This window comes from Narcine bancroftii, chromosome 5 (genome assembly GCF_036971445.1).
Source record: "Narcine bancroftii isolate sNarBan1 chromosome 5, sNarBan1.hap1, whole genome shotgun sequence".
NCBI lineage: Eukaryota > Metazoa > Chordata > Chondrichthyes > Torpediniformes > Narcinidae > Narcine > Narcine bancroftii.
Window position 1 is genome coordinate 227426886 of NC_091473.1, and position 127951 is coordinate 227554836.

General features: G+C 42.5%; 2 protein-coding genes across 4 annotated transcripts; both read right to left on the reverse strand.

Annotated features, from left to right (window-relative positions):
* Nucleotides 1–57868: 57868 nt before the first annotated feature.
* Nucleotides 57869–101196, reverse strand: apobec2a (apolipoprotein B mRNA editing enzyme, catalytic polypeptide-like 2a). 2 transcript variants are annotated; one of them, XM_069941523.1, is made up of 4 exons: nt 100967–101196; nt 75377–75453; nt 67387–67925; nt 57869–58284 (listed from the first exon to the last, which is right to left on the reverse strand). In XM_069941523.1, the coding sequence occupies exons 1-3, from the start codon at nt 101108–101110 to the stop codon at nt 67391–67393; spliced, it is 756 nt and encodes a 251-aa protein (XP_069797624.1). In that variant the 5' UTR covers nt 101111–101196; the 3' UTR covers nt 57869–58284; nt 67387–67390. The 2 variants fall into 2 exon arrangements, with proteins under 2 accessions (XP_069797624.1, XP_069797625.1); XM_069941524.1 differs by lacking the exons at nt 75377–75453; nt 100967–101196 and adding an exon at nt 70801–70948.
* Nucleotides 101197–101267: 71 nt separating this feature from the next.
* LOC138764987 (translocator protein-like) lies at nt 101268–114129 on the reverse strand. Of its 2 annotated transcripts, none has more exons than XM_069941543.1 (4): nt 113980–114129; nt 106863–107047; nt 105622–105760; nt 101268–101916 (listed from the first exon to the last, which is right to left on the reverse strand). In XM_069941543.1, the coding sequence occupies exons 2-4, from the start codon at nt 107042–107044 to the stop codon at nt 101743–101745; spliced, it is 495 nt and encodes a 164-aa protein (XP_069797644.1). In that variant the 5' UTR covers nt 107045–107047; nt 113980–114129; the 3' UTR covers nt 101268–101742. The 2 variants fall into 2 exon arrangements, with proteins under 2 accessions (XP_069797644.1, XP_069797645.1); XM_069941544.1 differs by lacking the exon at nt 113980–114129 and adding an exon at nt 113841–113932.
* Nucleotides 114130–127951: the final 13822 nt, after the last annotated feature.

Sequence of the window (127951 nt, forward strand, 5' to 3'; positions counted from 1 at the left end):
GAGGATGTAAGGTGGCACTGGAAAAGTGGAGGCTGCAGTTAACAGGAGGAGGGAGGAGGAAAGCCGCAGCAGGTGATGAGAGCAAGTGCTGTTTCATAGGTGAATCTCGAACATCATTCTGAAGCATCAAAAAAATGTCATTTAACCTTCTTTCTTTTACAAACAGTTAGATCAAGCATTCAATATGTGTGACTTCCTGTAAAACCTGTTTCTGATCCCACTCTCCTCCATTTTATCTAAAGTAAGGCCATGCCACTTCACAAACAAACCTTTCTGTCAGGACCTCCCTTCAGTTGTGTATAGCAGGGCCTGGACTTCCACTCCCCATACTTTCTCTCCATCCACGATTGCCCCAGAGAAATTGATGGTGAGTCCTTTTCTTAAACCACTGGTCTTTCAGTGGAGGGGAGAGCCCCAAAACCTAGATCCGGTGGCATTAAAGAACTAACACGTGCAACCTTGAAAGGGAACATGGATGTTCCTTTACATCTGTGGACGAGTTCAGGGGTTTGAGAGGGGCTAGCTGTCTGGGCAGTCTAGGTGAGTAACTGCTGTGTATTCTATACATGGTACTTACAGAATCCACTCTATCAATGGTGTTCTCTTTTGCTCCTACCCCACCACTCATTTTTCCCCTTCCAAAAAGTGTTATGAATTTTTTCTCCGCTCTGATAAAAGATTAATACTGTACCTACATCCACAGATGCTATCAAACCTGTTTTTCCAGCATTTTCACAGAGAAGGAGGGAGAGAGAGACATGCAGTCAGACAGAGAAAGGGAGTGCATGTGAGGGGGGGGGAAGAGAGAAAGAGGGAGAAACAAGTGTGTGTGTGTGTGTGTGTGTGTGTGTGTGTGTGTGTGTGTGTGTGTGTGTGTGTGCATGTGCATGTGCGAGAGAGAGAGAGAGAGAGAAATACAGGATGGAAACAGACTGTTTGAGTTCATGCCAATCCCCAAGCACCAATCCTACCCCAACCCACTTTATTCTCTGTGCATTTTTATGAACTTCATTGACTTTCATCACTCTCCTACATACCAGGGACAATTTGTATGGGCCATTTAGCCTTCCTGGCTGCACATTTGGACTATGGGAGGAAACTGGAACACTTAGGAGGAAAATGACACGGTCACAGGAGCGCATGCAAACTCCACACAGATTGCACCCAGATATATCTATAGTTCACAGGCTCTAGCTTTTCCTTTGACAACAGCCCCCTGCAGAGTTTCACCTTTAAGCTATGATACCCATGTGACCATTGAGGCTCTCTGTTTACAATAGCAACAACAGAAAACAAAGAAATGCTTTGACTTAAACACAACTTTCTATCTGCCACATGATTCAGAATCCTGTTCACTGACTCTCCTCCTAGTTTATACAAATAGGAGCCTGAACAACCATTAATTATGATGTGGTGAATTTTAATGGGCAATCATAAAAAAATAAAAACATGGAATCTTTTTATTGCAAGTTAAGCTATTTAGAATTGCAGATCATAATCCTTTAAAGAGTTTGCCTTGATCAATGTGACACATTAATGTCAGGTATAGATATTTCAATCTACTGACTGTGATGGAACAGACAATTGACTGTGATGCCAACAGGACAGCGATTGAGTTCCCACTCTCTGGTGTCATATTCAGAAATAACTGTCTGGTCTGGCTTTACTTTCCCTGCAAAAGAAAGTCCCTAAAGTATTTTATAACCAAGGGAGTACCTTTGAAGTGCAATCACTGTTGCAAAATCCAGTTTTCTGGCACTTCACAGACTGACCTGCTTTGGAAACTGCCTCTTCAGAGCAGTCATCGCGATCTTGCTGGGAGGGTCCAACCTAAGAATGGGACCATGGTGAGCTTTAGCTAGGAAAGGGGCAGCATTGAAGGATAAACAGGTGGGAGGTTAGGACGAGGCAGAGGGAGAACCTGTGACAGGTTCAAGACCACACGGAGGGAGCTCCATTGATGGGATTGGGACAGATCAGAAGGAGGACCTGCATCAGAAGTGGGACAATACGTGAGCCAGGATCAGGTCAACGTTGCCAGAGTTTTTGGGCTAGGGACTGGGCAGCACTGCCTGTTTCAGAACTTTGGTATTAGCCTTCCATTAAAATGTGTTTCAGGTTGAGGACAATTTACAACAGAAAACAAAGAAATGCTTTGACTTAAACACAACTTTCTCTCTGCCACATGATTCAGAATCCTGTTCATTGAGGACATGATGGGAATCATATTAAACATGATTAGTAAGCATGATAGCAGACCAGTTGATATATATTAGTAGCTCAGAGGCTGCTATAACATTAACAATGTGAGTGTTTCTCCAACACCTGTCAATAACAGCTCGCAGGGTTTTTACTGAGAGATTTAAGCAATATAGCAACTAATTTGCCAGAGGAAGCTCCAGAAATGTGATATTTTCTAGATCAGGCAGCAGGCTGTGGGCACCTTGAGGCAAGGAACTGCTGGCGGCTGCAGTCAAGGGATTCAGACTGATGGAGTCTGGCTCAAGACTGGCTGAAGGGGAGGGCCAGGTATTGGAACTGGGATGCGAGAGGGTGCCAGTGAAGGGTTTCTGATTGTGTCAGGTGTTCAGTTCTAGCTACTGATGGGTTGGACTAGACTCTGCATGGCTGCAGGAGCACTGGACTTGAATCCATAGACACACGATGACTCTGAAGGGACTCTCTTTTGCTTCTCTTTCTCTGACTGTAAGGGGAGCTTCAGGAAATTTCTGCCGATGGTGAATCTGTCTGCCTTACAGCAGGTGAAAACAAATTTTGTGTAATATTGCCCTGTCTTATTACATGACAATAAATTGAATCTTGACTCTTAAAGAATGAAGTGAGTCCTTCTCATTGTGAAGCAGCAGGAATACATTCATGTTTAAGTACATTCAATGCAGAACATCCTTACTTTGTATATATTTATTGAGCGACAGGAAATGATTTATCCAACATCATTTCATTGACACAGAATCCTAGTAAATTTCTGATCTTCTGGTCAATCATCTGCCTCTGTGTCAGCTGCACCGGCTGCCTGATAACGGGATCCTAGCATCTGTGTAAACATGAAAATCAAATAACTGCAGATGCTGGAAATCTGAAATAAAATCTGGAAGTGCTGGAAATGCTCAGCAAGTCAGGGAGCATCTGGGGAAAGGGAACTGGGCTTAATGTTTCAGGCCAATGGGCCATGGCAGAACTAGGGGAGGAGAGGAAAAAGTTAAACAGGAAAGTCTGCAGTTGCTGATATTGTTGTGCAGTGCACAACATCGAGTCCACGCTGCTGAAGATCCAGCTGCGCTGGATGGGTCACGTCTCCAGAATGGAGGACCATCGCCTTCCCAAGATCGTATTATATGGCGAGCTTTCCACTGGCCACCGTGACAGAGGTGCACCAAAGAAAAGGTACAAGGACTGCCTAAAGAAATCTCTTGGTGCCTGCCACATTGACCACCGCCAGTGGGCTGATAACGCCTCAAACCGTGCATCTTGGCGCCTCACAGTTTGGCGGGCAGCAGCCTCCTTTGAAGAAGACCGCAGAGCCCACCTCACTGACAAAAGGCAAAGGAGGAAAAACCCAACACCCAACCCCAACCAACCAATTTTCCCTTGCAACCGCTGCAATCGTGTCTGCCTGTCCCGCATCGGACTGGTCAGCCACAAACGAGCCTGCAGCTGACGTGGACTTTTTACCCCCTCCATAAATCTTCGTCCGCGAAGCCAAGCCAAAGAAAGAAAGAAAAAGATGCACAAAAGTGCTGGAGAAACTCAGCAGACCACCCTGCATCTATAGGAAGTAAAAGATAACCAACATTTGCCTGCTTATACCTTGACAAAGGGCTCAGGCTGGAAACATTGGTTACCTTTCCCTTCCCATAAATGCTGTGTGATGTGTTGAGTTTCTCCAGTACTTTTTTGCACTGCCAAGAGAGAAAGCAAATGGGTTTTCAATCGCCGAGAGATGGAGTGACGCCAAGGTTACTTACAGTCAGGGATAGTTAAGAACATACAACATAGAACAGTGGAGCACTGTTCTTTCACTACCATGCCTGCACCAACCCATGATACCAATCTAACCGATCTCATCTGCCTGCATATGGTCTATTCCCTGCCTGTTCATGCGTCTGTTTAAATGTCCCTTAAATATTGTTATCATATTCCAGATGTACCCAATAGTACTGAAATATGACTTGCCAACTTTGAGACTCATTGCCCAGACCAATGGTCTCCTAATATGAGGACGGACATTCTCGCTATTGAGGGAGTGCAGCGTAAGTTCTCAAGGTTAATTCCCGGGATGGCGGGATTGACGTATGCCGAAAGGTTGGATAAACTGGGGTTGCATACGTGGGAATTTAGAAGAATGAAGGGAGATATGATTGAGGTATATAAGATTATTGATAGAAACTGATTGCATGTTCCTGATGTTGGGGGAGAATAGAACTAGAGGCCATAGTTTCAGAATACAGGGAAGGCCCTTCAGGACATAGAGGAGATTTTTTTTTACCTGGAGAGTTGTTGGTCTGTGGAATGCTTTGCTGCAGAGGGTGGTAGAGGCAGGTTCTCTAGATAAATTCAAGCAGGAGTTAGATAAGGTTCTTGAGGACAGGGGAATTAAGGGTTATGGAGAGAAGGCAGGGATAGAGTACTGATAGTGGAAGATCAGCCATGATCTCAATGAATAGGGAGCTGGCTCGATGGGCCGAATAGCCTACTCCAGCATCTATTGTCTATTGTCTATTCACAGGGATTCACTTGCACATCTTATCCACTTGTGTTGCCACTTTCTGAGAGCTGTGGGCTTGCACCCCAATATCCCTCTGTACATCATATGTTCACCATTTACTGAATACCTTCCTCCTGCATTTGACCACTCAAAATTGAGATAGACAGGGACTGATTAGGGATAGTCAATATGGCTTTGTGAAGAGGTCGTGTTTAACCAGTCTTATAGCTTTTTTGATGAGGTTACTAGGAGGGTTGATTAAGGAAAGGCCCTGGATATCGTTGACATGGACTTTAGTAAGGCCATTGTCAAAGTCCTGCATAGGAAATTAGTCAGGAAGGCTCAGTCAGTCAGTATTCATGCTGGGATAGTAAATTGCCTTTACAGGAGAAGCCAAAGAGTGGTAGTGGTTGATTGCCTCTCTGACTGGATGCCTGGGTCTAGTGGTGTGTCTGAAGGATCAGTGCTGGGTCTATTAATATTTGACCTTATATCAATGATTTGGATGCTAATGTGGCAAACTGCATCAGAAAGTTTACAGATGAGACAAAGAATGTTTCTGCTTTCATCTCACTTCAGTGCCACATTTCACCAAAACCCAATATTCTATCTTCAAAATCTTTGCAACTGAAAAGTTACCTGTATTCTCTCTTTTCTCTTTAAAATGGACAAAAAGCATGAAAGCGGTTGCTCTGTCTCTTTTTAAAGTCCTGTCCAATTTAGCGAGTGCCACTTTCTTTTTTCTTTGCATGCAAACATGATCGACCAAATGCAAGTCAACTAGCGTGTACATTAACACCAAAGAGCAGGACTTGGACAAGTCACAGTTCTACGATATAATTGGAAATGGTTAATGTGGCTTAAAGGAGTGAGACAGCATTTTTAATAATCAAGGCACGGACACACCTACAATAGAGAAAATAGCTTATCTTATTGTTTCAGTAATTGTGTTATTTAGTGGGATTGAAGGGACATTGAAGTAGGGGTGATGTGGAATTTAGATGAACATCTGAAGTCTTGGAAGACCTAACAGGTAGGATTGATGCAGTTGAAAGAGAAGTCTAAGAATTTATGTCGACTGTATATTAAATGAAACTCGCTGTATGTTGCACTTTCTGAATGTGTATTATTTATTCCAAACATCTCTAAAGGCTGTGTACGGCCCCTCACCCCAAGTCCAAAGCCCGCTGCGCAGCTCAGATGGCAAAGTCCTCCTCAGCGACAAGATCTCCATCCTCAACCGATGGTCAGAACACTTCCAATCTCTTTTCAGTGCCAACCGCTCAGTCCAAGGATCCACCCTGCTCCAGCTCCCTCAACAGCCCTTAAGGCTAGAGCTGGATGAGGTCCTCACCCGGGATGAGACATATAAGGCAATTGAACAACTGAAAAGTGGCAAAGCAGCAGGTATGGATGGAATCTCCCCAGAGGTCTGGAAGGCTGCGGCAAAACTCTGCATGCCAAACTGCATGAGTTTTTCATGCTCTGCTGGGACCGAGGAAAGCTGCCTCAGGACCTTTGTGATGCCATCATCATCACACTGTACAAAAACAAAGGCAAGAAATCAGACTGCTCAAACTACAGGGGAATCACGCTGCTCTCCATTGCAAGCAAAATCTTCGCTAGGATTCTCCTAAATAGAATAATACCTAGTGTCGCCGAAAATCTTCTCCCAGAATCACAGTGCGGCTTTCGCGCAAACAGAGGAACTACTGACATGGTCTTTGCCCTCAGACAGCTCCAAGAAAAGTGCAGAGAACAAAACAAAGGACTCTACATCACCTTTGTTGACCTCACCAAAGCCTTCGACACCGTGAGTAGGAAAGGGCTTTGGCAAATACTAGAGTGCCTCTGATGCCCCCAAAGTTCTTCAACATCGTTGTCCAACTGCACGAAAACCAATAAGGTCGGGTCAGATACAGCAATGAGCTCTCTGAACCCTTCTCCATTAACAATGGTGTGAAGCAAGGCTGCGTTCTCGCACCAACCCTCTTTTCAATCTTCTTCAGCATGATGGTGAACAAGCCATGAAAGACCTCAACAATGAAGACGCTGTTTACATCCACTACTGCACGAATGGGAATCTCTTCAATCTGAGGCGCCTGCAAGCTCACACCAAGACATAAGAGCAACTTGTCCGTGAACTACTCTTTGCAGATGATGCCGCTTTAGTTGCCCATTCAGAGCCAGCTCTCCAGCGCTTGACGTCCTGTTTTGCAGAAACTTCCAAAATGTTTGGCCTGGAGGTCAGCCTGAAGAAAACTGAGGTCCTCCATTAGCCAGCTCCCCACCTTGACTACCAGCCCCCCCACATCTCCATCGGGCACACAAAACTCAAAACGGTCAACCAGTTTACCTATCTCGGCTGCACCATTTCATTGGATGCAAGGATCGACAACGAGATAGACATCAGACTCGCCAAGGCAAATAGTGCCTTTGGAAGAGTACACAAAAGAGTCTGGAAAAACAATCACCTGAAAAACCTCACAAAGATTAGCGTATACAGAGCCGTTGTCATACCCACACTCCTGTTCGGCTCCGAATCATGGGTCCTCTACCGGCATCACCTACGGCTCCTAGAACGCTTCCACCAACGTTGTCTCCTCTCCATCCTCAACATTCATTGGAGCGACTTCATCTCCAACATCGAAGTACTCGAGATGGCAGAGGCCGACAGCATCGAATCCACGCTGCTGAAAATCAAACTGCGCTGGGTAGGTCACGTCTTCAAAATGGAGAACCATCGCCTTCCCAAGATCGTGTTATATGGCGAGCTCTCCACTGGCCACTGAGACAGAGGTGCACCAAAGAAGAGGTACAAGGACTGCCTAAAGAAATCTCTTGGTGCCTGCCACATTGACCATCGCCAGTGGGCTGATATCGCCTCAAACCGTGCATCTTGGCGCTTCACAGTTTGGCGGGCAGCAACCTCCTTTGAAGAAGACCGCAGAGCCCACCTCACTGACAAAAGACAAAGGAGGAAAAACCCAACACCCAACCCCAACCCACCAATTTTCCCTTGCAACCGCTGCAACCGTGTCTGCCTGTCCCGCATCGGACTTGTCAGCCACAAACGAGCCTGCAGCTGACGTGGACATTACCCCTCCATAAATCTTCGTCCGCGAAGCCAAGCCAAAGAAAAGAATTATTTATTCCATGGTTTAAACATTGTAACTGCTTGAATAAGCATCTCTCAATTAGCTACTGGATCTGTATTTGCTTTTGCCACACAGTGGAGGCTGCTCACTTGTGGCACACACTTTACAACATCAGGCTCTGGCCAAATAAAATGCATTGTACTTCTCTGCAACAGAGTCCAAGTTGTCCAAATATGACAAAAGTGGGTGTTGTGTTTCAGATATACTAATATCAAGACCTCCTGTTGGACAATTCCCTCTTTCACTATTCTTTGGGGTGCCAGTAAGGCTATAATTATCAATGTTACCCATCCATTTTTTTTAGATGGCAAGATTGAAGAGTATTTAGCATCACTGAAGCCATGTGTCCCAAAGATATTCAATGAGTTTTGTCGGATGGAGGGAGGATTCAAGGATTGTCACAGCTGCTCTGCTCCACCTCTTTATGTCAGGTGTCACAATTAGGCTGCCCTTCCTGTGAATTCAAAGGTAATGTTACAGCAAAATACTGCTGATGTTGAAAATATGAACTAAAAACAAGAAATTGTGGAATTGCACAGCAGGTCGGATGAAGAGGGAAGCAGAATTAATGTCTCACTGCAAACGTTTTCCAATTCCGATGGATGGTTATCAAGATGAAACATTAACTCTGGTTCCCACTGCATGGATTCTGCCTGATTTGCCTAATATTTTAAACATATGAGAACCTTGGTTGAGGGTGGGTTGGGGGTTGGGGGGTGGGGGGGAAGAAGAAACAGCAGGAAGTCGTTCTTAGGGCGATCTTTTCTCAGTGTCATTTCTTACTTTAACCCTCTATTCCCCAAACAACCAAAAATATTTTAGTCTCTTTCTTGAATATATTCAGCTATTGAGCCTTGACAGACTACTTGGGACAAGAATTCCAAAGGTTCATTATTTTCTGGGTGAAAATATGGCTGACCTGAATGGACAATTTCTGTTTAGATACCCCAGCCTCCTCATCCATCCCCTCTCCCCCACAGGAATGTTGTACACATCAAAGAGATCACATCTCCTTCTAAATTCAAAAGAGTGGAGCCCCAGTCTGCTTAGTCACCTTATAGGATTATCCTCTTATCCCAGGATTCACAAATTGGTCAATTCCAATTCCGAGGCACTCTTCTCTACAGAAATATTGTGTTCCAACACCTTTAGATGTTGCTTCAAATGTCCTGCTTTTGTACTCTTATTTCTTTAGTCAGTGGTGTAAGTGGCAAATCGATTTAGATTCAGCAGGCAATACCTGATCTGTATTAGCTTTGAACCTGCTCTATACCACACAGCTGTTATCCGCCATTGAGCCTTTCGATAATGAAAATAATCCATAAAAATTATTCATGTGTTCCAGTCATGAATAGAGTTCAGTACACAAAAGTGCTTGAGATCTCAGCGGGTCATGCAACGTCTGCAGGAAACAAAGGGATAGACCTTTTTTATAACTATTTTGCTCCTTATAGACATTGTGTGACCTGCTGGGTTTCTCCAGCACTTTTGTACATTGCACTACAATCACGGCATCTACAGATTTCCTGTTTTACATGAAAAGAAAGAAAATGTGTTGCAAAAATAGAGTCATAAAGGCATAGATCTTGGAAACAGACCCTTTGGAGCAACAAATCCCTGGAGAGAGCATGTAGATCATTACAGCACAGTACATGCCCTTCGGCCCACAATGTTGACCCAACCTATTTAAATCTATTCCACAATAAATTTTTTCCCAACCTCATAACCCTCTGGTTTTTTTATTACATCCATATGTTTAGGAGTCTTTTGAATGCCTCTATTTTGCCAGCCTCCACCATCAGCCCTGGCAATGCATTCCATGTAACCACCATTCTTTGCGTATTTTAAAAAAAAAGTACCTCTGACATCTACCCTAAACTTTCCTCCACTCACCTTAAACAGATAACCATATATAACCATATAACCATTTATACTGTGGTATTTGCTACTGTCACCCTGTGAGGAAAGATTCTGGTTGTCCACCTGATCTAAACCCCTCAATCTTATATACCTCTTTAAAGTCACCTCTCATCCTTCATCGGTCCAGAGAGAAAAGCCTTAGCTCTGTCAGCCTTGCTTCATAGGACATGTTCTCCAATCGAAGCAGCATCCTGGTAAATCTCTCTGCATTCTCCAAAGCATTTACACCCTTCCTGTAATCAGGATTAAATCCCATTTTCTGGAGCTGGTATCAACTCCACCAACTTTGCCACTGTGCTGGTTTAGGTAAGATAGCATAGGCATGAGAAAGTTAATATCTGCGTGGAGCCATCACATTGATGCAATCACAAAGAAGGCTCGCCAGCCATTACGCTTTGTTAGGCATCTGAGGAGATTCGGCAGGTCACCGGAGACTCTTGCACAGGTGGACCACGGAGAAAATTTGACCGGTTGCATCACAGCCTGGTGAGGAAGCACCGACTCTCAAGACAAGAATAAACTGCAGAGGGTTATTAACTTGGCCTGCGACATCACAGGCACCAGACTTCACCCCATTGAGGACATCGACACGAGGAGGTGTCTTAAGAAAGCAGCCTCTGTCCTCAAAGACCCCCTACCACTCAATTTGCCACCATCTGGAAAAAGATACAGGAGCTTAAAGATGAGCTCTCAACAGCTCAATGGCAGCTTCTTTGCTGCTGCCATCAGATTCCTGAATAATCAATAATTTTATGAACCAAGACACTTGGGCATTTCTCTCGTGGATTATTATACATTTTTTTCTTACAGTGATGGTACAAAATGAATGTACACCTCTGATGCAGAACACTATATTCAATGACTTGTTCATGACTATAAATTTTGATTCTGATTCTGTCTGAACGCTTCTCTTGACTGAGTGGAACCAGTTCATCTGCTCTCAAGGCTCAACTATGTTTTGCAATGTATGTTCCCAGCAATGCTTTTGATGAAGTTAAGATAGAGTTCCTCAGTAGTCTGGCTCTTTTCTTTGATATGGGCTCTGTATTAACAAACTCACTTTTGATACCTTTATTTAAAGCCTTTTGTATAGCTAAATGCCTTAAGGTGCTGCATAGGAATGCTATGTAACCTAAAAAGCCATAAAGAATTAAAATAAATCAGCAAAAACATAGGGAGTTAAATTTTATTTAAGAACTTTCTTTGTGTTAAAACTTCTTTAACCATGGGCTTGCTCAAATAAACAAAATGCTTGAAACACTCAGCAGGTTGGACAGCAGGCCAGGGAGAGATGGCCTGAGTTAATATCTCTGGTACAGAACTTCATCAGAACTGGGAACAAGAAAAAAAGAACAGGTTAATTTGAAGCCGTGAGACTGCAGGACAAACAGGGACTATCAGAGAACAGGGTGAGGCTGTTCAGGATTATGCAGGAGTTATGGGTTATGAAATTATGTAGATTTTTGAGATATTAATATGAGAACTAGTTTTCATAAGACTCTTTCTAATATACAGTATATTATAAGTAATAATCTCTATTGACATTAAAAAGGATAGCTTTGTAACAAACTAGCTCACAGCAGAGGGGCTGCTTAATAGGTTAATAGCCAGGTTAATAGTTAATAGAGCCAGGTTCAGGAACAGCTGCTCCCCCTCCACCACCAGACTCCTCAATGACAAACTAAACCAGAGACTTATTTAAGGACTCCTACTTTTGCACTTGATTGATTTTTTTTCTCTTTATATTTCACAGTCACTTTATTTACTTGTATGCATATCTTCATGGGTACAGCTTTTTGTACCATCAGTAAGTAATTCTACTTCGCCCACAGGAAAAAGAATCCTAGGGTGGTACATGATGGCATATCTATATTCTGATAAGAAATCTGAACTTTGAAACATTAACTCAGTTCTGAAACACCATTGTAAATTAAATGAAAAGGAAAACAAATTTCATTTTGTCATTTAGCACATCAAACATGGTCAAAGGCATATCTGCTCTTTCTATCAATAACTGGGAAATTTGTGTATCCAGAGTCAGCCATCACCACACTTGGGTGTCTGGAGATTTTTCACCATATGCTTTTAGACCTCTGCTTTTGTCCCTGCAATCGGGTTTGAACATTCAGAGGTGTTTTGTCACTGTGTTCTTCCATTGTAGCAATGGCGCGGTGAGCATAATACTGTTGCAGCGCCAGTGACCAGGGCCGTCTGTTGAGAGTTTGCACGTCCTCCCCGTGCCTGAGTGGGTTTCCTCTTGGTGCTCCGGTTTCCTCCCACTTTTCAAAAACATACTAGGCGTGTAGGTCAAATGGTCAGCACGGGCTCAAGGGCCGAAAGGGCCAGTTACCGTGTTGTGTGTCTACATTTTTTAAAAATTAAAAATTTTAATTTTAATTTTAATTTAATAGAATCATTCATCAGACTAAAATATTGAAATAACAATGCCACTGTGGATAGTGAAACTGTATTGAACTGCCTGCTGTTGTCTTTGTTCTTAAAAACATATAAAAACATGTTGTCCTTTGAGTCTCAAGATTCTACTGAGATGGTCTCCTCTGAAGAACAAGGACTTCACCATTTCCTGTCTCCACAACTATGGCCAGGGTTGCTGTGGGGATAAGTTAACAAGGTCATTCCATCAATGGGTGAGTGGGGACAAGGAGATAGAAAATGAAGTAATGAAAACTATGATATAATTGGAGAGTGAGAGCCTAAACAGAAGAACACAAACCCCATTAATTACAAGGGTATCCCTGCAGGTCAGGTAGTTCTAATTGAGTGAAATTCTCTAACCTGGGTTCAAAGTTTGATGACTTGCAACAGAACTTGCCAGAAAAGAAAACTAGTTATCCGACACTGGATTTTGCAACTGAGTCTAAACCTAAAGGGAAGTGATGTTCCTTGAGCTGCCTTGGGTCTTATTGGAACAGGTAGGAAGCCACAATGGACAGGTCAGAGTGGGAGTGAGGTGGAGAATTAAAGTTACAGGAAATTGGAAGCTCAGGATTACTCCTGTGGGCAGAATGTAGGTGCTCTGTGGACTGGATACCCAATCTGCGTTTCGTTTCTCCATTGTAGAGGAGGCCACATTGTAAACCAGTGGTTCTGAACCTTTTTCTTTCCACTCACATACCACTTTAAATAATCCCTATGCCATCAGTGCTCTGTGATTAGTAAGGGATTGCTTAAAGTGGTATGTGGGTGGAAAGAAAAAGTTTGAAAACCACAGTTTTAATCGTACCTAATTGTGCATGGTTTCATAACTCCAAATGAAATGGGCCAAATGACAATTTTTCTGAAGCAAAATATTTCAGTAACAAGTGGGTCTGGAGCAGTGATTCTCAACCTCCCCTTCCCACACACATCCCACCATAAGCGATCCCTTACTAATCACAGAGCACTGATGGCATAGGGAATACTTAAAGTGGGATGTGAGCACCAGCAAATAAATCGTGGAAAATAAATAGGTCAATTTTGTCATTTAAAAGGAGGTTGGCTGAGTGCATTGGTATGAGGGGGTTGGAGGGTTATGGGCAGGGAGCAGGTAGGTGGAACAAGTGGAGTTCACTTAAATCGGTGCTGACTAGAAGGGCCGATATGGCCTGTTTCCGTACTGTAATTGTTATCTGGTTATTATATGGTTATAAAAATCTGGAAGTTTTAAATTGGCACACCTTGACATTAATTCCCAAATAATGCAGCACGCAACCAGAAAATGTACTTATCCGGCATTGACCATTCCCCATAGGTGCCAGATACCAGGGTTTTTTTTAATGTAATTGAAATTGTGCAGACGGCTATCATGGCAAAATGGCACGTGACAGATCCTGATGATAGCCTAGGCCTTTAGCTTCCTGAGAGAAAGTGTGGAGCCAAGTTAGGGAAGGGATGGGGGAATTAGGGAGGTAGGAATGGATGTTAGAGTTAGGATTACGACTGAACCACCAGTCGCGAACTGAAAGGAAGGTCAAATCCAGGGAAACGGTCTCCGATCCCTGGCTAATTGGGTGGATGGTTTTTTTTGATATTTCAAGAAGGAGACCAAGTAGATTAAATAACAAATTTATAAAGGAAGCATAATGCAGCTGTTTTAAAATACTTTCTGAGGTTCTGGATCTTGCTGTGATTTCAAAAACATTGCTGTACTTCTTTGAATATCAACAAATTCGAATTCACAAAGAGGCTTTGAAAAAGCAATGTTTGTTTGTCCATTTGAAATAGTTTGGGGATCGATGACAGACTGAGTCAGTGGAAATTACGTTTCCCTGCATCTAAGCACCCCAAGCCACACACCCAGGCCCCAAGGTTTGCTTAACTATAATTGAACAAAGAGAAACAGTGAGCGACAGAGAGGGAAACTTCCCAACCTCTGGTTCCTGCGTAGGAACATCAAAGAGATTGATTCCAAGCCCCCTAACAGGTCATTCAAGAATCCAGCAGTATTTTACGTTCATCTCCGAGTGTAACAGTTGCTTACAATTTCCATTCCCTGTCATGGTTCATAAAAATAATTAATTTTCTTATTGAATCTGCTCTGCATAACTTAAAGAATGAGACCGGAATGAATGTCTCAGTTCGGTGACGGGAAACAGGAATTTCAGCACTTGAACTTTAATAAACCATTTTCTTCCATAAACCATGACATGGTCGCATGTCACGTGAAAACTTCTGTAAATTCAATGAGGCATCGTTATTTCTGTGCCCATCGAGGGATATGTTTCATCATGGATCAGATTACAAAGTAAGTGTTTAACCCAAATTATTGTTGAAAAACAACCTTTGAATATCCTTGAAGCAGAATTAATCAGTACACTGTCTTTTGTCAGTGCTCTGGCGAGTTCATCTCCACCCATTTGCCGCTGGAATGTGGTTACAGTGAAGGGCCAATCATTTCAAATACGCACTTCCAGTCTGATTCCCCATTGTGCAATGAGACTAAGCTCAACTCCTCAAAAGTACACCTGACAACATTGCAGGACACGAATACTGAGTATGATGATTGTTAATTCAACCAATCTCATTGCTCAATGGATTAGAAATTTGTCAACATACAATTGGCTGATTGGGTTTAGTAAGGGTGGGGGTGGGGAGGGAGGGTTTAGTTGGTTTTCAAGGTTTTTTTTAGTTTTTATAGTTTTTTTCAGTAGGTTCAATAGTTTTCTTTTTTTCTTTATTGTATATCATCAACATATACACTGTAACATTGTGATTTGACTTTAACTGTTATAATTATCATATATGTGTTGATTTAAATAAAATATTTAAAAAAAACATATGATTGGCTGCATTGGATTTTCCTTAAAGGTCACTTCTTTGATGAGATTGGATTCCCCACCTGAGAGTCAGGCACATCTGTAGGCCATTTCATGTCGGGCCTCCGCCTTGAGACCGGCTACAGAACAGATGGAAAAATGGGAACTTACCTTTCAGACAGCAGCCCTAAAAGGCTGCTCTAGCGTCCCATTCATATCCAGAGGTACCTCGTAGTGCCCTCCAGATCCAATGGAGGTGGGCAACTGGTGCCGTAGCACCACTCGTCATAAATATGCGGCAGAGCAATGGTCCATAATCCCCCCACGCAGCTGAAAACGGTCTATGGGTCCCAGAACAGTTCCAGCTGTGTGGGGGATTATGGGTAGGGAAGACAGCCATTGCTCTGCCACGTTTTGAGCCGCAGAGAATGACTCCGAAGGCCAAAGTGGCCCGGTGTGGCTGTCCCAGCCCATACTGGCCACCCCCTGACAGCCTCCGCTGCCCCGCCAGTCCCCACTGTCCTGACTGCCCTGATGGTCCCCGCTGCCCTGCCGATCCCTGCTGACAGCTCTCGCTGCCCCGCCAGCCCCCGTTGTCAGCTCCCGCTGCCCTGATGGTCCCTGCTGCTCGACTGCCCCACCTGCCCCTGCTGACAGCTCCTGCTGCCCCGACAGTCCCCGCTTCCCCAACAGTCCCCACTGACAGCTCCCACTTCCTCGACAGTTCCCGCTGCCCTGACAGTTCCCAATGACAACTCCCGCTGCCCCGACGATCCCTGCTGCCCCAACAGTCCCTGCTGCCCCGATGCCCCCGCAGCCCTGCCGGCCCCTGCTGACAGTCCCCACTGCCCCTCTGGCGCCCGCTGCCCCGAGGGCTCTCCGCCACCCCTGACTTGGAGGGAGAGGGTTGAGTGGGGAGATGGGTCACGGGCTGAAAGCATCATCAGCCTGCCCCTAAACAGCCACTTAGCGCGGCTGTACATTCAGATTGATCAGCGGAGGGCTGAGCTGCAGAGATTATCCCTCTCAGAGAGGGGTTGGAATATGCAGCTTGGAGATCGGCTCCGCACATTCAGAAAGGTAAGGTTATCAGCTCCCAGTTAGGCCATCTCCAGCGATTTTGCCAGCCGTACATTGTCAGACAGCACCACGCTGCCTTGTTCCAGCAAATGCTGCCTTATGTACTTGGACCTCACACCACCGACAAGAGCATCCTGGATCTGCTCGCCTTCCCGTTCTCGGGCTGTGCCATTTTCATACCTGCAGTTCCTAGTGAGTGCACGTAGGATGAGGAAAAAATCTTCAATGGACTCACCAGGCCGCTGCTTCCATTGCGAGAGCTAATGCCTCGCTAGGACAATATTCTGGAGCCTCGTGTAGCGAGCCTTCAGCCTTTCAATGGCCGGCTTATGAGTAGTGCAGTCCCTGATGATCGGGAATCCTTTAGGTCCGACATGTGAGCGAAACGCTGACCTCTTGAGTTCATCCATGGAGTAGACTGTTTGTGTGGCTGCCAGGTATATTTGGAAGCACTCTAGCCAGAACGTGAATATCTTCGGACCCTCTAGGGACAGAGGGTCGACTAGGAGCATCGCTGACTTCAAAAGATCTTCCATTCTCTTCTTTACAGAATCAAACTGTAGCAGGACTGAGAGCACTCAAGACAAGGGAGAGTATATTGCGCTTTTATTCAGTAAGAATCATGCATAATAGTCTTTGGACTGAACTGGGGTTTTGGCGGCGATCCAGGGTTTATATCGGGATATGCGGGGGCGGAGTTGGGGGAGGACGCAGTCCTTAGGACATCACATCAGTAGTGAATTCCCAGCTCACTACACTCTGTGAAAGGAGACAGAGGGAAAAGGGAAGAGAGAGAGAGAGGGTGGGAGGAAGAGTTGGGGGAAAGGCAATAGGGGGAAGAAGAAGGGAGGGTGGGGTTTATCGGAAAACGTGGAAGTCAATGTTAATGCCATCCAGTTTGGAGTGTCCAGATGGAAGATGAGGTGTTTTTCCTCCAATTTGTGGCTTGGCTCAGTCTGGAAGTGCAGACATGTCAGCAGTTTCTTCGATTATTTGGCAGTTTGTGAAGAAGGCACAAAGACTATGGCCTTAAAACTGAAACTTGACATTAAACCACATTTCTGTGTGCTGCGCAATTCAATTGCCATAAGAAAATCAATGATATATGATCAACAAGAATGAGTAAATAGTAGTTCCCCCACGATTGTCATGTAAGCATCTTTTGTGTCCTTGAACGATGCTCTCAGCAAGGTGAAACCCAAAATATACCATCTCAACTAGCAGCAAGTTGTATCAACATTTTGAGATATAAGTGGTTTGGTAAATTTGGTTTGGTTGGGCAATTGGAAGGTAACAGCAATCTCAAGCAAAGAAGTAAAATAATGGCTGACAATGTTAAATGTTGTGCATTTAGGAATTGGAATGGGATATGTTGTTCCCAGTTACCTCTCCCTTACTGTGTTTCTCAATCAGCACCTTTATTTCTCTGTTTCTGACTCTCTTCCAACAAACTAACGAACCAAAATCGAATCCAAAGGTGTGGTTGTAGTGAACTGGGGTTCACGTCTGATCCCGCCTCCCGGCCCCTCTCTCGCGACCCATATATAATCCTGGTTTCCCACCTAAACCCAGACCTCTCTGAAGCCTACCTGTGTTGTAAGCTAATAAAAGCGTTAGTTCTACCTCCAGTCGAGTGTGAGCTTTTATCTCCGCTCCAGTGGTGAACCACATGGTGTCTTACCCCCTCATCTTCACACTTAATTTGTCCTTCACAAATCTCTTGAGTCCTGATTTCTAACCATCAAGTTTGGTCAAAGCAAGTGGTTTACTCTGAAGCATGGTCTCTGTGAAGAATAAATCCTATTTCATCCAGACTTACAGAGAGATGGAATGTCTTATACTCATTAATTTCTTATGAAGCCGGCAGGTTCAAAAAGATATTCCAGAGTTCACAGATATTGGCCGTAGAAGGCCCTTCTGGTCCCCTAACCTGTGCCACCCAATTAACCAACCAACTCCAAGCATTTTGGAAGGTAGGGGGAATCTGGAACACCTAGATAAAACTCACACAAGTCACGGAGAGAACACGCAAATTCCTTGCAGATGGTGCTGGATTCAAACATGGCCCACTGGCACTGTATTAGCATTGTGTTAATCTCTACACTAATTGTGCCACCAACCATGTTTTGTATCAGAGGCCTTGCTGCTATTGAATTAGTTTCACAAGACATGACTTTCCCTTCATTTGCTCAGTATTGGCAAAGGGGGAGAGAGTCGGGGATTGGGTTGACAAGTAAAAGGGTGGTGAATTGATGGCTAGATATTGTGATCAGGTATTGTAGTTGGGTGTGATCTCAAAGTTTAAAGGTGTGAGGTGGTGTCACTTGGAGATTTGTTCATGTGGCAGATTATAGGTGGCAAGCATGCTTGGTTCGGGTAAACATGTATTGCTTAAGACCAAGGCATTGTTAATTAGCACCAATTATGTGCTAGAGGTGGGATAGAGTCAAATGAAACCTCTCTCCTCACCTTAACAGGCATCAAGGGTTAATTCATTATCAGAATCTGGTATATTAGCTAAAATTGAGCTACAAAAAATTGTTCAATAGCTGGAGCCTTCAGTGAGCAAACAAAAGATGTTAATAGAACAATCACCATAAGTTCTTCCCTTCCACACGCTTCTAAACCTAAAGATATGTGTGGAATGTCACCTGTGGATCCAATACTTGGAAATGACTGAAGTGGGCCCTTAACTTCAAGATAACAAATATTACAAAGCTGTCTTAAATTGGGCAATGAACCATATTTTTTAAAAATCCAATTATATTGAGAAATGGATGGTGAGTAATGGGTACAGCATGTTATGAGAGAAGACAGTTTATGATCCCTGGTGTTTTCCTTGATTCACTTGTTTTATTTTTTGCATTTCTCTCCTTCACGTGGTAACCCATTGAGAACCTGATTCTCTGCAGTTTTCATTTCAAAAAGCATCAACGAATAACAGCTCAAGATGGACCCTCTTTAATATTTAGCTCCACTTTAATCAACAGGTATATCATATGGCAGCACATTGTTATATCGATAAGACAAGTTAGTTGGCCACAAATCAGGGATAGAGCCTCATACCAGATGAGACCTCACAGCATCTTGCCTTCATCATTATATTGCAATGTCAAATTCAAGTTTATTATCATCTGATTGACTCCAGTTCAGCACTTAACACCATCATCCCCTCGAAACTGATCAGCAAACTTCAAGACCTGGACTCAATACCCCACTGGATCCTGGATTTTCTCACGCACAAACTACAATCAGTAAAGATTGGTAAGAACATCTCCTCCATCAGTACTGAAGCACCGCAGGGGTGCGTTCTTAGCCTCCTGCTCTACTCGCTTTACACCTATGACTGTGGGGCTCAGTATGACAAAACCAGCTACAAAATCGCTGACAATTCCAGAGTAGTGGGTTGTATCAAAAGAGGTCAGCCAACAGGAGGGAGATTGAAAACTTGGCAGAATTGTGCATCAACAATAGCTTTGCATTCATTGTCATCAAAACCAAAGAGCTGATTGATGGTTTCCGGAAAGGAAAACTAGATTTGTACAATCCAGTGATTATTGGGGATCAGAGGTGGAGACGGTGAGCAAATTTAAATGCTTAGGAGTCACTATCTCAGAGGAGCTATCCTGGAGCCAACACACTAATGGCATTGTGAAGAGAGCATGTCAGCACTTCTCCTTCCTCAGGAGTTTGTGGAGGTTTGGTATGACATTGGGTACCCTGACAAATTTCCACAGATATGTGGTGGAAAATGAGCTGACCAGCTACATCAAGGTCTGGTGTGGGGACACCAATACCCCTGAGTGTAAAGCCCTGCAAAATGTAGTGGACACAGACCAAGACATCCCAGGCAAAACCCTTCCCTCCATCGAGAACATCCATGGGAAATGCTCCCGTTGGAGGGCAGCAGCGATTGTCAAGGATCCACACCACCCAGCACACGCACTGTTCTCACTGCTGCCATCAGGTATAGATGCTACAAGACTCGCACCACCAGGTTCAGGAACAGCTGCTACCCCTCCACCATCAAATTTCTCAACAACAAACTCAATGAAGGATTTATTTAAGGACTTATACTTGTGCACGTTATTGATTTTTCCCCTCTTTGTTTTTTTGTTTTTATATGTACATTGGGTACAGTTTTTTTTTTGCACTACCAATAAGTAGTAATTCTGCCTGGCCCATAAGAAAAAGAATCTCAGGATTGTATGTGATGTCTGAAATCTGAATTTATTCAACCTAATGAATCAGTTCCTCTCCAGACCATGGTGCACACACACAAACACACAATATTACTGTATATCATGATCACAGAAATAATCAAAACAAATACAGTATAAATAAATATTTGAGATGATTTTCATAATTACATGATACCGTTTTTCAGTCTCATAGCCTATGGGAAAAAAGTTATTTCCCAGCTTGGCAGTCCTGATTTTGATGCTCCTCTATCCCTGATTTGTGGCAAACTAACTTGTCTTATATCGAGATAACAATGTGCTGCATATGATATACCTGTTGATTCTGTCTTTGGCTTGGCTTCGCGGACGAAGATTTATGGAGGGGTAATGTCCACATCAGCTGTAGGCTCGTTTGTGACTGACAAGTCCGATGTGGGACAGGCAGACAGGGTTGCAGCGGTTACAAGGGAAAATTGGTGGGTTGGGGTTGGGTGTTGGGTTTTTCCTCCTTTGTCTTTTGTCAGTGAGGTGGGCTCTGCGGTCTTCTTCAAAGGAGGTTGATGCCTGCCGAACTGTGAGGCGCCAAGATGCACGGTTTGAGGCGATATCAGCCCACTGGCGGTGGTCAATGTGGCAGGCACCAAGAGATTTCTTTAGGCAGTCCTTGTACCTCTTCTTTGGTGCACCTCTGTCTCGGTGGCCAGTGGAGAGCTCGCCATAGAACACGATCTTGGGAAGGCGATGGTCCTCCATTCTGGAGACGTGACCTACCCAGCGCAGTTGGATCTTCAGCAGCGTGGATTCGATGCTGTCGGCCTCTGCAGACCTGTTGATAAAGTGGAGCTAAATATCAAAGAGATTCCATCTTGAGCTGTTATTCGTTGATGCCTGTTGAAATAAAAACTGCAGAGAATCAGGTTCTAAATGGGTTCCCACGTGAAGGAGTGAAATGGAAAAATAAAACAAGTTGAAGATACTGTGCGCTAGATGGAAAGAGTCTTCTATAATTCCTTGAACCCTCTTTAGATAGCACTCCCAGTTTATGGAGGAAAGGCAGACTCCAGTGATCCTCTCAGCTATTTTAATGATCTTCTGTATACCCAAGCAGAGAGACAGGTAAACCATGCCATCTTGTCAGATCACTCAGGAGCATCCCAAAGGAGTTCTTGTTCAGAATTTCACTCTGAACAGAGGTCGCCTTGAGTTAAGCAGAGAAGCGCTTGGACTATTCCATTTCATTTACATTAAACCTGTTGTGAGTCACCCTGATCCTGTTTGTGAAATATGCACAAGGAGGGAGAACGTCAATGCATTCAAGATTACATCTCTAGTTAACCCGATTTCAATCATACAGCACAAGTGCCAAGATGCATTGATAGAGGTTGTTTTACGAGCAGAACAGTTTTGCACATTGAACGTAGTTCAAATTAGACACTGTACAGAAGTACAGAGATAAAGTGAAAAGTCAGACAGGAGAGAGCAAAGGCAGCAAGAGATTTACTTTTTTAGGGGGAGGTGGGTTCATTCAGGAATCTGATGGCGGGAAAGAAACTGTCCTTAAATCTGGTAGTGAATGGTCTTACACTTGTGAATGCCTTCTTGATGGGAGAAGGGGTGAAGAGAGTGTGGCCAGGGTGGGATGAGTCTTTCAATATGTTTGTTAGCTGCTTTTTCAAAGGCAGTGGGAATTATAGAGGCAATCGATGGAGGGGAGAGGCTATGTATGATCTTGGGTGGAGCAGTTCCCGTTCCACATAGTAATGCACCCTGAGAGGATTCTATCAAAGATGCAACTATGAAAGTTATTAAGGGATGAAGTGGACATGCCGAATTGCCTTAGGCTTCTGCAGAAGTAGAAATATTAAAACACATTGTAACTGTGACGATATGCTGCAGTACATCACTTGGCCAGCAGGTGGCCTAGAGACATGGCACCCAGCCTAATGACATTTAACCACCAGATGGGCCCAAAGGGCCCATTGAATAAAGCCGAAGTCCCGACTGTGCGCTCTCTCTCTCTCTCTCTCTCTCTCTCTCTCTCTCTCTCTCTCTCTCTCTCTCTCTCTCTCTCTCCAGGATCACTGTAAGCACAGCTTGCAGCCAACTAGATATCTATGAGTGCAATGAAGCTGTGTTGCCCTAAACAGTATGGTGCCTGTGTTTTTCCTTGGTGCAGCCTGCCACAGTAACAATGTGGGTGGAAAAGTCACCAGAGATGTTGCATGAAACAGATAAGTCTTCAGAGATGCTGGAGGAGCTCAGCATGTCTCACAGCATTCATAGGAGGTAAAGATATACAACTGACATTTCAGGCCTGAGCCCTTCTTCAAGGTGTGAGTAAAAAGCAGTCTGAATAGTTTGGTCCCATTACCTAAAGCTGTCTACTCAGCACTGGGGAGTGAGCTCTGCTCCTCCTCCAGAAGTCTACAACCAGTTCTGTGGTCCTGCTGACATTAAGGGAGAGGTTCTTGTCCTGGCACAAAGCCACTAATCCCTCTATCTCCCTTCTGTACCCTGACACATTGTTGTTAAAGATCCTGCCTACAACAGTGGAATTGGAGTTAGAGTGGTGTTTGGGCATACAATCATGGGTGTACAAAGAGTGTAGTAGGGGAATGAGTGCCCAGCCCCGAGGTGCCCTGGTTGAGAATGTCATTGCAGTCACTAATCCTCATTGATTGCAACCTGTGGGACAGAGGGTCATGGATCCATTTGCAGAGAGGGCTGCTGAGCCCAAGGTCACATAGTTTGGTGATGAGTTTGTTTGGTGTCATTGTGTTGAAGGCTGACCTGTAGTCCATAAATAGTGTCTGACATGGGTGTCCTCGTTTCCTAAGTGTTCCAGGTCTGAGTATAAGGCAGGATGCCATCTGCTGTGGACCTATTTTGGCAATGTGAACTGGAATGGGTCAAGGGTGACTTGGAGCTGGAGTTGATATGAGTCTTGAAATACTTCACGATGACGAATGTCAGAGCCACTGGCTGGTCAGCATTTAGACCCCGTCACTGCATTCTTCTTCAGCACTGGATGTTGGTGGTCCTCGAGAAGCAGATGGGTTCTTCAGCTGGTTGGAGAGGGAGTTTGAAGATGTCTATGAATACCCCCACAAACTGGTCTCTGCAGGCACAGAGGTCATGTCCAGTTACTCTGACTGGCCCAGTCACACTCCACAGGCTCACGCTCCAAAAGGAGTGACTGAGGATGTATGTGAGTACTTGAGGTAGGGAAGGTTCCACTAGCTTGCTGGCCTCTTACACCAAGCGATTGTAGAATGCCTTGAGCTCATCTGGGAGGGACGTGCCATTGCTCACATTCTGCCCACTATTGTTTTGCAGCCCATGATGGCATCCATGCCTGTCACAAGCTCCTGGAGTCCATGTAGTTTGTCTGGGACAAGCCTGGTTCGAACATGCCTCTAGATATCCGTGACATCCTTAAGCAGGTCTTTCTTGTATCGGGCTGGGTCGCTTGAGATGTACACCATATTTCTGGCCTTGAATTGAATCTCTCCATTCCCCCATTGTTTCCAATTGGAGAAACATGTAATTTTCTCTTGGGCTTGCGATCCTCTATATACTTACTGATGAGGTCAGCGATGCCGGTTGGTGTTCTATTCATTAAGGTAGGTTGTTGAGTCCTTGAATGCAGACCAACCTAGGGACTCGAAACAATCACATTGGATGTCTTTGGTTTCCTCCGTCCAGCAACGCATGACTTTACCTCCAGAATCCTCACATCTCAGCTTCCTCTCTTTGGCAAGTAGGAGAGGCGCTGACTGGTGGTCTGGTTCCCTAGGTGCAGGTATAGGGTGGAGTGGTAGCCGTCTTTTTGGGGCAGTGGTCAAGGATGTTGGCACCTCTGTTGGGACGGTGATGTGTTAGTGAAAATTTGATAGCACACTCTTGAGATGGGCATGAGCTGCAAAGGACACAGCCTCAGAGTGTCTCATTTTAAGGCTGGTGACAGAGGAGAATAATTCATCCAGCGATAGCCCGGGGTGGGATGCAGACTGCTGTCAGTAATGCTGGCGTAAATTCCTGCGACAGGTAGCACTTCACGGTTAAATATTCTCGGTCTGCAACTCATCAGGATGCTCTGCGTCGTACAGAGTTGGGGAGTAAGCAGATACCTCCGCCTTTTGCTTTTCCTGAGGGCATTTTGTTTTCCATCCAGTGGATTTAAAAGGCCCCTTAGTTGAAGAGTGCAGTCAGGAATGTTGCAGCTGGGTCATTCCAGCTCTGGTGCTGTTTGGCTGCAGTTTGCTGTGTGACTGTACAATAACCTCTTGGTGTGCATGTTTCTTCCCACAGTCCAAAGTGTGGCAGTCAGTAAGCCAAAAAGCAACTTAAATTACCTCTTAGTGTGTGGGTGATGTTTCATCTTGTATTAGTATGTGTGAGTTCTTAGTCAACACATGGATGAAGGAAAAGGTTCTTTACTTTAAAGTTGTTGTAAAAAGCCCATGAGGTTGCAAGCCTCCATTACATATCTTTCATTCAACAATCTCTTAGTCATTGTGAGCCCTCTCCTGGCAGCCAAATATAATCAAACTGGAACTATGATCCTTAAGACATTGCTAGATGCAATGCAAACATGATCACTATCATTAGAAATGAGTGGTAAAATTGGTGAAAATGTGGGGAGAATTTGTTGCATCATCCTGATGTAGAGTGCACCCCCCCCCCTACTATGTTATAAGGAAATATGGAGCATAAAACAATTTTTTTTGAGTTTGCGAGCTCTTTCACACTGAAAAAGCTTTAGCTTTAGTGAGAAATGTTGTCCAGGGAAATCAGAAAATGCCCTGTTCCTTGAAAAGAATCAGTCTTGTGTTTTAAAACCAAAAAAAAACTGAGCATACAGGTTAGACTGGCCATTCATCTATTCTCAGAACTGAGAAAAGAGGCCTGTGTATGTTATCGGGATGGTGTAGAGAGCAAAGTGAATGTTCAAGTTTGTTGCCATGTCCACCAAGATGCAATGATAGGGGTTGTTTTGCAAGCAGACCAAATGGACGTCGCATCCACAGTATAACCAGTAAATCAAGTTCAAAAGGGCAGAGTTAGAGAGAGAGAGAGGGAGAGAGATCAGTTGATAAAAAGCAAAAGCCACATCATTTTTTTTCTATTTTGGGATTCACTCAGGAGTCTGATAATGGCAGGTTTTAAAAAAAAGCTTTGTCCTTAAATCTGGTAGACCATGATCTCACCCTCATAAATCTTCTTCCTGACGGGAGTGGGGAGGTGAAGGGAGGTTGGTCGGGGTGGGATGAGTTATCTAATATGTTGGGTGCTTTTTCAAGTGAGTTGGAGTCAATGAAAGGTGTAGAGCTCGTCGAAAGAACCAAAGACTTGTTGATCCAAACCAAGGTGTGTGTGTGTGTGTGTGTGTGTGTGTGTGTGTGTGTGTGTGTGTGTGTGTGTGTGTGTGTGTGTGTGTGTGTGTGTGTGTGTGTGTGTGTGTGTGTGTGTGTGTGTGTGTGTGTGTGTGTGAGATGGCTTGAGCCAAGTTCACACCCATCTGCAGTTCCTTGTGATCTTGAGTGGAGCAGTTCTCATCCCATGCAGTGATGCACCCTGTCAGGATGCTTGTGTTAGAATGAAGATCAAGAGAAAATGGATGACACAGATGATGGAAAGGCATGTCAATCTATATACCTGGAGCAGATTCAAATAAAAGAGAGAATAACTATAATTTTAAAAACAATACTCTAAAACTGAAATACAGAACAAAGTAGTTGTTCTTTTAAACTCTTCCCTTTTCACCATTTAGGGACCCAACTGGTTCTTCTAGATGACATAGTTAATCTCATTCACTGCATCTGATTCAGTCCACTGCATTTGGTTGCTCTCACTGTGGCCTCCTCCACACTGGATAACCCCTCCATTCAGTCTGTAAGGGTAACACAAAGACCTTCCAGTTGTTCTTTTGTGGGCTGAAGCATAGTAGCTTTTGATAACAATAATCAAATGTAATATGGCTTTTCAAATGGGAATTTGAATAAAGTTTCAGCCAGGATGCACCACTAATAAAAAGTAACATGGAATTGTTGTGATAGCAGTTTCATTTCTGCTGATTTGCCTCAACAATGCATGAAACCTTTGGATCTTTGGCTTGGCTTCACGGACGAAGATTTATGGAGGGGTATGTCCACGTCTGCTGCAGGCTCGTTGGTGACTGACAAGTCCGATGTGGGACAGGCAGGCACGGTTGCAGCGGTTGCAAGGGAAAATTGGTGGGTTGGGGTTGGGTGTTGGGTTTTTCCTCCTTTGTCTTTTGTCAGTGAGGTGGGCTCTGCAGTCTTCTTCAAAGGAGGCTGCTGCCCGCCGAACTGTGAGGCGCAAAGATGCACGGTTTGAGGCGATATCAGCCCACTGGCAGTGGTCAATGTGGCAGGCACCAAGAGATTTCTTTAGGCAGTCCTTGTACCTCTTCTTTGGTGCACCTCTGTCTCGGTGGCCAGTGGAGAGCTCGCCATATAACACGATCTTGGGAAGGCGATGGTCCTCCATTCTGGAGACGTGACCCACCCAGCGCAGTTGGGTCTTCAGCAGCATGGATTCGATGTTTGTGGACTCTCCCAGCTCGAGTACTTCAATGTTGGTGATGAAGTCATTCCAATGAATGTTGAGGATGGAGCAGAGACAGCGCTGATGGAAGCGTTCTAGGAGCCGTAGGTGATGCCGGTAGAGGACCCATGATTCGGAGCTGAACAGGACCGTGGGTATGACAACGGCTCTGTACACGCTGATCTTTGTGTGTTTCTTCAGGTGGTTGTTTTTCCAGACTCTTTTGTGTAGTCTTCCAAAGGCGCTATTTGCCTTGGCGAGTCTGTTGTCTATCTCTTTGTCGACCTTTGCATCAGATGAAATAGTGCAGCCGAGATAGGTAAACTGGTTGACCATTTTGAGTTCTGTGTGCCCGATAGAGATGTGGGGGGGCTGGTGGTCATGGTGGGGAGCTGGCTGATGGAGGACCTTAGTTTTCTTCAGGCTGACTTCCAGGCCAAACATTTTGGCAGTTTCCGCAAAACAGGATGTCATGCGCTGAAGAGCTGGCTCTGAATGGGCAACTAAAGCGGCATCGTCTGCAAAGAGTAGTTCACGGACAAATTGCTCTTGTGTCTTTGGATAATACTTCCAGATATCAAATTAAGTTAACTAAAAGTTTAAATTCCATTTTACAGCCACATGCTGGTGTAAAGATAGGATCGATGTGATAGTGATATTACAAAATAACGAATGGGATAGATCACTCTAGTAATTATAAAACTACTGAGATATATTAGTGCATTATCTGACATTTCCATTACATTTGTTCAGGGACACCAAAGAATCTGTGTTCCTTAGTACCACTCCAAGTCTGAGAAAATTATCAATTTCCTACTTTGCTTTGACTGAGAAAGTGAAATAATAATTATAATCCTCAGCGCCTATCATAAGACCATAAGACTGTAAGAAATAGGAGCAGAAATAGGCTGTTCAGCCCATTGAATCTACCCTGCCATTTAATCATGAACTAATCCATTTTCCCCTCAGGCCCACTCCCCATAACCTTTGATGCCCTGGCTAATCAAGAATCCATCATTCTCGGTCTTAAATACACCCAATGACTTGACCTCCACAATTGCCCTTGGCAACAAATTCCGCAGATTTACCATTCTCTGGCTAAAGGAATTCCTACATTCCCCTTCTAAGTGGATGATCTTCAATCCTGAATTTGTGCCTTCTTGTCTTAGACTCTCCCATGATGAGAAAACAATCTTTCTATGTGTACTCTGTCCATGCTTTTCAGCATTCCAAATGTTTCAATGAGATTCCCCTTCATTCTTCTAAATTCTAATGAATGCAGGCCAAGAGCTGTCAAATATATCTCATAAGATAACCCTTTCATTCCCAGAATAATCTTAGTGACCTTCTTGGAACCCTCTCCAACGTCAGCCCAAGACTGCTCACAATACTCCAAGTGAGGTCTCATCAGTGCCTTATAGAGCCTCAGCATCACATCCCTGTTCTTACATTCTAATCCTCTTGAAATGAATGCCAGCGTGGCATTTGCCTTCTTCACCACTGACTCAACATGCAAGTTTGCCTTCAGGCCATCAAACCAACCAATACTCCTTGTTACCTCTACAAAGTCAAAACATACTAGGATTGTGGTCATTGTGAACAGTTCTGGTTTTCACATTACAAAAATGGATATGGAAACAGGAAAGAAAATTTTTTAAAAAAATGGATTAGGTGCGTTGCAGTGGAATTGAGATAGTATGATTATTGGAAAGACTGGATAGGCTGTAGTTCTTCACTCCAGCAGAAGGAAGTAATCAGACAGAGGTCTTCAGGATTGTTGTAGATGTGAAGAACTTCAGCAGAGAAGACATGAACGCTGTTTGGGCCAGCTTAAAGTAAAACCCAGACACACAAGTTAATCATTAAAGCATTCATTAAGAAAAGGGATCAATGACCTAAAGGGATTGTTTGCTGGTACTGCTGGGGAGGCTTAAACTAATATGGAATGGGCATAGGAATCCAGGTAGAAAGACAAAGGGAAGCAATGCAGAGACCACAAAAAAAGATAGAAAAGAGAAAGGCAAGAGTGGAGTACAGAAAAGTCAAAAGCAAAACACACAAAGATTACAAGATTCCAAAGGGACAATTAGTGTACAGCACTTTATTTGAGTGTAATATTCAAAACAAGGTCAGATAACATGCAGCAGATATCTGTTCAAAGGTGGATGATTTGGTGGGCAACACAGAAACCTGACTGTAGGATGGAGAAGGTTGGGAATTAAATATCGAAGGGTATCAGCTAAAATGGAAGGATAAACAGGAAGGTAAGAGAGGTAGGGTATTGAATGGCAGGGAAAACCAACTCCTGCTCCTATTTCTTTTATTTTTAGGAATTTTTTAGGAGGCACTTCTTTGTTAAGAGGGTGGTGAAATGACTAGCACGGAGAGTAGCTAAAGTGAATTGCATGCAATAATTAAAGGTCGAGCTAGAGAAGTAATGAGGGAACAAAGAAAAGAAGGATGTTAATAAAATGGGAGGAGGTGAGGGCAAGGATTCTAAGGCACACTCTATCTGATGGACTAAGAGGTCTGTTTCTGTACTTTAAATTTTAAATTAAATTATACAACTCAGTAGAAGTTGATTCTGGCCGTTGAAACCCAAAATGCTGCACAAAATACCAACCCTGTACATTTTTATTGGAGGTACTAAATCATTTTATTCAATGAAGGATTTTATTACCCATGATGGACCGCATGGATGGCATTTTCATACTTTACAATGCAGTCCAAATGCTTTTCAATAATCCAGGTACCCTGATATCCACCTTAATAAATAAGTACAATCGCTATCCTTCCAGGTTTTAAAGTTCAGTCTCTTGTGAGTTAACCAGAGAAAGAAAGTCCTGAAGATGTTATAAAAAATTGGATTTTTATTTCGGTCAATGTTTTGGTTTATTAGTGTTAGAGAGAAAAATGACATTCTAATTGCCTGGGGTCGTTGAGGGGGTTGGGGGGAGCAGGCAATAGTCAGTGATGAAATCTCCAGAAATATGTTGAACCACAAAAGAAAATCACCTTCCAATAAGTGGAAGCAAGTGGCACACCCATGGTCCTCAAATAGTTAACTGAGTCTTCTGTTTCCTGGCAAAGGACATTCCTCTGTCTTTACCCCACTCAACAGTCTCAGAGAAACCGGCCATACCTGTTCTTGAGCTGAGTGTGACATAGCACAAAAGGAATGTAGGTGAACTCTGTTCCAGAACTGAGACATTGAATTGCATTCCAACTGTTCATACACTGAAATATGGCATCGGTAGCATAAAGATGTAATTACTTAAAGGAATAAACACAAGATTACAATTTTTTTATAAAGCTTCTCTGTAGCATTTTGTCCTTAATATGTGATTTAAGATTGTTTTGAGGTTAATTATTTGAGTGGAAAATATGACTTTGCTTCGTAAATTTAGCTTCAAATTTCTGATCCCTGGCTTTTGATCCCAGATTCATGTACGGTACCAAGTTTGCACAGCACAGATCACCATATCCATCCCAGCCTCTCTGCCTACCTACACTAATCGCTTTTGCCCACATTAGGACCTTATCCTTTTCTGTCTTGCTATTCAACTGGTCCACCTGAATGTCTCTTGCACAGAGATTGTATCGGACTCCACATTTCAACACATGGCAACATTCCAGGAATCATCTCTGATTTAAAAAAAAATTCTCCTCCAACCCCCTTTAAAATGTTTCTTCTCACCTAAAACCTATGCCCGCTTGTTGATATTTCCTATCATGGGAAAAAGGTTCTATACAGGTATGTGGCTCTGATAATTTATATACCTCGATAGCTTGGATTCATTCGCTTCAGGGAAAACAAACACAGCCAATCCAATTCTTTCCATAACTTGAGTTCTCCAGTCTGACAGCTTTCTGGTGAATATCCTCTGCTCTCTCTCCAGCATAATTCTATTTTTCCTAGTGCATTGCAAACAGAACTCCACTCAACATCCTGACTTTTACATTCTATGCCCTGACCTATGAAGGCAAGTATGTCATGTGCCTTCTTAACCACCCCTTGTCTGCTTGTGGCGACCCTCTCAGGGAACTATGGACTTGAACCTCGAGGTCCCTCTGTTAATTTTTTTTAATTCCGGCCTACAAACCCGTGCTGCCCAATTACACCCAATTGACCGACAAGGCCCATTCGTTTTGAAGGGTGGGAGGAAACCGGAGCACCCAGAGGAAACCCATGCAGACAGGAGGATGTACAAACTTCTACAGACAGTGTCGGATTTGAACCTAGGTCACTGGCACTGGAACAGCGCTGTGCTAACTGCTAAACTAACTGTGCTCATCAACATTCCTTAGCAACCAACCATGTACTAGAGAAATAAACAAAATGTCAGGCAGAATCCATTGAGGGCAATGGACATTCAAAGTTTCAGACTGTGACTCAAAGGATGGGAGGAGGGAGGTGGAGCACGAGTTGGCAGGTGATGGGTGAATGCAGGTTAATCGCATGATCTACAATCCTCCTATTAGAGGACACTTCCCTCAGTCTCTGCCTTTTCCTCCTACCACTTCCTAGCTTCTTACTTTTCCCCCATTTATGTTCCTATAATGTCTAAAAGAGAAGAATTATCTGATTCTACCCTAACACCTATCAGCCTGACTCACTCCTCCTCTGTCCCACCTCTGGCCATCTTCCCTGTCCTGATGCAGGTCTTAGCCTGAACTGTTGATGATCTCCTTGCCTCTACAGATGGTGCATGACTTGTTGGATTATTCCAACACCAGCCGATTCTTGTGTCTCCAGATCCCTGAACTACCTGCCTGCCCTTCCTGCACTTCTGCTTACACAATTTCATTCCTCAACTTACTCTCAATGCTGAATACAGGTATACCCAATACATGGACTGGCACAATTAGTGTAGCGGTTAGTGCAATGGTATTACAGTGCCAGCAACCTGGTTTCAAATCTGGTGCTGTCTGTAAGGAGTTTATTTGCTCCCCCCTTGATTTCGTCGGTTTCCTCCGGGTGCTCTGGTTTCATCCCTCCCTTCAAATGGTACCGGGATCATAGGTTAATTTGGGTATTTAGGTGGTAGGGACTGGCGGGCGGAAGGGCCTGTAACTGTGCTGTATGTCAAAATGTTTTTTTAGATAAACTAGATGAGAAGTTTCTTTCATTTCTTCTCACATCTGGAGTAGATGACATCTTTTAAAACTGAATTACACTGCCTCGCAGGATTAGATGATGTTTCAGATCATCTCCCACATTCAGTTAAACAGGAAGATCTGCAGATGCTGGGATCAAGTGCAATACATAAATTGGCTGGAGAAACACAGCAGGTCACACAGCCTCCATAGGAAGCAAAGAATAACCAGCTTTTCAGGCCTGGGCCTTTTGTCAGGTCACCTGTCAAAGGGCTCAGGCCCGAAGTGTTGGTTACCCTCTACTTCTTGAAGGTACTGTGTGGCATGTCGAGTTTCTCCAGCATGTTTATGTGTTGCATCTCCCACATTCATCCAGCCTGACTATCCATGTCAGCCTGGTCATAAAAGTATCCTAATCATGGTCTTTATCCAAATCTTCTGTACAAGTCGCCAGACAATGGGGACAAGGGCAGACCCAACGTGGCCCTCATCCTGATGACCACCTTCATCTGTGGCTGCATCAGACTGTGCAAGGAAACAAAGTATGAGGGCATCAAATGTCACTATGTGCTGAGGCTCTACCGGTCCCAGAAGTTGCAAAGGATGGGCCTAGTCCTGTTGTAGTGTAATATCCCAGTCAGCTGAACTTTGCTGCACCACCTATCCTTCATGGAAAGGCTTTTCCAGACCAACAAAGCTATCAAGAAGTGGTCAGCATGAACGTCTAGTAGACACAGAGATGAGAACTGAATGGACACAGTGTGGAGGTTCCCTGAGCAGACCATCCACATCATCTGGAGGATTGCCTCATCGCCAATGGTCATGAACAAGCACCAGAACTTGGCCTGGTTGATGGTCCCAATCCTTTCCTTCCTTCCCATACAACTGGAACATCATCTACAAAACACAAGATGGCTGCGGTGGAGAGAGGAGACAGTCACCCACCTCTTTACAGAAGTGTGTGGAGAAGGATGCAAGGGTCCTTGTCATGGCTCATCCCCAGCAGCAGTGTGACAGAGAACTCTCTGATTTATGGGCTGTTCCTAGGGACGTGTGCAGAGTCAGACATCAAGAACAGCTGGAAGACCATCAGCTCGGTGAAAGATATACTTATATCGGCCCGAAACCTGTTGGTCTTTCAGCACACAGAGATGTTCTGTGCAGGATTCCTGCCAACTGGCACATTTCAGGCTGCAGGAGTACGTGCTGAGGGACAAACTGAGACTTGGTACAGCCATTGCAAGGACGTTGTGGGGAAGGATCACAGTCTTGAACCCTCCCATTATCAGGCATTGAGGGGCTAATACTGAGGGAAAGCCCCTCAAACAACAGAGGGGGGAAACAATGACAAGCTGCCACGTGGTGGCAATTGTGTAAATAGAAATGAATGTAACAATGTACAGTGAAGGATATGTAAGCGATACGAAACTAAAGGTGGGAAGAAACTTTGAACAGATTTCCTTTTGTATATAATTTATTGTGAATAAAGTCTATATTGGGTAAAATAAAATTTTCCTTCTTGATAACCACTCTTCCTTATCTTGTTCCTTCTGCTCCGAATGATAATGTTGTAATGAGTTGGAAATAAGTTCCCCAATACTCTACATAGACAAAACTGATGATAGTTACACAAAGACTGGACTCTGCTTTCATCCCACATTCCAGAACTATGCCAGTTTGTCAGGTAATTCATTCCTGTAAATCAGCTTTGGAGTAGGTGGGTGGCATACAACTTAAGGGAGAGTCGAGGGGCATCTGAGATGGAAAATAAGGTGTCTGCTACATTGGAGAGACTGAGTGCAAATTGGGAGATGGCTTCGCTCTGTCCTCACCAATAACAGTGATCCCCTCCCCCCAAAATAGCCAACCATTTTAGTTCTGATTCACACTTCCACACTCACTTGTCTGTCCATGGCCTTGAGTACTGTTCCTCCAAGACCACCCGCAAATGGGAGGAACAACGCCTATTTTCCATCTGGGCACTCTCCAGCAAGATGGCATTAACATCAACCTTTCCAGTTTTTGCTAACCTCCTAACCTGCTCTCCTCTTCCCTCTCTCCCCTTCCCTTTCCCTTTCCAATTCTCCTCCATCTCTCCCCTTCTCTTCACCCAGCCATCCACCTCCCCTTGATCACTGCTGTCCCCTTCCTCCCTCTCTTCCCCTTCTCTTCACCCAGCCATCCCATCTCCCCTTGATTGCTGCTGTCCCCTTCCTCCCTTCTCCACCTATCATCTCCAGCCTTGCGACCATCCCATTACCCTCTCCCCCAAATCTTTTGTTCGGATGCCTGCCGACATTTTCCCAAATCTGGATGAAGAGCTCAACCCCGAAACGTCAGTTCTGTATTTTTACTTTTGCTATATAAAGGACACTCCTTGACCTGCTGAGTTTCTCCAGTTTTGTGTTTGGTACTATCTATAAAATGAACTGCAATTACTTAGCAGGCTGCACTGACGAAATGCGCAAAGTTCAAGGTTTCCACCATCCTTGATTCCCCTCCCCAACACTCTGTCTGCTCCTCCGACATGAGTCCTTTATGTCTCAATAATTGCTGACTGATCATTTCTGCCAGTGGATGCTGCCTGACCTGTTGAGTTCCCTCAGCACCTCATTGTTTGATCAGTATTCAGCATCTGTAGTTTTTGCATTTCACTGTAGTCTTTTTTTTAATCATCAGGTATTTTGTGGCACCACCTTTGATACAATTTTAATTGTAGAAACAATCGAGTTACTCTTTACACCAGAAAATGCAATTTCAAAATTTCAAAGGGGTTTACTTTAAGTAGGAAAATACAATTTTATTCCTATGCGTGGAAACCATGCAATTGCATTTCAGTTTGAAAAATACTATTTCCAGATTCTCCATGTTGCCCTTTGACCTCATTGTCCTTGGCTCGTTATTAATAAGTCAATTGCTCTTTTGCTACTAATGAAATGTAATTCTGTAACCAAACCAATTCTCATCACTTGGAATAGTTCTGAATTTGCTTGCAAGATCAGCTCAAAGAGTTTCATCTCAAGAACATTAGCCTTTCCAAAGAAAATAACTGCCTAGAGTATTACAATATAAATCAAAATCAACATTAAATTTTGGCATACAAGCCCTTCCAGCCCACGAGCCCATGCCACCCAAATACCCCAATTAACCTACACCCCTGGTATATTTTTGAGGGGTGGGAGGAAACTGGAGAGCCCCGAAGGAAACCCAGGCAGACACGGGGAGAACGTACAACCTCCTTTCAGGCAGCAGACGATTCAACGTTGTATTGGCATTATATGCTAATCACTCATTAAGCTTACAAAACACTCAGGAAATATCTGTGGGAAGAGAAACTGGGTTGGAGTTTCAGTTCCAAAACCCTTCTTTAGTGAATTGATGAATTTCAGTCTCTTGCATGTGCCCAAAACAAAAGGGTGTTGGAAAAGAAATAGTTGATTCCAACAAAGACAGGTTAGCCCTCTGTTCTCTAATAGCTTACATAGTTCTACTGAGTTCTCTTGGTTTTCTCATAGAAAGTTGTGATGGTGAGATTTCTGGCCACTTAGGCCAAAAAACTGCCTGATCCTGTTCATGTTGATATGAACAAGATCAAGGGCCAGATATGGCTACTAGCCTAGACTTAAATGAGCTGGCTAAGTGGTAACTCCCTGGTGTGGAAACCAAATATGAATGCTCCCCAACCCATGAAAGCCAGTTGGCAAAGCAGACTGATAACATCTTGGCCAGCACACTAATACTCCTAATTTATTGATCTCTCTCTCTCTCTCTCTCTCTTTATCTCTCTCTCTCTCTCTCTCTCTCCCTCTCTCGCTTTTTTCTCTGTTTCTCTATTTCCGTTTCTCTATTTCTCTCTTTCTCTCTATTTCTCCATCTCTCTATTTCTCTCTAATTCTATTTCTATCTCTCTCTCTATCTTCCTCACTCAAATGAACAGCATTCTACATGAACATATAGTTTATATATATATATATATATATATATAGTAGATTCAAAGGTTCAATTCTCAGATAGGTCCACTCTCCCTCACAGTGCTGACCAAGCTGATTGTCACCTTTAGAAATGAAAGTTGAATCGTTCATGTTTCTCCTGTTATTTTTCTGAGAAGGCTGAATTTTGTCCTCAGTTACATTAGGTGGCAGTACTGTGGAGAAAAAAGGGCACCTGTCACTATTTTACACTTTACATGTCACCCTGCAGGCAACTTATTGCTGTTCAGACTAGTGCTGGGGGAAGATTGGGATTTTCTAAAATCAAATTATATACAAACTTTCACTTTGTGAACAGTGGAAATTTTGACCATTATTTGACCAGAATATCAACAGCATCCTGAACTTACCACATATAAAGGGAAGAAAGTTGATTTAAAAAGAGTAAACAAAAATTAGATTGGTTTCACACCTTAATGCAACTAAAGTAATTGTTCTATTGGACAAATCCTCATACCATTCGCTTTGCAATTATTGATAATCCTCCAATTGTTGCAATCAGCTGTAACTGCCCTTGAGATCTTGATTGCCTTCCTTGAGTCTGTTTTCTCCTCTCAGGCATTCCCTTTAAATGTCTTGGTTCGATGTCAGTTCTGTGAGTTCCACGGTGGCTCATGAGGCCAATGTGGAAGCCACAGATTGCCACACAAGGTGCAGGAGATGCTGAAAGGGGTGGACGAGTGAATGGTTTAGGTGGAATCCTTCCATTCACATTCTCGCGGTTTCTGTGTCTCCTCAACATCCAAACACTTTTTTTTAACTTTTCCAAAGGCAGCTTTTAGAACCTCCTCTGTTCTCCACCTCCCCACCTCTGTCCACCTCGTGATCTCTTCCATAATGCAATTAGTCCTTTTGATGAGCATTTGCAGGCCTAATGCCAGACTTCTGAAATGACCTCAGTGCTGGGGACATTGTCTTGAGAGCAGAACACTAATGTCGTGTCATTTGTCTTGCCAGTGTATCTTGGGGATTGTGTAAAGCCATATTTGGCAGAACCTCTCCAGTGCTCTTAGGTCCCCACTAAAGGTAATACATTTCACAGGGTCATAAAAGAGGGTAAGGATTTCCTGATAACTTGACATCATAGGCTCTGTGCCACCTGATTCACTGAAGACAAGGATAAATTCCATTATCACTGCATCCCTTCCAAGGTCATTCAGGATGCAGTATGTTACCAGAGAGCTAGGCTGATAGAGACTTTTGTTTTGAGGATGTAAATGTCAGGACCATTTTCTTAAGTTAAAGAAGACTTGGAGCTCAGCCTCTGAATAGATTCAGAATCAGAATTAGAATTTATTGTCATGAACATGTCACAAAATATGTTGTTTTGCAGCAGTGATAACAGTGAAAATATTACTATAACATATTTCAAAAATAAATAAATAGTGCAGGAAAATGGGGTAAATTGAGGTAGTGTCTGTGGTTCATTGTCCATTCAGAAATATGGACAATGACAGAGGGGAAGAAGCTGTCATGGTGCCGCTGGGTGCTCATCTTCAGGCTCCTGTACCTTTTTCCAAAGGTAGCAGTGAGACGAGGCCATGGCCTGGTGGTGGCAGTCCTTGAGGATAACGGCTGCTGTCTTAAGATGTCACCACTTTTCATTTTTTGTCTTTATGTTTAGATCTTGTTCCCACTTTTGTTTGGGTTTACAGCTTATTTCATCGTTCTCTTTCTCTTGCAGCTTGATGTACATGTTTGTTATAAACCTTTTAATTATCATTGTGTCTGTAATCACATATTCAAAGCTGCTTCCTTCTGGCAACCTCAGCCTGCTTCCCAATTTGTCCTTCAAGTAGGTTTTCAGTTGGTGGTATGCAAACATTGTACCGTGAGTTATACCATATTTGTACTTCATTTGTTCAAAAGATAATAAATTATTTCCCAAAAAACAATTTTCTATTCTTTTGATCCCTTTTCTCTCCCATTGTCTAAAGGAAAGGTTATCTATTGTGAAAGGGATTAGTTGATTTTGCATCAATAATAATTTTGTTAGTTGGTAATTTGTTTTTTTTCCTTTCTACATGAATCTTCTTCCAAATGTTGAGTAAATGATGCAGTACTGGTGAACTTCTATGTTGCACCAGTTTTTCATCCCACTTATAAAGTATATGTTCTGGTACCTTCTCTCCTATTTTATCTAGCTCTAACCTGGTCCAATCTGGTTTTTCCCTTGTTTGATAAAAATCTGATAGATATCTTAATTGTGCTGCTCTATAATAATTCTTAAAGTTTGGTAGCTGTAAGCCCCCTTGTTTGTACCATTTTGTTAATTTATCTAGCGCTAAAAGCTATGCTCCGGAATTATGAGAAATACAATAAACATGAGGTTACGCATGATACAATATAATTGGATACACAGGCTATATATCATGCCCCAAAAGTTAAATAAATGGGACCCAACAGTATCAGACAGATGTTTTCACTGTAAGAAGGAAACGGGAACAACAGTACATGCAATTTGGGCATGTGAGAAAGTGGAAAAGTTTTGGGAAGATCTAAACCAGGTATTAAATAAAATCACAAAAAGCAACATACCAAAAAATCCAGAGATCTTTCTTTTAAATAATATAAGAAGTAAAGAATTAGGCCTCAAATTGGATGAAGCACAAAAAAGATTTGTTATGATAGCCTTAGCTGTAGCAAAAAAAATGTATAATGTCAACCTGGAAATCAGAAGAGAGCCTGAGAATACAGCAATGAATAAATGTATTCCATTGGAAAAAATAACATATAATTTAAAAAATAAAGTCACAGTATTCGAACAAATTTGGGAACCGTACATGGAACACAACAGAGAGGGCCTACCGCGGACCTCCACCCCCTAAAATGATAGAATGAGAAGAAGACGAAATGAACTGACCCAGTGTGTAAAAGTAGATGACACAATTTTCTTGTTTATTTTCATTGTGTGATGACATTATTTAATAGGTTTATTGTACTGTATATGTTGAACATTTAATGGGTTTGGAGGGGGGTGGGAATGAGGGAGGGAAGGGAGGGGGGAAAAGGGGAGAAAATGACACTGTGTATATTCAAGAGGGAAATGTTTGTGTGTATTTTGGTTACCATGGTTAACAGTGTGGAAAATTTAAAAATTTTTTTAAAAAGATGCCGCCACTTGTAGATGGCCTCTATGGAGTGAAGACAGGTGCCTGTGATGTCATTGGCTGCGCTACCAACTCTTTGGGGTTCTTTATCCTGCCCTGTGCAATAGCACCTCTGTACCAGACAGTGATGCAAACAGACGGAATACTTTCCATGGTACATGCATGTTTGCAAATATCGTCAGTGCCCCAGCAACTGGAGTTAGGATGATCTTGGTTCTGCAATAGAGACAGTCATTGAATAATTTCCCATTTGTCCTGTCGATCTACTGCACTCCAATAGGAAGGTTGAATTGCAACACCTGCAGCAAGAAAGATTGGGAGGAGTGTAGCTTTGCTTAACACCAGTTTGTCCTGTTCGGGTCCTATAGGTTAACATTATGGTATAGTATATGTGCCAAACATAAAAGGTGGGTGAGTTTTTTAAGCAGCTGCATTTGGAGCAGATAAACCACTATCCCTCTCAGTATCCCTCTCTCAGTCAAAAGCCGCTGAGCAGTCAAGAAAGACCACATACAGTTGGTGATGTTCCTGCATTTCTCTTGGAGTTATCACACAGAGAAGCTGAGAAGATAGACAGAATCCACATTTTGGTTGCATTGTGTTTCAGCTGGGAAAGCACTGAGTTCTGATCTGGCCTGTAGGTGGCTGAACGTTTATTGAATCTGAAGGGACAGCTTCACCAAGTATTCTGGCAGAACGAAACTAAAGTAAATTGGCACCATTTTACAGAAACCAAGGAACTACGAGTAATTTTATCCCAGTTAACTCATAAGCAACACAGCCCAAACAACTGCATCCGCACATTAAAACAATATGTGCTGAAAAAGTACCATTTTCTAACATTTAGGTATGGATATACTCCTTCATAAATGTCTGGAAGAACACAGGTTTAATCTACAGATTCCTCAGGAATATCTTTGTAAGGTCGTTTGGACTTAACAATACCAGTGGAATAGCAATTCATTTATTCAATGCACAATATATTCAGCCATATATTTGATGACTTATGACAGCTTAGCGTGTACTATCTGGGAAGAGTTAGTGAAACATTCTGCTTTGTTGGCATCCCCATTTCACTCAAGCTGAAATGCAAAACAAGTACAATCCAACAGCAGTATTGACTCAAGTAAAAAAGACGCATTTCCCAATCAATTTGTTATGTGAGCTCTCAAGCATTTTTTGGCCGGGATCCCAGTTTTCAGCTTCTGCAAACTTGAGGTCAACCAAAGCTCTGCTGTCCACATTCACACCGTGTCATATGAATTCCCAATTGGACAATTATACAATTTTAAGCTCTCGTCTTTGTGTCCAAAGGCTTCCAAGATCCAGCTTCTGTTGGCTTCTTCAAGAAATCTGTGCTGCTCCATTTCTGGCCCTTAGCCACAACTATTTTACGTAGTTCTTTTCTGCGCAGTTGGTTCTTCCATTGTCATATTGCCAATAAACCATGGAGTGTTCCCCCATTTGCATCACCTCATTTATGTTGCTTCTTAAAATCTTTTGGCTCTGAATTAAATTTAACGATAATGTTCCTGAGCTGTACACAAATGCAGATGTTGTTCCTGAACTTGTATTCCCAAGAGGAATGTTGAATTTGACAAGTATTATATTCAGACTGGATCAGGAATGAAATATAAATGCATCAAATAAAGCCATAGGTTCCAAAGCAACATAGAACAGAGCAGCAAATTTGATGAAGTTGAAACCCAGCAGATAACTCTGTCATGTTTTGATATTTAACTGGAAGTAAATCTGAAGTCCCTGGATTAATGAATAAAAAATGAGTAAGGGACACAACGTAGAGAGCAATTGTGAATGAGCATAAAGTGAAAATAAAATGTGCAGGTAGCATTTGTGGACAGAGAACAGGTCGATTTACAGGGTGAAGACCTTTTGTCGAGAAGTATAGTGTGTTATCTCCTGCTGGTCAGTGTTAGAATCATGGCTACTTTTTCATACAAATGGGTATCAGAAGCTTGAGTCTCATTTGAAGTTGGCACAAGAGTTGAATGAATTGTTAAGATTAACAGATTTCAGAATGATGTAGATCATAGAAATGAGGAGACAAGGCAGATATCAGATGTGAGAAGCAATTCAATTTAGAAGGATAAATGAGAAGGTAAATTGAATGCAGTCTTTACAAAGGGAGGCAAATTTTCAAAAGTGGATGACATTGATAAGGCTGTTTTCAACTGAATGGTTGGAATATTATAGATCAATAGTTAAATGGCAGATAGTGTTGCTGTCTCACAGCTCTGGTGATCGAGGTTCAATCCTGACCTCCGGTGGTAGTCTGTATGGAGTCTGCATATTCTCGCTATGACCTGAAGTTTACCCTGGGTGCTCAGGTTTCCCCTTGTGTCAAAGAACATCCTGGTAAATTGGTTAATTGAACACTATAAATTATTGTTCGAATTGGTGGGATGGGTGGTGGCAGAAACAGGTATAGTTGATTGGTGTGTGGCAGAGGATAGGTTACAGGGAAAGTATAGGATAATATAGGTCTATGCACTAGCACAAACAGGATGGGCTGAATGGTCCCTTCACGTTTTTTTTAAAATCATTTCTACAGAAAGATGCCAGTATTCTTTGTCAAGTGGAAAATAAATATATAAAGTTCTAAGAGGATACAAGTACAAAAACATAAATTAGGAGCAGGAATGGACCACAGCCAAATGAACATGCCCCACTATTCAATAAATCCTGCCTTTCCTTTGCTTGTCAAGAATCGATCTTCCTCAGCCTTAAAAATATTGAAAGACAGAATGTAGTCGCACAATAGAGACTGTATCAGAGGAAAGGGTGACATGTGGCAGGCGTAAGGCCAAGACTGTGTCTATGCTAATGATCACCGCAAAAGTGCCAAGCCCAAAATCAGGCACAATCTTTAAAGTAATGAAATTATTAGTCGCTGCATGACTTAAGACAGGGAAATGGCACTTGCTTGAGTTTCTTATCCAACTGCCTCTTAGCTGCAGACACTATGAAGCAGGACTAAATGACGTGTTATTGGACAGTACTCTGCAAAACCAGTTGTTCATGCGAACAAGCAGATATCTGGCGCAATATTTTCAGAGGTGGGTTTGGTTTGAGAGCATCAATATCAAAAGAGCATATTATGCAAATTAATTTGAAGTGAACACTTCCAGAGATGAATTCTGATTCCCTCAGAGAGAAACAACACAATTTACTCTGAGTTTTTACTAAGAGTTACTCTGTTTTCAGGTTGAAGGATTCTGCCACCATAGGCTAAAATCCTGATGCAGGAAACTAATCGCTTACTGCTGTACATACAAGCATAGAAAGCAGTGGCAGTGCTTTATTAAAGAAAACTGCAATGGTGAAACAAAGGAGGTCCAAAGGGCATAATGCAGAGCAAACACAGAGCAGACAGAAGGCATTACCATGTGTTAGCAGGTACAGATTTTGTCATGACAGACTGCAGCCAAATCCTATATTTGTTTGCTCATATAGTTAAAAATGACCAAGTGTTAAAGGTAATGGAGTATTAATCAGTCACCGAAGACCAGGCCTATAAAACCAAGGACAAAGCATCAAATGTTTTTTTTAGTTGTGAGGTCATTGTTTTGTGAAAACACTTTTTTTAAAATGAGCAGTTAAGGTTGTAATTTTCAAAAAAAAACAAAACGATTTCACTATCTGCATACCGAATATTTTTGGAACTGTGAATATAAAAGGCTAAATTCCCACAAGATGGCCTTCCAACACCCCTCGTGAAAAATCATCAACCATTTGCCCCGCTTTCTTTTTACTATAAGAAATTGTCTCTCCTTCCCTGAATGTCATGAAGTGGGAGGACAGGTAGTAGTAGCCATTTGTGGCAGGCACTCTTCGCTCCATCCACAGAGTTAGGCAGAACAGAAACAAACCCACTCCAGGTACACTCCGGTTTCTCCCACCCTACAAAACATATACAGTATGTAGGTTAATTGGATGTAATTGGGCTTCATGGGCTGGAAGGGCCTTCTGCTGTCTTGCATTGGTAAAATCTAAAAGATTTACTCTAATATATCCTCAACTTCTTGTCTCTGTGGGCACACTCAGTCCATCATCTACTCCTCCTTGTGCTCCACTATGCCCTTCGGAACTTCATGGAATACTCCTTTGTTTCTCTTTAACAAAAATCTCATTGAGGTGCCGGGATTTCAGTAGTCTCTGAAGGGCAGCACTTCAAAGTGTGCAGATGATGACACAGACTGAAAGGTTCTAAAGTGGCGATTGGTACTGGAGGTTAGAGGATGGCAGGGGAACACTGAGGAAGTCACATCTCTTAGCTGATGGAGATGTGGATGGGAAATTTGGCAACAATGGGGTGAGTTAGAACAAAATCAGGCACAGATATTGGAGAAGTATCTGAGTCATTGAGATACAAGGGGAACTCAACATTTAGCAGTGGATTAATGTTCCATGTCTTTGATGCAAGGAATTTGTAAGATCCAAGAAAGGTAGTTTTGTAATGCGCGTCAAAAGAACCAAAGACTTGTTGATCCAAACCAAGGCTTTTATTAACTAAAAGACTGGAGTGTATCACATGTAGGTCGACCAGTCCAGAATGACCTGGTCTGGCTCGGAGCCATCCTTTAAGACCTGCCAGTAGGTGTGGCTACACTCTCAGCCAATCACAGTCATCCTACACTACCATCTGTACATATGTGCATATATACATTGGTGATAGAATCTGTACTATCACATTCTCACCGGGCACTGGGACCTGCTGTGCTTGTTCTTCCCGCAGAAATAACACTTTGGGGTTGTGTCGGGCAGTGTAGCGGCAGTAGTAGGGAAGAGGGAGGGCATCCTACTCACATCAGAGTGTGAGGTCCAGCCCCGAGAGTACATGTCCATACTTAAGACTGCAGCCTCCATTGTCTCTGTGATCCAGATCACGTCCTCTAGGTTTTCTAGCAGGTACCTGTTCTAGCAGGTACTGCCTCACCTCATTCGATTGAACCCCGGCCACATAGGCATCCCGAATGCGATCGTCTGTGGTCTCCGCAGCAGTTCTGTCTGTGCAGGCACAGTCCCTGCCCATTGCCCTTAGTGCCTGAATATAAGCTCTACAGGACTCACTGGGCTGTTCCCTCCTTGTAGAAAGTTTGTACCGAGCATAGACCCTGTTCACTGGTCACTCGTAGAGCCCTTCCAGCACCTTCATGGCTGCGGTGTAAGTGGTCGCGTCCTGGACACTCTGGTAGACTCTCGGCGACACCATAGTCATCAATATATTTGTATAGTCGGCGGCTGTCCTCTATCACAGCAGGATCAGAGAGCTGTAAGTATGTTTTGAAGCATCTCACCCAGTGCTTAAAGTCATTCGAGGCTGTAGCTGACTGTGGGTCAATGTCAAGGCATTCCAGCCATAGCATACGCTCCATCTCTTCAAACTTTATTTTAATTAATAAAATTGTAAAGCACGTCGAAAGAACCAAAGACTTGTTGATCCAAACTAAGGCTTTTATTAACTAAAAGACTGGAGCCTATCACAAGTAGGTCGACCAGTCCAGAATGACCTGGTCTGGCTCGGAGCAATCCTTTAAGACCTGCCAGTAGGTGTGGCTACGCTCTCAGCCAATTACAGTCATCTACACTACCATCTGTACATATACACATTGATGATAGAATCTGTTCTATCACCAGTTTATTGATGACAATCAATAAAGGGGTTAACCTGGTTTAATGACAACTGAATTCTTCTCTGTGGATGGTCACCTTTGTCATGGTGGAGAAGCTTGTGTGGTCCTGTGATCCCGAGAGCGATGCTGTCTGGAGCTATGCTCCTGGTAGGATCACTCATGGTGGTAAGATCAAGGGTGAGGTCCCTAACAAAAAACAGTCCAACCAAGTCCTCAACGATGGAACAGGTGGACGAAGTTACTCTGAACTCAACAGCTGTGAAGGAGGATGAAAGCTGCAATAAATCCATTAGCTCCAATGATTGTTGTTTTTCATGCTATTGGAACTAATTCATCGTTTTGTGAAGTATCGCGAGCTTCTTGGAGTGCAACATTAACGGACGAAGGCCATCATCCCCGACTACGAGGGATCGCCATGACAACTGAATAATGTAAAAATACCCTCGGCTCTGATGGAAGAAGAGATGAAATAGAACTGGCTTGATGGTGAATGGTGATAGAAGGCTTTGATGGTGAAACCAGCCTTATGCTTTCTGGTAAGGTCAAAACACTTGTTCACTCTCCATGGAGTGAAGAGGCAAGCAGATTGGAGCAGGAGGAGAGGGAAGGAGTAAAAGTGTGTTTCCAAATGGTATCCTTCACAGTGGAGGGGAACACTTGCATCTCTTGCCATCTGTGCTCCCTTGCTGCTGTGAGCAATGAGATAATCAGGACTGTACAGAGCTGTGAGCAATGAGATATGGACTGTACAGAGCTACTGTGATCTGAGTCAGTATTGCCTGCAGTGAACAGATCACAAAGAAAATGAATTTGGCAATGTCATTACATTAAAAAATGATGTCCCAGGTGGCACCCTGCGGTCCCCTATACCGTGAGCATAAAACTAAGATGATCATTTGACCTTCCTGTCTGCAAGAATTCATACCATAAGTGTTAGTAATGGGATCATTTACTGCACATGATATTGCAGGTAAATAATTTACATGCCAATGCAAATCAAGATCAGTTTGATTTTCCAATGGACAGAAATATAAAAGGAAATGAATGCAAGTAATTTAAAGCAGGCACAGAAAGACACCTGTATGTAACTTGCACAGAAAAGTTCCGAAATTGTACAGGTTGGTGGGTTAATCGGCCACATGGGTGAATTGGGTGGTGTCGGCTCATGAGCTGGAAGGGCCTGTTAATGTGCTGTATCTTTGAAATTTAAAAATTAAGTGTGTGCAATGTCTAGGGCAAAGTGAACAATTCATATTAATGTGAGCTCCAAGGGCTTGGGACATATTTCACAAGGTTAATGTTTTTCAGGATTAGATAACCCTTTTGTTTCAAATGCAGTGATGATGAACTAACTCAAACAATGTGCCCACATGCATCTGACAGGAGATCAGAGGTGCAAACAAAATTGTCTGTCAAGTGTTGAGAACTGAACTGTATTATTACAGAGAAATCCAGGTCAAAAGGCACCTCTTCCGTCAACCCTAAATGAACACAGAAAGTGCTCGAACCAGACATCAGGCTTCCGTGGAAAGTGACGCAGTTGCAAAGTACCCTTCACCAGAGAGTGGGTTGGGGCGGGGGGAATAAATAAATGCGTTTTTTACATTTCTGAGGAGGGTGGGAGAAGGTAGGGTATGTTAATGGGCACATCTGTGGCAGAGCGAGGCCAGGATTGCTGTGCCGATTAATCACGCAGGTACTCCATTCAATTAGTCGGTCAGCTAGATGGGGTCAGGCTGTACAAATGGAGAGCGGTAAAATTGCACCAGTGTCACAGGTAGATGGCTTACAGGGGGAATGGTGAGTTCTCATGTGGGCAGAGGAAGCAAGTGGTGGAATTCAGTGCACAAACGAGCTGAAGGAACTCAGCAGGTCACACAGCATCAATCAGAAGTAAAGGGTAACCAACGTTTTGGGCCTTAGCCCTTTGTCAGGTGCATATTGAAGTTATGGAAATCAATAACAAGTCCACCCATCTATGATGATGTTAGCTAAATTTTTCTCCCTGCATTACTGCAAGCTAACCTGTTGGTTGCCCTGAGGATCTGCATTTCACAACACTTTATGTTGTTTTATAATTTTTTTTTAAAATTTAGACGTACAACCCTTCTGGCCCATTAGCCCATGACACCCAAATACATCAGTTAAACCAGAAACCCATTTGTTTTTGGAAGATTAGAGTAAATCAGAGGAAACCCAATCAAGCCACGGGGAGAGCGTACAATGTCCTTACCGTCAGCGCCAGATCCGAACCCGGGCCGTTAGCTCTGTGATAGTGTTGGACCAACCACTATGCCGCCTTTTTTACTTTTAAACTGTTTCCATTTCCCCACTGACCGGAGGACAACTACAACTGATCATCACACCAACCCTAACCTCACCATGCCACAAATATACCCACCACCTGCATCCCCACCAACCACACTCCACCCCAATGTACTGCAACTCCCCTACTTCATGATGGTATAAACCCAAATTACATTGTAAATAAATATACAGTAAAAAAAACCCCTGGTAACAGGCACCTATGAGGAACATAAATGCCGGATAAGTGATTTTTCTGGGATAACTGGGGTTTTACTGTATTGATATAATCTGCAAAGAACTCATAAAAAACAATCAGATGAAAAAAAATAAAGGACGGTATTAAGTGTTAATGACCGAACAATAAGCCTTTCCTGTAAAAAGCAAGCTATCTTGTTCATATAATGTACTTACTTTGAGGATGGTATAGAGATAGACATCTCCACATCTCCATCGGGCACACAAAACTCAAAACGGTCAACCAGTTTACCTATCTCGGCTGCACCATTTCATCAGATGCAAGGATCGACAATGAGATAGACAACAGACTCGCCAAGGCAAATAGTGCCTTTGGAAGACTACACAAAAGAGTCTGGAAAAACAACCAACTGAAAAACCTCACAAAGATAAGCGTATACAGAGCCGTTGTCATACCCACACTCCTGTTCGGCTCCGAATCATGGGTCCTCTACCGGCACCACCTACGGCTCCTAGAACGCTTCCACCAGCGTTGTCTCCGCTCCATCCTCAACATCCATTGGAGCGCTTACATCCCTAACGTCGAAGTACTCGAGATGGCAGAGGTCGACAGCATCGAGTCCACGCTGCTGAAGATCCAGCTGCGCTGGATGGGTCACGTCTCCAGAATGGAGGACCATCGCCTTCCCAAGATCGTGTTATATGGCGAGCTCTCCACTGGCCACCGTGACAGAGGTGCACCAAAGAAAAGGTACAAGGACTGCCTAAAGAAATCTCTTGGTGCCTGCCACATTGACCACCGCCAGTGGGCTGATAACGCCTCAAACCATGCATCTTGGCGCCTCACAGTTTGGCGGGCAGCAACCTCCTTTGAAGAAGACCGCAGAGCCTACCTCACTGACAAAAGGCAAAGGAGGAAAAACCCAACACCCAACCCCAACCAACCAATTTTCCCCTGCAACCGCTGCAATCGTGTCTGCCTGTCCCGCATCGGACTTGTCAGCCACAAACGAGCCTGCAGCTGATGTGGACTTTTTACCCCCTCCATAAATCTTCGTCCGCGAAGCCAAGCCAAAGAAAAAGAGATAGACTACAATATTAAAACATGCTTTTACCTTTCTTTATCATGTGACCTTGGGTCTCATGACTGAAATGGAGTAAATTATTACATATATTTAGACACAATTTAGATGTATTTATTTTATATTATATTTTGATATATGTAGGTGATTATTATGTGCTGTATAAGAAATGGATTATGTGTTATGCGTGTATACCTTGGTCTGGAGAAATACTATTTCATGTGTAGTCAACTCATAATGAATTTGAACTTTATCATTTAATAATATCACCAATAATTTATGCAGGTAAACCCTGCTAATTAAATATTTTACATAATTTGTTTTTGGTAATTGATGCTAGAGACCATGTTTTACAAGACATTCAATTTGGTGAAGGAACAGTGAGCAATGAACTGTAACTCATTGACCTCAATTTTCCTTGCTTCTGAAGCCTTCCAGTACATTATTTATTGATGCTGGTACTGAAGTTGGGCCAAGCAATGGGCAAAATGGTGCTGAATTGTCATATTGCCATCTATACTCAGCTGCTGTTGAAGCCGTGCAAAAGACACTTGGAGCGCCAAATACACATGTTGCCCTGTTTTCATGGTGATAAACACCTGATAATTAATAGCTTCTCAAGTATTTCCTTTCACACCCAGAAATAGGAGAACTTTCATTAATCTTTACATCTAAGATTAATCGAACAATCTTCCAGAGGCTCATCATACAGAAATGGAACTGGAGGTGATTGCAGTGATAACATTGTCCTCCAATTCCTGGCCAGCAGCCAGTCAGATTCCGAAGTTGCTGGCTTGACTTGGCAGAACTTACTTTTGGAGTTTTTACAGAGATCAAAGAAGAGCAAAGCGAGTTCATTTGGGCACAGTGAAAGAGACCTCAAAGCAATGGTGGCAAGACTGGAGGGTGGAGTGGAAGGGGTGCATGTTGTGGAGGAGATCAGAGTTTGGGAAATAACTTGCTGGATTTGATTGACCTCCCATCATTGTCATGTTCTCAAGCTGGAAAACCCCAGCTCATAGTTGCTAAATCAGAAAATTCTAAGAAAGCATATTTAACTGATAGTCCCAACTCTCAAATGCTACTGAATTACCTGCACTGGTAGTTAAGTTTCTTTTATATCAGTGGACCTGAGCCCATCAGTGAATACAAAGCATTAAAGTGTTTTCAGGTGTTTTCAGAGATTATTACACTACCCATCAAGTTCAAAATTGGACAAGAAAAGAAGGGGAAAGCCAAGGACTCAATTGTTAATATCTGTGTTCGTACTGATTAAAATTCTTTGGACACTTTTGTAATTGATCTCTCCCCAAGGACAAAATGCAGGAATAGAACAAAAATGACTCTTTCAAACTTGTTTTGTAAGTTATAACTTGCTAAATGCATAGGGAAGCTGTGTGGGGTGGAGACAGAATTTTTTGCAGATTTATTAGACAAGAAACTAAAATCAAGTCAAGTTTATTGCCATCTGATTGCAGAAGTACCACCCGATGAAACAGCATTCTTCAGTCCTCATTGCAAAACACGCAGACAAACTACCAGACATAACACACATACAAACAACATATGTACAGGACAAGTATTCATATATACAATAGATAAATAAATATGGTTTTCTGCCAATGCCTATGTTTGCAATGGCGAATTGGCCCCACGTCACGTGTGGTCGGCAGGGCAGTCATGGCAAGGATGGCATCACAGCAAGACCGTCTCTTCTGGCCAGACTGGAAGGTCATGTACACACTTGCGTCATTGGGACGCAAGTGCTGGGACGTTAAGGGTGGGACCAAAGGTGGGCTTAAAGGCTGTAGCGCGGAATTATGAGAAGCAGAGATAGGGATGACAGACAGCACCTTTTTTTTCCAGGGTGAGAGTAGCAGAGGACATGTGTACAAGGTGAGGGCTAGAAAGTTTAGGGGAGACATCCAGGGTAAGTCTTTTACACAGAGAGTGGTGCCCGGAATCCATGGAGGTGCCTGGAGGCTGCTACAATAGGAATATTTAAAAGACTCTCAGAAAGGCATATGGATGAAAGAAAAATAGAGGGTTATGGGGTAGGGAGGGCTTAGTTTTTTGTGTAGGCTTATATAGGTTGGCTCAACATTGAGGGCCGAAGGGGCTATACTGTGCTGTAACATTGTTTGTTTTAGATCTTATGTTTCATTTACTATCAGAGTTACAAGGATAATTAAAGAGCTTAAATAAAATTAAGTGGCTTTATACTTTTGCAGATTACTAAAAAGAAGGCCTTTCACAAGCCAACTCTGGAAGGCTTTAGAACAGCCTGAAAGCCATGAAAAAAACACTACATCAATAATGAAGCCATGCACATCTCAATGCCCAACAAATCAGAAAGAACCTCAGTCTACACTGCAATGCCCAGAAGTGCTGGAGAAACTCAGCAGGTCTGCAGGAAAAAAGCAGGACCTTGCTTCAAAGCAGGAGTGGAACCTTGGAATCAATACAGTACAAAAGGAGGTCTCCTGGCTCATCTAATCCATCTTGGCTCTCCAGAATTATCAATCTGGTCCCACGTGGAAGAGGTTTACTTATCCATGCCTGGATGAAACATATCATCGAAATTCTGGCAGTGGTGTTTGTGTGTCAGTAATCAATCAAACCCAAAATCTCTCTGTTGAACATATGAAAATTCAGTAGTTTATTTGACCAGTGTTCAATTTTCTCCACCAAAATTTGCCACTTGCTTGACTAAAATCTATCAATATGGCAATTTAGGTTCTTAGAGAAGACTGAATTTTAATTTGATGGTATTGTCAGTGGTTTGAACTTGATAAATCAGTTTGCAATATGCTTCTGGTATCTGGATGACTTTAAATACTGTTCACTCCTAATTCTATTTAAAATTATTGATGGCAACTTGCCTCGGGTTTTCTAGCTCCAGGTAAATTAATAATGCTAAGAATACACTTGGAATGATTCAGCATTTGTTGGGCTGTCCCCACATTGTAACCTGCTATCTCTGATGTCGAGGTCACTCATTTACACCATCAGGGCACAGTGAGCAAATCTCCAAAGCCTGACTACAGATCAGGATTGGAATGTGCAAGGAAAACAGCTGAATTGCAATTGAAATGAAATATAACGAGAAAAAAAACCCTCAACCCAATAATTAAACGTCAAAAGGAATAATGGAGAACAAAATCCGGTTTTTTGAGAAAGCGAAAATGGCAACATCACATTTACCTCGAAAATGGATCTTGCAGCAAGCTAAAATTACAAATGTTTAACTTATTATTCACTCTGGTTTTACATTCACGAAAACTTTTCAGTTTTTTGTTCTGTAAAGTGTGATATTACAGATGAGCTGCAACTCCTCCACCTTTTGGCTGATCAATCTGGTGTGTTCTTGTTTGTCCAGATACTCTTTTGACATAGCTGAAGAACTGCCTTAGCAACAAACTCCATGTTGAAGTGTTGTTGGCTCTCATTAAACTATTTTTGTATCTGCCTATAAATGCTATTCATTTCCAGGTTTGAATGCCTACAGCTGAGGAGGAGGTTATTCAGTCAGCAGAGCTGGGACAGACCAGATGTTCAGAAGAGAGACTACTGAACGACTGAAGTGAACGGCTCATACAAACCTTCCGAGACTCTATTACAGTAAAATCCCCATTATCTGGAATTTAAACGACCAACAAAAAAATCCTGGTTAATAAATAGGTGAAAAATGCAAAAGTTTAAAATTGGCATCCCCTAGCAGTTAGTTCGCCAATCAATGCAACCCGCAATCTCAAGCAACTGGAAAATTCACTTATCCGGCAACTCCCAATTCCCAAACCTGGATACCAGGATTTTTATTGAATTTATTAAAGAATATTTATTTATTTTTAATATATGTAAATACGTACTGCATAAGATGTTGTTTGCATGTGTGTTACGCCTGGATGTGTGTTTTTGCACTCAGGAATGGAGAAAGCTCTTCTATCAAATTGTACTTGTATAATCGCTGATAATAAACTTGAACTTGAAGAACTTGAATTTGATATATGACCAAACCAGCTGGTACTCCCTTAGTTTTAAAAATTTGTACCTTTTTGATACTTAACTGCAATGCATTCTAAACTCTAAGTGTTTGCTGTTTAAAATCATGTTGCATTTGGTTTTTGCCCATTTTTGCCCCACATCGCCTAATCTTGACCCAATAGAGGAAGAGTTTCTATCTACTGTCTCTATTCTTCATGGTTTCAGTGTCTTTATCAGATTCCTCTGTTCCAAGGAAAGCTACCTCACCTTTTCCAGTCTATCCACATAATTTTAATTATTGAAGAGCAGAATTTATATCAAGTGCTCCCATTTGTCTTGTTTTGGATAGTATAGATGTGGATCTATGTATGAATGCTGGAATCCACACCATTTTTTTGAACAATAAAATATTTTATTCAATCTAGCTGGGCCAGCAAGAATAGAGTTTACTGTCTAACAGCATTGAATTCCCTCTAACTTTTCATAAACAGTTTTGATTGCTCCTCAAGGTAATGTATTCCAGGCCTTGAAAATGTATTGTGTAAAAGTAATTGTATCTAGTTCTGTACATTCACCTTTTCTCTTTTGATTTCCATCTCATTCTCATTCTTTGGATCATGATATAATGTTTCAACAATAATAAAGCAATTGATAATCATCGTGTTGATCCCAAAATCTGATTACCAATAAAATCAAGTATTTTAGCAGTCTCAGCTTTGCAATATTAATTCTTTTAATCATTTTTTTCTTGAAGAAAATTACTAATGTTGCATTGTCCCTTAAAAACATCCACATTTCCTCTTAATCTCTTAATAATCCCGGTTCATTGTTTCCATTTTTGATAGGAAATTCTTCTTCGTGGTTCTTATCAAAAAACAAGAAACCTGTTAACTCGTTAATATTAACATATTTGTTCATCTTTTTCTTTGAACAATATGGGCAAATCATCTCCTGAATCTTTCTTGGTCAAGAATCAGACAATTACAAAGTATATCTTTCTTGCTCTCAATTAATTGAAATCCTATTCGACAGCCAAGTGCACTCTAGGGAATACCTCTAGCAGTAGCTGTTGTTTCTCTCCAATTAGGCCATCAGATCTATATTTAACAAAATTGTAATTATTCAAAAATGAAGCAATAGACCTGAACAGCCTATTTCAAAGCTACAGGTCCAGGGAGCACAAAGCACTGATTTGCCATGTTTTTGGATATCTTTGGAATATTATCACAACTTTGCTTTGATATATTAGATCCAGGGGGTAGTATAACCTGAAGAAAATCATTATTGAGGATCTGAGATGCAGGGAAAGGTTAAATAGGTTAAGACTTTATTTGCTGGAGTGTTGAAGAATGAGGGAAGATATATAGGTATTCAATATTATGATAGAGCAGAGGTTTTCAAACTGCCCCCCTAAACTCACACCGCTTTGAGCAATCCCTATGCCATTGGTAAGGGATTTCTTAAGGTGGTATGTGAGCAGATGACACATTTTTCTTGTTTATTTTTCATTGTGTGATGACATTGTTTAATCGTTTTATTGTATTGTATATGTTGAGTGTTTACTGGTTTTGGAGGGAGGAGGGAGGGTAAGGGGGAAAAAAAGGGAGAAAATGCCACTGTGTATATTTAATGAGAAACGTTTGTATATATTTTGGTTGATATGGTTCACAGTGTGAAAAATAAAAAAATATTTTAAAAAAAGGTGGTATGTGAGTGGGAAGGGAAGGTTGAGAATCACTGCTCCAGATCTAATTGTTACTGAAATATTTTGCTTGAGAAAAATTGTCACTGCACCATTTCCTTTGGAGTTATGAAACCGTGCACATAACGAGTCAATGAGGTACGATTAAAACGGTGGTTTTCAAACTTTTTCTTTCCACCCACATACCACCTTAAGCAATCCCTTACTAATCACAGAGCACTTAATACTCTTAATGTGGAATGTGAGTGTGAATTTAGGGAGGCACTTTGAAAACCTCTGAGCTAGAGTAAATGCAACAGATTTTTCCAACTAATTTGTGCATGTTCTTATTCATTTTTCATCTGTGTTGTAAGAAATGTTGGTCTGAGTATAAAACTAGTTGTGCTACAAAACAAGACTTCTGAGAATTTGTTTTCCTTCTTTCCCCTTGCCCCAAACCCCCAAGCCCAGTAGTCTAGATATAATCTTTATTACTTATTCAGCAGAGATCAGCTAACAACACAAAAAATCTCAGCTCTAGATACATTGTACAGCCCCCCTCTTCCCCACCCCCCCATTATTAAATGTATTATTCAATCCTTAGACACTGTTACTAGCAGAGCCAGTAAAATTACTGCTGTCCTATCACTCTGGCAATTAGCATTCAGTCTGGTCTCCTGCTGCTATCTCTGGTATTTGCATATTATGTCTCCTTGTGTTCTCTGGATGTCACAACCGTTACCCTCCCCACTACTGAGTGCATCTACAGGGAATGCTGCCGTTGGAGGCAGCAACTATCATCAAAGACCCACACCCCAGCACACACTCTGTTCTCGCTGCTCCCATCAAGACAGAGATATAGACTCGCACCACCAGTTCAGGTGCAGCTGCTACTCCTCCGCCATCAGACTCCTTAACGACAAACTCAATCAGAGACTCATTTAAGGACTCTTACTTGTGCACTTTATTGATTTTCTCTTTTACTCTCTGTATTGCACAGTCAGTTTGTTTATATTTGTTATCCGTTTGGTGGATACATTGGCCACTAAATTATCTCTCGTTGATGAAGAGTAGGATCTGAAGAAGAGTTGATGGGAATGTGAAGAGAATAAAATGTGATGACTCTAAACAAGTCCTTGATGGTTGATCCGACTTAGTAGAATGAAAGGGCTGTTTGGTGTACTATTACGAATTTCAGACTTATTGTCAGAGAACATACATGACATCACATACAACCCTGAGATTTTCTTTAATGCGGGCATGGCAGAATTATCACTACTTGGGAGAGCAACAAAAAACTGTATGCAATGTATACAGATAAACAAATAAAGTGTAAACAGATAACAAATATAAACAAACTGACTGTGCAATACAGAGAATAAAAAAGAAAATCAATAAAGTGCACAAGTAAGAGTCCTTAAATGAGTCTCTGATTGAGTTTGTTGTTAAGGAGTCTGATGGCGGAGGAATAGCAGCTGCACCTGAACCTGGTGGTGCGAGTCTTATGGCACCTATATCTCTGTCCTGATGGGAGCAGCGAGAACAGAGTGGGTGCTGGGGTGTGGGTCTTTGGTGATAGTTGCTGCCTCCAACGGCAGCATTCCCTGTAGATGCACTCAATAGTGGGGAGGGTAATGCTTGTGACGTCCAGGGCTGTGTCCATTTCCTTTTGCAGGGCTTTATGCTCAGAGGCATTGGTGTCCCCATGCCAAACCATGATGCAGCTAGGTCAGCACACTTTCCACCACACCTCTGTAAAAATTTGCCAGAGTTTCCGATGTCATACCAAACCTCAGCGAACTCCTGAGGAAGTAGAGCCACTGGCATGCTTCCTTCTTGATTCCATTGGGATGCTGATTCAAGGGAAGATCCTCCGAGATAGTGACTCCCAAGAGCATATATTTGCTTACCCTTTCTACCTCTGACTCCCCAGTGATCATTGGATTGTATATCTCTGGCTTTCCTTTCCTGAAGCCAACAATCAGTTCCTTAGTATTGGTGACATTGAATGCAAGGTTGTTCTTGGTGCACTATTCATCAAATCTGATGACCAAACTTTGTTCGTATGGTATCAGCTCATCCCTTTGTAATTGGATTCTGGATTTCTTTACTAACAGACCTCGGTCTGTTAGGTTGGGCAATATTTTCTCCTCCAGCATCACCTTGAACACTGGAATGCCCCAGGGTTGCGTGTTGAGCCTGCTTTTATATTCCATATTTACCTCCAACTCCGTTCCTATGTACAACTCAAACTTAATTATAAAATTCACAGATGACACCATTGTGGTGGGACTGTTCACAGGGGACGATGAAACAACCTATAGGCACCTAGCCTTGTGGGGTGCTGGTGATAACAATTTGTTATTCAATACCCAGAAGACAAAAGAAATCATTGTGGATTTTAGATGGGTGGGAAGCCACATGCACGTCCCGATTTACATCAATGGAGCGGTGGTAGAGCAGTTACAGAGCTTCATATTCCAGGGGCTCCTCATCTCTGATGATCTCACTTGGTCTTTGAATTCATCAACGTTGATCAAAAAGGCACAACAACATCTTGATTTTTGAGATGTATGAGGAAGTTACACCTCCGCCCCTGAGTGCTGTTGGATTTCTGTAGATGAACTATTGAGAGTGTGCTGACATACAGTATTTTGGCTTGGTACAGTTATTGTTCTGTGCAAGATAGGAAGGCTTTCCAGCAGGTAATGAAAGCTGCCCAACAGATTGTTGGAATGTAATTGCCTACCATCGAATCTATCTCTAGGGGATGATGTTTGGACAGGGCGAGAAATATCTTTAAAGATGCAACACACACTAACCATGAACTATTTACTCTCCTATTATCGGGCAAACTCTATAGGAGCCTTCACTCAAGAACTACTAGACTTAAAAACAACTTTTTTTTATAAAGTCCTGATAATGTTAAATGCCAATTCACTGCAGAATCAGTAACCTTTTTTAACAATTTTATTTTAGAATATTGCAGTTTTATTGTACATGGTTTATTGTGTGTTTTTGTTTTAATTGTATGTGTCTATTGCATTGTATTCTATTTTATATTCTGGTCAATGGTAATCATGTCTCATTGGCTTGTCTAACAGCAAAATGACAATAAAGTGTATCACATCATTCAGCCAAGTTTTCAATTTCCATCCTGTTTACTGGCTCATCTTTACACAACTCACTACCATGGTATTATCATCAAATTTGTAGATGGTGTTATTGTAAAACTGAGCCAAAGTGAGTAGAGCAAAGGGGCTAAGAACACAGCCCTGTGGTGCACTGGTACTGATGGAGATTGTGGAGGAGATGCTCACAGCAATCTTCACTGATTATGGTCTAGTGGGGGGGGGGGGGTAAGGAAATCCATGATCCAGTTACACAATGAGGTGTTGAGTCCCAGGACGGAGTATTGAGGGGGATGAAGGTGTTAAATGCCAAACTGTAGTCGATAAAGAGCATCCTGATGTGTGCAGGTTTGCTGTTCAGGTATTCCAGGGCTTTGTGCCGAGCCAGTGAGATAGCATCCACCGGTTACATGCCTGCACCTCTAAATGGGTGGCTGAGAGAACAACTTGCACAACCTTCTTCCTTAAAGATTAATGTTACTCAAAGCAGCAATGGACTTATTGGGTGCAATGAATTTTCTAGCGGTGCATATAGACTTTTTAGATATGGATGTTATATTTGCCGTTATTAAAATAAACTGCTTTGACAGTAACTTGATCCATATTAAAGAAAATTTTAAAGATAATTGGGACATCAAAAACAAATTGAATTATCTGAGGTTGGGGTTCTAACGTTTCATTTATAAATTCTGGAGATGAAGCGGCCTTGGAGAATTTTGCTTCGAATGAAAACTGAGCAGTACAAGGGTACACAGCCAATGTTTTATTGTAACGCAAAGTAGGAGTGATGTATTTTGGACACTGAATATAACACAAAAGATATTTGCCACTTAACACTAGCATCCTATATAAGAAACATTTTATTATCATATTCTATATTCTAAACTTACAACTTTGTTCCTGGCTTACGGCTGTCCTCTGTTTGAAATTACATTGCAATATTAGGTAGCTTGGAACTTTATTTCCACTGGAACACACAGTAACTGGGATCTAAGAATTGAAGTTGAAGGCATTCAATAACTTGGGATGCATGATGAGGAGTGGCAGCAAATCCCTTCCTTCCAGTCCATATAAAATAGAATGAATGAGGTTAGCTTCTTCCCTGCTGTCCCACTGTGCCGTGTCGAGTTACTGAAGTATTTGGCTTTAACAGCACTCAATATTCTATAATAAAGAGAAGTATATAATTATTATGTACGTATAAACAGTTAAGGGATAATATTTTAACATGAAACACAGCAATGAACAAGTGTGGCAACGCTGCAATACCGCAATACAACCTTATCCTCAGTGAACTGCAGGGCTAAATTGGTCTTTGTCTGCTAGCAGATTAACTTTTAAATGCACATTTGCTAAAAATTCTTGGCCAGATAGCTGCACATGGATTAGAAAGATTACAATGGCGGCCCTATTGCAGTCACTTCTTTTCTGTTGAATAATTTGAAAAGTTTCCATCCTCATTGTTGTGTTGCCTGGATTACTCTGGTGTGTGGTGTATCATTTCCTGCACTGTCTGCCCTATAAATATTAAGACAGCTGAATTTTGTTTAAACAAATAGAAGATTCTTGTGTCATAAAACAATATAAACCAGAATAAAGAATGATTGAATAACTCCAGCACTGGATGTCATTCAGTCTACTATATCAAACCCATACCATTCCCCTGCAGTCCCAAAAACTGTTTTCCCTCAAGTGCTTTTCCAACTCCCTTTTAGAAAGCCCTGATTCTTTCTGCTTTTTGCCCTTGTAGACAGTGAGTTCTAGTATTGAACAATGAGGTTCATGGTTTTAGTTGGGTTATCTTTCCAGTTTTGTCAAAACTCTTCTTGACTATATTCATTAACCTCCAAAACAATGAATGTCAATTCATGTCAGTAAGATGAATTATTTGATATATGAAGCTCCCTGGCATTTTGAGACGATTGGGAAAATCAAAACAAGAAAAAAATTGAATTATGGCCAGTCTCTATAGACAGTTTTAGACAGCTCTATTCTAGGCAAGTATTGCAAACATCTCACCTCTGTGTGAATTTGGCAGTGCTCTCTGTCTACCCTGCAGCCCTCTCTCTTCTCCATGTCAGCCGCTGCTTGTTGCTGACGTCTTTCACTTGCATTAAGCCAGGTCCCGTCAGCAACACAGGCCCCCATTCTAGTATTTCAGCCTGAGTGCACACCAACCTAATGATACTTCCAATGACTTTGACCTACTTCAAGGTACTTTTGTGGGGGTGGGGTGGGGGCGTCAGGAGGCTGTTTTGGTGCTAGCACTCAAAGCTAATGATACAAAGCACCAACAATGTGAAATTCAAGTTCTAGGCATGTGATAGTACAGATCTATCACCAATATACATAGTGTATATAGTTACTGTATCTAGACTGTGATTGGCTGAGAGCTAAGCCACGCCTATTGTCTGGGCCTTAAAGGGTTGTGTCCCTAGCCAGGTCGGTTCATTCCGGACTGGTCAGCCACCTGTGAAGAGCTCCTGTCTTTTGCTAATAAAAGCCTTGGTTTGGATCAACAAGTCTTTGGTTCTTTCGACGAGCTCTACAAGGCAATATCGTGCATTGCTGCATTTAATATTTATTTATACTGACACATATATTCATTCATTTTAGGTTTGACCATTTACAACAACCATTGCTGAACAAGGATCTGATGTACTTTGGAGAATAAAGCAGATCATCTTCATAAATATCTTATATTGAGATGAAATGCAAATTGCTGGCTTTCCCAACTGGAGATCGTGAAATGGTAACTAATCACAGGCTTTAGATTTTGCTGTTTCTCTCTGCCTGACCTTGACTCCAGTCTGGTCTGTGTATGCTCTCACTCCTCATTTCTGCTTCTGATGAGGCGGACTGCTCAAATTTACAGCGCATCACCAGAACAAATCTTCAAAAGAAGTGAGCTGCCAAAGATCTTTCACTAAGATGGCCCATGCAAATATAAAGACATAAATTTGAACCATCAGACCTCGTAACTTTGGTCTGACAGAACTACAAATCTTGCAGTGTAAAATGAAACAAAAATAGCCGCTGTTGCCAGAGACAATGCCATGGAATGAAAAGAGTGCTCAAAGGGAACAGCTGATGCTACTTGGATCGAGTTCCAGCATATCTGATTGTGATACAGCAGGACAGAGCATTACAAGTCTCATGAACCAGGGCTTTAAATTGTCTTGATTCTAAAGATTATCCATTTTTGCATTAACAAATGCTGATCATGTGTATTTCCAGGATTTTCTTGTGCATTGAAAGTTTTTGAAATATTCTGTTTAATGAATGTTTTAACCTGGCACAAGAACAGAAGGAATAGGACCAGCAGTTGGCCATCTGGCCTGGCAAATCTGCTCTGCGATTCACTAAGATCATGGCGGATCTACCTGTGGGCTCAATTCCACCGTACCTACCTTTTCTCCAGAATCTTTCATTCTCCAAGTATGCAATAATCTATCTAAATCTGCCTTCAATGTACTTAGCAAGGCAGCCTCGACAACTTCCTTGGAAAATACAAAGTTCCAATCCACCCAATTTCTATCACAAAAGTGAGCATGCTTTTTATAAATTATTCAAGCCAAGGAGTAGAGAAACTGAAGTGCGCCCTTTTCCACTCAATCTAGTTCCATTGTTTAATGACACATGCAAACTAATTTCACTATCCACCATACATAGAATATAGAGTGTTATGGCACAGTGCAGGCCCTTCAGTCCATGATGTTGTGTCGTGACCTATATAAATCTATTCAACAGCCTAAACCTTACCTAACTCACACCGAAAACCCTCTGTTTTTCTTGCACCCATATGCTTGTCTATGAGTCTTTTCAATGTCCCCATTGTACCAACCTCCACCACCACCCATGGCAATGCATTCCAAGCATCCATTACATTTTGGGTAAAAAAAAACATACCCCTGACATTTCCCCTAAACATTCCTTCTTATACAGATGTCCTCCGATATTTGCTACTATCGACCCAGGGAAAAAATGCTGGTCGTCCACCCATATCTATGCGTCATAATCATTCTCAACCATTGTCACTTAACACCATTTATTTTTAAATCACAGTGATGCAACTAAAAAAATGCCAAACTCTGTGAGAGGTCCAAACTTCTCTTAAACTTCATCCTGAAAGACCAGGTTCCTTGCTGTGCTCCTTGATGGAGTCTCCACAACCATTAAACTTGGTTTGTTTCCATCCTGTCAGTTTCTCTTAATATCTTTAAATGCACAATCAAATCATTCTCTAATCTTTTTAAGTTCAATGGAAAATCTTCTTGTAATTTAAACATTTGAAGTCATAGTGTCATCCACTCTGCATCTCCTTGACATCTACATCATCATTCTCCAGCTAATGACATGGAAGGCAGCAGTCCACTTAGGATTTGCAATTATTTTCATGTCCCTCCCTCCATGACATATTTATGATTGATTTACCTAGACTCCAAGCTTCTCTGGAATGCCACCATCTCTATTCGGAGGACCCATTGGCCTACCATTTTCAAGGTGAATAATTTTGGACTTGCTCACATTAAAATCCAGTTGCCACAGAGTACCTATTTATTATTAGTATCTAATTATATTACTTTTTAATTTTATGATTCCCTCCACAGCAAGAATTTACGTCATTGTGCAAAGTAGGATTCATGCTATTTTTCCATTATCTTTCATTAACAAATGTGAATAGTTGAGACAATGAAGACTTCTGAGACCCCACTGGCTGAGTCCTGCCATGAACACCTGTCCATTGTCCTCTATGCACTCTCTTCAGATCAGTAATTCACCTTCAATTCCATGAGCTTTGCCGTAACGCTTACTACTAGTGAAGGGTTTAATCCAATGATCTTCTGGAAATCCACACAAGTAATATCTGCAAAATTGGACTGAATTGTTTATTGCCATATATTTTAGGATACAGTGTTTTGCTTGCTATCCAGGCAAGTCAACCTATATACTGTGCAGCAGCTAGTTCAAGAATAAAAACAAAAGTGCAGAGGGCAGCATAACAATAAAACAGAAGTGTGGGATATAGTGATGAAGAGAAAAGTACATTCCCATGACAGAAGATATCATCTTGTACTAATTCACCAGTCTGTTAACAGCAAAATGTCTTTGAATCTGGAGCTGAGTGTTTTCACACTCATATCTTCTGCCCAACTGGAGAGGGAAGAAGTGTGGGTGACCTGGGTGGGATGTGTCCTTTAATATGATGCCTCCTTCCCCGAGGTAGCGGGAGGTGAAGACGGAGGGGGGACTTTATGATGACATGTAGAGATTAGTTACACTTCAAGACAAACAAAATGAGATTCATAACCAACCTACATTAGGTTTCTCATTCGTTAAAACTTTCTCACCTTTTTACCTTTAATTATAGTCCAACAAAGCAAAACGGGGAAAAAGATAAGGTTGGGAAATGGGTGAGATCTGATCTCAGCAAAGTCCTTGCTGGAAGTTTCGTGACTGGGAGAGCGTAGGACCAGACACAGCTTTAAAAATTAAGATCAACATTTACCAAACATGTAACCATCATTTTAAGTGTAAAGGGGAAAAATGTTTGGAGAATTCAATATGTACAGTGGGAAAATGGGATGTTTTTGAAGAATGTTAAACAATGTGCAAAATATATTTAGGTTGTTGCTTTATAAACCAAGAAAATAAATTGAAATGAATGAAACAATCAAAGAAATATCAAAGAATTTTTATATTCCGAGAGTGAAAAAATTTTAGATTAAATGACAGACTGATTATTTGAAGGGACTGTGTGGAATATTTCAAGTGCTGATAAACATGGAGGGGAAGTTTTACAATGCCAAAGACGTCATCTTTAATGAGAAAGATGACCTTCCCTGGCTAGACTGGTGTCATAGTTTAAAATAGCTGCTATATTCATGTTTATGTTGTCATAAGTTACAAATTTAAATTTAAATAGTATTTTGTATATGGAGACAGGGAGGTTTGGGTTGCAAATTCAACATGCCATTTTGCTCTGTTTGCACAATAAATTTTATTAATGAATTAGTCAATGTGACACTAAGGCATCAAAGTCTTTTTTTTCCAGAGTTTCAAAAATTTTCACAGCTTCCTAATCGATGAGGGCAGAAAAATCACAAGATAAAGGAACAGAAGTAGGCATGTTTCTACGAGATCTCCTCTCATTCTTCTGCATTCCAACTAGTATAGTCCAAGAGCCTCTAAACATTCCTCACATGTTAGCCTCTGCATTCCAGGAACCATCATGATAAATCTTCTCCAATATCATTATATCCTTTCTAAGATAAGAGACCCAAAACTGCAAACAGTTCTCCAAATGAGGTCTCACCAGTGCCCCATAGAGCCTCATCAACACCTCTTTAGTCTTCTACCCTATTCCTCTTGAAATAAATCGCAACCTAGCATTCGCTTTTTTTTTAACTACCAATACAATCTGGTGGTTAATTTTAAGGCCCCCAAGTCCCTTTACGCTTCTGAATTTTGAATTTTCTCCTCATCCAAATTATAATCTGCCTGTTTATTTCCTCTTTCAAAATGTACAACCATATATTTCTCAACATTTGCCATTTCTTTTCCCACTCTGCCCAGCTGACCAAGTCTCTCTGCAACCTTTCGGTTTCTTCAACCTTTTCTACTCCACCATCTATCTTGATGTCATCTGCAAACTTAGCCAAAAAAAAATCAATCTATAATCGAAATCATCAATATCAATATATAGATATATACTGTAAAAAGAAGTGGCCCCAACACCGACCCCTGCAGACCACCACTAGTAACTGGCAACCAACCAGAGCACGATCCTTTTATCCCCACCCTTTGCTTCCTGCCTATCAACCAATGCTCCACCCAATCAGCTTTCCTGTAATTCCATGGGCTTTCATCTTATTAACCAGCCTCTTATGCGGCACCTTATCGAAGGCCCTTTGAAAATCCAAATACACAACATCCGCAGCCTCTGCTTTGTCCATCCTACTTGAGATTTCCAATAGGTTGGTCAGGCATAATCTTTCCTTCATGAACCCATGCTCGCTGAAGCCTCTTGATCCAAAGCTTCAAGCTCCATCCCTTTACTAGGCCTCTCGAGTCAAAGCCTCAAGATTCACTAGGGCATTCCTTTAGCTACCCCTCCTTTTATTGGTCCCTGCCAATTAACACAATTAACCAATTAATCAACACTCAGCCTTTACCCTCTGCGTCCTTTTTAAACAGTCCCACCAACACTTGTACTCACCTGTCATCCTGAGCACCTCCAACGGAAAATGCACTGAGCAGGCTCAAGTCCCCTTCCGCGTCCTTTTTAAACAGTCCCACCAACTCTCGTACTCACCGGTCACTCGCAGAACTTCCGACTGCAAATGCACTGAACAGGCTCAAGTCCATTATCACACCCTTTTTTTTTAAACAGTCCCACCAACGCTCGTTTGTGTGTTTATATTTTTCACAAAATTTTGCCACTCTGTAATATTCAATAACTTTTCAGAGAGGATATTTACCTCAGCAGAGGATCTGCCTTCTCTTAGTTCCCTCCCATACAAGTACTCAGCTTCTGCTTCACTGAGCTGGAGCACAAGGCGGAGTATCGGGAAGATGCTCTCAAAACAGTTATGAACATCTCTGATGCTGTAACAAAATTATAATATCCCCTGCAAAAATATGCACAGTGGGGCGTTTTCAGCCTGTTAGAGAAAAAAATCACACTTAAGTCAATGCATTTTAATTTCCTTCAATATGTTGGCTAAAGATGCCTTCAATCCATCATATTTGCACCTGTGATAAAATCATGACTTCACTCTGCGTATACGACACAAAGGGCTTTGAATTCTTGTAGGACAAATCAGTAATAGAACTACTGTGTATTTTCACAATGCAAATAGCCATAACATATATTAAAAATCTTGTCTGCACACACTTTCTTTCCAAAAACTCAAACTTGCTGGGCTAATACTTTGGTCACACTTTCAGTATCAACTATTCGCCATTATAAATTTTTACTTTTACATCGGCATGCATAAACTCGTGTCACCGTTACACCTTCCCACCGGTGGCAATTCTGTAGTGCTGACATTTTACAATCCAAGTCTCAGCCATCACGACTTGTGTAAAATTCTCAACAGTAAATAAAAATGAAAGGATGCTCTTTGATCTGATTTGTTAACACTTTCTCTTTTCCCCGATGCAGCCTGACCTGAACATTATGTGTCTCAGGCCTTGCAATGGCACTCTAATAACACATTATTGTTTATGAAAATAAATACAAGTATAAACTTAAAATAGTGATTAATTTGTTCCAGTTCTCCGTAACCTATCAACCTGATGTCAATGGTGGATTGTACAGCAGTGAGGTGAATTATATGAGATTCTCAGTTATGCCCTTTGCTGTCTCTCATAATACCCTGTGGTGATCATTAAGTAATATCAGCATAAATGATAGGTTTAGTAACCTGTTATTTGTTTGCTTCATGATTAGGACAGACAACTCCAAACTGATCACAAATATAATTTCAGATTTGCTGTATCACGTAGGAAGTTAAGAAACATTAACTTCTATTGAATTTAGTACGCTTAATCACATAATGATGCTGGCACAAGCTCTCGCGTTGCACAACAAATGTGAGGAGCCCAGGGGTTTGTCTTCGTCAACAATTTTACAACCTACGTAGAGTGCATAGGCTTTCTTAATAAGTGTAGTCTTGCTTTGTCTTTGAGCCTTAAGCATATACTCACCACAAGTGCAACAGCATATATCGCAGGTGTTGCAACATTGACAAGACATTTTTACTGAATTGAATCCTCCTGAAGACAATAAATGCTATTGCCTGAAGAATATGTACATCACTAAGTATTCAATCTATATCAATGTAATGCAAGCATCAGTAGATGTGATCTGCTTTTATAGCCTGTCTGCATCTTTCCTGACTAAGCATGCCCAGGTCTAAGACAACATTTACATAGCACCTGCACTGAGTGTATGCCCAGGCATGTTTGGACTGATCTAAACCGCTTGCTTTGTGGGCAACATACTAGTAGGCTTACAATATGACAGGAAATCACAAAAATAGGTTATATCTAAAAAACGGTACATGACAGGAAAATTATAAGATGGTTTTCGTGATCAGAAGCCCAAAATTCATAAAATACATCCAAAAGTGTTCAGGAAGCAGCATCTTCATGCTCCAGTGCTATCAGAGTTGTGTTCCAATTCTGAAAGTTCTCCCTGTTAGCCTCTCTGTTGACATAAACCATTTGTTTTGAGTAACAATGGTCGAGGGCATGGGTAGTGGAACTTGACAAGCACATCACCATACGATGCCAAAATCACTACAGGATATTTTCTATCAGATCTGATTTTAACACTACCTATTTAACATTGGCTATTTGATGGAAATTGTTATAATTTTGCCATGAAACAAAAGATTACTTTATTTCTCTTTCGTTCCCTTTGTTTGTATCTTTACATCATTCCCTCAGAAAATATTGAAAGGATTTGCAGACCAACTTCTGGTCTGGCAGACCACAAAGTGAACACCATCTCCATAGCTGTAAATTTCCTTGTTCCAGCTTCCACTCTTCCACATAAGAAAATGTCATGGAATCCAACAAATTGTATAGAGCAGTGGTTCTCAACCTTTGTCTTCCCACTCACATACCACTTTAAGTAATCCATATGCCATCGGTGCTCTGTGATTAGTAAGGGATTGCTTAAGGTAAGATGAGTGGGAAAGGAAGGTTGAGAATCACTGCTCTAGACCCAATTGTTACTGAAATATTTTGCTTGAGAAAAATTGTCATTGGCCCATTTCCTTTGGAGTTATGAAACCATGCACATAATGAGTCAATTAGGTACGATTAAAACAGTGGTTTTCAAACTTTTTCTTTCCACTCACATACCACCTTAAGCAAACCCAAAGGTTTAAAGTGGTATGTGAGTGGAAAGAAAATGGTAGAGAATCACTGCTGTAGACAGAGGTGGGATACCCCCACACACTTGGCTTCGACCACTGTTGGAGTTCCGGTCTCCACTCATAGAGACTGTCTAGAATAACTTTCAAACCCTAAATCATTTGATTCAGAGGGAGGATTTTTATCAGAAGGGCTCATTTCCTCTAACCCTCAAATTTTAATGGCACAAAAAATTAAAATGTTAAGCAATATTGCTCTCAGCTTTCCTTTCCCTGTGAAAACAAATGATAGTGGTCACAGCAAACATACACTGGGGGGAAAAATAAAGCACTAGTCTGTGATAAGCCCAACATTTGGGTACATGTTAGAATGCCTCACCCTTCTAGGCAGGTTGTAGAATTTCATTTAGAATCCCTTCATAAGACAAGGTGCTGGTTTGTAGGTCTTCCCAGGGTACGAAGGATTCCCCCTCATTTTCGACAAAGGTGCACCAACAGTGATTGTAATCAGGATCCTTCATGATCTTCAAATGGCAGCCAGCAGACTTCAGTAACCGCAAACCTTGCTGGATCTCAGGCTCTTCCCACATAAACAAGCGGGCCATGAAGATGGTAAGGTGGACGTTGCGGTTCTTCTTCAGATACTCTGCGATTTTGGAAGCACAGGCAGCGCAGGGGCTGGAGGACACATGCCAAACGATGGAGTACTTCAGATTGCCTTTGCACTCCTTGAAGACCTCTGTAAAGAAGGCCTCTTCTGCATGCATGCTTGTGTGCTCGTCCTCCACGTATCCTTGCAGCTTCGGGCATTCGGCACCTTGCTGTTCCACTGAGTAGCACAAAAACGTTTTATTCCTTCCAGAAGAATATTCAACATTTTTGAATTGGAACTTGAAGAAAAAGGGACTCATCAGCTGTCTGGAAAATAAAAGAAGCAGATGTTAGCAGGCTATCAAGCTCAGGGAATTTTTTTTAACATCATACTGCTCTGAAACAGGCCTGTAAAGTTGACTCTGTAATTTCTCAATATCTTCAGCAGTTTTTCTTCATATGTTATATTTTCTCTTTGATATTTTAACTTCAAAAATCTTCTGAGAAGATACAGTGTCTCTACCATCAGCAAAGATCAGTGTTTCCACAAAATACTCTACCCTTGAAAAACATTCATGCAACAACCAACATTCCCAATGCAGGCGGATCTGTCTCAATGCTGGTTATGAGGTAGGGGTGAGAGATGGCTATTGACAAAGTATCGGATTACATAACAATCAGTACCCTCTGACGGGATTTACAAATGGCTCACTTTAAGATATTGTGCAGAAAAAAATGAAATTTATACAAGTTATTTGTTTTTAATACAACAAATAATTCCCATTATCCTCAGTGTGAACTGAGGAAGGTGATGTGAATTTATTGTCATACACATAAGTACAATCTACAGATGCAATAACATTCTTGCTTCCTGCAGCTACACAGGTACATAAAACAAGGAGTATAAATTAACACAATATACCATGAGGGTATATTACAGTTTATACAAAAAAAGTGTTGGCTCAATTTGTGCAGACAGCTCTTTTCCTGTGGAGCAGAGCTGTGTTTAGGGTGGTATAGGGAGATTGAAGAGCCAGATAGCAGGTGGGAAAAGAAGCTAGAGGTACCAGCAGGAAATAAATTTTCTGAAACAAATGACAGCTTTGAAGTCCTTAGTCCAGGTGAGATTGGTGTGATACTCACCTCACAATACTGCTCTTATTAACAGCTTGAGAGCAATGTACTTTTTTTTCGGATCTCCACACATCCCCACATCATTTTCCAGTGAAGCCTGAGACTGGTTCTCTTATGCCAACAGCATGAAAACGAGTGTCAAGCGTATTTTTAACACTCCTTATCTCATCAGAGAGCTGCCACTGGTATCACCCTTCATCGCCTGACCCAGTCCTGGAAGAAAGGCAGATTTAAAGGGGAAATAGGCCTATCGTGTTCTTTCTCACACAGACTATGGGGTGATTTCATTGAACACTGACTGCTGCCACAGCAAGGACTTCCCAGTGGCCAAACATTTTAATTCCACACCCTACTGCAACACTGGCATGGCCTCGTGCACTGCCAGTCCAAGGCCACCATAAATTGGAGGAACAACAATTTATATTTTGTCTGGGGACTCTCAAACCAAATAGCATTAACATTGTCTTCTTCAGTTTCCATTAATGCCCTCCCTCGTGTCTCGCTCTTTCTCCATCACTCTACATCCTTTCCTCCAGTTCTTCACCTCCTTCCTTTTCTTCTCCATTCAGAAAGTTACCCTCACCCAATCACTTAGCTTTTTTTCTTTTTCTACTCTCCCACCTGCATCACCCTATTACCTCTGCTCCTCCCCTCCTTCCTCCTCCCACATCTTTTTTTCCCAAAGACATCTACCTGCTTTTTTTTTCTTATTCCTGTCGAAGGTCCCAGGCCCAAAATATTGGTTACCCTTGATGATGAGATTTTCCAGAACGTTTGTCTCTTGCTTTCTCACACAGCGCAAGCTCAAAGGAAAGTGACCTTTTGGCCCAGTTCAGCTCTTCATAGGTGTCTGTCAGCACCTGCAAAGAGTTAGCTGGGTTCCGGTGGGCCAGAGGATATTTTGTTCGAAGCCCTTCCCTCCACCCCCAATACTACACTGACAGCCAGAGAAATTGTTCAATCCTGAACGAGCCTCATGCAGTAAGGAACTCCTTCTCACACACACTGCATGGGTCAAGGCCATCTGAGGTCAGCTTCTTGCATAGAATATATAGGAAACAAATAACACACAAGCAAGTACCAATTCTTTAGACACTTAGCTCTTGTGCAACATTAAATAACTATTTCATAAATTCAATGTGGCAATTTTCTCCTAAATATATGGTCCTGCCATGAGTTTCTCCAATTAACAGCATCTATCACGACACGGCAGATGTGATTGATGTCCATCATGATCGGTTGAATTCAGAAGCAGAATGCCTAAAATTTCCTCGTAAGAGCTTTTGGCAGACAAAGCTGTGTGCTAGCCATGCATACTCAAACTTATGCCAATACTTAGAAAGTAATAATCTGTTCAGAAGTTCCAAAACACAGACATATGACGATACTTTGAGGTTGGTGCTATTGGTGAATTGGTTACTAACCATACTGAAATGGAAGGTAAACTGGACTGTTGTTAAAATTCACTCATGAATATCATTTAAATACAGTAGCTGTCAATATACCTGGGCTTGTGATGCTTCAGTTAAGTATGTGTATCGCTCACTCTCTGGAACTTTTTTTCTGACTGTCACTTCTTAATCTTACATCAGAGCTTTCTCTCTGTGTCTAGAACATAGATGAATGGTACAGTGGCACAGCTTAGTAGAGAAACTGCCTCACAGCTCCAGTAACCTCTAGTGCTGCCTCTGTGGAATTTTACATATTTGCCCCATGACTTTGCATTTCCTCAGAGTGCCCTCCTTCTTCCCCAAACCATGCAGGTCTGTTGATTAGTTAGCCACCGCTGATTGCCTCCAGTGCATAGATGAGTGTCGAATCCTGGGTGGGGTGGGCTGGGGAGCTGATGGGAATGTGTGGAGAATAAAGTGAGATTAATGTAACTTGCTACTGGTGATGGGGCTTTTCGTTGTCCAGTGTGAACTGACGACTGCATCAACAATCTCTTGTTCACATTTTCTCAGAAAATGAGAAAGTGCAGTGACCGTCATCGAACCTTCAGCTATCCTTGTCAAATTTGCATCCAAGTTTTCCTTCTCATTACCACAGAAACAAGTTTGACACTCACCCGATGATTATTTCAAACGGCCCCAGGTCAGCGGCATCTACATTTTCTTTGCCCTCTGCCTTGTCCTCATTGTTAACTTTCTTGGCTACGTCTTCAGTCTCCTTTTCAGCCATTGCCTGACGATGTCAGTGTGGTGTGCACCGTCTGGTGGCTCTGCACTGGGTGAGGGAGCCATCCCCGTCACTTTAAAATGTCACAAGCACCAAATAAGGGAGCAAGGGAGGAGAGGACTTCCAGCCCAAAATAAACCCCAGCTAGGTCATCAATCATAGACGCCTCTCTTTAACCCTATCTTTCTACACCACTCAACTGCCTCTCTTCCAGTAGATTAAGGGGCAGTTTCTGAAGCAAACTGTTCTCTTCATAACAAATCTTTGCTTTAACTTCCCCTCTCCTTTCCTGAAGTTACTGATTCTGTTTGGAGCTTGCAAGGATTGGTGATGTGGGCCAACAGGAAGGTGTATCATAAAAAGGTACTGCATCTCTTCACCAGCCTTGCACTCACTCAGAGGAGCATCAGGAACAGGGGACGGAGTTCTTTTTAATCCGTTCTGCCCTGCGGATGCTGAGGCTCATTCCCCTCATTGATAAAACTCTTACTCTCGGCTTGTTTCCCAACCACCAACTTCAGACTCAGACACATGGGGTGGATTCATTTCAATGATGGTCATAACCAAATAGGAATGGCAGATTTCCTTCCCTGAGGGAGCAACACCCGATATTCCGTCTAGACACTCTCCAACTAGACAGCATTCAAATGGACTTCTCCAGTTTCCATTAAACCCTTCCCCGAATCTCTCCCTCTCCTTCTGTTTTCGTTCCTCCATCTCCTCACCCCCTGCTTTTTCTTCTCCATTCAGAGCCCACCCCTTCCCCATCACCTCAGCTTTTGTCTCTTCACTTTTATCCAACGTGACCTCTGACCTGCAACCTGTACTCCTCCCCCTTCCCCTTCCATCCTCTTCTCCTCACCTCCCCCCACCTTTTTTTGCATGTTTTGTGCTCATACATTGAGGAGGGGCTCAAATACTTTCAACTCCTATGGATGCCACATGACCTTCTGAGTTTCTTCAGAACTTTAGTGTATTGAATTTCTGACCCCAATGTGTCTTCATGAGAAAGTGATAACTCCATAGTCAACATTACTGGATCTGGCATTGCTTTAGAAAAAGAATTCAGATGTACTGAATCACTTGAGCTTAAATTCCCCAGCTGTCATGGACTCAAGGCCCGAAATGAATGGTGCAGAACTCTCTGCTCTAGGCCTGTAATTAAACTTCAATGCTAGCCCCTGAATTATTTTGAAAGCCTTTATATCTACTCTCTGTAGATATCATCTATAGTATTGTTCCATCCCCTCTCTGTTAACCCCGTATGTCCTTAGATACAGCCAAACAAATACATTTTTGTTACTTGCTTGTTGGATTTTTAATCCACTGACAGCTGCAAGCTCTGCACAAAACCCAACTAGTAAATCAAGATGGGTATTTCAGGCATTGATTAATTAATCCTAACTTTAATGTGTAACTAATAAGCCGGTTTACTCTAGCACAGTACATCCAGTGCTGTATCGCAGCCCAGGAGCTTCTCCACGTCATGTGGCTCATTCTGATGCTGTTGGTGTAAGTAATGAAGAGAACAAAGGCGAGGAGGCTCACAAGACAACGTTGTCAATTTGTTTGAATTGGCATAGTTAGCGCAGTAGTTAGCAGAACCCTGTTAGAGCGCCAGCTTCTCGGGTTCGAATCCAGCACTGGCTGCAAATAGTTTGTACTTTCACCCTGTGACCGCATGGGTTTCCTTTGAGTGCTTCAGTTTCCACCTACCCTCCAAAGACGTATGTTAATTGACATATTTGGGCATCACAGGTTCATGTGCTAGAATGGCCTGTAACTGATCTGTATCTCTAAATTAAAAACAAATTTCAGACTGCCTTTTCCTATTGACATGGGTGCATTTTCTTGCATCAGTGTCCAGCAGACACAATCTCTACAAGAAGCTCAGAGAAGGCACATGTCACCATGCAAGCAACACTCTTCAGATTAACAGGGATTGTTGCTACTGAGTAAATACAAACTGTGATGTTGAGGACGCAGGGAGGGAAGTGTGTACTCCCAGGGAATCAGATAGACTTGGTTAGGTTGGAGAAGAACAGTGCCCAGAGGAGTTATGCTTTCTGCATTGAGGGCTGATGAGGCCCAGCAGGTCAGCAGTCAGGTAGTCCTGGCAGGAGGTAGACCTCTGAAAGGAAACAAGCCTTGCCTGTGAAATTCCAGTTGATTCTCTGCTTTGGTCACCTGATGGGAAAGTGGATGGGTCGCCTTTCCTTCATTATGGACTTTGGGGGTTCCACCTTCCTGGGGTAGCAGTGAATAGCGACGGGGCAGAAATCAACAGCTGCAACCTGGAATGGTCCTGAAGATAAACAATGAAGAAGAATGGGCAGGTGAGCCAGATCTCTATGGACAAGGTGCTCCAGACACATATGTGAGGGGACAGGGATTGCATACTTCAGTGAAGACAGTTTGATTCTTAAGCAGCCATGGTAATGGGATTAGTTATTTTGTGACTAGATAAGAGCTCTTGTTTGTCAGACTCATAAGATTGAAAATCTCACTCCAAGTGAAAATTTTCATGCTGTACTATGATTGGTAACACCTGGGAGATTTGGATTCCATAAAGTAGTTGGAAATGGGGGTGGGGGGGGGGGTGAATGATGAAATGAACGTCCCGTAGAACCATAGGACACTATAGCACAGAAAACAGGCCCTTCGGCCCTTTGAGTCTGTGCCAAAATATTATTCTGCCGAGTCCCACTGACCTGCACCTAGTCCATATCCCTCCATACCTGTATTATCCATGTACCTGTCCAAATTATTCTTAAATGTTAAAATTGAGCCCACATTCTCTACTTCAGCTGGAAACTCATTCCATACTCCCACCTCTCTCTGTGTGAAGAAATACCCCTTAATGTTCACCTTCAGCATCTCCCCTTTCACCCTTAACCCATGTCCTCTGGTTTGTACCTCACCTAACCTCAGTGGAAAAAGCCTACTTGTGTTAACTCTATCTACACCCATCATAATTTTGTACACATCCATCAAATCTCCCCTCATTCTTCTATGCCCCAGGGAATAGTCCTAATTTAAGTTTCCTTTCCCTATAATTCAGTTCCTGAAGTCCAGGCAACATCATAACCATATAACAATTACAGCAACTTGGCCCTTCTAGTCCATGCCGAATACTTTCTCTGACCTAACCCCACTGACCTACATTCAACCCGTAACCCTCCAATCCTTTCCTGTCCACATCCATATCCAACTTCTCCTTAAATGCTAATATCGAGCCTGCCTCCTCCACTTCATCTGGAAGCTCGTTCCACATACCCACCATTCCCTGACTAAAGAAATCCCTTGCATGTTTCCTCTAAACTTTTGCCCCCTAACTCTCAACTCATGTCTTCTCATTTGAATCTCCCCCTTTCTTAAAGGAAAACCCCTCTCCATGTTAACTCAATCTATATCCCTAATCATTTTAAATATCTCAATCAAATCCCCTCTCAACCTTCTATGCTCCAAAGAATAAGGACCTAACTTATTTAACAATTCATGTAACCCCGACAACATTCTAGTAAATCTTCTTTGCACTCTCTCCAATTTGTTGATACCTTTCCTATACTTCGGTGACCAAAACTGTTATCAATAATCCAAGTTTGGCCTCACCAATGCCTTGTACAATTTTAACATAACATCCCTGCTCCTATACTCAATGCTCTGATTTATAAAGGTCAACATACCATAAGCTTTCTTCACCACCCTATTCACATGTGGAATCCGAGATTCCACTGTTCTATTGCACTCCTCAGTGCCCTACCATTTACCTTACATGTCCTACCATTGTTTGTCCTTCCAAAATGTAAACATGTCTGAATTAAATTCCATCTGCTAAGGTTTTAAGATCACAAAATTGCTCTATCCTGGGTTAACCTAACTTTCAACCATAGGATACTGTTATTTGGAGTTTTGCAAATATTTATTTTTGCTCGACCTAATTCTCATTTTGTTGCTGTCTGTACATATACTTTAACAGGCATTTAATATTTGACCACAATATATTAACATTTAGAGATCCAGCTGAAATTGTTAGGTACAATCCATTAACCGAGCAAAAGTTTGGGATTCCTGATTGCAAGATGTGTCGCCTATTGTTCCAGTTAAGTGTGGCTCTTACTTGTGGTGTTACAGACTTCTCCAGGTTTCCTAGCTGATCCAGCACCAGGTTATCACAGGAGAACTACTCAGAATCCATTTAAATGATTGGGAAGAAATAGTACTGCAGGAGAAGAGAGATTAGACCTCTTTGATTTTATACCATGAATTTAATATTGCTTTAGAGAGAGAGAGTGGATTTATACATGCATGCTTGTTTTAATGTTTTGATTTTTATGATTTAGTATTCTCTTAGATGTTTTTGAAAGGTTGTAAAGTTATCAGACACCACAAACATTCAATGCAAATGCTGACTTGCACAGCCAATGAACTGCTGAGGACTGGTAGAGCACAGCTTCATTGATTACCTGGCTGTGCGACCAAGCTCCTGGCTGCAATGCCTCTCCGGTCCACTAGCAGCAGTCTTCCTGGAATAAGATGACACCTGGACCAGAAGGGAAAGAAATAACAAGGTCAACCAACTGGAGAGCTGCCTGAGGGGATGATCCAGGCCCATGGATTGTGCAGCTACCAAAGTTTGGCCCCAGATTTGCCTCTGGTCAGGGGCTGAGGGGGTATTTCAGCAATGGGGACCTCCACATTACACCAGGCAAAGCCCATTCTTCGCCCAGAACAGGCTGCTGGATTTCGGGTCTGAAGGCCAGTGAAATCTAGCCCTGATTAGTTTGACTCCTTCAGGGGTACAGGGACTGTAGGAGGCAAATAAAAGTTTCCACATTGGTCCATGTAAACAGGTTATTCCAACGCTGCCTGGTAACTTTGATGAGAGTATCCTGATCTCTCAATTAGTCATTTTTATGCCCCTTCTACCAAATTATGATCACCATTTTAGGTCCCATCTCTAATTTTAGTAAGCCTGATTGCATCCCTTGGCAAAGGGACTGACTAGTACTGTGAACTTTCATCACCAGTGAAACTCTATCAAGGTTCGTCTCTGATCTGCTTCATCACTGAAATGTGAGTTCACTTTGGCAAGTCTAATCCGGGATTCCATCAAAGGGCAATGAGTTGGATTTCCCCAATATAATAATCATTGAATCTCATTGAGGTCTTAAGTTTAGCACTAATTCTGTGCCAAAGAAGGAACCAGTTATCATTATGGTGCTGAGAGTCTCCTGAGTTAGGAAGGAGTCAAACTAACCAGGGTTCCAACTTCTGATCCAATTACCCCTTTGGTAAAGTTTTTGCTTACACAAGCCTGGTAACAGGGCTGAAAAGCCCAAAAGAAGGAGCTGCAAATTAAAGGGAATAACTTTCCAGGGAAATGGAACAAACTAGGCTCTTTCTTCTACAAAAGACCAAGAGGTTAGACAGACGGACGCTCGACAGCCGTGGCAGGTCTCGTACACCCTTCGCATCACATAAGGCGAAACAAGGCAGAGTCATGAACTACAATACATCCCTTCTGGATGAACTAAATGCCTTCTCTGTTCAGGGAACCTCTCCTGGATCCAGCATATTAATGCAACCGTACTCTATTGAACTGTTACAGGTGCACGGTGGAAAGCAGAGTGGCCGGTTCCATCACAGTGTGGGTTAGTAGTTTGAGTGCCCAGAAACTGAGAAGGCGGCAGAGCCAGGCATTGAAGCATTGACTGAAGAAGGCAGCCAAAATCATAAAGAACTCCCATTAACTTGGTCACAACCTCTTCAGGTACAGAAACCTGAAAATCAGCACATTTAGGTGTGGTGATACTACTGTGATGCTGTTATGCCATTTGTACTGTATCCCTTTGTATGGCTGGCCTGCTTCCTCCCTGTAACTACACTCCCTGGAATTCCCCAATAAAGGTGATTACACCTAAGATTCTCCTTCAGTACAAATCTTGGAATCAGGCCAGCAACAGGAGCATATAACCAATCTTATGGTAATAAAACCTTGTTGTCTAGTAACTCCAGTCTTTTGGCGTTATGATAGAGTATCAATTTTATTACCATAAAGGTTTTTTTAACTGCATCTCACCAGCCAGGGTCGCAGGCACCACCTTACCGGTCTGAATCCGACAACGACTCCGACAATGACTGGGTACTGGCATCGATTGTTCTTGACCAGCACAGCCCCCACCAGCTCGCTCGTTCAATGATGGTGGTCCAGGTAAATGATAATCTCATTAACTGCCTATTCGATTGTAGGAGCACAGAGAGCTTTGTGCATCCCAACACCGTGCAGGACTACTCTCTCGCGGTGAGCCCAGTGAATTGTAAGATTTGTGGCTACTGCATGGTGACTCTGACTGTATGTGGCACAACTTATGAAAATGTTAAACTATTACTAATGCCTTAGCTCTGCGTGCCTATGATACTGGGATTGAACTTCCAGTGTCACCTGAAGAGAATTACTATGGAATTCAACAAACCCTATCCCCCCCTCATGGTTTGCAACCATCAGTTTTTAAACTGGCCGCCCTCCCCTCTGCATGTGACCAAGCGGCATACCACAACCCACCCACCACATCCCACCTGCGGGCTGTCCACTCTCCAGATACCCACGCCCCTGTTCGCCAATCTCACCCCGACTGTAAGCCGGTTGCTACAGCATTGAGGATAGGGCATTCATTAGGTCAGAGGTGCAATGGCTTCTGGCTGACGGGGTCATTAAACCAAGTCCTAGCTCCTGGAGAGCCCACAACGTGGTAATCAAAAATGAGGAAAAACTCCACATAGTGATCGATTACAGTCAAACCATCAATTGTTTCACGCAGCTGGATGCATATCCTCTCCCTCATATTGCCAATATGGTGAACCAGATTGCTCAGTACTGGGTTTTCACCACCGTAGATTTAAAATCGGCATATCGCTAGCTTCCCATCTGCCTAGAGGATTGACGGCCACCTCAACTACCCTCTACGGGTGCCCATTAGAGCCAGCAACAATGTCAAGAGGAAAAGATTGGTGAAATCCAGAGTAGGTCCTTTGCAGTTGGAATCAGGGGAATATATAATGTGGAATAAGGAAATGGCAGACCAATTAAATTCTTACTTTAGTTCTGTTTTTACAAGAGAGGATACAAATAACCTCCCAAGGATGTTGGGAAACATAGAGACTAATGCAAGGGAGGAACTGAAAGAAATCAGTATCTCTAAGGACATGGTCTTGGGGAAATTGATGGGATTGAAGGCAGATAAATCCCAAGGGCCTGATAATCTACATCCTAGGGTACTCAAGGAAATGCCCATTCAGATAGCAGATGCTTTAAGAATTCTTTTCCAGAACTCGATAGACTCAGGATCAGTACCCATGGATTGGAGGGTAGCTAATGTTACCCCACTATTTAAAAAGGGGGGTAGAGAAAAAGCAGGGAATTATCGGCCGGTAAGCCTTACATCAGTAGTGGGCAAAATGATGGAATCCATTATTAAGGATGTAATAGCGGAGCATATGACTAGCAGAGAAGGGATTGGACAGAGTCAACATGGATTTACAAAAGGTAAATTATGCTTGACAAATCTATTGGAATTCTTTGAGATGGTGACAGGTAAAATAGATGGGGGAGAGCCAGTGGATATGGTATACCTGGACTTCCAAAAGGCCTTCGATAAGGTCCCGCATAAACGACTGGCTTCCAAAATCAAGGCTCATGGGATTGGGGGCAAAGTATTGATGTGGATTGAGAACTGGTTGGCAGGTAGAAGACAGAGAGTTGGGATAAATGGTTCGTTTTCTGAGTGGCAGGCGGTGACCAGTGGGGTGCCACAGGGATCTGTACTGGGACCCCAGCTGTTCACAATTTACATTAATGATCTGGATGAGGGGATTGGATGTAATATCTCCAAATTTGCAGATGACACTAAGCTAGGAGGGGTTGTGTGCACGGAAGAGGGGGACAGGAAGCTCCAGTGTGATTTGGATAAATTGAGGGACTGGGCAGATACATGGCAAATGCACTATAATACAAACCGGAGGGCAGATTACTATTTGAATGGCAATAGATTAAGAGATGGGGAAGTGCAGAGAGACCTAGGGGTACTTGTACACCAGTCTCTGAAGGCGAGCATGCAGGTACAGGCAGCAGGCGGTTAAAAAGACAAATGGTATGTTGGCCTTCATATCAAGAGGGTTTGAGTATAGGAACAAGGATACCTTACTGGAGCTGTACAGGGCCTTGGTGAGACCCTACCTGGAGTATTGTGTGCAGTTTTGGTCACCTTATCTAAGGAAGGATGTTCTTGCAATGGAGGGAGTGCAGAGGCGATTCACCAGGCTGATACCTGGAATGGCAGGAATGACTTATGAGGAAAGATTGCGCAAATTGGGATTGTACTCGCTGGAGTTTAGAAGATTGAGAGGGGATCTCATAGAGACCTATAAAATTCTGGCAGGACTGGACAGAATGGATGCAGATGGGATGTTTCCAATGATGGGAAAATCCAGAACCCGGGGCCATGGTTTGAGGATAATAGGCAAACCATTTAGGACTGAGATGAGGAGGAATTTCTTTACCCAGAGGGTGGTGAATCTGTGGAATTCATTGCCACAGAGGGCAGTAGAGGCAGGTTCATTAAATGTATTTAAGAGGGAATTAGATCTATTTCTTCAGTATAAGGGTATTAAAGGTTACGGAGAGAAGGCGGGGACGGGGTACTGAACTTTAAGATCAGCCATGATCTTGTTGAATGGCGGAGCAGGCTTGAAGGGTCAAATGACCTACTCCTGCTCCTATCTTCTATGTTTCTATGTTTTTTCTATGTCTCCGTTTTTCAGAGAGAAATAGACCAAATGGTGGACAAGCGCGGGCTCAAGGCCATGTTCCCCTATTTGGATAATGTCACCATCTGCAGCCATGATCCATAGGACCACTACGCAAACTTAGAAAAATTTCTCCAAACAGTCAAGGCACTCAATCTCATAATAAAAATAAATGTGTGTTCCGCACATCACGTCTGACCATCCTTGGTTGAGTCGTGGAACATGACGTCATCAGTCCTGACGCCAACCCCGCTAATGGAGCTCCCACTCCCTCACAGCTAAACGGCCCTGAAGAGGTGCCTGGAATTCTTCTCATACTATACCCAATGGATCCCCAATTACGTGAACATGGCCCGGCCCCTCATGGAAGACACCTCTTTCTCCCTGTTGGCGGAAGCTCGGGTGCCCTTTGTAGCGCATCGAATGACTCAAAGACTTGTTGACAAACCAAGGCTTTTATTAACAAAAGACTGGAGCGTAGTACATCGAGGTTGACCACCATCATTTATGACCTGCCAGTAGGCGTGGCTACGGCTCTCAGCCAATCACTACCACATAATATAAAAATATACAAATATATACATTGGTGATAGTATCCTGTACTATCACACCCTTCACCCCGCATCAAAGGAGACATCACCAAGGCCGTGGACGAATCCATCCCATTCCAGGTGGAGAGTGATGCCTCCAACTTTGCCGTATTCACCACTCTTAACCAAACGAGCAGACCTGTGGCATTTTTCTTCTGCAACCTCTGTGGCCCTAAGTTCGGCACTCCTCTATCGAGAAGGAGGCTCAGACAATCATTGAATCAGTATGACACTGGAGGCACTACCTGGCCAGCAAATGATTTACCTTTCTGATTGATCAACATGCAGTCACTTTTATGTTTAATAATAAGCAGCGGGATAAAATCAAAAATTATAAGATTCTGAAATGGAGAGTAGAACTCTCTACTGAGAACTATGCCACCTTGTACCGGCCTGGGAAGCTGAACGAACCTTCAGATGCCCTGTCCCAGGGGACATGTGCCAGTGTGCAGTCTGACCGACTCTAGGCCCTGCACAATTACCTCTGTCACTCTGGGGTCACCAGGCTTTTTCACTTCACCAAAGCCAGAAACCTTCCCTATTCCATTGATGACATCAGAAAGCTGACCAGAAATTGGTGGGTCTGTGCTGAATGCAAGCCCCGCTTCTAAAAGCCTGACAAGTCACACCTGATCAAAGACACCCGCCGCTTTGAATGCCTGAGCATGGATTTCAAGGGGCCCCTGCCCTCCTCCAACAGAAACCTGTACTTCCTCAAGGTCGCTGATGAGTACTCCTGAGTCCCCTTTGTTATTCCCTTCCTGGACATGACCAAGGCCACGCTCATAAAGGCACTGTGCAGCATCTTAACCCTATTTGGGTACCCAAACTACTTCTACAGTGATCGGGATTCTCTTTTATGAGCGACGAGCTGCGTCAGAACATTTTGGTGCAGGGCATCACCACCAGTAGAACCACTAACTATATCTTCCTGGAGGAACGGCCAGATGGAAATGGAGAATGCCACCATTTAGAAGGCAATCCTCCTAGCATAGAAACCGAGAGGTCTACCCATCTCCCATAGGCAGGAGGTCCTCCCCGAGGCACTCCATGTGATTAGATCCATCCTGAGTACAACCACTAACACCATGCCACAAGAACGACTGTTTTTCTTCCCCAGGAAGTCTGCGTCAGGAACAACGCTACCATCCTGGCTGACATCCCCAGGACCGATCCTGCTCCAGAGGGATGTACTGGTCGTAAGGTCAACCCACTGGTTGAGAAGGTCTACCTCCTCAACGCCAACCCCCAATAAGCCTTCATGGCGTACCTTGATGTGCACAAAGATACCATCCCTGTCCAGGATCTGGCATGTACAGACTGCCACCAATCCAGTGAGACCTTCTTTGGCCTGGCTTCGCGGATGAAGATTTATGGAGGGATATGTCCACGTCTGCTGCAGGCTCGTTGGTGACTGACAAGTCCGATGCGGGACAGGCAGGCACGGTTGCAGCGGTTGCAAGGGAAAATTGGTGGGTTGGGGTTGGGTGTTGGGTTTTTCCTCCTTTGTCTTTTGTCATAGGTCTTCTTCAAAGGAGGTGCTGCCCGCCGAACTGTGAGGTGCTGAGATGCACGGTTGGAAGCGATATCAGCCCACTGGCGGTGGTCAATGTGGCAGGCACCAAGAGATTTCTTTAAGCAGTCCTTGTATCTCAACCACCATTAACCATTACATACACGGACACCCTACCCTGACCCATGCGCCTGATGCTCCGATCACCACGGCCAACCCCCAGCAGCCTGCCTCGACCCCCACCCCCTGCTGCACCTGTCCCTCCCCAGTCATTGGGTACACCCACTGCCAACCTGCCCCAAATTGACCAGGAACTGGCAGTGGCACCGCAGCCAGCACCACACGGTCCCTGAGACACAGAAGACCACCAGACCATCTGAACTTGTAATGGACACTAAACCCACTCCACCCTGCCGGACTTTGTTAAAAAGAGGGGTGAATGTGGTGATACCCCTGTGGTTCTGTTATGCCATTAGTACTGTATCCATGTGTATGGCTGGCCCGCCTCCTCCTTGTAACTCCTCCCCCTGGAATTCCCTAATAAAGGTAATTACACCCGAGTCATTCCCTCAGTATGAATCCTGGAATCGGGTCAGCAACAGGAATATGTGTCCAGTCTTTTGGTAATAAAAGCCTGTCGTCTAGTAACTCCAGACCTTTGGCATTATTAATAGTCTATCTCTAGGTTTGAAAACAGTTTCTTTCCAACACCTATCAGGCTCTTGATCTCTTCTTTTTCCACTAATCAGTGATTACTTTGACACCACAAAAACACTTACTCTACTACTGTTTCTCCTGCATTAGGATAATTGTGAATATTTATCATCTATCTTTTTATTGTTTTTATTATTCCTTTGCCATGTAATTTAAGGTTTTCTATCGTAGTTTCTTATGAAGTTCCAGTTCGGTTGCAGCAAGAATTTTGCTGCATAATAAACTCATCATTATTATTATTATCATTTCCTGAAGCAACCTATTCTTTCACATAAAGATGGGTCCCACCTACATGACCCTCCCCATCGTCCAGAGGTGGTTCAAGTGCACACTGGAAGACAGGTTTCACAATGAACCATTATTATTATATATCACGTGTGGATTCAATTAAGCCCAAGATTTCTTAGTGAGTCCACACTAAAGTAATTCCAGATGTTAAAGCAAAATTCTGCCGACTCCTTGGTTGAAAGAAAAACACATTGCGATAGGAACTCGGCAGGTCAAACAGTGTACTTTATAGAGCAAAGATAAAGATACATAACCAACGTTTTGGGCTTCATCAAGGTACAATCAAGGAGCATCTCCAGCATTGTGAGATACTTCCCTCAGCAGGATTGGAACTTTCCACTACATCGAGTAATGAAGATTTAAGGGGACACCATTTACATACAAGAGAAAGAACAGAATGCATTAGGATCGACTGGGAGGATATTAACTTGGAGCACATACAATAGGTTTAGGGGGACTGATGGGTTGGAATATTTTGGTTCTGCACTCTGAAAGTCTATTTAATTTTTTTAATATAGAATGAGTTGTACTTTTGCCTACCCTATCCTCATCTCTGCCATCAGGATCAAATAACCTTCTAATGCTTTCTCGTGAGGAACAGTCATGCAGTATCTCCTCACCAGGACCTGTCCTGTCAGCAGAGGTTTGGAGGAAGCTGGGGGTGTGGTGGGGGGGGGGGGGGGGGGGGAAGGAAGTTTGCACTACTACCTGAATTAAAGTAATGGAATCTTTCAGTTGCTTTCCACTGAAGCCCACAGTTCAAAGGGCAGATTTCACTGAAGTAAACCATTCCAGAATGAGAAAGGGTCCCTGCAACTGGCAAGGAATTCCCCTAGTGCCCCCTTCTCCCACCCCACAGCTCCTGCTGTGACAACTTGGCGGTCTGAGTGAATCTCAACCTACTGCCACATTTTGGCCTCAGGAATCCCAGCAACTGTCACTTCATTTTAGTGGAAAGAGTGTGTGCCCAGCCTAGTAAATGGTGCAGTAACCATTTATACTGTCCTGATGCCCAAAGGTGAATCATTGAACAAAAATGTTAATAACCCATGAGACAGTGGCATAGCTGCAAGTATCAGCTCTGTCTCGAGCACTTTCATGCCAACCATGCCTCAGCCAGTTTCCAATTGATCCACAGACTCTAAAAATATACATTATCAACATCCCTGACATAGCTCTGCAACAAGATTTGCTTCTCTACAAAACCTTGAGTTCTTTTGGGGAATTTGTTTATATCCCATTAAGCTGGAACGGGATGTGTGCAATAATAAGATTGTGTGCATAGTTAAAAATCAACCATAATTATGGCTTATCAGGAATGATCTTTGTACTTAGCCATGTAAGGTATGCATTTTACAAGGTCACAGATTATTTTATTGCAGGTCAGATGGAGAAGCAGCAGTAGGTTTAGGTGGTTAAATCAGTAGGATTGTGATGTTATCAGGTCAGCATGGAAGGACTATGGTATCACGCAGTGCTTCTGGATTTTCCATTCTGCTTCTGTGGGATGTGAGGTCAGCCAGAGACCCTTGCATTGATGGGGTGAGTGGGAGATGGGGACCAGTGGGCAGACGGTTTGTCCATCTGTCGCTAACACAAGCCTCCCATTTCATGGCCCCAGGTACCTCAGCGCCATCCAGAATACCCCTTTTCCATGTGGCATGGTCATAGGACAGTCAGTCCCAGAAGTCAGTGTGGATATGTCCATTTCTTCTAGGAGACTTTGAGTATATCCTTCAATCTTCTTCTCTGCAGCCCTGGCTGTTTTTACTCTTGACAGAGCTCACCATAAAGTGCCTGGTTTGAGAGACTGGTGATGGACATGCAGCCAGTGACCATTCCCACTGAACAACAGAGCAAGTCCTAATGAGACCAGGATCCCACCAAAATAACCGTCAGATGCAAATAAGGTGTTTTTATTCGATCCTATGGACCTTCATTCGGACAAAATCTAACTACTCCCCACATCCTGCGCACCAGACAATTCACCCAGTCCACGTTTGCAAGTAACTTCCAACCGGCAGATGAGCTAGTTCTTGGCACTTTTGGGATTTCTGCATCAATACTGTGGCATCCGTTTACGACTGCAGGCGAACTCTTCCATGATTCCTCTCCCCATACCCTCACTCTGACCTTTTGCAAAGTCTCAACGCGGTGAATCATCCTGTTGTGCCGAGTATCATATCTTACAAGTTATTCCAAACTCAACAGTGTTTGGCTCAGGGATCAATAGAACTGAAAAGGTTATCTCTTGACATTGAAATGGAGCACAGTGGGGATGCATTATGTTAAATTATTTATAACCAGTCTCCCCTCTTATAAATATCCATCTCCACTGTCACTTCCATGTTTCTGGTTGCTAGACAGCGGGATACATTGTGCTTTTATTGACCTACAGTTGGTGTGTGTCTAAGCATTTTCATGCAACAGCTGAGAATGAAGCAGCAAGGATCTTACAGGGTGCTGGAGTTTACCAGCAGGGCAGTATATTGGGCCAGAACCCAACACAGCTGGAAATCTGACTACAAAATTAACATGTATGCTGGAAATATTCTCCAGGTTTCCAGACAAAATAGAAATCAGTCAATGTGTAGACCTCCTTTTCTCGGTTCAGACCTGGGGTATAACTTCAGACCTGACAAACTTCAAATCATACACCCTTTATTCACAAGCTTCCTTTGCTCAATTGATATACAGAGTCTTGCTCATGAAGCTTAGATATCTGTAACCAAGTGAGCCCTGAACAAGACTGATTCTTGTATATTTTGGCCAAACATCATTGATTAGGGGTTCACAGCTATCTCATGCTGCAGGCATGTCCTGTATCGGTCTTGAGCACCTCATCCTTGATCAGCCCAGCAGGTAGTAATCAGGACGGCGCCATCAGTTCCTCTACAGCCATTATACTCATAATTCATGTCCATTGTACACAACCAGAAACGTCGACAATTGATGCTGTTGGACCCACCAAGTTCCTTTAGCAGTTTGTTTCCAGATTCCAGCATGCAATCTCCTGTGTGTGTCTCTAATACTTCAGGTGTTGATCTTATCAATTAGAATGATCACTAGTCATTGATTGTATTTAAGGTGGAGATTGATAGGTTCCTAATTAGCCGGGGCATCAAAGGTTATGGGGATAAACCCAGGCAGTGGGGGTGAGTGGGAAAATGGATCAGCTCAGCTCATGATTGAATGACGAGGCAGACTCGATGGGCTGAATATTCCTGCTCCTATGTCTTATGGTCTCATATAGTAAAGTTCCTAATCAGGAACTTTAAGTCAGTTCCTCTGCAGCCATTGTACACATAAGTTGTGACCATTATGCACATAATAAGGTTATTTAAGCTGTTGAGGTAGTTCAGGGGTGGCCAAACTACGACCCCCTCTGGGCCAACTGCAGCCCATTACCCATTTTTAAGTAGCTCATTCCAACATAGTGTCCAACAATAAATCACATTGTATTAACATTGCACCTCTTAGTTTCAACACTAGATGTCACTGCCATTTTCTGTTCTTATTTTGCACCCAACTTTTGATTTTGCACTGCTTTTTGAATGAGAGTTTTAGAGTTTTATTGTATTCATTTAACTTAAATTCAAGAGCAGCAGATATAGAAATTCCTACTGTAATAAGTGAGCACATCGATAAACCAATGTAATGTCTACAGTTAAACTTTTCAGTCGTGTTGTATAGTTATTTTGATAAACAATGAATATTCGATGGGCATGGGGATTTTATGATCTAAAAACATCATTTTCCTTGCAATGTAATTGGATGGAACATTCCAGACTTAATATTGTTTGGCCCGTGACTCCTTATATTTCTTTGTCTAAAAGGTTTGGCCACTCCTGAGGTAGTTCAAGGCTGTGATCAAGTTTAATCATATCCCAATCCCTCCTGTCTATTTACAGAATTTCTCAAACTTGTGAGTCCTTCAAGCCTGGACAAGGAGATACCCCAAAAAGAAAGAGGGATGAGAAAGCAAGGGGAGAGGGAACTGGTTGTGTGCGTTACCAAATTGAAATTTGAACTTGCACCTATACTGGCTATTCTCTCTTCCCTCTGAATGGTTTACAGCAGATGTCCCTCACCATCGCTGATCACACCTTCACTTTCTGCACCTCGGTCTCCAACATCATTCAATCCAGACCTGTAGCAGGTAAACCTCGCGCTGCATTTGGACGTCTTCCCTTCTGATCTTGGGGCAGTCAGTGACAAACATGGTGAAAGGGTTCACCAGCACACCGCAATCATGGAAAAGCAGAATCAGGGCAACTGGAATCCATCAATGCTGGCCAACTATTGTTGGGCACTGAGAGGAGAGGCATCAGATGCCGAGTACAAAGAAAAATCAGCAGTAAAACATTTTTAGGTCAGTTGAACAAACGCAATGTCTCAGCTTCGTCATGCTAAATTTAATAAAAGTTCATTTAATGTTTCTCTAATGTCCTATGTGATACAGCAAATCTGAAATATCTTTGTGTTCAGCTTGAAGTTGTCTATCATAATCCCCAATTTTTTTTCAGGAAGCAAACCTTTTGAAAACATTTGTTGTCCAGTGTGTCAAACACTCCAACAGTCAGCATTGCAAATCCTTGAAATTAAAAAAAAATCTTTCACCTTTGTATCTCATCAGGTGTATTCTTCCATGATATTTCCGACTCAACATCCCCACTGGGTGAATCACCTTCCCAAGTACTGTATTGCAATTTTACAACAGCCTTGGTTCCACACAAATGAGTCTTTTAGCACTCTCTGCTACTGCACTTTCTTTCCCAGTCATATTTTTGGCAAATTGTGGAATGTAGATGACCAATTTTTCCTCATCTCCTGCTGGAGTTACAGAAGTAAGAACTGATGTGGGCATGTGGCCATGCTCTACATATCTTGAGTCCAGCTGACCAGTGGTTTTGTGGGGCATGGTAAGTGCCAACCCCAGTTTGAGTGGGTCCAGAATCTGCACTGTCCCCACAATCCAGTGGTTCAATTCAATCAACGCTCCTGATTGTAGGGACACAGATCTGGCTCATCGCCATAACAAATATCTCGACCCACCTCTTATCAACAATCTACAGCGCCCTCCATAATGTTTGGGACAAAGACTCTTTTTTCTTTTATTTGCCGAGTTTTAAATTTGTAATCAAACAATTCACATGTAATTAAAGTGCACATTGCAAATTTTATTCATTTGGTTATTGTAATACATTTTGGTTTGACCATGTAGAAATGATAGCACTTTCAGGTCATCATAACGTTTGGCACATTTGGCTTCCCATGTTTGTGAGTACTCGTGTATCAATTGCTTCATTGGTGCAGGGGGATTACAAATGTAAAACTGCAGAACACAGAAGTAAATAAAGGAATAAAAATGTCTTTTTCCCCCAAACATTATGGAGGGCACAGTATATTCCCCAGAACCTGGACAGTCCTTCCCGACAGAAATACATTACAGGGGGGGCGTGGCAAGATGGCGTAGGGAACAGACGTGCCTTCCAGACCTCTCCTGTCTCTGATTTATTGTTTTGTCTTTAAGTGCCTGTTAAAGTTCTTTTAAAAGTTTATAAATAATAAGAGGTGTTGGATTAGTGCTTAATGGTTTATATGCAAAAAAAAAGGTAAAAGAAAACATCAACAGACTGTTAAAAAACTATATTTTCCGAAATTGTCTGAGCCTACTTGTTTACAAGAAGCCAGGACTCAACGAAGAATGGATCCAGAGGAAGACGTACAGAGTTCGGCATTGAAACTCCGTTTTAAGCCGGTGAGGCTCTTTGAAGGTCGTATTCAACAGCTTTCAGACCAAAGAGCTGGAGGGGTGCCAGTATTTCACACAACGGCTACTGTGAGTGCTGTTACTCAGACTTTGACAGTTCAATCAGCTGGGGCGCCACCAGCTGGAGAGTTAAAGAGCTGTCATTCGACTGCTACAGTGGTGGCGCTGCAAAATGCATCTTCAATTACAATGGTTTTTCCAGACATCGATTCAGTGAAGATGATTAAAGAGATTTGGCTTAAAGATAACTCTGATCTTCAGTCTCCTGGCATTGCTGGGGGGACTTTGAGAGGGATTTTTATATGAAATCAAACTTCTAGAAAAGATACTAAATTAAGGGAAGGGACAGAAGATCCTGTGGTCTCTAAGGAACAGCAAGACCCCATTATGCCTGAATCTACTTCTGTTGAAATGTCTGTTAAGGATCTTGAAGATAAGATATATTCTGTATCGAGTCACTTAGCTAATTTTGTGAACCTGTTTATTTCCAAGATTAATGCGATGGCGGAAGTCATTAATGGAGCTTTTAAGCTTGAAACCATTGAAAGATTTGAAATGTGTGATCAAGGTTTAGTCGATGCACAGGATCAACTGCAAGATGAAAATAGAATAATTGAAACATTGCAGATCCAAGATAAAAATTTAGCAAAAAAGGTTCATGATTTGGAGAATCAATCTAGACGGAACAACGTGAAAATTGTTGGTTTGCCAGAAGGCATAGAAGGACCAGATCCAAGAAAATTTTTTACTGAATGGATTCCACGAGTGTTAGGACAGGATAAATTCCCTGAAGGTTTAATACTGGAATGTGCTTATAGAGTTTTAAGAAGAAAATCTTTTTCAGGACAGAATCCAAGATCTGTTTTGATCCGTTGTTTAAACAATTGTGACAGAGAGACAATTTTACGTACGGCTATTAGAAATGCTCAGCAAAATAGATCTCCTTTGATGGTTCAGAATAATCCTGTTTTCTTCTATCAAGATTTGAGTCAAGAAATTATGCTTCAATGACGCGAATTTAATTCTGTGAAAGAACGGTTGTGGATAAAAAGACATAAGGCAACATTCAGGTATTCTGCGGTACTGAAGATTTTTTAGGATGGAAATTAGCCAAAGTTCTTTGACAATCCTAGAGAGGTTATGGACTTTGCTCAGTCTCTACCAATCATGCAGTTTCAGGAACGATGTAGTCCTTTAAGGTCTCCAAAGAGAGTAGAGATATAAGGTGGGATCCAGATTTTTAAAAGAAATGGAAGCAATGGTGACCGAAGTGGTAATGTTGATTTAAAAAAATAAATCTTTTATCTTTTTTTTTGAGATAGTTTAAATAATGATGATAGTTTAATGAAATGGGAGTTGGGAGAGGGAACTGGGTGGGCACTAGTTTCCAGAAGTCATCAGCTACCTGTGAGTTATCTCACACCCAATATTTTGGGGGAGTTACTGCTTTGGGCGGTTTAAACAGGAGGAGGTAGTTGTGACCTCCGACCTGTTTTTTTTTTCTTTTTAATTTTTGGGTTAAGAAGTGAAGGTTTTTTTTATTATTTTTTTAAAATAAATATTTTTTTTTATTTTTAACTCTTTTTGTTTTCTGGTTGTAATTGAGAGGGAATTAGGAGGTTTTTTTTCTCTCCTTTTTTTTCTTTTTTTTGGGGGGGTTTCTCTTTTTTCTTTCTTTTTTAAGAGGATGATGTCACAGAAGATAATAAGTCAAAAATTGAGGATGTTGAATTAGATGAAGAGGAAGATGAGGGGAAAGGTGATAAGAAGAAAAAGAAGAAAATTAAGTACAAATACATTGAGGGAGAAGAGTTTAATAAAATTAAGTTAATTTCGATAGAGAATTTTGAAGATGTTATAAATGAAGAATATGGAGAATTTTATAAGAGTTTGAACTTTTTTTTCTTTTTTTATATAAGGGGAGGGGAAGGGAATAAAAAGTTTATCTGATTGTTTTTCTAAGGGATGTTTTTGTTCTCTCGATGAATTATAAAGGAAACTTGGTATTAATGGAAATTCTGTATTTATGTATTATTAATTATGATTTTTTGTATAACAGATATGTGGTTGATATATGATTTTAATCTTTGAACTTAGTTTTAAAGTGGATTTCATTTGTTAAATACATGTATAATGTTTGATTTAAATATATGTTTAAGGGTATTATTTTAGTATTGATTTTTTTTTGTGCCTTAGGTGATTGTGAAATTATTTCACCAATGTTAGTTCTTCACGTGTACTTTTCATAATGCATGGCCTACAACCAATTCACTCAACGCAATGAAAAGGTTGAAGAACAACATGACAATCACTTTACTCTAACCAACAATACTGAGTGAAATCCAAGGTGGAATGAAGCAAAGATGTGGTTTTTTATTTTACAGCAAATCAGTCACAAAAACATTTCGTGGAAATAGCCCCCTCCTATGACATAATGTGTGCACTGCAAGGGGATCACAGTTCACAACAATTCCACATTTAACCTATTACAGATCATCGTCAGTCCAGCTTCCCCAAATTGTCCCACCCACACTCATTCCATTGTATTTGTCCCACATCCCTCTAAACTCATCCTAACCATGGATTTGTCCAATTTTATTCTTAGATATTGCAACGGTACCTGCTTCAACCACCTTCTCCTTCTTCGCCCGTCGTCTCTCCACTCCCTGTCTCCTTTCGCGCAGACATGATAAATTCTCCCTAGTCCCTTATCACATCCAATGAACACCTTCTATTGGTCTGGATTCCTTCCCCATTGTTTGAATTCTGAGACTTTCTGATCTATCCTGCTTCCGCCTTTTCTGATTTTTTTCCTTGAGGAAGGGTCAGGCCTGAGATGCCGGCACTGTATCTTTGTCTTCTATAGATGCTGAAAAGACCAACTGAGTTCCTCCAGCATTTTGGTGTGTTTACTCCAATCACAGCGTCTGCAGCCTATAGTGTTTTGCTCACCGAGAGGCTGTTCCATACCCTCACTACCCTCAGTGTAAAAAGGTTATCCTCAGGTTCCTGTCAAGTCTTTTGCCCCTCACTTAGTTTTTTTTAAATTTAGACATACAACACAGTAACAGGCCCTTCCGGTCCATGAGCGCATGCCGCCCAATTACACCCGATTGACCTACACCCCAAGTATGTTGTGAATGGTGGGAGGAAACCAGAACATCTCGAGGAAATTCACGCAGTGTGGAGAATGTACAAACTCCTTACAGACTACTCCAGATTCGAACCCGAGTCACTGGCACTGTAACAGCATGGTGCTAAGTACTACACTAACCATGCCACACCTTAAACCTATGCCTTCCAGTTAGCGATTTCCCCTACTCTGGGAAAATGATTCTCTGCGTTCACCTGATCCATTCCTCTCGTGATTTGTGTGATCACCCCTTATCCTCTTGCGCACCAAGAAATAAAGCCCTAGCCTGCTCAACCTCTCCTATAATTCCTGCCCACCATCACCCCCCCCCCCCACCCCCCAACCACCACAGCAAGCCTTGGCCACATCCTTGTAAATCTTCTCTGCACCCTCAGCAGCTGGACAACATCTTGCCTGCAGCACGGTGACCAAAACTATCTTGGGCTTCCAGAAAATTGACATCCCAGTCACTATAGGATCGCAATATAGGCATTGCCCATAAAGGCCACCCAGAAACCAATGTCAAGGGAATGATGTCAATCTTCAAGATATTGGAATCACCCAAAGACACATGGGTTATCATTGGTCTTGATATTAGGTCCCCCATGGTAGAAGATATCAGTTCTCTGACTATAAAAATTAGCATCCCAAAGCATCCTTGCATTTTTTGATGAGGAAGAGACCTTCAGCAGAGATTGGCTTAGCTTTCATACATCAAAAGATCCATCTCATTGATTCATTAGTAGATTTTAGTGTCTAAGAACAGTTCCTGGCAAAGAAAACAGTCCAAACAACAATTTCAGTTTGATTTGGACATCACGTTCAGTGCAGACACATCGGTTGAAAGGCCTGTCCTTGTGCTGTACTCTCTATGTTCCAAAACATGGAAGTGTGGAGTGACACCGTATTCAGTGGCCAGAAGACCACTAGCTCCACCCAGTTTTGTGCACCCTATATCTACACAGATACCCCACAGGATAGATGAAATGCAAAAGCTAATGTGGTGAAACACCAGCAATTTGGATTTATAACAATACAGCCAGGGAGACAGTTCCTGCAAAACATCAAAACCACATTGGAGAGCAAGCATTTCCATACGAGACGTTCCCTTCCAAAGTCACCCTCAGGATAAAATGCGTGGTCGTGGCATGGATACGTCCACAGAGCCAACAAACTTGATAAACTCAAAATGAAAGTAGAAAAGCAGTTTTCAGTTTTCATTTTAGAAACTGGGCAGGACCACTTCACTCCACCAACACTCTCACATTTGGAAATTATCAAGTGTTAGCCATTGCACAAGCTTAAACCTTCCTCCGAACTCAAAGGCCTTGCATCGAAACAATACTAAGATGAAGAAAACCAAAATGTTTCGTTTAGGAAAGGAAGTGGTGTGGTTATGTTGTTACAAAGCTGTGTAAGAACATTTTGTAAAGAATATTAAGTCATTTTTAATTTAATCCTTTTAAAAATTTAGCCATATAGTACAAAAACAGGCGGGCCCATGAGCCCGTGCAGCCTAATTACACCCAATTAACCTACAACCCCCATTTTTGAACGGTGGGAGATAAACCAGGGCCACTGGAGGAAATCCAGGGAGACATACAAAATCCTTACAGCCACCCCATCCCGATTGCTGGCGCTGTAACGTCATTGTGCTAACCGCTTCGCTAACTGTGCCGTCCTGCATACTCTGCTTACTTCCTTTGCATTATCAGTCACGAATAGATTTGCAGTTTACAGAGTGAGGTGAGGGTTTATAATTACTAGGGGCAAAATAAAGGTCCCCTTCAATAAACTATCAGCAAATAAGAGGATATCCAAGATGCTGAGAAACTAGAAAAAAATAAACGATAGTCGATGTTTTGGCCTGAAACTCTTTATCTGGAGTAACATCAATGATCTTTTATAAGATATTTATAAGACAAAGGAGATGATAATTGGCTTCAAGAGAGGGAGCAAAATAGACACCCTTGTCCACAGTAAAGGCAGTGAAGTTGAAAGAGTACACACCAACTGGTTAAAGGCAGTTTCATCACGGCAGCCATCAGGCTCCTGGATGAACAAAACAAATGCTCTTATGCTTACCTTGTTTGGTGCTGTTACACACTCTTTTAATTATGTTTGGGACAAAAGGGTTTTTGTTATCCTCAATGATGGGGTGCAGGGAGGGGCTGTTGATCCTGTTCATCCTGCACATTTCCAGCCAGCTGTCATTAATGGCTGTGGCGGTTGGCCAATGTGACCGCCTCCTCTCTGTAAGGAAGGCGGTTCCTCGTGGGCATCAGCGCTGAAATAAATGTCCTTTCCTCCCACGGTCTACGACACCTGGAACACCACGACACCCGCGTTGTGCCCTGACAATTTGCAGGCCATCGATTGAAGTGGACTTTTACTGTTGCGGCAGTTAGCTTGGAACAGCTAACTGAAACTAATGGTAAAGTGTTCAACACACTGAGAGGGAGTGGGGTAAGAGAGAGAGAGAGAGAGAGAGAGAGAGAGAGAGAAAACACAGATGCTACAATTTGTCTGTAATTTCCCTTTACATAGGTCTCCCCATTTTCTAATCCTTTGTTGACTCTATTCTTAAAAGTGCGGATTTTCACCATGACACAGTTCCTGGAATACCAGGCATCCTCCATTTTCTGACCCAAGTGATCAGATTAGATACAGTATCTCGCTCAACAGGCAGTTTCAAATAATTAAGTTGACTACAGGAGATGAGGCTACTCCACCTTGGAGCTAAGACTCGATTTGTTCCTGCAGTCAAAGTGATTATGCTATCATGAAAGACATGGGTTCATATAATTATCTTGAAATAACACGGTGCCGCTGAATAACACACAAAGTGGCCCATCTGTTTATTCACACTTCTTGTATGATGCTATCTTAATTTCTATGGCAGGGGTGTCAAACTCAAATTCATGGAGGGCCAAAATTAAAAACTTGGACTAAGTCGAGGGCCGAACTAAATATTTATTGAAAATTTTCAACAACATCTGCATGTTTTCTCTTCTTTCAACATATGTAATGTTAAACTTTAGGATATAACTTTAGGAGGATAATGTTACAGGTCAGGAGTAGGTAGCTCAAGTTCACCCTTTGCTTGACCTGAGGGAAACCTATTTGGTCCCTGTGGAGATGTAGTCAGCATTCACAGGCTGTGTCCATTTTGGCCTGCATCAGGACTCAGCATTTCCTGCTCACTCCTCAGGCTCTAGGCCTCTATTCACCCTCGACCCACCATCCCTCTACCTGACCAGTCCTTTACCCAACCTCTACTCACCTCTCACTCCACTCGCTCTGCCTCTACCCACCCCATCCTATACACGCCCCTCTACTGCCTCTCCCCTCAACCTGTTCCTCCCTCTACCCGTCTCTCACTCTCTAATCACCCCTCCCCTACTCGCCCTGGCCCTCCCCTTTTACCTCTTCCCTATCCACCCCTCCTTCTACTCATTCCTCCCTCTAACTGCCCCTCGCACCACCATAACTTCCCCTGCCCATTACTCCTCACCTACACCCTCTGCCCACCCCTGCTGACCCACCCACTCAGGCCCAGCCTTTGCCGATCAGCCTTTGCGGACAGCCACCATCTCTCTCTTCACGTGCAGGGTCGAACCAGCCGTCCCTGGGGTCCGCGCGGGTGCAAGCGCTGAAGGCCGTGGCGACCAGGAGAAGTGCGCTCGCGCTGTGGAAGGGCCGTCCGGTGCCAGTCGCGCAGGGCTCGCGCTGCCCGGGGGCCGTGCACAGCCTGCCATGCCCGTCGCGCCGACAGGAAATCACAGGCGCTCGCCCATCCGCCGCACCGCTCGACAGGTGGGAGAAGTGACTGGTTGTGCGGGGAGCCTTCCAACCAGCTTGCCGGCTGATGACATCGACAGACTTCTCGTGTTACAATTTCTCGTGTTACAATGGGGAAGGATGTGCAATGAAGGGGGAGGATGGTGGGGATGACATTACCAAAAAACAGCATCGGCTCTCGCTGCAGGGCGGGCCACCTTTAATACATTTTTGAAATGATCTTGCAGGCCAAATATAATTATATCGCGGGCCAAATTTGGCCCGGGGGCCAGAGTTTGACATGTGTGTTCTATGGTGATACAATTGGCAAGGATGTTCCTTGGAAAATAATTGAATTTCAGTCATGAGTATTCTGCAGAATACTTTCAAGGTTTGAAAGTATATGTAGGTATGAACATCAATGCAATTGAATTCTTAAAAGGTCAATACAATTAAACTCTAATAATCTGGCATCTCTGGGACTTAGCTCATTTTCCATCTGCAACAAAAGTTTAAATTGGTTGTCAGATTTTTCAGACCATTGGATGTTGCTCTGATCGATACCCCAGCACAGTTCAAAGGGATCCCAATGAGATTAAAGAGAACATGGGTCCAGATCTGATTGACTTAAAACCATGGAACCATAAAACTCTATAGTACAGAAAACAGGCCATTTGGCCCTTTTAGTCTGTGCTAAAACATCTGCACCTAGAGTGGGGGAGCTCATTCCCTTTGATTAACCACCTTGCATGCTTGTACTTGCCTTACAATGAGATGTCTACTGGTCTGCTCGCAAAACAACCACAAGCGATGCAACTTCAATACGTGGTATTGAACTTGAACTTTATTGCTGAGATCAGGCTTCTATAGAAACCTGGTCATTGTGGCGGTAGGTGACTCCCAGAGGAGATGATGCCCCAGTATCACTCAGCTTCCTGAACACTCTTGTGAGTTAGGCACGTAGCTCTCGAAAATGATAAGGCAATGAGGGCATCCTGTACTGATAAAACACAGAGCAACTTCTTGTTAGACAGGATGGATGAGGCTTTGGACAGGGTGCAGAAAAGGTTCATCTGAATGTTGCCTGGATTGGAGTGGGTTAGTTACAGAGAGGTTGGACAAGCTTGAACTGCTTTGGCTGAAGCATCGAAGGTTGAGGGGCCAAACAGATATAGGTAAATAAAATTATGAGAAGCTTAAATAGGGTAGCCAGTCTTTATTCCATTGTGGAAATGTCATATCCTAGAAAACCAAGGTTTAATATAAGCAAGTAAGAACTTAAAAAAGGAGTCTTGCCTTGCACACCTTTAAGAGACTAAATTGATGCCTGGAACACACCAGTACAGGTGGTGGTAGAAGCAGATGCAATAGCATCAATTAAGAGGCATTTAGTAGTAAGTAAATTATTGGAAGGTGTTCCTAGAGATTGGATATACAGATGCTCCTCTACTTAGGATGTCTTGACTTGCGATTTTTTGAGGTTACAATGGTACGATAGTAATACTCAATCTAATGAAACTACTGAACCTGTAGTACAGTCACTTATCACTGTGGCTTCACAATTCACTTGCATGTTGGTGTAGATGTGACTGTCCTTTATTGGTTATTGTGCAACAGCTAACGAATGCTTTGGCTAGTGCTATATTTTATGATTAAAAATTGTTTATTTTCAGTGTGGAATAAAAGATAATCAACATTTAATTATAAAAAATAGGGTTTGTTTTAGAAAAATTTGCCCAGCTGTAGGCTATGGTAAGTGGTTTTCAAAGAAGGTTTTCAAAGCTTACAGAGGGATCTCAACCAGCTGGGAAAATGGCTGAAAAGTGGCAGATGAAATTTAATGCAGAGAAGTGTGAGGTGCTGCATTTTGAAAGGACAAACCAAGAAAGGACCTACACGGTGAATGGTCGGGCACTGAGGAGTGCGGTAGAACAGAGGGATATGACAATACAGATACATAGTTCCCTCAAAGTGGCATCACAGGTGGATAGGGTTGAAAAGAGAGCTTTTGGCATATTGGCCTTCATAAATCAAAGTATTGAGTATAGGAGTTGTAATGTTATGGTAAAGTTGTATAAGACATTAGTGAGGCCAAATGTGGAGTATTATGTGCAGTTTTGCTCACCGAACTAAAGATATCAATAAGAAAGAAAGAATACAGAGAAAATTTACTGGGATGTTGCCTGGCTTTCAGGAATTGAGTTACAGGGAAAGGTCAAACAGGTTAGGACTTTATTACCTGGAGCATAGATTTGATAGAGGTATTTAAAATTATGTGGGGGGAATAGACAGAATAAATGTAGGTAGGCTTTTTCCACTGAGGTTAGGTGAGGTACTAACCAGAGGACATGGGTTGAGTGAAAGTGGAAAAGTTTAAGGGGAAAATGAGGAGGATTTTCTTCACACAGAGAGTGGTGGGAGTGTGAAATGAGCTGCCAGCTGACGTTGTGAATGCAGGCTCAATTTCACCATTTAAGAATAATTTGGACAGATACATAGATTGGTGCAGGTCAGTGGGACAAAGAAAAAAAAATTGACGCAGACTGAAAAGGCCGAAGGAGCCTGCTTCTGTGCTGCAGTGTTCTATGGCTAGATAGACACATGAATATGCAGGTTTAGAGAGAGCCAAACCACATGCAGGTAGATGGGATTAATTTGGCACCATGGTCAGGGCAGACATGATGGGCCATAGAGCCTGTACATACAACCCCGAGATTCCTTTCTTCTAGTGGGCGCGGCAGAATTACCACTAATTGGTAGTGCAAAAAAGTAAACTGTACACAGCGTGAACTTCCCACGGGCAGTGAGAACGCTGAACAGTCAAAGAAACTGCTCAAACTAACCACCCAAGACTCATATTTATGAAACTATACTTATTTATATACATGACTACTTGTCCTGCATATGTATTGTTTGTATGTGTGTTATATCTGGTTGTGTGTCTGCGTGTTTTGCACCAAGGACCAGAGAACACTCTTTCGTCAAGTTGTACAATCACACGAGAAGAAGCTTGACTAGACTTTCAGCAAAAGATAAAGTGGGGAAGCAGGAGATGCAAGAGATGGTTTGAGCTGGTCTTTTAGGCAGGCTGTCACAAATCTTTGTCGAAAAACAAAGCAGTGGTCCGACTCAATGCCTTGGGAATTGCATAAATTAAGTCGGAGGACAATAATTACAGTTTCAGTCTTAGCTTTAAGGTAGAGAAAACCTGGATGTTGGACAAGAACTCTGATCACAGAGGCAATGGATCAGACAGGAGATGTTGAAGAGGGAGAGCTGCTTATCATTCTTCCTGTGATAATGGCTCTTATTTCTGCAATGTTTTAAGATTGTCTGAGGGTTCGTGTACTTTTTTTCATTAATAAATACAATATGTTTTACCTCCATATTAAGATGAACTTTTTGGCTTGATAATAAAATATTTTTTTTTAAATCTTGCACTTGCCTGCTGTGGTATTATACTGGATACATACTCATCATTAACAGTAGCACCGTTATGTAATTAATCTAATGTTGATATTGAATGCCATCCAATGGTAATACCAGAACATGTCTGTAGGAATTTCTCTAGGAAGCATTACAGGTTCTATGTTGCAAGAATACAACAGATTGTCTGATTGAGTTGCAACATTCCAAAGGGTCACAATGCCCAAATCCAAGTCTAAGCTAATATATTGTCAGGCCATAAAACCTTGAAGTAGAATTAGGCCATTCAATCCATTGAGTCTTCTCTGCCATTCAAATAACGACTGATGCATCTCTCTTTTCAACCCCATTCTCCTGTCTTCTCCCCATAATCTTTGACACCCTTACTAATCAAGAATGTACCAACTTCTGCTTTAAATATTCCCAATCACTTGGTCTCCACAGCTGTCTGTGGCAATGAGTTCCGCCCATACTCCACCCTCTCACTGAAGAAACTTCCTCATTTCTGTTCGAAGAGGGCATCCTTCTATCGAGGCAATTATAGCCTCTGATTATCTGGCATCCTTGGGACTTTGCTCATTTCCCCCAACATTCACACCAATATTTGAAGCATTTCAATGAGATTGTCCGCTCATGCTTCTAAACTGCACCAAGTGCAGGCCCAGAGGCATTAAACACTCCTCATGTTAACTCTCCCATCCCTGGCACCATTCTTGCAAACCTCCTCTGGAACTTCCAGCTCATCCTTCCTTAGATATGGGGCTCAAAACTGCTCACAATATTCTAAATGTGGTCCAACACCTTATAAAACCTCAGTATTACCTCCTTGCTTTTATATTCAAGTCCTCTCAAAATGAACACTAACATTGCATTTACCTTCCTTACTAATAACTCAACCTGACCTTTAGGAAATCATGGATGGGACATTCCACATCCATTAGGGCAGCATGGTGACCATAGCGGTTAGCAGAATGCTGTTACAGCGCCAGTGATCGAGACCAGGGTTCTAATCCCACGCTGTCTGTTTGTACATTCCTCCTGTGTCTGCATGGGTTTTCCCACTGTTTGAAATGTACCACGGGCTGTAAGCTAATTCAATGTAATTGGGAGGCATGGGCTTGTGGGGAAAAAGGGACTGCAGGTCTAAATAAAAATTCCATTTTCTGAATTCTCTTCCCATTTAGAAGCTAGGCCATGCCTTTATTTCTTCTGCCAAGGTGCTTGGCCATGCACTTTGTTAAGCTGTATTCCATCTGCCACTTCTCCACTCATTTTCCCAACCTATCCATGTCTTTATGCAGGCTCCCTACTCTCTCAACATGACCCAACCCTCCACCTATCTTCATATCATCTGCCAACTTGCCCAAAAGCAATCAATTCCATCATCTAAATCGTTTTCCTGCTTCGAGAAAAGTTGCAGACACATCAAACCCTGCAGACCACCACAAGTCACGGGCAGCCAATCAACCAATCTTCGATCCATGACACATTCAATAACTAAACTGGTTTGATCCTTCCAAATGAAGCAACACTTCTGAATGAATCTGCAGGAGTCGTCGACTGCGCCCAGTGCTCCTGTTGTGGCCTTCTCTACCTTGGGGAGTCTGGACACAGACTGGGAGATCGCTTCGCTGAGAGCCTTCACTCCGTCCACATCAACAACAGGAATCTCCCAGTCACCACCATTTCAATTCTATGCCCCACTCCCTTGCTGACACATCTGACCATGGCATCCTGCACTGCCAAACCGAGGCCACCACAACATAGAGCAATGCCTAATATTCCATCTGGGCACTGGATGGCATTAACATCGACTTCTCTGGTTTCTCCTAGACCACTCCCCATTTACGGTCTCTTCACTATCCCATTGTCTCCTTCCCTCCAGCTCTCCACCTGCTTCCCTCTCCATTCACAGAATCCTTCCCTAATTTACTGGTGTGCCCTCCCTCCCTTATCCATTTGTTACTTCATGCCCCTGGGCCTGTGCTTCTCCCTCCCCTCCCCCACCAATATTTTATTCAGGCATTTACCTACCTTGATGGAACACTCAGGCCCAAAACGTTGGTTATGCTTCTTTATCTTTGCTATGTAAAGTACGGTGTTTGACCAGAGTTTCTCCAGCATTGTGTTTTTATCATTTCCATTCTCAGATTGTATTCCATTCCTCATCATGAGCATGAACCAAAGGTTAATGAGTTGAAGGTTGCAGTATACTGACAACAGAAATGATTGGTTGAATTATGGCTGGAATATCTATACGTGTCCAGACAATTGAAGCTTAAACTCCTCCATTATTACATGTTCATGCATCTGTATCAAACACATCTCACTGTGATATCATGCCAACCTTTATTTGTTCAAATGGTGTTCTTGTTACAAGTTTAAGAGATTTTATGGTTTAATTGATTCAAGATAACACTAATGACAGCACATCACTTAAAATCTGAGACATTGGGGATGTTGTTGCAGTGAGGGAATTGGCCCATTGAAAGAATGGACCATAAAGCTACTTGGCCAATTTAATGTTTGTCCCTTGGAATCTCTGCACTTCTAATACTGTACTAGAAGTAGTAAAGGGGCAAGTTTCAAGTGTTCTGTGGCCTTTTTTTGTGTTGTTCGTCTACATTTCTTACATACACACATTAACCTGGCGAAGATGTTCATCAATGATAAGCCTGTAATCTGTTACCATTACAAAGAAAAAAAGGACACAGCAAGGTTGAATTTCCTCCTGCGGTCTGTCCTTTGTGGTGGTAGACGAGATGGGAAGGACCACTAAAGGCAGGCACCCCATCCACTGATGTGCCCCCTCACTCGGTTTTCTTATCGGGGTTGTCCCTCCATATACAATAGGCAAGAGTCGTGGCAAGAGTCAGCCAAGCAAGGTAGGGCGCCATAAGTAATGTAGCTGTCCTGTTGATAGGGTACCAGGAAACCACTGTCGCCACCACAGTTCCATACAGACAAAGAATATTGGCCAAAGCCTAAGAAATCAAAACATAGAAAATGAGTGAGGAAGACTCAGAATTACTGAATATAAATTAATTGAATTTTAAAAGCATGGAGATTCTGCTGCAACTATGTGGGTATTAATGAGCACTGTGTGTAGTTCTGGTCTCCTTTGGGTTGGCACAGACAGTGTAGGAGTTAGCACAAAGTTATTACAGCGTCAATTACCTGGGTTTAAATCTGGCACCGTCTGTCAGGATTTTGTGCACTCTCCCTTTGTCTGCGTGGGGGGTGGTAGGTGGGGAGCAGGAGTAAGCCCAAGGATAGATTGTCACCTGAGACTAAATTTTCTGGAATTTAGAATAGGAAACAATGGGAGCAATTCTTATGGAAACATACAAAATGTTAAAGAAATAGGCAAGATGTTTTCCTCTGATAAATGAAACTAGAACTAGGGGATACAGCCTCAATATTCAGGGAAGTGGATTTAAGGCAGAGACAAGGAGACTCATAAATCTGTGTAATTCTCTGCCCAAGGAAGCTGTAGAGGAGGCCTCATTAAATATATTTCAGATTCAGATTTCTTGTCAGAATACATACATAACATCAGACACCCTGAGATTCCTTTTACCTGCAGGCATGGCAGAATTACCACTAATTGGTAGTCCAAAAAATAAACTGCACACAGCATAAACATGTAGACAAAGAGCTGTAAACAAATAATGAATGTAAACAAACTGACTGTGCAATACAGAGAGAACAAAAAGAACATCAATAAAGTGCAGAAGAGTCCTTAAATGAGTCTCTGATTAAGTTTATCATTGAGGAGTCAAATTGAGAAGGGGTAACAGCTGTTCCTGAACCTGGTGTGAGTCTTGTGACACCTAGACCTCTTTCCTGATGGCAGCAGTGAGAACAGAGCATGTGCTGGGTGCTGAGGGTCTTTGATGATTGCACTGCTCTCCGACAGCAGCATTCTCTGTAGATGTACTCAGTGGTGGGGAGGGTTTTGCCTGTGATGTCCTGGACTGTTACAATTAGGTTTTTGTTTGCACAGTAGTGGAATTAAGGGCCCACAGGCAACTTGTTGAAAGGTAGAGCAGGTTTTAATGGGCCAGATGACCTACTCTTGCTCCCTTTCCTTTTGTTGTGATGTACTCAACATTTACCGCATGTTCTTAGAGCCAACATAATCATGATACACTGATCTGGCTCAGCAGAGAACCGAAAATACTTTAAGTTTGAAATTCATATCCTCCAATCTATCCATAGCACTACCTACAAAAGAGAAACGCAAAAACTATAGATCCTGGAATCCTGAGTAAACAATGAGATGCTGGAGGAACTCAGTGGGTCAGGCAGCATCCGTGGGTAGAAATGGTCAGTCAACATTTCAGGTTGAGGCTCTTTATGAGACAAATGTAAAAAAAAAGGGTGATATTACATATGTGAAGGTGGAAGAAGCAGGGGAGGAGCCTCGGGGTGTTAGGATATTGGACAGAAGGTGTGAGAGGTGGAGAGACAAGGAGATGGAAAGACTGCTGGGAAGGGGTGGGGAGTCAGACAGAAAAGAATGAGTAGGTAAAGACGAGAAAGAAATAGTGAACCATGTGGAGGTGGAAGTGATCCAAAATTAGAAAAATTCATGTTCATTACATTTAAGGCCGTCCAAGGGAAATATGATACGTTTTTCCTCCACTTTACATTTAGCTCACCCTTACAATGGATGAGGTCAAGGACAGACATAGCTTTGCAGGAACAGTTGCGAGAATTGAAATGATCGGCTACAGGAAGTCAAAGCTTCGAACCACAAGCAATGCAGAGGAATTCGGCCACAAACAGACAGAGGAAATGCTGATTATAGGCTTTATCGATGAGATTAAGGGGGATTTTTTTGAAGCCCTATAATGGAAGTCCTCATCCTCTGAACAGATACTGCAAGGAGAAAGGAATCACGTTATCACAAGATACAATACAGCTAACTGTGGGAGCCAGAAATAAAATGTTAATCATTAATATTGAAGAAAGAAACATCAGGATAGTTGAGAAAATTTGAAAGCAGCTGGTTATTTTTTGTAATCTTGCAAGTTGGATAAATTTCCAAAGTAGGTATTTCATTAAAATTAATTGATTAGGCAGAAAGAATGATATAATCCTCTCAGGGAACAATGTTTTTTCTGTAAAATTTGCAAGACATGGGATATTTAACTTTGCTCATGAATATGTCAAGGATATGGAGTGAACCGTGTTGGCACGGTTAGCACAACCTTGTTACAGAATCAGCGAATGGGGTTCGAATCCAGTGCTGTCTATAGGAGTCCGTATGACCTCCCTGTATCTGCGCAAGTTTCCTCCGGGTGATCTGGCTTCCTCCCACCCTTCAAAAGGTACCAGGGTTGTAGGTCAATTAGTTGTAATTGGATGGGGTGGGCTTGTGGGACAAAAGAGCCTGTCACTGTGCTGTATGTATAATTTTTTTTAAATACAGGCAAATTATATTGGTGCAGGAGGGCGCAAGGATAAGAATGGGTTGAAGGCTTGCTTCTGCAAGGTATAATTCTACCACTATATAATTCTAGAACTCACTCAGTAATAATTAGTTAAGATACAAATGTAGCAACCATTGATATTATTTCCTCATATTCTTTGTAGAAATCAATTAACACTACACATCCGGTCTGTTGAGAAATGTCCTGCCTGAGAGTTTGAAAAAGTGGAAGTGATGGATGCTACTGACAAGATCCTGAACTTGCAACAGTTTGTTTTAAACTGTTACTTGTGTTTCTACTTGAAACAGTTATGGCTCTGAGCTCCCCATCAGGCTATTTTCCTGATGCAGAACTGAGACGGTATTCTATAATTGGGGAGCCAGCATCAGAATGTATCACATTGAACATGTCATCAAATTCGTTTTTTTGTAGCAGCATTGGAAATGCAAAAATTGCTTTAAATTACATTTTTTTTAAAATAAATAAATTAGTGCAAAAGAAGAGAAAATGTGAGGTAGTGTCTGTGGTTCATTGTCCATTCAGAAATTTGATGGCAGAGGGGAAAGAAGCTGTTTTTGTGCCATTGGGTGTTTGTCTGCTTTTGTGCTTCCCGTGCCATTTAATGAAATTAAAGACATTTCCCAATGTCTTGCCCAACATTACCTCTTCAACTGATGGCATTTAGAATTTTGCCACTTCTGGTGGCAAAGCACAATGAACGTTCCACTTAAAGCATTAGAGAGCAGCGCAGAATGATGCCAGGGCTAAAAACATGATATGAAAAAAAAAACACAGCTTGATATTATTGAGGTATTCACAATAACCGAAGGATCTGGTAAGAGACCGAGGAAGTATTTGCCCTCAGTGGGGGTATCGAGAGCAAGAATGTATTATCTTAGAATCAGATTTAATTGTAGGCTGTTCTAGGAGAGGGTTGAAGAAAATGTCAAAAAGGAATTAGGCTCCATGGCCCATCGCCTGATGCAAGCTCATTATTTTTCTTTTATTACTAATCTTTCTCCAAATTTTGGGCAAAACTGAATTAACCCACAGAAACACCATGGGCAGCACACTGACAAAAGGTGACACCTGGATAATCTAATGGCAGTACTGGACTAAGAGTTGGTTGGATTGTGGCAATGACAACAGTATGTGAACACGTTAAGTGATAATAGCCCTTGTAACAGAAGAGACGAACGTGAATGAGAGCACCTTTACAAGAAGATGGGAAAAAAAGACACCAATGCATACCAGGTCTAGTCTGTGTGCCCCAAAAAATACTGGAGTCCAGGTCCAATTTAGAGCCAGTTGGGTCCCATACAGCCCCAGAGGGACAAGTGCTTCACTTGTGAAACCTCCAACGTCTTTCCACACTAAGTAGGAGCCATAACTGGGAAAACACAAAGTGACAATTTAGCAGCTTCTTGCAAAATCACTTCAGCAAGAAAAAATAATTGGGATTCAATATATTGATGAAACCACCCATCAGCATCCTTGCCTGCAGCTAGGATTTTATTTCACATACAAACGTCTGTACACACAAGACTCCATTCCCATCACACCTCCTTGTTTGAAGCCGGAGAGTGATGCATTTACCTCATTCATTAATGCTTGCTTTCATTCCATGTCTGGCACATACGATGCAAATTTTTTTTTTTAAAAGCAGCAGCTTGTGATTGGCTTTGCAATTTATATGCACTCCTGGTTACGGACAGGGGAAAGTCTTATAATCCTCAACTGGCACACACTAAGCACAACACATTCAATCCTTTCCTCATACATTAATCTTAACATGACCAACATCCCATTTCTTCCTCTTTGTCCTCTTTTACTCTTTAATTTCTTTTCATTATGATCTCACATGTCAGCTCCCTCTAATAATGCTGTATTCTATCTTTTATTTTTAAATCCTGGTGAGCCCAGATTTTATATCAACTAACATAAAAGAGTAATAATTTCATTTAAGTCTGATTTTTCCATAAGCACTGATAAAATGCAACCCCAGCACAGTTACAAGAAGCAAAATCTAATCACATTCATTCCAGTTACATTACTTTTCGTTTGCTCTAATCCGAACAACTGAAATGCTAAGGGTAAACCTACCCTGGACTAGGTAGTGAAATTACAATATTAACCCAATAATTTGGGGGACCACAGTTCACAGAAAGTTAAAAGCAGCAACCAAATAAAACATGGTTAGCACAACACTATAACAACTCCAGCTAGGTTCATCCAACGCTGACTAAAAGGAATTTATAGTTCTCCTTGTGACCGCGTGGGTTTCTTCAGTGTATTCACATGTTCTAAAGATGCAAAGGGTTAGTAGTTTTAATTGGTAATGTGGGTGTATTTGGGTGGTGCTGGCTTGTGGGCCGGAAAGGCATGTTACTATCTTATATCTCCATCAACAAATCAATTTACCAGGGAAGTGCATAATATTCTACATGGCTCACATTTTATTTTTACAATGAATTCTATAGAACTGCACTTACCCCATTCCAGTGTACAGTGCAGTCCATGCTAGAGGGAACATCTTGTTAGGAGGGCGCCATGCCGGTTTTTTCAGGTTCTCATACCATGTATGGACATGTGACCTTGTAAAGTACCATCCAAAAAATCCTCCAACGTGAGGAAATGTGGCAAATCCAGCAATCTGGGCCCATACAGGTGCCATGCTCTGCAAAATCACACACAAAAAAAACAAATCTTCAGTTTCCCTGAGTCAAATAGAGTAAGATGTTTGAGTGTTGATCTCAAAATATTGTGAGCAAGGTGTACCAAGAGAGAGAGAGAGAGAGAGAGAGAGAGAGAGAGAGAGAGAGAGAGAGAGAGAGAGAGAGAGAGAGAGAGAGAGAGAAAATATAATCGAAAAAGGCCAGTCTGCCCAATTGAGGATTAAAATGCTTCTCACAAAGGCCCATAAAGCTGCACTTAATTGTTATATATTTCTTCGCCAAAGTACCTTCCACCACAGATAAAAATGAAGCAATTTACTTGAATAACTTTTTTTCCCCCTCTGTGCCTTTTACACAAGGACCTACAGCTTGATGTAGGAAGAACCATAAAATAATTAATATCCAGAACATCATGAGAACTCTTCTCAGTTACCATTGGGCAGAAGGTACAGAAGCCCTGAAGACCAGGAGATCCACATTTTTAAGAATAGGTTCTTTCCAATGGCTATCAGGCTCTTGAACCTCCCCCTGTTACACTAATCATAGACTGCTCAGACTGTAATGTCCACGTTTTTTCCTTGCTTTATGGTAACTGAATATTTTCAACCTATATTTTATATTTATTATCTCTTTTTAATTTAATACACTGTCATTTTTTTTAAATTCAGCTGCAGCAAGAATTTTGGTGAATTTATACATCGTACAATGTATGTGACAATAATCTTATTATTAGAATAACGCAGCACAAGAACAGGACATTTGGCCCATGACAAATTATACAGAGAACAATAACGAATTAAACTAAATATCTGATACATATTCCTCTCTTTCATGTATACATTTAGAAGTCTCTTCAACACGATTATTGTGCCAGCTTCCACCACTGTCCCTGGCAGCCCATTCCAGGCACAATAAAACACAAAAGTATACAGATGCCTCGAGACCTGCTGAGTTCCTCCAACATTTCTGTGCATCTTGACCTGCTGTGTGCAGTATTTGATTAGTCAGGGCATCAAGAGTTACAGGTAGAAGGCCAGGGAGTGGGACTGAGTGGGTGGATGGATCAATCAGCTCATGATTAGAATGGTGGAGCAGATTTCATAAACCTAGTACTCCTCCTATATCTTGCGATCTTTAATAGAGAAAAAAAGTTGAAGTTACAAATTAACTATCATTTCCATGGACCCATTCGCAACTTCAGGAAGATGCAAAGCATTTTTGTATGTGTGGCCACCAATTTTACACAGCAAGTTCCCACAAAGAAACAGAAATAACTTAGCTCGTCTATGACCTTGATGCCTCTCTGCATCCACATTGCATCACTATTCACATTCCCATGTGAACCAAAAACAGTAACCCGCTGGAGGAACTCAATGGGTTGGGCTACATTTAGGGATGCAGGGTCTCGACCCAAAATGTTGGTCATTCCTTTTCCCTTATAGATGCCTCAAACTCGCTGAGTTCCTCCAGCAGTTTGGGGGTCTGCTCCAGATTCTTACATCTAGTGTCTCAAACATAATATAAAGTTTCCCAAAGAAAATATTTTAAAAAGTTAAACTATTTTTAAAAGTAGACTGGGCTCTTAGGAATTCTTTAAATTGCTTAATTTGTTCAAGTGAAATAAGTACTAAACATAAAATTCTACTAATAACTGCTATAAGTGAATCTGATTGCAGGTAAGCAATAGTAGCCTTTCTTTGTAAATGCATGGTTGTGAAGGAAATCTTGGGTCTGTCCAGAGATGGTTGGCAGAAATCCACAATTTATGCTCCATTCTGTGCAATCCAATGGCAAAATGATCAGTTCAATTCACTGTGTGCTGAGTAATTAATTAATTGCCAAAACCTTTGACAAGTAATAATTACAGCAGGTCTTGTGTTATTCCAAACAACCATTAAATGGGACTAAAACCACTAACGGTAAAGTTTTTTGTTGTTGTGTCCAAATTTTAAAGTAGCAATCGATAACCAGAAATTGTTAAAGCTGCAGAGAGATGCATAGGGAAAATGGTCAAGCTGCAAAGAATTAAGCCTGTGCAAAAGTTTTTAAACCAGTGTATTTAGTCAAACAATTGTTGCTAGTTCTCCAAGTATGAATATTTACTGTATGTTTTTCTGTACTTTACAAAATTAACAGTATAATGTCAAAGCCAACTGTAGGCATTTGTAGGAGCCAAATAAAAAGCACATCAGGCTCTTACAAAGTTTATATGTAAATTTTAATTTGGGTTTTAGTACAGTGTTCTAAATATGGCTGTCAATGTTAGAAATTTATACTGCAATACGAAAGGCGTGTACTGTTGCAAAGCTTGTAAAGCAGCATTGATGATTTGGTGAAGTTGGATTTAATTTCTAATAGATTCATGTCAAATTAATTAAACATATAAAATTTTATCATTAAAAAACATTTTGTTTATTGTTGAACTGTTTTCAAAATGGTCTTTGAAAGCTGGGAGTACCGAGAGTTATTCGGTGTGCAAACTCCTTCAGTCAGAAGTATGTTAGTCTGCACCTCTGTTGGGAAAAAAAACTATTCACATTCCCACTTTCATCTCAGTTCTCAACAAATCTGGTGCATTCAACCTTCCTGTAGTTAGCAAAATCACCTACTTAACAAACCTTTGCTACAATATAGTTTAATTTGTCACCCAACCAAAAGAGAACACATTTTCAGATAATCTTTCAAAGTAATATTACAATCTTTCTGATAGCAAGAGTGCCGAGCACCTATTGTCTTCTACCTGGCAAATATGGCCATTCCATTAATGACTTGAAAATCTCAGCATGTCAAAACACTATAATTTTACATCCTTAGGCTACCAAGCTTATTTTTCTCACTGTCTATTAATAAGTAGTATGCCCCACACAAAAGGCTTTATACACATTTGCATAGTGAAGAGCTCTTGAGAAACCTAAAACCTTTGTTAACTGGGAGAGAGGTGTACAATCCAGCACTGAAGAGGAAATCCCAGACAGACACTGGGAACCCACCAGTCACAGCATGCCAAACTGAAGTCACATTTATGCCTAATCTTTGTTTGCTCGTGGTTAATCAACTAATATTGCAATCTTTCATATTATTTACAATTCTTTTTTCCAATTGTGGGTGCCTGGATGGTGGTGAAAGCTATTACAGTAGCAAAATTCAAGAATCTCAGATAGACACATGAATACAGAACATTACAGCAGTGTACATGCCCTTTAGTCCATCATGTTATGCCAATCAACCCCCCAAACCCCAAAACATCTAAACTATTCCTACCTCATAATCCTCCATTTTTCTTTCGTCCATGGGCCTGTCTCTCTTAAAAGCCCCTATCGTTCCAGCCTTCACCACCACCCCTGGCAATGCATTCCAGGCACCCACAACTCTGTATAAAAAGACAGTCTTCCCTAAATTTTCCCCCCTTCACTTTGTACAGATATCCTCTGGTGTTTGCTGCTCCCACCCTAGGATCAAGGTGTTGGCTGTCTACTTATCTATGCCTCTCATAATCTTGCAGACCCCTATTTAGTCACCTCTTATCCTATTTCTTCTTCTTTCTTTCTTTGGCTTGGCTTCGCGGACGAAGATTTATGGAGGGGGTAAAAAGTCCACGTCAGCTGCAGGCTCATTTGTGGCTGACAAGTCCGATGCGGGACAGGCAGACACGATTGCAGCGGTTGCAAGGGAAAATTTGTTGGTTGGGGTTGGGTGTTGGGTTTTTCCTCCTTTGCCTTTTGTCAGTGAGGTGGGCTCTGCAGTCTTCTTCAAAGGAGGTTGCTGCCCGCCAAACTGTGAGGCGCCAAGATGCACGGTTTGAGGCGTTATCAGCCCACTGGCGGTGGTCAATGTGGCAGGCACCAAGAGATTTCTTTAGGCAGTCCTTGTACCTTTTCTTTGGTGTACCTCTGTCACGGTGGCCAGTGGAGAGCTCGCCATATAACACGATCTTGGGAAGGCGATGGTCCTCCATTCTGGAGACGTGACCCATCCAGCGCAGCTGGATCTTCAGCAGCGTGGACTCGATGCTGTCGACCTCTGCCATCTCGAGTACTTCGACGTTAGGGGTATAAGCGCTCCAATGGATGTTGAGGATGGAGCGGAGACAACGCTGGTGGAAGCATTCTAGGAGCCGTAGGTGGTGCCGGTAGAGGACCCATGATTCGGAGCCGAACAGGAGTGTGGGTATGACAACGGCTCTGTATACGCTTATCTTATCCTATACTCCAAAAAGAAAAGCCCTTGTTCTGCTAATCCTATCTCACAAGACACATTTCCCAATCCAGGCAACATCCTGGTAAATCTCCACTACACCTTCCCCATAGCTTCTGCATCCTTCCTGTAATGAGGTGACCAGAATGGAACACAATATTCTAACTGTGGTCTCACCAGAGATTTATAGAGGTCCATGTAAGAAAACTAGGGAAGGATTAGATTGTTGTTGAGTAGGTTTACATGGGTCGGCACCACATCGTGGGCTGAAGAGCCTGTACTATGTTGTGATGGGTTTACGTTCTTGCCTTCAGATAAGGCAAACACACCCACCCCCGTTACTCGTAAACCCAGTTGCATCTGCTCAGCCATATTGTTATTTTTATTAGCGAGTTGAAACCATATTCTTTATTATAGGTTCCAAATTGCCAAAGCCAGATTAGTTTTCCTTATTTTATTATTCCAGCCTTTCTTAAATACTGTGGCCACATGGCAATTCCAAAACCTGCAGCATTTTGCAAGTAGATAACCAGACCAGCCACCATCTCCAGAGCCACCCCCCTGAACTTCTCCCACAGTACTTTTGATTGGTAACACTTTGCTCGTTGACAGCGGACCCAGCATTTCTTGGAGTGCATTCCCTCCTTCTCCCCCTCTCTCCTTCTCTTCCTCCCTCTCTCCTTCTCTTCCTCCCTCTCTCCTTCTCTTCCTCCCTCTCTCCTTCTCTTCCTCCCTCTCTCCTTCTCTTCCTCCCTCTCTCCTTCTCTTCCTCCCTCTCTCCTTCTCTTCCTCCCTCTCTCCTTCTCTTCCTCCCTCTCTCCTTCTCTTCCTCCCTCTCTCCTTCTCTTCCTCCCTCTCTCCTTCTCTTCCTCCCTCTCTCCTTCTCTTCCTCCCTCTCTCCTTCTCTTCCTCCCTCTCTCCTTCTCTTCCTCCCTCTCTCCTTCTCTTCCTCCCTCTCTCCTTCTCTTCCTCCCTCTCTCCTTCTCTCCTCCCTCTCTCCTTCTCTTCCTCCCTCTCTCCTTCTCTTCCTCCCTCTCTCCTTCTCTTCCTCCCTCTCTCCTTCTCTTCCTCCCTCTCTCCTTCTCTTCCTCCCTCTCTCCTTCTCTTCCTCCCTCTCTCCTTCTCTTCTCCCGCCCTCCTCTTCCTCTCTCCCTTCTTCTCTTCCTCCCTCTCTCCTTCCTCCCTCTCTCCTTCCCTCCCTCTCCCCTTCCTTCCCTCCCTCTCCCCTTCCTTCCCTCCCTCCCTCTCTCCTTCCCTCCCTCCCTCTCTCCTTCCCTCCCTCCCTCTCTCCTTCCCTCCCTCCCTCTCTCCTTCCCTCCCTCCCTCTCTCCTTCCCTCCCTCCCTCTCTCCTTCCCTCCCTTCCTCTTCCTCCCTCTCTCCTTCTCTTCCTCCCTCTCTCCTTCTCTTCCTCCCTCTCTCCTCTTCCTCCCTCTCTCCTTCTCTTCCTCCCTCTCTCCTTCTCTTCCTCCCTCTCTCCTTCTCTTCCTCCCTCTCTCCTTCTCTTCCTCCCTCTCTCCTTCTCTTCCTCCCTCTCTCCTTCTCTTCCTCCCTCTCTCCTTCTCTTCCTCCCTCTCTCCTTCTCTTCCTCGCTCTCTCCTTCTCTTCCTCCCTCTCTCCTTCTCTTCCTCCCTCTCTCCTTCTCTTCCTCCCTCTCTCCTTCTCTTCCTCCCTCTCTCCTTCTCTTCCTCCCTCTCTCCTTCTCTTCCTCCCTCTCTCCTTCTCTTCCTCCCTCTCTCCTTCTCTTCTCCCGCCCTCCTCTTCCTCTCTCCCTTCTTCTCTTCCTCCCTCTCTCCTTCCTCCCTCTCTCCTTCCCTCCCTCTCTCCTTCCTCTCCCCTTCCTTCCCCTCCCTCTCTCCTTCCCTCCCTTCCTCTCTCCTTCCCTCCCTCCCTCTCTCCTTCCCTCCCTCCCTCTCTCCTTCCCTCCCTCCCACTCTCCTTCCCTCCCTCCCACTCTCCTTCCCTCCCTCCCGCTCTCCTTCTTTTCCTCCCTCCCTCTCTCCTTCTTTTCCTCCCTCCCTCTCTCCTTCTTTTCCTCCCTCCCTCTCTCCTTTTCTTTCCTCCCTCTCCTTTTCTTCCTCCCTCTCTCCTTCTCTTCCTTCCTCTCTCCTTCCCTTCCTCCCTCCCTCCTTCTCTCCCTCCCTCTCTCCTTCCCTCCCTCCCGCTCTCCTTCCCTCCCTCCCGCTCTCCTTCCCTCCCTCCCGCTCTCCTTCCCTCCCTCCCGCTCTCCTTCTTTTCCTCCCTCCCTCTCTCCTTTTCTTTCCTCCCTCTCCTTTTCTTCCTCCCTCTCTCCTTCTCTTCCTCCCTCTCTCCTTCCCTTCCTCCCTCCCTCCTTCTCTCCCTCCCTCTCTCCTCTTCCTCCCTCTCTTCCTCCCTCTCGCCTTCCCTTCCTCCCTCTCTCCTTCCCTTCCTCCCTCCCTCCTTCTCTCCCTCCCTCTCTCCTTCTCTCCCTCCCTCTCTCCTTCTCTTCCTCCCTCTCTCCTTCTCTTCCTCCCTCTCTCCTTCTCTTCCTCCCTCTCTCCTTCTCTTCCTCCCTCTCTATCTCTCTCTCTCCCTCCCTCATTGTAAACTCCCTGGCCGCCAAACCCGGGTGCTGCACCTACTCTTCCAAAGCGGAGAAATGCCGGTTCCGTGCCGACATCCCGGGGCAGGGCAGATACACGTGGGGCCGATCCCCGCCTCCGAGCAGCTCACACACGGCACCTCACTTTCCTCGGGCAGTCCCCGTGAAATGACACTCACAGTCACGACTCCGGCTTGCGAGTTACTCCCCGTGCGCTTGTCCCGGGCGAACGCCAAAGCTCAATGACCTTGGTGGATGTGCTCGCAGGGCGGGGAGTGAGCGACGGAGGCCAATGACAACGGGGCAGAACATGCACGGGCGGGCCAATGCCTTCCCCTCGCCTGCAGCTTGTCCCCCCTCCGCAGCGACGCTACTTGGGAACTGTTACCACAAGCGAGGTCGTTTCACAGGGCAGCCTTTTCACATTGGTGAGTCCACAAAGGAAACAGTGCAAAGCTTGTTTGTGTTCAGTGACACGTTCGTGTTTTTCTTTTGTTACTGTGCTGTTTGCACTGACAAGAACCACACCAGCAGTGCGAGTTTAATAAACTCTGCAAGACCAACCTGGAAGGCTAGACTGTCGCTCTGGACTGCTTTATATGACCCCTGGTGACCTAGTGGTGTCATTACATATCACCGCAGTGTTATCATTTCTAGTACCAATGAAGAGTAGTCCACTGTGGCAGGAGCAAGTTGCAACATTCAACCAGTGATCTGAGCGGGAAGGCAGTGTGTCCCCTCCAGCAGAGAGCAGCCGCCCTCTCTCATTCACCTTGGCAGGGTGCAGGCCCTTTCGTTGGGACGCCAGAGTGGGGTTGCGCAGATGGTGGGGGGCCAGTGGGGTTGCGTGGATGGTGGGATGTCAAGGGGGGGGGGGTTGCGCGGATGGTGGGGGGGTGGGGCTGCGTCGATAGTGAGGTGCCGAGTGGAAGGCGGGGGGCTTGCACGGATGGTGGGGTGCCAAAGGGGGGGAGGTTGCGTGGATGGTGGGGTACCAAGTGGGGGGGGGGGGGGGGGGTTGCGTGCACCAGGTGACATGAAAATGACTGTCTATATTTTGTGCAGTGTTTCAGTGGAAATGTATTATTTTTTCCTTATATTTTATTTTCAAGTTTAATTACTCATACATAGAGTACATTGTGTTTAATCCCCAACCCCTCCCTCCTAAAACTCCCAAAAGATAAAGAAAATAATAGATAGAAATAATTAAATAGATATAGAAAATAGAGGATTATTTCAGAAGTTACTCTTCATAACACAATATCATTGTGTGCATTTCTACAGATATTCCTTGAGGAGGGTCATATAGATATAAAAATAATCTCAAATTAATATTTAACCTATAAATACAGGCCTCCAATTTACAAGTAGTCTCATATTCATCTCTTCATCTCTAATCATTCCTTATCAATTAATTAAATTTAATATAGATAAACTACTTCTTCCATTTATTACTATATATCAACATATCCAAACTAACCTCCAAAATTTCAAATCTTACTTCAACCTACTATTCCTTTTATCCACTCAAACTATCCTCCAATAATTACAAATCTTACTTCTGAGTTACTCCAACTCCTCTTAAAATCCAGATATTGAGAAAGAAATAGAATTAATAATGAATTAAACTATACATAATTAATAATAAGTAAATAAGAATTCCCCCTACTGGCACAGTTTAGGATATATAGAATGAATATGAAAACAGGATCAAACTTTAACTTATTACTATTAACTAACCCAACTTAACCCCCCCTTCTAATTCTAAACGCACATGTATGTAATGTGTGTGTAAATTCAGAAAAGTTCTTTGATTCATAGTCCAATCTCACTTTTCATTCCTCCAAGTTCACTGGTTGCAGGCAATTCTTATTCTGTGCACAGAATTGAACATTTATAAAATTCATCAAGCTTTGGTGTTTGAAAGAAAAATGGTTACTGCTCAGGAAGGTTCTTGTCAGTTTTCAGAGAGAGATTTGTTGTTCGCTGGCCACCCACAACTGATTCCTTTTTAATCATCCACTTCAGTGTCTTGCTGAAGAAACTTGCCCCCTCAGGGTTTTCCAGATGATAACCTCTTTCTTTCAGGTCACCACAGAGTTCCTTTTTGTTTCTCTTATTTCAAGTGAAACATTTAACAGCCAGTCCTCTCCTCTTGGATGAACCACAAGGACTTTGACCAGGCTGAACTAAGCACTCACAAACCATCTTCCAAATGGGGTTTTCCATAAGCTTGCCAGCTTGTCCTGTTCCAGTCCCAGCAGCTGCTGCTGACTGTACAACTGCAGAACTGAATTCCCCTTTGCTCTCTCTCTCTCAGAGAGAAAACCTGTTTTACTCTCTCTGCTTGCAAAACTACATGACCCCCTTATAACAAGAAGTTCCACTGAAGACAGAATGCGGCTCTGACAAGTTCTTTCATTGGTTGCCTTTTTGTAAACAACAATCCATTAGTGAAGTTTCTTGGGCATTCTCCAAAGCTTTTGCAAAGACTCTTGGAGCCGGCCTGTCCAGCATGAGCAGAGCTCCAGTATTTTAAATAAGATCTGTTTTAAAGTGTATGTGACCTACACTAAAAAACCTGCCCCAATTTATCTCTCACGAACGATTCAGCCTCCATCTCAAGCGTTGAGTGCTTTACTGCATCGTCTTTCAGCAGCCTTGATAGTGAATTGGCAATATTGTTTTTCCCTGCTATGTAAATCACCCTGTAGCGATATTGTGGTAGTCTCAGGATCAATCTTTCAATTCTAGCACACGGCTTCAATCTCGGAGAATAAATTGCTTCCAATAGTCTGTGATCAGTTAAGAGCTGGAATTCTATGCCACATAGATAAGCATGGAAATGTTCGTAGGCCCATACGAATCCCAAAGCCTCCTTCTCTTTTTGTGAATAGCATCTTTCAACATCAGTAAGTGACTTGCAATCACCCTCTATTGTTCCCCTTGCTTCTAAACTAGGTCACACTGGGCTAGCATCAGCTATGACTTGTGTCTGAGCCTTTGGATCACAATATCCCAATGTATGTGCACTTATTAGGCTTCTTTTCAATTTCTGAAATGCCTTCCTTTGGTCAGGTCCGAACACAAAGTGAACACTTGTTGGCCTTCTCAGTGGTTCTGCAATAGTTGCTAAATTTAGTATGAACATGGCACAAAAATTCACCAGGCCCAGGAAGCTCTTCACTTCTGTTGCATTTCTTGGTTCTCGAACCTCTGCAACTGCCTTGATTTTATCTTCAGTTGGATTGATACCTTCACTAGTCAGCTTGTGACCCATGAACACCTTCTCAGATACACCCAGCAAACATTTGTCTGCATTCACTGTCAATCCAGCATCTCTCAACCAGGCTAATGTCTGTCTAAGTCTCTCATTGTGTTCCTCATGTGTGGCACCATGGACAATGATATCATCTGAGATGTTAGCTGTGCCTGGAACTCCTTGGAACACTTTGTGGATTTCATGTTGATAGATCTCTGGAGCAGCATTTACACCAAATAGTAACCTCTTGTATCTAAACAGTCCACAATGTGTGAGGAATGTAGTGATTTCTCTTGACTCTGGCTCTAGTTCCAGCTGGTGGAAACCCCATTTCAAATCCAACTTTGAGAAGACTTTGCTCATCGATAGTTCTGTAGGACTTCATCCACTGACGGAATGGGGTGCCTTTCCCTCACTACTGCTTCATTTGCTCTCCTCATATCAATACATAGTCTGATCTCTCCATTAGGTTTCAGGACTACATTGACTGGGCTGACACATGGTGTTGGTTCCTTGTTGGATAAGTTCATATATTTTTGCTTCTACTTTCTCCCTCAGCCCAAATGGTGTCCTTCTCATGGGTTGTGTTACTGCCCTGACCTCTGGATCTATATTTTGTTTGATCTGCCTGTTCCTTAGTTTTCCAAATCCTCCTTCAGGTCAATGTAGGATTGCTCTGAGTTCACATTCAGAGGTCCCCCTTGTTCCTCTATGACTACAGACTCTGCCATCGTGATAGGTGGAGTAAGATTACTCTGGATATCCACCTGCACCTCTGCTGTAAAGCATCTAATTGTTTGAAGTGGCTTCAATGCAGTGTATGAAACAACTTTTTCTCACATCTTCTGGTTATACATTTTATCTTTTTTTCTTTTTCAGTTCCTCCCACGATACTCTGTCCATGATGTTGCATTTGCATGTTTATTGTTAATGCAAAAGCATATCGAGTTTCAGTTTTTTTTTCCTGATCGTCAACATGTGTACGTTCACATTCACATATACCCTTTTCAACATGATGCACATTTTGTCCGTCCCTCGACCTTCCTTCACAATTATTTGTATGTCCTGGTTCACCTCTTGCCTAGGGTGGGGCTCTGCATGTCTTGGCAAAATGGCCATTTCTACCACAGCTTCTGTACACTTGACCTCTGGCCGAACAGCACAAATCCCTGCCAAAATGTCTGATATTGTCACATCGATAACATTCACAGCCGCATTCTGAATAACTAGTGTGCTTGCCACGTTCCTGTCCTTTGCTTTCCATATCCCTGTTTGATCTGTCAAAAGACATGCTGTTGGAATGTGGCGTTTGATGCCACAACAAAATGCTTTTTCAAGGCGTCGACAGCCCTGTTATAATCACCTTTGTTCCCCGTGTCATCCAGCATCTTGAAAATCTCGCGCACTGCAGCCCCAGCTGTATACAAGAATAGAGCCCTCCTCCGTTTGAGCTCCGCCGGCATCGCCCCATCGACAAACAGTCCCAAGCTGTCGGCATACAAACCGAACTCCTCGTACCAAGCCCCCCAGCGAGCACTAACTAGGCTTGATTCTCCAGTCGGGTCGAATGGAGCCAAACTTTTAATTCCTGTGGCTTCAATTCCTCCAAGTGCCATATTTTCTTCTGTGTAGCTAAATATTAAGAATCTCAGTTCATCCTCGTCACCAATGTCGAATCCTGAGGACAAATAAAGGCAACACTCTTAGGTTGAGTTCAAATAGGCGCGGACTTCATTCCACCTTTACTGCTTCTTATTCCCTAGTGGTCCTATGCAACATGCCAGCCATTACAATTGAAAACCAATCTATATTATCCTGCAAGGCATTATAGTCGATAACCAAACTATATTATTTATCACTAGGACAGTCCCTAGGATTAAACTGCAAAGCTACTGAAAAGCGAAATATTAAAGAAAAGGGCAAGTCAGGCCTGTTGTGAACAGATTTGTCTGACTTTAGTTAATTAAAGTTGTAAATTAAGGGTGCTGCAGTAATGTTCAATTCATATTAACCTAATTTATATCATTGACATAGTTTAAAATGTTTTTGACTACAGTTAACGCTGCAGCAGCCTTTTAAGGCTGCCACCTGAAAGGTGAATCTGCCGCCAGCCTCAAGGCGGAGGGTCCACCTGAAATGGCCTGGTGTTGCGTTATCCGCTATGCTAACCATGCCGCCCTCAATTTTTGAACCAATTAATATTTAAACTCGAGGCAACAGAAACTATCCTACATGAATGTAAAATTAAATGATAGAATATGTAAAATTAAATGATGGAATGACAGCCTCATTAGAATTCCTGGTTTGAGGAATTCATTTAGAGTACTATTGTGAGGTTTGTTTATGATGGTCCAAATTATCTAACTTTGCACAAGCATTTTTATAAGTTGTTCAACTCTGCATCCAACTGCCCCATGCCCAGAATGTCCTGCACCTTCAACTGGCCAGTGATCCTATGTTACCAAACATTCTGGTCAGGTTGGCTATGAAATTAATCAGTTAACATTGATATGCTTCAACACGAACCTTTCACAGGGTCAGTGCTGGGGGGTGGGGTATCTGCAGGCATTGCCCACTTCCCAAGCGAGGTGCTGTGCCCTCCCATATGATCATGGTCTTCGCTTGGCATCAGAGCAACCCCCACCCCTCTAGCGTCACTAGTGACACTCGATGCAATAAAATCAGTGCTCTCGTCACCTACAATGGAGGGGCAGATGATGTTAATGTTTGTCAGCAGGTAGCATCCAACACCACCCCACCCAACCCTGCTGAGTGAGGTTATGTGCGCCCCCCGCCCCCAACATGCTAATGCCCCTCCCCAACATTAGTTCTGGCGCTGACCCTGGACTTTCAAAACTGTTGATGTTAGTACTACTGGTCGATAATCATTAAGACAGGTCGCTACTTGAGCACCAGTGTGATTGGCGCCTGTTTGTATCATGCCTTGCTGGAATGAGATGTTGAAGATATCTGTGAATACATTGGTAAGTTGGTCAGCACAGATTTTTAATACTCATCCTATTTACTCTCATCTGTTGGCTCGATGTCTGTCTAGTGAGTTGGGGAGGCACAGAAAGAAAGTAGATACAACAGGAGGTAAAGGAGGGAGACTGTGTGGATACTGGAAAACTGGGCGTCCTGATGAAGGGATTCAGCGTGAAACATTGTCTCCCCTATTTTCTTCCATAAATGTTTCCTGGCCCTCCACGTTCCTCCAGCATTTGTGGGTTTGAAAGATCAGGCCACGAGGAAGGGAAATTAAGGTAGCGAAGATCAACCATGCTCACAGCAAACAAGGCAGACTTGAGGTCTGAGTGAGAGTCCTGCTCCTATTACCTTCTTATATTTCAATGTTTAAATTCTCACTTTCCCTGGCCCTCTTTCTTCTTTGGCTTGGCTTCGCGGACGAAGATTTATGGAGGGGGTAAAAGTCCACGTCAGCTGCAGGCTCGTTTGTGGCTGACAAGTCCGATGCAGGACAGGCAGACACGGTTGCAGCGGCTGCAGGGGAAAATTGGTTGGTTGGGGTTGGGTGTTGGGTTTTTCCTCCTTTGCCTTTTGTCAGTGAGGTGGGCTCTGCGGTCTTCTTCAAAGGAGGTTGCTGCCCGCCAAACTGTGAGGCGCCAAGATGCTAACCCCATGAGATATATGCACTGTTCCAGCACTGAACCCTTGCTTATTGCTGCATTTCTTTTTGTGGCAGTACCTTTAGCTCCCAGAATCCCAAGTTTTGGAATTTCCCTTGCAAAACCTCTCCAGTTCTCTTATTTAAAAATGCTGTTTGAAATCTACTTTTCACCAAGATTTTGGTCATCTTATGTGCCTCAACATTAACTTCCTAACAACCTAAATGGACCTTATGTCCCTCTGTGGTGTTGCTGTTCTCCAGTTCGCAGGTGGCAATGTCTTCTCAAGTACCAATAGAGGGGGCTATGAGCCACATTCCAGGCTCACAGCAGTGGTAATGGTGTAATTAGATGCATGGATATGACACTAAGGGTGTGAATGGTTTCTTTTGTAAATAATTATAGTGAATAGCCTATTTCTGCTAAAACAAATTAGGTGGCCATTAGCACTATATGGCCAATTGGTTAGATTAGAGCGCATAATATGGCTTTATAAAGAAACTGCAATTCTTACAATCCAAATCCAATGAGATGTGTTTACTGCTTTCAGCTTGGTTTATTGTGAACCTGCTCTTGAGTCATGAGAGTTGGGGGGGGGGAGGGGTGGGGGGGGGGGGGGGAAGGGGGTTGATTTAAAGGTCCATAATGAATACTTTTACTTCAAAACCAAGAGAGAAATGACATTCTCCTAAAAATACCTTAAACCAAGATCTATTTATGTATTCAAATACTCTTAAAAGATTAAATAGTTTCAAAGAAATAAAAACACCCACCTGAAAGTCACAAAAATTACTGCAAATACTGGATATAGAAACTAAAGCCTAAAAGTGATATTAAGACACAAGTCAGACATCATCTGCCAAAATATAAACAAAGAGTCAATGAGTATCTGTTTACTCCCTTTCTCTCCAAAGAGATCTACCGGGACCAATGCCTGAAAAGGGCACACAAAATCAGTGAACTGGTGCGGACTCGAAAGGCCAACATGGCCTGTTTCCGCTCCATAAATGGTTATATGTTATAAACTTTATTCACAATAAAACTATGTACAAAGGAAAACCCTGCAAAACCTTTTCACATCCTTAGTGTCATATTCATATTTTCCATTTCTGTATATTGTCAATTCCTCCCCTGTAGCTTTGAAGTTCAGATATATTGTCAGAGTACATAACATCACAAATAACTCAGAATTCTTTTTCCTGCAGGCAAGGCAGAATCTCTACTTATTGGTAGTGCAAAAAAGCTGTACTCATAAAAAGATGGGTACCAACAACTGGTGTGTGGGACGACCCCAGAATTTCCCACTAAAATGTTAGTTTTGAACCAGATCCTTTGAATAAGACGACACCCCTAAATCTGGCACTTGCTGCTGACCAGGGGATGCTGTTCGAAGCAAATCACAATATTTTAATAACAAATGATCATTTACAGGTTTACATTTTATTTGGATATTTTAAAATAATCCACTGTCAGCTCCTATAACAGGCCATTTAAAGCCTGCACAGAGCAGACGGACCCTGCAGAGGAGCACTGAGATTTCACAAATAACTAATGGGGAACACATGAGATTGCATTGGAGCCGGCAGGAAGAATGGTGGCCGTGTTGCGACTTCGTCAAGGAAAGAATTTCATGGAAGACCCTGATTTTTAAAGGTGATAATTTTAAATATTCCTATACAATGTGCAAAAGAGGATTGTAAACAAACTAATTGTGCAATACAGAAAATAAATATTCAATAATAAATGTGCAAAGTAAGAGCCCTTAAATTAGTCTCCGATTGAGTTTGTTTAGGAGTCTGATAGTGGAGGGAAAGCAACTGTTCCTGAACCTAGTGGTACAAGTCTATGGTACATTCCCAATTGCAGCAGAGGGAATGGAGCACATCCCAGGTGGTGTGGATCCTTGATGATTGTTGCAGCACTCCAACAGCACCGTTCCATACAGATTTTCTTAATGCTGGGAAGAGTTTGGCCTCTCACGTACTGGGCTGTGTCCTCTTCATTTTGCAGGGCTTTCCACTCAGAGGTATTGGTATCCACCATACCAGGCCATGATGTAGCCACTCAGCACACTTTCCACTGGTGAAATGGAATTTTGGATTGGGGGAAATCATGATTTTGTTTGCACCATGTTGTAATTCTTTCAATGCCTCCATAGTTTTTTAGGGTTGATTGCAAGGCTTGAATCTGTTGACCACAACATTTCCAAATTGTCCTTGAGAAGGTGATAATGAGCTATTTCAGTACTTAAGGGTACTCTCATAATAACATCATGTAGGAGTCCCAATAATTAGATCATGTGCAGATGAAGGAATAATATACTTCCAAGTTAGAATGGTGCACAATGTGGAGTACACCTTGTAGCTGTGATCTTGCAGGTGAGGTTAACCTTAACAGAGAATTGAATTGGTTTATTGTCACACAGACCAAGACCCAGAAAAAAGCTGTGAAAAGATCTTGTGTGGCGGTACACCACTAGGCAGGTGAACCAGCCCCGCTTGTAATCCACGCAGCAGAGCAGCCGGCCCAAATGGTGACATCAGGGGTTTCCCCTTCTCAGCACAGGACTCAGAAGCCCGCACTGGGGGACCACGTGACACCGAGTGACGTCAGTGCCCCCCCCCCCCCCCCCCCCCCCCCCAGCGCGGTTCTCAGCCAGGTCCGGGCTAGGAGTGTAAGTCCAGCCCAGCAGTCTGCAATAAATCAGTTCTGCTCACTGAGCTCAACCCGTCTGGTTGTGTGTTCTTTCAGTAGCAGTGTAGCTGCCGCTACACTCGTTCCTTTGGTCAGTTTTGTCATACTGAAGCACATACAATTAGAGCAAACATTGTTTGTTGGGTATGCTTTGTGACTTTGTACTTTCTAGTGCAATCAAACTATTCCACAGCATCACCAGCACCTCTGTATCTTCGGGCCAAAGGTTGCCAAGCTGATTGATGTGTTTGTCATCACCCAGTATAGGCCAAGGCTTTGGCTGTCAGCACTCCACATAACAAAATGCTGAAATCTAAAACTGGGGAATTGAAAACCATTGTATGGTAGCAGAGAGACAATGCTATCAGCCTTGTAAATCTCTGGGTCAGGTCACATTTACCTTTACCAATGCTGTGTCAAATCTCCATCATTCTACCAGTAATAAATATTATCTATTCTGAGGGGGTTAAGTATTTTAAGGATCTAAAAAACAAAGGCTGCAAATTTAGCTCTGTGGCATCAATTGTTACAGTACTGCAGATGTTGGTCTTAGTAGATGATAGAATTTCTACACCAGTGGGTTAAACAAATATTACAATCCAAGAACACATTTTTCAATACTATTAAATTTAGAGCACAAATACCTACAATGTATTGCAGAGTTGCTTCTTAGTTAGAAATATTGAACAACTCAGCGACAAATGTTTCCGCTCCGTACATGGTTATATGGTTATAAATCAGCATACAGAAGGAAGATCGATAACTTGGCTGAATGGTATACGGACCACATTCAACGTCATCAAAATCAAGGGAGCTGATTGTGGACATTAGGAGAGGAAATCTAGAGGTATACGATCCAGTGCTGGATTAAGGTATTGCGGAGCCTGTAGCAAATATTTTAACGCATGCGCGTTCCTAAATAGTGCGGTGAGGGGAGAAGCACTTACACTAAAACTTACACATTTTGTTAAAACAAAACTTAGCGTGGTAGCGGTTGGCGGAATACAGGATCAATAGCCATCTTCTTTGCCCATAATCCCCATAACCGCTCTGCGATTCCCTGGCGGTGACACGAGCAGAGCGGTTCCAGCTGCATTGAGCCATCACCACAAGCTGCTGGGGATAGTCTGTGTTAATAACCTCGATTAAATTTAAGGTAACGATTTTAGCCATTTATCACCTTTAAATGGGGTTATTAACACAGACTATCAGTGGAATCTGATAACCATTGCACAAAGATGAAAACGAAAATGTTTCTCGTAATTCATAGTATATAAACACAGGGGTCCTTGAAATTACAGGGTCTGTAGCATTTCCTACTCTCACTACTACATTAATCCAGTCCTGATATGATCCAGCAGTCATTTGGGGAATCAGAGGTGGAGAGGGTGAGCAAATTTTAATTCCAGGAGTCACCACCATCTTGAAGGACCTTTTCTGGACCCAACATGCTAAAGCCATCATGAAGAAAGCATGTCAGAGCCTTTATGTCCTCAGGACTTTGTGGAGGTTCAGTACTACATTTGAAACCTTGGAAAGCCTTTTCAGATGTGTGTGGAAAATGTGTAATCTGGCTGCATCACGGCCTAACCCCTCCACCATCAGACTCCTAAAGGATAAATCCAGAGACTCATTTAAGGTTGTAATTTGGATCAGTAATTTATATCAAATATAATTCTCAGCTGTCTCCCAGGATGGTAAAGACAAACACTCAGTAGCCTTGAATTTAAATATTAATTGTTCTGAAGTGGAAATAAAGCACAATTTTGCATAGTGAAACACCAAGTTGTGCTCCACGTCATTCACAGGCTTTAAATTGATGGGTTAGATCAATGAATACGAAGAACTTGGAATCACCTTAAGACTATCTTTAGGTTTCACCTCCAAATTTTGAACAGCTAGAATATTTTAAACACACCAATTTACAGTAAAACTCTACGATTGGGCATCCTTTAGATTTGAGTTGTCTTTTCCTTTCTACTGGAATTTGCTCCCCATTAACATTCCCAAGCACTAACATTTTCTTTAAAAAATGTTACATAGTAATATAAATTATTATTTAGTGAATGAGGTTTCTTAAAAGGGTCTGCAGGATTATTTAGAAAGAGCAAAGAAAAATGGGCTACACAAGTTTAGAGGTCATTCATGAGATCCTGGTCATTCAAATAACCAAATCTGCACTTAAAGGCACTTTGAATTTTACATATTTTTAATGAATTCCTGAGCTTTAATTTATAGTTCTATGGCTCATCTATTTTACAGCTCTATAGTTTTAATTCATTGTAGCTAATGTATTGCAAAGATTTTCCATCAGTAAAATTCTGAAATTTCAAAATGAATCAATTCTAAATATTGATGATTCTGGGAGATATTTATCACATTTGATAAGGAAGGGTTTACTTAGCAAGATAGCACAAGAGAATGCATTAAAGCAGTGGTTCTCAACCTTTTTCTTTCCACTCGCATGCCACTTTAAGTAATCCCTGAGCCATAGGTGCTCTGTGATTAGTAAGGGATTGCTTAAGGTGGGATGTGGGTAGGTGGAAAGAAAAAGTTTGAAAACCACTGTTTTAATCATACCTAATTGACTTGTTACGTGCACGGTTTCATAACTCTAAAGGAAACGGGCCAATGGCAATTTTTCTGAAGCAAAATATTTCAGTAACAACTCGGTCAAGATCAGTGATTCTCAACCTTGCCTTCCCACACCTCCTTAAACAATCCCTTACTAATCATGGATCACTTATGGAAAAGGGTTTATTTAAAGTGGTATGTGAGTGGGAAGAAAAAGATCGAGATTCACAGCATTAAAGCACTGAAAGGATCTCTAAAAATGAGGAAAAATTGCCTCATCTTTCAGTTTATCAGAAGGTGAAAGTACATAGGAGTCTTCCCATTGCTTAATAAAGCACAATAACTGCATTGCCTGGAATCTGTACAAAGTACAAAACATATGGCATTCCATGAGAACTCAGTTTCAATTTTCAAAGCTCATGCATTTATAAAACAAGCTGATTTCTTCCAGTATTGCAGTCAATACATTTAAATGACGGTGTTAAATAATGAAAGGATGTGCAAATACATCTGTTGCAACCAGAGGATATATGTGCACTTCATATTACAGCCAATTAAACATTAGAGTGTAATCACTGCCATATCGTAGGAAATAAACTAAAGTCAAGGATCATGCAAAGCCATTGGATCTATTGAACCCTTTTATAATGTACAGCACAAACTATGGCCTCATGTTAAACAGGATTATTGACCTAATCACACACAGTAAATGCTGGGGGAACTCAGTCGGTCTCGCAGCATCCGTATGAGGTATATATTTCCGATGTTTTGGGCTTGAACCCTTCAAGTATAAGCAAAAAAAAAGACAGGTAGGCAGGTATAAGACCATGAGCAGATAAGGTGCTCCTTGGCTCTGTCCGCCGCAATAGCATGCATCTCCCAGTGGCCACCCATTTCAATTCCCCATCCCATTCCCTCGCTAACATGTCTCATGTACTCCAGACTGAGACCATCTGCCAATTGAAAGAACAACACCTCATCTTCCATTTGGGCACCCGCCAACTGGATGGCACTAACAAAGACTTCTCTGGTTTCCATTAAAACTTGTTGACCTCTCGTTTTTCTATCATCTGATGCTGGACACCAAAATTTCCATCAACGAAATACTCGCAAATCCAGTTTGATTGCACCACAATTTTATTTTCATGCTTTCAGTTCTATTCTGTCTCAGGGAGAACCAGACCGTTTACAAATTTGATGTACTGTATGTATTGCACCTAAATTTCAACCTTCTCTATCTTTATCCACTTGCATTGCACTTCAATCTATTTCAACTCATAGCTGAAAACCTCAGCTATGCTTTTATTCCTTCTAAATTCAACTTTGCCATTGCAGGGTAACTATTTGTATTCAAAGTTGACTTACATCCTCTTAATTAAACCACTTCATCGCTTGTTGTTAGCTATTATATCCACCCCAAAGTCCATTTATTTAACTTTGATGTCTTTCTCCATTTTCTGATTTGAATGAGCCTTCATTATAGAATCAGAATTCATCGTCATGAAAGTTTTGGTTTTGCAGCAGCTTCTGCTATAAAATTACGTTTAAAAAGAAACAAATTAGTGCACAAGTTAGAAAACGTGAGGTTGTGTCTGTGATTCATTATTCATTCAGAAATCTGATGGCGAGGGGGAAGAAGCTGCCCTTGTGCCGAAGGATGTTTGTCCTCAGGCTCCTGTATAGTCTTCCCTATGGTAGCAGTGTGAAGTAGTTGTGGCCTGGTGATATACCAAATCTCAAACTCCTCATGAAGTATAGCTACTAGCGAGTATTGCCTGGAGGCCACAGGACAGATCCTCAAGAGACGTTAATTTCCAAGGACATCTTAACCTTTCCACTGCTGAATCCTGATGAGAATGGATTCTCGTTCTGCTGATTTCCCCCTTCCTCAAGTGAACAATCAGCTCCTTGGTTTTGCTAACATTGAGTGCTCCAAGACCTGGGACTCAACATCCCACCGTGTAATTGGATCATGGATTTCTTAACATCCAGACC

Coding starts and splice junctions, on each gene's coding strand:
- LOC138764987 (XM_069941543.1), bottom strand. CDS start 107,044: ATGGCACCTGTATGGGCCCAGATTGCTGGATTTGCCACATTTCCTCAC. Junction 105,761..106,862: donor GCACTGTACACTGGAATGGG/GTAAGTGCAGTT, acceptor GTGTTTTCCCAG/TTATGGCTCCTACTTAGTGT. Junction 101,917..105,621: donor GGGCACACAGACTAGACCTG/GTATGCATTGGT, acceptor TTGATTTCTTAG/GCTTTGGCCAATATTCTTTG.
- apobec2a (XM_069941523.1), bottom strand. CDS start 101,110: ATGCTCATGATGAGGAATGGAATACAATCTGAGAATGGAAATGATAAA. Junction 75,454..100,966: donor GGCCTGAGTGTTCCATCAAG/GTAGGTAAATGC, acceptor CTTCTGGTCCAG/GTGTCATCTTATTCCAGGAA. Junction 67,926..75,376: donor GAGCTTGGTCGCACAGCCAG/GTAATCAATGAA, acceptor TTTATTTTCCAG/ACAGCTGATGAGTCCCTTTT.